This window comes from Agelaius tricolor, unplaced genomic scaffold (assembly GCF_023055355.1).
Source record: "Agelaius tricolor isolate 1412-34295 unplaced genomic scaffold, bAgeTri1.0.p SCAF_4, whole genome shotgun sequence".
In the NCBI taxonomy this organism is placed as follows: Eukaryota; Metazoa; Chordata; class Aves; order Passeriformes; family Icteridae; genus Agelaius; species Agelaius tricolor.
The window spans coordinates 33,942,841-34,060,137 of NW_027269264.1; the positions used below are offsets into that span (position 1 = coordinate 33,942,841).

The following is a 117,297-nucleotide window of genomic DNA, read 5'->3' on the forward strand; positions in this document are numbered from 1 at the left end:
GCAGGTCTGTCCCCACAAGCAGGACAAGAACTACTCTGTGGGTTTCTAGGTGACAGCAAGATAATTATGTAGGTTAGAAAGGAAAGAAACCCAAATTAAACAATTGAAACAGGTCAAATAAGGACATGAAGCCCCTAATCAGTGTCTATGAGTTCACAGTGAAAACACATACATGTACATCTATTTATACCCATCTATATTAACTGGCAGAATATACTGAGCAGAAACAATTTTTCTTTAGTACTGTGGAGGAAGCCAATATGAAGCAAGAAATAAATAATCCTCAGAGTGACCTTCTGGGCTGATGTATGCTGCAGACATTTCCCAAAGCTGATGGAGACAGCATGATTAATTTTCATAAATTATTGAACCAAAACCAACTTTCAGCATCTAGAAATACATATCATGCTGATAACTGTTGCATTATTCACCATACACAGCCTGATTGTAAACCTTTTTGCCAAGTAGTGAGTCAAATGTTTACTCATGGCAGTAAGGACATGCACACCTATAGACAGAGCTGCAGGATTTTTTGTTCATATCCTAATAGAGGTACGACATGTTTATTATTTACTGCTGGCTTGGTTTGCAAGATTCATTTGCACTTTAAATGGTGACATCCCCATTCAGTGTGTGTTCTAAACACTCCTGTTCTGTGAATGCTCTTTGGGGGGCCAAGTCCAGTGTCCTGGCTCCTGTTCATACTGCTTGCTGGCTATTTTAGGCCACACGTGAAAAATCTGAAAAATAAGTTTTCCTCTGCCCTGGCCAAAGGCAATATACACCTTCATAATTCATTCTTCTTGAGTTTATCTGGACAAATGGTATCACAGACAGGCTGCAGAGCAGAATTTACCCAGCCACAAATGCAGAAAGAAGTGCCATATAGGACAAATCAGGAGGGAAGGATATGGAAAAGGGGCCAGCAGAAGAATAAATATATTTTGGAGAGGATTTGCAGAGTATATATGTGCCATCAAGTCATTAATATTTGATCAAATGTTTTTTGAGATTTGTTTGCATACCTTTCATTAGCACTTCTGTTCTTCAACACATTTTGCAGTCAGATTCACTTCCAATAGCACAATTCCTATTACAATGCCACGGCACCTAGTAATATTTTTACTGAGAAATGGAAAATGTTTCACCTGGAAACCTGAGTTTTTCACATTCAGGGAACAATAAAGCCCAGGATAAACTTTAAATGTGACTTTTTTTTTTTTTCAAAAGGAAGTCAAAATTGCAGAGGAAATATTTTTGTCAAGTCCAGAATTCCGTAGAACAGTTTCAGCAGATATTTTCTGACATGTTGACTGGTAATCTCCTTGAAACCTCATCTCATTTAATATCAAGCTCAGAGTTTTGCTTCAAATCTAACTGTAACTATCATCCAACTGATGTTATTTAAATGGCTTTGTCATAGCAGAAACCAAGCAAATTAACTTCTTTTACTTTTAAACGTTTTCTTTCCAAAGATATTCTGCACCTGTGATGTTTTGACTCTTTGTCATGCTTTGCTGTCATATCTGGTTACTTGCAATATCAAAACTGTGAAATTCAGGGACTGCCTGTATTTATACCTTTGTATAGACATGGGAGGGGACCTAGAAAAAACAAATATCACTTAAATGGTGGGTCACTTGAGAACAATAAAACCAGCATATAGACATTAGCACTATTTTGGCTATATTCAGAAGTAAAAAATTGCTATTTCTTTACATATAGATCCAGTAAGAAGGTGATCCCAGGTATGTGATTAAGATATTGGCCACCAACTTAAACTGGAGGTCATCTAAGATAATCTGCATTTTTCAAAGCCATAAAACTAATAATGGAAAAATACTAACAAAAGCTAAAACAACAAAATGTTTATTGGGGCCAGGGAATAGGAGCCTTCATACCATCTGCATCTTACACTACATGAGGAAAGTAAACATACTGTCTTTACATAGATACATCCTTCTATCCTCTCCCCAGCTTTCATCTTTCTCCCACAGCATCCCTTGCAGCCCCCAGCCCCCTTGCCTGGCTGCACAGAGTTCCCTCCCCTCCCAGAAGGGATGAGCCCTCCCAGAGCTCAGCCATGCCTGGGGGATCACCCCTCCCTCCCTGCTTGCCTCCTGCCAGCAGCAAGTCCTTCAGCTGCACCACCAACCCCAGGAGAAACTGATGTCTTCATTAAGAAGTCCTGCTCTCCATGTAATATCTACAAACAGAATCTTCTTTTAACCAATTTGACTGTGAAATAAACATTTTATAGATGTAGGGTAATACAGATTACCCATAGGGAAAAGCCAGTTGATTGGTCCAATGCAGCTGCAGGGTCATTGTCCACTTACAAACACTCCAATTGCCCTTACACATCAATATTCATTTCAGAGTTATTAAATTTATTATATTTTTCAACAGAAGTGTAAAACTGATTTGCTATGGAAGACATTTCTGACACTGGAAAACAAGTAAAAAACCAGAGTGAGTTGCAGCCACAGCTGGAAGGGATCAGTCCCTTGAAGCATGGTTCTGAAACAACAGCCTGAATTACAGGCAGAAATTACATTTTACTTCTGTGACTCATTTACACCATTTCTCTTTCTTCCTAATATTTAGTTAAACTAATCTTTCTCTGAGGGGGTCTGCACTGAGTCTGGAAAACTGAAGTCTAAAACTCTGTTTCAGAAAATGGAAGAAAGATTTCTAGAACCGGAAAAATTGCTGGGTGACTTTCAAGGCTTTCTGAGAAGCCTTTGAGTAAGCCTCATTTATAATTTTAAGGCAATCTAGTGGCAGGAAGGGGATCCCTGTGGAGAAAACAAACAGCCAAGAGCAACACCTTGAAGTCTGAAATGGGATTGTGCTGGGAGAGACAGTGATTACCTTACACCAAGGAGGAATCAAGGTGTGAGTGTGCAGCAACAGTACCCCTCCATTAACTTCAGTTAGAGCTTTCCAGTAGCATATGACTTCAAAAACTTCAGCTTGGCTTTTAGACTGAGTTTGCATCACTAGCTGGTGACTTTCCTTTAGCCTGTAGGCTGGCACTCTGAGTACGTGTATTAGTATGGAAGGCTGTAGCATAAAATCTCACAAGCAGCATTCTACTGCTACAGGAGCAGCAATCACAAGTGCCAGCGGCAGACTTTTCCCCCATCCCCAACCCAGAAACACATTAGCTGTGACTGACAGCCCTTAAAACTCCCAGGGCCACAGTTAACAGTTGGATTACTGGATCTCAGATCTTCTGACCTTTTCATTGAAGTGTCTGTATTGGTCTAACATCTTTGATTAGGTTTACGACTTGTTATTGATGTAGCTGCTTTTGCATGTGCTGTACAGATGATCATCCTTTTTACTGTTTATTCTCTGTCCTAACAAGATTAACCTACATAAGGATAAACTACACTGCTAAATAGGTAACTTACTACTGAATAGGTAACTCTTCCTACTAGTATCCTTTCAGCTGATTGAACAAGAGCAGAAAAAATAAAGCTAACTACTTTTAAGTGTCCATCATCATCACTGGTGCTGATTAACGCGAGGGCCCTTTACGTTCATAATGCTCAATATGAGCACCTCCTACTCCCACTTGAGTTTAGCTTTATATTTTTTCCTAAGCTGGTTCTATGATTGTATCTGCAGCCTTGGGCAAATGTAGCCTGCCTTTTGCATAGCACAGATCATGAAAAATCAGAGTCATTCCCATTTCAAGACTTGCAATTACTGCTAAACTACTAATATGACAAAGAATCTCATGACAAAGAATCATACTCCTCGACAATTTGTTCTAAAGGCAAATTCCTTTGCTGAAAAAGAGTTGTAATTTTAATTTTATTTTGGATATCTGGCACCATGTTCCAACCACTAGACCTCCATTATATTCCTGCCTGCTAGATTAAGCAATATGTAGTATCTGATGTGTTCATTTTCTTCATTTATGGTCCAAGATCAAGTTGCTTGGGGTTAAAAAAGGCAGGCATTTCCATTTATCAGAAGCACTGACATAATTTCTTTTTGGCTGCTTTCCCTTCCCTCTCTGCATTATTTTACTTTTTTCTGGTCAAGTCACTCATCCATAACTCAGTTTCCATTAAACATTCAGTGCATGGTTTGTTCGCGTCAGCTGGGTCAACTGCAGTGCTGAACAATGGCCCTAGTGCGCCTTCCAGGACTTCTCAGCAAGGAGATGCCCACGGAATTGCTTTTTTGTACACATCACACAAAACGACAAATGCTTGATCACAACAATAGACTCAAAAGAAAACAGAAATAAAAGGACACAGGAGCAGCATTTACCCAGCAGCCAAAGGAAAGGGGAATTAATCCACTGTTAGAAAGACTGCTGGACCAGTTTGCTGTGAAGCAAAGTAACCTAGCAGGGAAAGACCCAGCAGATATGCAAAATGCCCTGGTTTGGCATTCCAGTCTTCAAACATACCCCCATCCCAACCTTGAAGACAGGAGAAGCTCCTGGGTGCCCTACCATTTGACTGACTGTCTTGACACCACTGCAGGATAGCATCACTATTTGACTCCGTCCAGAAACAGCCAAATACCAACTGAGCTGTCTGAGCAGGGTCCTCTCACATCCCTATGACTTGACTGTGTGGACAAACATGATCTTATCACCAGTGTTGCCAGCTAACCAAGCCTTGGACACCGAGTTCAGTCAACAGCACCCAAAAGAGAATGCAGGTCCTTTCTCTTTACAGCCCAGCAGTCACTGTGGTTTACTGGAGCACAAAGATTCATCACGCCTCTGCTGAAGGAGAAGGCACCAGGAGAGTGGATATTCAGAGCCATCTTTTTCAGACACTATGCAAATTCCCACTTGTTTAACAGAAAACATTTCAATTTAATTTTAAACTTTCTGTGAACAATACCCAAACTTCATGCTACCATCAGCTAACCTGGAAAATATGGAAAGTCTATTGAAAGGCAGCTGAAGATGTTGTCACTCTGCCCATCAGCTGGACTTGAATATCATGCAGAACTCAAGAGTTTAGTTGGTAAAAAATTTGAAACAGATTTGAAAAATGAATCTGTCAAAAACCCCAAGCAAATACAAATAGTAGAAATATGACAGCAGAAAAAAACTCCTTTATTGAAGTGGTGGCCAAATACTCTTGGGCTAAGCAAATGAGTTATTGCTGAAGGTTAAACTAGCTTTCAAAGTGCACTTACCACTTTATCACAAACCAAACCTCCACTTCCTATATCTGGTTATCTGAAGGGAACATGTCTGCATGCTTGAATATTTTTTCGCGTTGGGAGCCATGTGGCCCAGACCTTTCCTCCTCTCTTTCCCCAGGCTGTAACACTGGAGTTTTCTGTCATGTTTGTCCACTCCAATGGCCTTGAAACACGGCTAGATAGGATCACTCCCCAAAGGGTTATTTCTAGAATGGTGGGACAGAGGCCACCTCTTCTGCCCCTCGGCTGGTGACTGCAGTGAGCAGTGCCTCAGCAGGGGACAGCGCAGCCTCTGAGGCACTGGGGAAACTGGTGATGGTGCCACAGTGCCAGCAGCAGCTCTGTGCTGTGCACATCTGTCCAACAACTGAAATGGAAGCGTACCACCTCATACAGACTGAAAAACACTTTTCAGGTAAGTGCTCCAGGTAAATCTTTCATTAATGTCTATTCTTCTTGGTATTCTGCTTTATTAAATGTCTCAGATTTCTGAAACTGAATGCAAAACTATCCTCTCAATGACTGCAGAGAAGTAAAATGCTACAGCTACTCAATTTTAGGATGACTCAGTTTTTCATGTCTTCAGCTCTATGGTTTTATTACTGCAGAACCTGATTTGGCTGCCTCGGTTTCAAATGAGCACAAGACATACAGTAATTGAAGACATACTGTGTCTGCTCCAAAGATCTATGTACAGAGACTTTAAATAAATCCTGATTTAAGAAAGCCATAAGAGAGAATGTCATGATTCTTCAGCCAATAAAAACAACACAGATAATACAATTAGCTGGCTGGTCTGGAAAATTATAATGTTGATGTGCTCTAATGAAAAGAAACAGAGACAATGCTTGCTCTGCTGGCTGAGTGGCCTGATTGCTGCTCCAGCTTGGTTCAGGGAGGCAGCTCCATCTTCAAGAGGCTGACTTGTCCAGTCACTTGCATGCCAACAGACACAAGCTTTTCTGGTTCTGCTCTACCATACCCAACTCTGGAATCTGAGACCTAGAAAAGAAATAAACCACCAAAGCCTGCTGATGGTTTCACAGAAATACAATTTTGTTCTGCAGAGAGGGATGCATCCACATCCAGTTGAGCAACAGCTTGGAACTAAGAGAGCATTTTAAAGAATATTGTTAGCAATACAAAAGTCAGAAAAGTACCTCCAACTTCTTACAGTAACAGCTCTATGTTATCCCTTTTCAAGTCACAGCATCACCTGGGGGTTTTTTGGGGTTTTTTTTTGGTTTTTTTTTGGTGATGTACATGATTTTACTCCCTTGGATATATCTTCTTGATACAGCCTTATATATCATCTATATCTATATAATCTATAACTATCTTTATCTATATCTGCATCTAAATCTATATATCTCCTGTGCCACACAGAATTCTACAGAAAAGAAAGAAGCTAAGTTTTGCATAGGAAGAAAGGATATTTTTGATAATTTTCCCTTCAAATACAAGTGGAGTAAAATATAGTTAATTTCCCAATGATTCGAGCACATAAATGTACCAGTTCAGGCCCAGGATAGCTGAGCATATGCACATATACCACTAATGTCAATTAAATAGAAATCCACCCATGGCACAAGCTGATTGCACCAAGAATCCTTAGAACTGCTTCAGGAGCAGAAAGAAAGTTTTGGACTCCAAAGCAGCTTAGAGTAAATGAGGACTAAGTAATAAAATTTAATTAACATGGGTGTCTTACAACCATAAAAACAGCTGGGACTGCTGCATTAAAAGGTAAGAAGTAACAGGGGGGGTGGGGGGGTGGGGAAGCAAGGATAACATTCCTTGGAGAAAGTAAATTGAGACATCTGTATCAAACCTCTGTAGCAAGAGTACTTCTGTTTTCTGCTATCTGAAAGGTTACCACCTGTATTTTCATCCTACTTCCTATGGTCCCTAGCAATTAAGTGCTGAAATATTTCTGTGTAGTTATTTCCAAGTGTGATTTCCAATTCCTGTCACAGTTATTAATAAATGGTGATTTGAACCTCTACAGTATAAGTTGCAGTTATTCTTATTTTCCAGAGGTTATGCCACAACAATACTAATAGCATAATGGCTATAAATATAGCAGCATAACAGCTGGTATGGTGGTAATTATGCCACCTGCAGCATCTCTGTATACTCTCTCATCTTTTCATTGCCCCAGGCAAAGCTCAGATTTGCCATCCTTTCCATCTCAAAGCACAAATTCAGGCAGAGAAAAGAGGCTCAGCAATAAAAAAGCTGTTGTTGTTTAATCTAAATCACAATGAAGTCTCTAATTGTAGCCCAGGGAAGAGTCTTTTAAGTAAGCCCACATGTATTAGAAGCAAATGTTTAAGATGCAAATGGGATATCAGTCAATAGTTTTTCAAAATAGCTCATGTTAAAAAAATTTACTACATATAACACAGAAAGCATCATTAAAAGCCATTCACCTGCCATGAGCAGAAAAATCATATGCTCCTTTGTCTGCCCTCTCTGATGCAACCAGCACAGTCCCCTGAGTCTTTCTGTAATCCCCTAGTCAAATTCCAGTAAATTTTTAAGTACCTATTTTTTACAAGACAAGAAACTGATACAGGCTCCAGGAATTTCTTTGCTAAATCATCTCTGTTTTTAAAACGTACTAACTCAAGTTTTGCTTACCTCAATCAGAGATGGCAGCAGCAACCATGCTATGTGTAAGCATTTCCACTTAAATCTCTGCTAAGACATATTAATGGAGGCTCAGTAGCAATAAAACTTATTGTCCTTGCTCCCCCTTAAAAAAATACCATCTAACTCCTTCCCATCTAGGTTGGGTTGACCCTGGCTGGATGTCAGCTGCTCACCCAAGCCATTCTGTCACTCCCCTCCTCTGATGGCCTGGGGAGAAAAAACATAATGAAAGGCTTCTGGGTTGAGATAAGGACAATGAGAGATTGTTCACCTATTAATTACTGTCATGGACAAAACAGACTCAGCTTGGGTAAAATAAATTTCTTACCAACCAGGACTAGGGAAATGAGAAATTAAAAACAAATCTTTAAAAACCCCACCTTCTCTCAGCCCTTCCTCATGGTGCTACCTTCTTCAGCGAGGAATCCTTCAGGCACAGCCTGCTCTAGCCTGGTACCCTCATGGGGCCACAAAACCTGCCAGGAAAGCTGCTCTAGTGGGAGCTCCTCCCTCCATGGGGCCACAGGTCCTGCCAAGACCCAGCTCCAGTGTGGAATTCCCATGGGCTTGCAGCCACCTTTGGGCATCCATTTGTTCCAGTGTGGGCTCCTCAAGGGGTTGCAGGTGGAGCTATGCTCTACCTTGGATCTCCTTGGGCTGCAGGGGCACAGCTGCTTCACCATGGTCTGCACCACAGGCTGCAGGGGCATCTCAGCTCCAGCATGTGGAGCATCTCCTGCCCTCCTTCTTCACAGCCTCAATCCTCTTTTCTCTGGCTGTTCCTGCTGTTGCTTGGTATGGCTTTTTTCCTTTATTAAATCCGTTATCCCAGATGTGCTATCATCATCAGCCTTGTCCAGCAGGAAGTCCATCTTGGAGCTGGCTGGCACAGTCTATGTCAGATATGTTGGGAAGTTCCTGGCATCTTCTCACAGAATCCACCCCCACCCTCCTCCTGCTACCAAAAACTTGCCATAGCCTTTCCTATGAAAAAATGCCTCATACAAAGGTTTGTGGTTTTTGCTTTCTCTGTTTTTTATGAAAGACTGGCATTATAAAGATGAGTATCCCTTAGCTATAGAAAATGAAAGAGTTATGTAGCTCTGAAGAAACAGGACCAGGATAGAGTGTGTAACTGTCAGCTTGAAATACTAAACAGCACTGGGGTACTTCCAGTACAGAGTCACTGCATCTCAGTAACAGATCACATTGTTCTGCAGCATCACTTCCGTGACTGGAAATTATCATCACCAAGAACAACTCCGGTTCTGTAAAAACATCGAGTTAAAACAGATATTATACCTGAAATAAAACTCAAGGTCACACTGTAAACACACATTAGTGCACCACATATACTCCACATTTGCTGCCCAAATACCGATTTTCTTATGTTTATACATTCTGATTTAAATGTCACAGTAATGACACTGTAGTCATAGAAATAGTCAACAGGCCAAGTCTGTTTTAATTACAATTACAGATTAGAGTCTAATTCCTAGTCCTTCCTTTCACATTCTTTTATTCCCATGCCAAAGAAAATGTGTAGTGAGGCATTTATGTTGGTATATATTATCCTCCGGATTACATGTCTAGCCTAATAAATTCATTAACAAGACAAGTAGTACAAATGTTGGCTCTGCATCTCTTTCACTAAAGCTCATTATTTCCTTTTCTTCCTTACTTAATTTGTCTGTGTTGGAATGCATTCAGCATTTTTGCTGTTTTCAGACACCAATAAAATGGTGGGCTGGACACGTACACCAGTGCTGACAGCCAGGAGCAGTACTATTGCTCTGCTTACGCATCCTTCCTGAATGGGAAAACTGGGTCACCTGATAGTCCAGATTCTCCACGTGACAAGCACAGGGCAGGATGGGTGGAAGAAGGCCAGCATAGTGCTTCTTCAGCAGAACAAATAAAGAAGAAACCAATATGTGCAAATATACACGTGCTTCAAAATTGTGAAATAAATTACAAGGGGAATCTCCCAGAAGTGAGGAAAAGAATGAAGAGGAAAAAAGAAACAGTAAATCTAAGCTTTACTAAGGAAAATAAAACCAAACCAACAAACATACAAAGAAAACCACCAAAGAGACCCCCAATAAAACATGTGAGAGTAAATGCCTGTAATCTAAGTTTCAGCCAAAATAAAACTTTTTGTTTTGCCATAAACTAGGTTCAGCCACTTTCCTCACAGAAAGGTTGTGTATCATGCCTTGGGTCCAGCAATGGCAGACCTACCCATGTAAAGAGCAGTGATGATAAGGATTTTACCCACCCTTGTAGTCTAATTACTTAACTGTGATCCAGGCATCAGTATGGCAACACTGCTGAATGCAAAGCCAAAAACCAGAGAGAATACTATTCAAAAGTTAAGACACTTATATTTTGACTGTTCTTTTCTTTGGAAACAATGGAAAATATTCCTTCTTCCTTAGAGATCTGCAAAAGTCCCAGGAAAACCCAAGAAAACCAGCCCAAATTCAGTGTTGATCCTGTTGTGAGCAAGAGGCTGGACTAGAGGATCTTCCAGCCTCACCAAGCCAATGACTGATTTTTGTGAACTGCCTTTCTACAACCCTGAATAGCCTTTAAAACTGCTTTCAGAACAGCAGAAACATCTAGAATTCATTGGAAAATCAGCACTTCATGAAGTTGCATCTATGTCTGTACACTGCCCAATTCCTCATCTAGCAACCCAGTGGCTGATGCTGCCTCACACCGTGCCACATCCGCCCCCTCTTCTCTACCACCTTGGAAGAACGAGGTGCCTTCTTCCAAACTCGTTAAATGACAGGCATCATTCCAGCCAATTCAGTTAAAATACCACAAAGTTGCATGTTGATTAAAATCACACACTTCAATGATGTTTAATGGGCTGGTGGATTATTTTTATAAATCTATGGCAGATCAAACAACTACAATTACACCCAAATGGGTACATGTGTACATACATACATAAAGCCAGTTTAAATAAATACAAATTTTCAAATATATCATCAATTTATATGTACAGAAGGCTGTAGTTTGGCCCTCTGGGATACTAACATTCTCCTTTATTAACTTTTTAACCACATGAGGACTCTATTTTATATGCAAGCACTAATACATGAATCTATAAATACTACCAATATTTTATTTTCTACAAAGTATTTATAAATTACATCAAGTCAGGACAGCCTTGGGTAGACAGGGCATGTCACTGAAGTACACAACTCAGACTTTAAAAATAATCCCCATTCATTTCAGAAACAGTACATTTAAGAAATACTTGACCTGTGCACCCACAGACTCCATAAATAGTTTTGTGGATAATAAATTATCCACAAAATAAGTTAATACTAAATAATTAGTATTGTGCAACCAAACTCACAATACCTACAGGTTTCAAAGTGCTTAGCAAGACAATAGAAGATTATGGTTCCCATTTCACAATGGGAACAGCTGAAACAGAAAACTCAGGTGGCTTGTCTGAAAACTTACTGAAAATCATTGTCACAAATGTGGAAAAATGCTTGAGAATCCCAACTCTCAAGCCAGCCTTGAGCCATGAATGACTTCACTGTGACTAAATCTATAAACAAAATCTGAGACTAAAAAACAACTTGGTTCTTTCAGCTCAAATAAGGAACAAAGATTTCTCATTGATATATGGTCATTACTACAGCAATCTGTAGGTCAGTAAGACCAGATACAGATATCCCAAAGTCACTCATGGGGAAAGGTCCCTTAATAAAAGACAGATGGCTAGAAAGAAGACAATGGCATGGAGAAAGCTAAACCCCGAGATCCACTGGAACCACCAAAACTGAACTTGTGGCAGAGCAGCACTCCAGGGAAACCCCCAAAATGCCAGCGGCATTTCTGAGTTGAAGAAGTTTCTGCAGAGACCACTGCACTTGCAAACACTTCCCTCATGCTGGAGTGCGGGAAGCCCAGCGGTGAGGAGGCTCCTGAGCCATTCCACTGCTGGGAGGCCTGGCAGGGCCATGGCAAGCAGGGGCTGTAGGAGAACTCTAGCTCCACAGCTGAACAGGGCCAATTCAGGCACCTGTCAGCCTGGGATCACGGTAGTGCACAGCCACAAGACTTGCAAAGAAACCACTTAATGCAGGGTCTTCTGTAATATGGCTATTCTTATGATTACTGCTCAACTTTGTGTGTTCAACATTCAACAAAGCACCACACTGCTGAACACCAACTGGAAACAGCTCTGTGTGTAGGGATACTGTCTCAAGAGGACTGGGATTTCACATAAAGATATTCCCAGAGGCAGCTAGAAATGAAGATTGACCTCTTTTGGCACAAATACCTCCCCCACGTGGCTGCAGAGACTGTCCTTAGGGCAGGCATGCATCCTGCCTTTGGAGAAAACACAACTGTGTGCACTCAACGGTGCACAACTATTTCAACCAACTTTCACTGCTTGTGAAACCCACAGTGTTGGCACAGCACCTGACCACATGCTTTGTAGAAGGAAAAGCAACACCCAGGTTAGCTGGGAGAAGAGAACAATGGTACACACAATGCAGTATACAGGGATCTTCTTTCCCTTATATCATCCAGTCATATCCACATTGCAAAGATCTATGCAGCTCCCACAGATGAGAAGTGTGGAACTTCAGGTGGGGTCACATGGCTCATTTGGTGTTCCTGCTGATCTCTTGGTTTTTGCTGTGAGATGGGCACTTTCAGTTTTCCTGAGGTAGCAGATACAGAGGTCTTCCCTTTATTCCTTTAATAAAAGCAAAAGTGAAGGAAAGGAGAGGCAGACAGAAGTGCTGAAGTTTCTCATAAAAGATACAAACACACTTGAAGTAAAATACATTTTTGAAATACTCCACAGGGACAGAGAGCACAAGAGCCTCCAAAGGCAAACTTCACCATCTCAGAATCACCCTGAAGATAATTACAGTTTAATGTGGCAAAACAGTTAATCAGCGAGAAATTACTTTACATAAATAACTAGCCAGGCACCTGGCTCTGCAGGGCCCAGGGCGTTATCCAGAATGGACTTTTTCCTCACTGCCATCCTGCAGCAGGTCAAGGCAGCAGGACTGCAGGTGCTGTGCACACAGCAGGGACAGCAGAGAACACAGCACTGCTATGTCAAGGCATTCGTAGAACTTAAGTGCAGAAAGTGCTCATCAGAGGACAAATGTACCCACTCCTTCTGTTGTTCTGCCACCTTTTCTGCCAAGCACTTTACCAGGACAGGATCTACTTTGGAGTCAATCTTGTTGGCAAACCAGTGTCCGTAATTCAGAAGCCACCTTAATTCTCCAGCCCCATAGATGCAGACACTGCGAAGGTGGGTACCAGTGCATGGAGGATACAAATAGTCTTCAAGATAATTCCATTTCACCAGACGAGTTTTGCTTTGTAAGTCTGTTACATCCTGGGATGACCTTGGAACTTCCCCAGGGACCCCGGGGACACGTACAAGAGTGGCCCAGAAATGTTCATCTGGAGAGTATGTGTCCCTTGACCACTCAAAAAAATCTTTTGCAAGTGAGCTTTCAAGGGTATATTGAATAAATTCTCGGCTTAAAACAAAATAGGCACTGCCTACAAATATCTCAATATCATGAGGTGGTGGATTCTTGGAAATGTTGGTTTTTACAGGCATCTGCATGTATTCATAAGGCACTTTCATAAGTTCATAGTGATAAGTAAATCGTTCTCTTTTGCTACTGCTTGGCTTTGAAGTTTCCAGCATGTTTCCTCCACCAAGTTTCTTCAGTTCAGCGACCAGTTCAAAATTTGATCTCAAAGGGAAATCTTGGCCACACAAATTGATAACATACTTCCAAGGAACTGGAGAGTCCATCAAATCAGACAAACAATTGAAATCTGCTTGCAGACGTGAAATATGTGCGTAGTCCACTGTCTCCAATTTTGATGCAATGAAAATATTTGGGAAACATTTAGCTAGATTGTTCAAAGCAGATTTGAAACTTTTTGCTGCTTTTTGATCATAATGGATGCAGTAAATATTTTGACGACTGTACAATGAATGTATGAGCCTTTCTACCATTGCTGCATCTTTGTGAACAACCAAAGAATAGGCAATTGGAAAACTCTCCTCCTCTGGAGAAACAGGTTTTAGCTGGTATTTCCTAAGTGAACGATACACATGACAGTCACTTGTCATTGCTACAACATCTTCATCAGCTAAATCAACTATTTCTTTTCTTCTTATTTCTAAACTCTTGCCAATTTCATGAGGATCTTGTTCATATATAGATGAACAATTAATTTCATACTGGAACTCATTTCTAGGGTATGAGTATCTGTTTCTAACATAAGAAGAAGTGCTCAAGAAGTGCTCAACTAAGTAAATGCCTCTAGAGGGAAAAAAGTGTCTTTCGACATGGAGAAGCTTCAGCAGTGCAATCAGCCACCCAGTAATACACAGAATCAAGATCTTCCTTCGTGAGGGACATTTGTAGGACCACTTGTGTCTCTTCATTCTGCAAGAAATAAAGACATGGTGTTACTTTAAATCAGAAATCATCTCTGAAATCATCAGAGACCATTCCAACCTCTGAGAAAGATATGTGCACACCAGTCTGTCTACAGCATAAATACCACCTTATTAGGAAGGCCACTGGTAATCTCTAGTTTCTTCCTAATCATAATTTTAAAATTTCATTCCCCTGAATTAGCTAAATGAAGGCAATAAACCAGATGATTTCCAGTCAAATAAGAATATCAGAACACGACTCCCACTGGTTTTTTTTCAAATCTTTTTAAAATTTCTAATGAGCCACAAACTGAAGTACAGCAAACCCTGGATTGGCAAAAACATTACAGTCATCCATGTGAGTAGGAAAGATTGTTTATTTTCCTGAGTAACTACAAGGCATTTAATGGGAGCAGCAAAGAGATGTCTTGTAAGTCTGCAAAGAATGTGTGTCTAATGGTAGATATTAGTATTGGTTTTTTGAAAAAGCATGAAACTGAAAGTTTTAGTATTGAAACATTGCATTCTCATTATCACAAACACTGGAGCTGGTTCATAAAGATGTTCAAGAGAAAATGAATTTCCTTCCTATCCTGTGCCAACAAGATCTGACAAGCCCAAAGTCTCCTTTGTCTCTTCAGATTCCTTCTGGAAAATACTTCTAACTTGCCATGAAGACAGAGGTGGATAAATACATAGCACTTTCATCCACTGGTATGAACATATAAAGGAAGTACCCTTCTGAAGGCAAAACGGGTGCAGTAGTAAGGAATAGTGCATCCGTCCTGCTCTCTGCCATGTGACACAACCTTGGATGTGACCACAAAAACACATGTGGCCCCTTTTTATACAGCATGTTATTTAAAAAAATTCCTGTGTAGCACATTAACAACTGAGTCATTACCACAATAAAAGCTTAACACAGAGATCCTCTTCCACATATCTTTGCTTTACTGGCTGAGTGTAACCAGCATTGTTCCCCAAATTAAAATTAGACCAGAATCACATAACAAGTGCACCAGTAAACTTAGCTCCACTTAGCTTAAACTAAACTCTACTTTGTTCTTAAATTGAACAGCTTCCACTGTTTTCTTTTGAATAGAAACTTTTCAGAGTGCTTCTAGAGCCAATAAAATGGTGGGGGCAGCAGATCTGGCTTAGATGCCTGAACATCTCACATATGTATGTAAAATGAAATACTGAGATGTGCATTCAAATATATTGCAAGACTAACTTGGGCATCTTTGGCATTCCCTTTGATGTCAGGTCTTGCAAGCTGTAGCTACATTCAAATTGCAGCTTGTCAAGGCAGAGCTTTTTCATTTGTCTCTTCTCCCTTGACTTTGCCTTTCCCTGTGCATCTTTGTCCTTAATATTTCTCTTCTAGGGCAACAGAAAGAAGGAAATGTTATCTCCTGGGGGTTGCCAGGTACAGACCAGGGTCAGCCAACACATACCTATTTCGTAGAAACCAAAGCTCAGCAACTCTCAGTAGGTTTTAGAAACAGCTTCCAGGTATGCTAAAAAAGAAAGAGAAAAAACCAGATCTCATAGAATCATTGAATAGTTTGAGCTGGAAGGGACCTTAAAGATAATCTCATTCCAAAATCTCTGCCATGAGCAGGGAACCTTCTCCTAGGCTTGAATAATTCCAGGGATAGGGAATCCACAGCTTCTCTGGACAACCTGTTGCAGTGCCTCATCATCTTCAAAATGAAGTGAGACATTCATATCCCTATGAAGCCAAAAATCCCATATTCCCCCACAGCAAGCAGGTGCCTTACTTCATCTCTTCTTCAAATTAATCCCAGCCCAATGTCTAATCTGGGTTTCCCCTTTACCTACCTCCTTTATGTATCTGTGATCCTGGAAAAAATCACTTTCAAAAACTGCTCCTAACCAAAGGCAGGTTTTCAGTCATATGAAAAAAAAAAGCCGTGTAGAGGGGGAAACAGGTAACATGCCCTGGCTTTTTTCTTTGGAGGGAGAAGACCTATGTGGTGTGGCCTTTCTGTGAAGCCCACCCCATGCCTCTGCCCAGTGTCCCCCTGGCTAGCAAGGACAACACCTACCGCCCCTGCCTGAACAGGGATTGCCTAAATCAAGGAGTGAATTGTCTCTTATTCTCTCCTTCAAAAAGGCGAGTCTGGACAAAGAAAAAGGAGGGGGAAAATCCAACACATTCCAAACTTCTCCCTAACCTCTCTATCTGTGTCAGCCCTGGCCAGCTTCTGCCCAGTGCCAAACATTCTGTTACTATGAAACCAAAGTCATAGAATCTTAGAATGGTCCTGAGTTGGAAGGGGCCCACAAGAATCAGTGAACTACAACTCCTGGCCCAGCACCCCAAGAGTCACATCATGTACCTGAGAGCATTCTCCACCTCTGGACCATGGGAGTACTGAACTGTGTCAGGCTGGTGCTCTGTGACCCTTCCCTGGGGGGCTTCCTCCAGAGCCCAGCCACCCTCTGGGCGAAGACTCTTTTCCTTATACTTAACTTAAACTTCCCCCAACAAAACTTCAGACTGCTCCCTCGAGTCTTGCCACTGAGAAAAAATCAGTGCCTGTCCGTCTGCTTTCCCTCTCAGCTGTAGGTCACTGTGAGGGCTCCCCTCAGTCTCCTTTGGGCTTAATAGACCAGGGGACCTCAGCTGCTCCTCATATGGCTTCCTGTTCAGATCCTTCACCATCCTTGCGATCCCTCCTCCTCCCCTATAGTTTTGTATCTCTCTTACACTGTGGCACCCAGAGCTGCCCCAGCACTGGAGGTGAGGCTGCCCCAGTGCAGAGCACAGCAGGACAATCCCCTCCCTTGCCCAGCTGGCCATGCTGTCCCTGATGCCCCCAGGACACGGGTGGCCCTCCTGGCTGCCAGGGCACTGCTGACCAAGCTCAACCTGCCATTGACCAGGACCCACTGGTCTGCTTCCACAGGGCTGGTCTCCCAGCCTTCCGCATCCCGGTCTGTCCATACATCCAGGCTTGCCCTGTCCCAGATACAGAATCCAGCACCTGTTTTTGTTAAACTTCATATGATTGGTGATTGCCCAGCCCTCTAATTAGTTGAGATGTCTCTGCAGGGCCTCTCTGCCTTCAACAGCTCCTCCCAGTTTAGTGTCCCAGTTTATATCTTTGAGTTTATCTTGAGTTCTGTATCCAAGTCATTAGTGAAGATGTCGAGGAGCACTGGCCCTAAGACGGAGCACTGTGGAACCCCAGGAACCACAGGTGACATGTCACCAGCCTGATGTCACCCCATGCACTTAACCTTTTGTGTCTGACCCACTGCATGACATATCCAGAAGGATCCTGTGAGAGACAGCATCAGAAGCTTTACTGAAATAAAAAAAGATCACATCATCAACAAGGTGAGCTACCTTGTCATAAAAGGGAATTAGTTTGTCAAGCAGGAACCTCCCGGTATGAAGCCATGCTGGCTATGACCAATGATTGCATTTTCTTTCAGGGGTTTTTCAATAACTCCCAGAATAATCTTCTCCATAACTTAACCAGGCACTGGAGTTATCAGGGTCATCCCTCTTGCCATGAAGGAATTCTTCCTCATATCCAACCTGAACCTTTCCTGGTACAACTTAAGGCCATTTCTCATTCTGTTGCTCGTTGTCTGGGAGAAGAGGCTGACCCCCATCTTGCTACAAGCTTCTTTCAGGTTGTTGTAGACAGCTGTAAGGTCTCCCCTGAGCCTCCTCTTCTCCAGGCTAAAAAAACTCCAGCTCCTCAGTCACTCCTCATATGACTTACTTTCTGAACCCTCCATCACCTTTGTTTCCCTTCTAAATCATTTATCAGTATAAAGGTAATTTCAGCAAAACCTGCAATTTCTTGATGAACAGTGGGAAACTGAGGGATTAAATCTCTTGGGATAGAAGAGATAGGTGCCATCACACACCTCATCAGGTTTTGACTCATCTGAAAAACTTTATTTTTCCCACTGCAGACTCAAAGCCCTACTCAGACATGGAGCTCTACTGTACACACCGTTCTCTCCAGAGGAGCACAGAATGAATGAACAAGGCAGATGAGAACAGCAACCTACTGCTGTCCAAAGCACCTAGCTTGGGTAGCACTGACCAGATGCTAACTCTGGTTATCTTGCCCCCAAAAGCTTTTTCCTTAGGGGATGCCATGGAATACACATGCAAGGTTCCATCTTTTGTATTAAGATTTTATATTATGATCTTATATTATGAGCTTGGCATTGACATCTGGCTTTGTTCTGCAAAATATGTTACTTGTCTTTTCTACATGTGAGAAGACTCCTGAGGTATGCTTGTTCCAGGACTTGAGGAGGGGAAGAGCCCCAGGTCTTCACACACTGTAAGACTTCTATCCAGATACTCCCTGGGTTCCAGGGAGCTTCCAAGGGCTTCCACTAGCCCTTTCATGAACCTGGGCTCCCAGAGAAGTCCTCTTCTCCTGCCTCTGCACCATCCTATTAATAAACCTCACAGATTTTACCTTCTCCATGGGTGCCAAAAACAAACACATCCGCTTGTATCTGATTAACAGATCCATTATCAGTTTATTATGTCAAAAAATCTGCATTTCCCTTATCACTAGTACTAGTAATGCAAAAAAAAAAAAAGAAAAAAGTCGAGGAATTGTCTCTCCCTTCACAAGGGCTGCTCACATTCAGAGAAGATGGATGAAGGTAAAGCATCCATCCCTCGAGACCAACAACAGCTCAGCCTCACAAAGACCATGACCTCACCTGCAACGGCTACTGTGTCAAATGTTTCTGAATCTGCTCAGGATTCAATCCCAAAATGAAAATGGGTGAAGTTGTCAGAAAAGGGAGGAAATCCTCTCCCCATGTCCTCAAGGCTTCACATGGGAGGACTCTGACTTCATGAATGTGGTAGCTGGGAAGTGACCCAGCTAAAAGCTTCCAGTCATGAACCTCAGGCATTAATTGCAACTCTTCTGATTGACAGCAAGGCTCTAAGTGTGTCTTCTGTGATAATGAAGTTTAAAAATGTTAGGCAAGGGTAAGGTGTGCTGCTAACATCAGATGCAACCAGGCTGGAAAACCCTGAACATGCTGCTCTCTGAACCATGTGAATAACTGAACGATTTTGCATGTGATTGGCACCCCCAAAACACATGCACATTGCCTCAAGTCAATGTATGTCTTACAAACTCAATAGAAATACTTTCTGTTTCACTGTTTTCTGTTTGAACTGAACTGAGTTCTAAAAGAAATTCCATTTTGAATGAGAATGAAGTATTACAGAGGGCAGCAATCTACCTTTTGGCTTGTTTTACAGATTAGGGTATTTTCATCAAAATTAGGATAAATTAGAACAATGTTTGTGTCTTCATTTTTATCTTTTAATAACTAAAAAAAATGTTCTTTTCTGTAAAAATTTGTAAAAGCAACAGTGGGACTTCTGGCCTCCAAGGCAGACCCTAAGAAGGAGTGATGATCTGCCTACCTGAAAAAATATTCTGCTGTTTCACCTGAGTGCTCTGTAACTTTTTCTGCATTCTGATCTAAATACTCTGGCTAAGGCCACTGTGCACTATCACATATTGGGTATCAAGGTAATTGCAAAATTGAAGCTTCTGATTCCTCTATTATTTAGTTTTTATTATTAATAGTTCCATAACATTGAATACCTAAGATGCTGTGGAAACAATACCAACCAGTGTAGGCAAGGTTTAAATTGGTTTTGAGCGTGCCCGACAGAATTTTCCCTGTATTTACCAAATTAGTGAAAAGTGAACCTTATTAACTGTGCATCATCTCAGTGCTATGCAAAGAAATTCTTGTGGGCCCGTTAGGGAACTGCATATCAAGGTAGTGTTGGACACCTCATACCAGTCCAGCATCTTTTCCATGGAGGGAGCAGACCACACATACAGAAAGGGGAGAGAAGCCTTATCCACCTCCCCATAAACACACAGGAAAAAAAAAATAGGAATTGCCGTTGTTTTTAATTGAAGAAGAACACAGCAGTTAGATAAAACTCTACATTATGAGATGTGGTGGTCAAAATTGAAGAACCACGTGTGAGCACATATATTAATTCATTGGGAATAACATTTTTTACAAAATATACCTCCATTCCTTCAGGGTAAAATCATGTTTAAACTATCACTCTTACTGAGAAACTATAGACCATCATATGTTGTTTCATGGAATTATAGAAACATAGAAATACATGGCTTGCAAGGGGACTTTTAAATGTCATCTAGTCCAAATCCCCCACCATGGGTAGGAACATTTCCACTAGACTGCTTGAGGCTGTCACATAACATCTAGTCATACTTAATGTTAGGAAGCAGAACTTAATGTGGTGAATCTACCCAGACTACTTCTAGATTTGGGCTTGAAAAAAAACCAGCAGACAACCTGTTCTGCATCCTAGTTGCTCTACTATGCATGTGAGCATAGTAGAGCATTGCTCTACTATGTACCTTGCCCAGACTAAGCATCTGATGCACTCTGCAGCTGGTGGAAAGATACCAGGAACTGCAAAGGATCAACAATTCATCCCAAAACATGAACTGTGAGATGGTCTGGACAAAGCATCCCTGGAACAACAAAGAGAAGCAAGGAAAAAGCCCAGCTTTTGCACCATAAGTGCCAGCTCTGCCAACCCTGCTTGCAACGGCACAGCCTTGTTGCACCTCTAATGTGAGGAATTCCAGGGGTAGCAGTATCACACATAACCCTGATCCTCTGCCAGGAATACCCCAGCAGCTCCTCCATCCCAGAGTGGTACTCAGATGCAACGGAGAAAAGCCAAGAAGCTGCTCTGGCCAGTCCAGCCACTCAGTTCCAGCTCTCTGTATGCTCTTTAGAAAAGGCTGGATTCTCCTTTCCAGCTGCCTCCAGTGGCAATCCTCACAGTTTCAGTAAGATATCTTACATCAATTTCAGCATGTTTGTGTCCCAGAGATATGTCAAGGTAAGGAAAGTCAATGTCTCAGCTCTTTGACCAGGAAAAGAGGCAAGCAACTTCTGCAGGGTCATGCAAGCAGCACAAGAGAGAATGTAATTCCTCTGCAACCCCAACTAATCTGAACTGCTTAACAGAAACTTTTCACAAAAGCTCTTTTACTGGAGGCCTGAAAAGTCTCTCAGCAAATCCCTCAGCATCCCATACTACTGTGTGATGCCAGTCAGAGGATTTGCAGCACTCTTAAAGCAGGAAAGTGTTCAGAAGGCACAGAGATAGTCATCAAAATTCCCAAGCCTGATGCTTATACATTGAGAATTTCAATTCTCTGACTTTGTGACATGGGGTTTCCATGCATGCCAAGTACATCATGTACTACAAAGGCAGGAGTCCAGAAAACAAATAAACAAAATCCCACTAACAAATACATACTCCAACAAATAGAGTTTAGTCCCTTCTAATTTGTGGCAATCTAGAGTTTAACAGCTTTTTTCCATTTCATATGGGAGTTTAAAGCATAGTACTACAGTGGAGAGAGCGTTAACCTTTAAACTATTGAATAACGTAAAAATTAAACCCAAAGGGACAGAATTTGTCTTCATTGGCAAGGAGAAGCACTGTAAAAAAAGAGGGTGGAAATTTCCTGTCAGACAGGGAAACAGGAGAAACTGCATGGCACTGCAGAAAAGCTCCCATTAACAGCTCAAAATACTTCTCCATTTCCTTCACCCTACCACCAAGCTGCCTGCAGACTCTTCTCTGCCAAGCCCCACTGTAAATCACCCTCTCTAAGTCATTTCACCCTGCAAAGTCACAGCTTGTCACATCAGTAGGACCTCATCAGAGAGAGCTGCAGACCTACCTCCTGGACTTTGCTGCGGTCTCTTCCCCTCTTTAGGATGCTCTGTCTCTGGAGATCAATATGGGTACTGCCAGATCAGTGGGCAAACCAAGTCCTAGTGTCTGCTCCATCCTGCCACTGCCAGCAGCCTCCACCAGTATCAGTGCTTCACGTGCGTATGAAGTCGGACATACAGAAGTAGTAGGGATGACATTATTTCTTGCACAAATTAAAAAAGAAAAGTGTAAAATGTTAGCTGAAAAATAGTGAACATGGAGGCTTGGTGTGTTAAGTCCCAGGGGTGGCTATGGCTGCAGTTCTGAACTAATAAGCCTCTGCTTTTTAGCTGGTTAGCTGGGAAGGTTTTATTGTTATTAAGCTGTGGAAGGCATTATCTGTATAAGAAGCATTTATTCTTGTTTACTCACATAGCATTTCTAAGCACCAAGAAGGCAGGGAGAAAGGAACACCATAAAAAGAAGAGATCACATCAAAGCAACCTAATTTCCTTCTCCAGCAGAGTAAAGAGGACTTGGGGAGAGGCAGAAAAGCACTGGGACACAAGGAGTCTGTCAAAAGCCTCACCAAGTCTGAGATGCATGTAATACTTCAGGTACCAAGACTCCAGGTGTGAGAGGCCTTGCTCCCTCCACAAATAAAACAGCTCTGACACTAAGCTAAGGCCAGAAGTTTGGGCCACTGTTATGAGACCCGCAATCCTCATGATTCTTCCTGAAATTCTCTTTAGATATGATGGCTTGCATAGCAAGTTCACCTACACATAAGTACTTCATATGGTATACAAAGTCTCCAAGGCAAGAAATAAATTTCTGGGCTATTATACCTAACTTTTCTCGGTGTTATGCTTACAAAGAAATTTGTGGAATTAAACACTGTACTATTTGTGTATACCACAAACAACTATCATCATATTTTCCCTCAAGGAAAGCACTGCAGCAGTATTCCTAAGGCATATGTAGCATTGTCCTCCTCTCCATCCACTTTTGACCAAAATACACACACCAGCCTCCTCTTCATCACCAGTCTGCCAGATGATACAGAATTATAAACTGCACTTTTGTGACTGAAGTGTCACAAGCCTGAGTGTCATAAGCCCCAACAGGGCTCTGGGTGTCACAGATTCAAGGGCTCCTCCAGTCCTGCCTTAGCTCATTGTCCCCATCATTGCAAAATTATACAGAAATATCAGTATCCAGATTCCTTCATATGGAATATTAATACTTAATATTGGCGCACTCTGTTTGTATAAGATGCAATGTGGCAAGACAGTAGCTGGGTCAACTTTACCTCTTTTCTGTATGATGGGAGGGTACCATGGTCAAATATATAATATGTTATAAATTGATTTTAAAAAAGTTAAGAAAATGGGACATTTTCTGTGAGACAAAAGCTCCCAGCACATGCAAAACTGAAAGAGGTCTGCAGACAGCTATGCATCTTTTGAGTAAGATTTAGGATGCTGATTTGTCCCTGCTGGGAAATCAAGCATGAAGAAAGACCTCCCCCAGCAAACAACAATGCACCACAAAAACACACACAGGCCAACTACACTCCACAGTCAATTCAAAAGGAAAAGGTCTTTGACTGGCCCCAGGGAATCCTGCACAGGCCATGGGCTAGCTACTTGACCCACCAGACAAGCCATGCAGCAGTTGGGTATTACAACAGAGCCTGTTGCAGGAAGATGGGTGGATCTCTGACAGGCTGGTATCTACCCCCTCACCTGCCTTTATCTGGGTTGGGGCAATTAAAGACCTCCTCTTTCTTCACAGTTGTCTCTCTTGTACTAAAAGCAGAGTGATCTCTGCCTCGTGCCTGGTCACACTGCAAACCCTGGTGAAGCCTTCCTCGAGTGTTTCAGGGAGAGCCTGATGAGGCTTGACTTGTTGACAATTACGCAAAATGTACTCCCTTGCTGGATTCAGCACCCCGCTGTTTATGTTGCAGAAATGAGCTTTTTATGACTCATCTGGTACATTTCTTAGTTCCTTTATCAATATTTCTTGGAAGACCTCAAAAGCTGGAGTCACCATATGACTCCTGATGACTCTGTAGCTGTAACTACTACGTAAATGCTTTAAGCTTAATTCCTCTGAACTTACCTGGACTACTCATTTCAGATACAGTCTCCTGCGTTTCAGCAAGGCATTTATAGGATGGTCACAGCCAGCCTGTTGACTGACTAGAATAATTTGCACATATTAGGCCATAAAATAGCATGCATAGTATAGGTTAAGAACCACAAAACTTACAGAACCTGGTACATATGCAGTTTTCAGTGTATGGATCCCTTTCTTGGGGGTCTGAATACCCAGGGTAATAACACACAGAGGTGCCAACCCAAGCAACTGAAATTTGAATGTACTCCTTATCACCATTACTGCTTTTCAGAAAGTTATAATCCTTAGGAATTACTAATTTATACTACACATATGTCAAAATGCATTAGCCAGGTTTGCTGGTAATCTTTAAATGCCTTTACAGCTGGGCAGCATACAGAAAAATACATGGAAACTGGGCCAAAACCCAACACTATCAGATGTATAAAACCAGAAACCACAGTTGTACAAATGTTGTAGCATTTCACTTCCCTTTCTATGATCATCTCAGAAAAGCTATGTGCATGAAAGAACAACCACATCATATTCATGGAGCCCATCCAGCCCAAGATGTTGTCTCATAGTACTCAAGAGCTGATGCTTGGAAACAGGAGAAAAAATGAATACTCTTTAACATCTCCACATGTCCTTTCCAGATCCATTTCCTTACAGCTTTGAAGTTTTCAAAGACAGGTTACAAATGTCTGTTTCTTATGAAATTTCGAATTCTTTCATCCAGTCATTTTTGGACCTACATAAGCTTTCCAACTTGCAGACACCAGGGAGTGTGGGGGTGGGGGGGTAACACACTACAGCTCACTTGAGTATAGTGTAAAAACCCACTGTCTTGTACTTGTTTTCAATCTCCTGCCTCCCAGTGTCACTTGACTGTTGTAATTCTCTGGCTGAAAGAAGCAAGCCGCTCTTTCCTGTTAATCACCTCCACATCAGTAGCAAGTTTATCTACCATCTCTACCCCTCAGCTGTTTCTCTGACAAATAAGCAAATGCAAAAGGATTACTACTAAGGAAATTCATTTATGCAAAAAGGCTACTATTAAGGAAACATGCCTATCTCAAAATGAAACAGGTTGGTTTATGGATTAGATATTTGGAATGAGTCAGAGGATGCTCAGTGGAGCAGATCCTTAGGTGGGACACAGTGCAAGTCCCCCATAAGGTCTTCTTTTTCTAAGCCTTATTCTAGCATTAGTAAATCTGTTCACCCAATAATAAGGGACAAGCTGCTACTGTCTCTCTTCGAGAAAAAAAGAAGTTCTGCCAGGTTCTTCCTATTGTTACTTTCTGTTTCTTCACAAGGAAAAAGAACCTCTTTCCATAATAAAGAAACAACAAAGTGTACTTGGAAATTTGAACACAGCTACATGAACATTCTGAACAATTTACTGGGAAACGAAAAAATGCCAACATCACAGCAACCCCGATTCCCCCTACCAAACCTTATTTTAAGTTGGTGTAACTGTTGATTCTGGAGAGAAGGTTACGAGGCTACGACATCTGGGTACACCGCTTACCAGCCGGGCGGCGGGCAGGTGGGTGCCCCGGTTCCGGACACCCGCACCCTGAGACACAAAATCCCCCCGTAACTAACTTTTGTTAAAGACAAACAGCACCTTCTTACCGGAGCTCTCCCCCAGCACCGGCACCGGCTCCTCCTGCTGCTCGGGCCGCCTCCAGCGCCGCGCCCGGCCCGGCGCTCTCTGCCCCGCGCAGCGCCGCCCGCTGCGCTCCCGCGGAGTCGCACAGTGCCGCCCTTTCCTCCTTCTCCTCCCAAACTCCGCCGCCACGGCCGAACATCCAAATTTGCACCTACAGCGAAGCCGCCGGGAGCAGGGCGGGAGCTGCTGTCGCCCCAGCGCCGCTCCGCGAAGTTAGGGCTCAGCTTCGCGGGCCGGGACGTCTCGTTGCCGCTGTCCCGGGACGTGCCCGCCGGTCGCGCACTCACCCGAGCGGATCGCGGCCGTCCCGGGCCGGCGCCCGGCTCGGCTCCAAGGGGCGCTCTTGTGTGCGCGGGGCGTGTGATGGGTGTGCGGCACAGCATTTTCCTCCATGACGTGAAGGAAAAAAGAAGGGCAGCCGCCCGCCCCGAAACCTGGCAGGCAGCAAGAGGAGGACGAGTGGGAGGTGACGGTGAGGTCCCCGCCAGCACCTGGAGCGGGAGGAACCCGCCGCCTCCACGCCGCCTCTCCGGCAGACGCGGCACCGACTTCCCCACGACTCCCCATCGGGGGCGGAGCGGCCGAGGAGCTTCCCAAATACTACAACCGGCTCGACCGGGCGGCAAGACGGGGCTGGGCCTGGGCTGGGGACTCGTCCCCAGCCCAGGCTCCTTGTCCTCTTCTCGGCTGCCCCGGGAGCGCACAGCTGTGGAGAGGGAGGGGCTGCTGCGGTCCCGGGGCGGGTGGGCACCAGGCGCGGCAATAGCTGCAGCTCTGAACTAATAAGCTGCACCCTGGCATTAAGCCTCTGCTTTATAGCAGGTTGGTTGGGGACGTTTTATTGTTTTTATTTAGCAGTGAAATAACCTGCCGCTGCACTGGAATACTGCAGTTCCCCAACCACTTCCAGGATAAGGCCGGTGTTTTAAGGTCAGGCCGAGCTGCTGGCTCTGCTCGCAGAGAGCCTCAGGCCCTTAGTGCACCGGCTTGGTGAGAAATGTGGAAGACGCCACAGCACTGGAGAGCATCTGTCTGCTGCTGTAGCGCTGACCCTGCAGCTGGGCACTGCTGTGACAGCTCAGTTTACGGCTGGTAATTGCATAAGCCACTGTGACCAAGTTATATGTAACTGGGTGTTGGCGCTCTCTCCACAGAAATGCGTAAGTGAAATCGGAAGGCCACAGATGCTGGAAAACTCACCTGTGGATTACTCTGCAACACAAGTATTGGTGTAAGTGGTAAAACCTCCTGCCACAGACAAAACCAAAGCTTTGTTTTAATAAAAACAAACACCCCAACAAAAAAACCCACATCCATAAAAACATAGAGATACAAAAGTCACATAAAAAGTTATTTGAATCCTGTTCCAAAGTCTCATTCCTTAGAAATGTTTTAATCCCTTCCTGTGTCATGTTTCTCTTGATATGGCCAGTAACTTAGCACTTCAAATGTCAGATCACCCACATAATTTCCTACCCAACTAGCTAACTAATAACTGGTGATAAGAATAAAGGGCCCAAGTCTCATGTAGGCAGTTGCTCAATCTATTGATTTGAACAGAGTATTTTCCTCCAGTTTAGTATCGAGGTTTGAAGACCAGAAAAAAAGTCTTTATATCATCATGACAAAACACTTGCCAACTGCAATTGCTTCAAGAATTTTTCCAAACTCCTATGGCAACATTATTCATCCCTCTTCCTCCCCCTTAGCTGCATTTCCACCATCAAAACCCCAAGTAGTATTGCCTTAGAGTACTGTAAATACCTTTCACAAGCTAGCTTTCATTCCCATTATTCTCTTCCCTGACCTGCTCTGCTTTGCTTGGCAAGAAGGTGAAATGTTTTGTGTTGATCCTCTGCTTAGAATGACTAGCTCTCTCTGCACCTGCCTTTACTTTTTTCCTCTTCTCCATGCGTTTCCCTTGCTTACAGAGTTTCATGACCTCTGACCTGTTACTCAGGAGGTCACACTGGTTCCTGCTGGCCTTAAAATCAATGGATGGATGTATATTGTCTGCCTCCCAGCTGCTTATCTTCCTCTTCACTCATTCTTTTGTTTTGAATCTTGCATTCTTCCTTACTGGTATTAATCTCTCCACCGATTTTTTTTTAATTCCATGTCAGCAATAAGTAAATAAATAACTATGTGGAAATATGAATCTGAATTTTTGGCTTTTTGCATCACCTTTTTATCCTTTTATTCCCCATGTGAATAATAACAGCAGTCAGAATGCCAGGAGTTTTGTCTTTACTATTTGCATTTTATATTCTTTTTTACTTTAGCCTGCACTACATGAAGTAAATGCTAATTCACAGCCTAGGAGTGGAGAAGAGGTCTACTAAATAAAAACCTGAATTGTGAAAGCAGCAGAAGGGGCTGGGAGGGGGACCTGCCACTTGTGAGTAGAAGCTTTGTTACTCTGCTGCAGTTAGCATCACTAACAGCTGCCCATCTTTGACCGGTGACAACCACTGATATTTTTATGCAAAGGTACACTTAAAAAGCATAAATTTAAACTGAGAAAACATGGTGGTTAAAGTTTTTTCTCTCTTCATGGATCTTTACATTAAAATCAAAGGACTCCAGCAGGGAAATTAGAGAATATTCACAGTTTTAAGATTTGGGGAGCAGAATCCTACATTTGTTAGTCACATTAAGCTATATGTTGTCAAGCTAATGCCTTTCTCAAGATGCTTATACACAACTGAAAAACTGAAAAAGGCCTCAGTGGTAGATTAGTTTTACATACAGCATCTGTAAGAGACAGTGGTTTTCATGTATCACTTTGCATTTTTACCTCTTTGCTCAGCTTGCTCATTTAATTTTCTGTCACTGTAGCTTAGGATTGCCTTAGGTCATGTAATCACATTAATATAATAGACCAAAAAAATGTTGTCAAATTCTCCTGGGTTTTGTACATTAATTTTATTAGACATCTTGCAACAAAGAAAAAATGTCAAACAAACATGTAATTCAGAGGTCATTTTAATAGTCAAATACCTTTTATTTCTCAGTGAAAGCACAGTATTTGAATGAGCACTTCCTTTGAAACAATATGCCTTCAGGTTTGTTTTGCTGCTGCAGTTGTGAGAACACTCCATCTTCTTTCTTTGTGAAACTGACTTTACAAAATACCTGTCACTCAGCAGCTTTTACCTTTTCTGACTTCCAGGCCACTGGCATTTCTTTATTCTTTACAGCCCATCAGGCTATGACTGCTCATGCATCCTAGGGCAGAGTACTAGCTCTCTGCATATCAGACACCTCTCACTTCCCTAAACCAACTTCTGTTTAAGACACTAATCAGATCTTTGCAGAAGAGCTCTTCACACTCCAAAATAGCTTATTATGTATTAACAGGAGATACTTCCCATCCTATTCACTGGAGTTAGGAGTAGCAGGTACTATTATCCCATCTCTTCTTATAATCCAAAGAACGAAAGAGCAAGAATATCACTTGAATGCAGATAACTCTCTTAACAGTCAAAACTTACAAATATGCTGCTAAAGCAGATTCAAACATTGTAAAATTAAAACAAAAGAAATCCCTCAGAGATTGGGATGAATATCTGAGATGCTGTTACCTGGAAAAATTCGTGTTCCACAAACAGGCTAATTGCATTTCCTGTCATATGCCAGCACATTTTCTGCCTATCAGAGAGATTTGGCTGGAACATGAATGGAATTTTCCTGAGCACTTCCAACAGCTAAGATTCTTCTTTTAACCTCTCTGAGCACTTGTTCCTCTTCTCAAATGTATATATATATATATATATATATATATATATATATATATATATATATATATGTATATATACACCACATAAAGCAATACTGATGATGATCTCCAAGGCTGCTCATCTTGATTTTTTGCCTAACCTAACAATTTATGTTACTACACAAACATGCACTGCCATTTCTGATAGCACATCCTCAGCCACAGCAGTTCCAGGTTTAGGTGTAAGAAGTGACTGTGAGTGCTGATGCCTGTCTGTTTCTGTCCTGTCCCAGCAAGCATGGGCAGTTACTTTAATCTGAAATTAAAACTTAATTTTAAAAAGTTCAACTTAAAAAGTTCAACTTAAAAGTAATCAACCTGAAATATAATTCACAATGAGCATCAGTGTGTAAATCCTATCTATTTCCCCATTTCTTAATCTTGCAGTACAAGAGTAAATATTACTTAGTTCTATACAGTTATCTTTGCCTGCTACTAAGTATTTCCCTGTTCCTCATTTACCCAAACAAATTTTCCATCATCCCAAGTGCTGGACAAATAATTTATCAAAATGACAGCAGCAAAGTACTTAGTTCTAAAAGCTCAAATGTTTACTTTTAAGTGATGGAAAAGAAAAATGCATTAGCACGCAAGAAGTCTTTAGAATCCAAAATCTTTGCATTCTTTGTAGAAATTCCAGTGCTTCTCCATTGCAGAGCATGGTAGAAACTCCTCTTTATGTGCCATTACTATCTCATGGAATTGAAGAAAATGTGTCAGGCTTTCCACTGAGTTGAACTGGACAGAAGAGCCTATTGAAAATGAATGCAAATGATTAATGGAAAGCAGTCACTGGCACTATGACCTACAAAGGTATTTGCAGTTTGTCAGAACCTTGCAAGTCTTAGTGATCCCTAAGAATCTGTAATGTGCCCTAGGAATCTTGTGGGGTAAGACTTATGACATCTTACCAGTATGTCTCACTCAGACCCAGTCCTCAATGAGACAAGGGCCACACTACACCTCCTGGTGCCCAACCTAGGAAGCTAGCCATCCCAGACATCTCCAATTATATAATAGGAAAATGCAGTTGTTCTTCAGTACTGCTTGAATTTCATGTAGTATATCTACAAAGAGGCATGTTCATTGTACTTTCCCAAAATAAGGAATCTCTCACAGAGAATGCCCGTCCTAAAACTTAGTGAAAAGGTATAAAGTGCTGACATGTACAGAAGAAATTGCAGGACTGAACATATGTATTTTCAATATTTGAGTATCTGCTGGACTGACTTAACTATTGCAATGCATAAATTTAAAGCACTTTTGTCAGTACAGGAGAAGGTGAACTTTTCTCACTGTTAAAGAACACTAACAAAGTAACATTGTAAAGATCCACCAGTGAGAAATATTAGAAGACATTGATCCATAACAACACAGATTCCAAAATGCACTCGGAACTTCAGATTTCAGAGTTACTTGCTTTCGTACATCTTTCATCCCCGCTTTCTCCCTTCAGTATCCTTGCACAAAGTAACACAGCTTCTGAGCTGCCACAACCAGCCCAATACAGAAAACTGCCACCGAGGGCACAACTGTTACACATAGCAGATAGTGTCAAGAGAGAGAACTCTCATGAAAGTGGAGATGGTTTCTGTTTAAAAACAAACAAACAAACAAAAAACAACAACAAAACCAAAACAACAAACTGCAACAAAATATTGTGTCCAAGCAACATTCAAGTGTCCTCAAGAAGCAAACCAGGATACTTATTTCAGGATTATTAGATGAGTCAAGATAAATCCTTGTGAAGAGGCAGAGAAAACATGTTTGGAGTGACACCAGTTAGCCAGTTAGCTTGTGCTTATTACTGGGCTATCATATGCCACCCCAAGAGTCTTTCTTTGTTACTACCACTTTTCATTTCTGTCATCTACACCAATTCAAAGAAGCAAAATAAATTCACTGAATGGACAACATCATTGGTGCCAGTGCTAAAACAAACAGTGCCATATGCAGGTGTTAGACCTTTTAATTCCATGTCTTGGTGATGATTTCCCTGCCATTTCCTGAGTTCCAGGAGCACACCACCCAAAGCCAGCCAAGTAGCAAATTGCTACTAGAAGAGAGAGGTTGGTGTTCAGAGGTGCAAATAGAGTCTTGTGTGTCTTACAAGCTCAGTGCATGTTCAGTACACATAACACAGTACATAATGGAATAAAATGTATGATCTGATATCTGGAATATATTTAAGTATCACCGACTGCAACAAAGATGGGCAGGCTGCATATCAGACCTATGCAGAAAGTTACATCACAACGCTCTTCACGCTTATGAAGCAGCAGTCAGTCACACCAGAAGAAGCCAACTTACACACTCCTTTAGAAGTGATGTTGTAAAGGTACAAGGAATGCTTGGATAAAAAAAACCACAAAATAGTTTTAAAGACAACTTCAGGTAAAAATGATCTTAAAGTATGCCTGGGATTTTTTAAAAAGAAAATAAACTGGCATAAACTGAGATGAAACATTTTCATTAATGCTGAGTATACAATGGCATGATAGGCATGATTTCAACCTGCTCTAGTTGAAAAAATGCTCTTTTTTTGTTCTGAAATGTCCACATTTTGTATGTAAGAAGAAGGAAAATTCTTAGCAAAGCCTGTAACTAATTTAACATCCTGTATTGATAGATTATAATTAGAGAAAAGATGCTATTTTCTTACTTTGGAAAGGCTCTTCCTGTACTGCAATGATTTAACTTACTGACTAAAAATTCTCAACTCAAATGTGAATTGTAAGAGAGATAAGACCAAATACATATATTGAAGTCACCTTCTTGAGCAGCAGATAACAGCTTTCTTTGTTGATTCCTTTGTGTTAAATTTATGTTTTACCTACTGGATTAACATGTTGTCGATTAAACATCACTATTCTACCATAAGTACTTTACCTAAGTGAACAATTAACATATCTAATCTCTGTATTCTCCATGTCTCAGTAATTTTAGATAACAGTCAACATCTAGCAAAACCACAGTAATTTATACATCCTAAAGCTGCCTTTCTCAGTTCTGACACCAGTGTTTGATAAAAAAAGTTTCTATATCCCCAGACAGTAATTTTCCCAAGTAGGTATGAATCAGTATTTTGGCTCCCGTGTTTCTTCCTCTGACACCAATGATTTCTTTTCCTTTGCATTTTTCTTTCTCAAGTCTTTCTCCCCTTTCTCTCTCCCTTTGCTACTATATTTAATCTTCTGATACCCACTTTGATGTTTTCTTCCTGCACTTTGCTGACTTTAACTCTAATCTTCTTTAAAAAGACTGGCAGTTTAGAGGCTGTAAGCAGCCAAGAAAGGTTCCTATACTGTTATCCAAAACTCAGTGCCTCAGGTACAGAAGCAAACTTAGTAAATTTAGACACACAAGCAGGGCATTTCTCTGCTTTTCCACCCTTGCTGTCCTATTCTGTCAGTCTTCTATCATCTTCAGGAACAGCAAGATAAAGTATCAATATCAGAATGAGAGGTTTTTTTCCATAAATATGGGGAAAACATATGTTGTCTCTTGACAGCTTTTCCAACCAGCTTATCAATATCCCTTCTGTCTTTGAAGGCATCCATTTTAGTCTTACAGTTTTGAAACCATGCAAATATTTTCAACGTGTGTTTCTATTTTGTTGCATCTCTAGCAGTCCTTGTCTGCTGTGGCTGTTATGAATCTGAAAATTGTACTTAAGGAGAATTTCCATTAATGGCTACTACACAAATGTCAGACTATAATCTCTAGTTGCATAAGTGTTTGTCAGTGAAGAGAAAATTGTCACTTCAGTGCAGAGTCACCTTTTTCTGATCATTCAAATAGCTCCTGGAAGATCAGGCCTTAAAAATCCCACTAGTATCTACCGTATTTTTCCCAAGCAAGAAAGTACAGGAAGTATCCAAAAACTGGGTTATGTATTTTACAATTATCTTACTGGTGTAAATTATCTGTAAAATAATTTAAATGCTCTTGCAGTTTAGTCAATATATTTGAGTAAATTTACAGTAAATCCAGTTTAAATGCTACTATAAAACACGTAATGATGATTATCAGATCTGAGGGAAAGATGAACTGATTTGCAGTATGTGGCAAAGCCACAGGAGACTTTATTCTTTTGAGACTCAAAAGGATCTGGTTCAGCACAACTAGCCTAGACACAGGCTACAAATGCGTAAACAAAGAGAAGATCTAAGAACAACACACTTAAAGGTGACAGCGTTTGATCTAAACTGCCACAGCGGAATATTAATAGAACAAAAATCTGTCTTAAGTGCTTTCAAGTTTCTTGGGCCTTATTCACACTCCCCTCAAGAACTTAGAAAAGATCAGTCACAACCCAAGAGTTCCAACAGGCATTGTCTATTCAGACCAAGTAAGGCCTCAGAAATGAAGCCAGCAGTTCATATAAACAATATTTTTGGGCCTTCTGAATCTTTAAAGAAAGGCTACTACTGGACTGAGGCACAATAATTCTGCCCATGCTAGTGATAATTTTGAAAATAACTTTTCTTTTGGATTAAGTGTTCCCATTACCTATTACACTGAACCTGGACACTAGAACCTGGATTAACACCTGAAATTTAATAATTAAGCTGAAAAGTTCACCAGGGCAGTTCAACACGGTACTGGTTCATTATATTCTACAATTATTCAGGAAGAAGAAGAAATCTCAGTTAGAGGAATATGAGCTTTTGTCTAGTTTAGACCAAAACTAAAGCTTTCCTATGCCTTATTTCCCTTTAAGCCAGACACACGGCCTGGTACATATAGCTCTTTTTCTCTCCTAAGATTGGAATATATCAATGGTTTCGGTAACAGACACATCAAGAACTTACTTCACTTAATATTTTCCTGAGACTTGACTGAAAGCAAGTAACTGCCTTTTGTGTTCTTAAGGTTTTTAAAAATTGGCATTCATGATCTATCAAATGGAAAGAAAAGCTGGTTGAGACCTGGTATTTTGGAAAAAGAGATGTGTGTGGACAGATTGCCATTGTAAGACCAGAACTTTATCTTACAAAACACAATATTTTCCCAGTAATTTAATATTTTTTTTCCTCTAAATGCATTAACTTTTTTCAGGTCTCCTCAGAGTTCTTGATTCACTTCACATGATATAGACGTCAATTCTTTTTTTCTCTTTTAAATGCTGGAGTCCACAGTCTCTGTCCTTACAAACCAATCAGTAAGGAGACATCTTCTTCTAATGAACAGATCAATCATATCAGTCAGACACCTAAAGTTAAAGTGGTGTCCACCCACTACAAGATACAGGCTAGCAGAAATTTTGACTAACTGCATTTTGATCCTTTGTGTTCATCTCCATCCCAATGCTGAAAATACCTTTTCCCCAAGAATTAATCTATCAAGTGACCTAAATCATGCACACTGCATTTTTTTGCATTGATAATTACAGAAAAAAATCAAAGGTTATTTATAGCATCATATTAATAAATAAATAATTTCAGTTTGGAAGCTCCTTAATGGACTATAATGACCAGGTCATTCATAGAACAGCTATAACAGTGTCAGAAGGACATAGTGCACCTCCTGATAGTATCTTAGTTTATGGTTTCTTTCTTCACATATCATCCATGATGAGTCATGGATGATCTATAGGTTCAGTTCACCATCTGCCTATAACTGAAATCTGTATAGCAGTAATGTGGAATTTAATTCATACTTTCACAATTCATTATTTTATTCCATTCCTTCTAGATAAAATTGTATATTTGAGAAAGAAACATTTCTTTCTCCACTCAATAAAGGATAGTATTCCTCAGAAGTTCAAGGTCTGTTTATGTATATTGGCAAAAGCAATGTCATAAAACAGAAAAAATACTAGGTGTTTAGAATGATTCTTTTTTCTAACTGTTCCATAACAGTGGCCTTTCTTGTTGCACTGTGTCTGCATAGTAAAAGGACTTGCAGGTATGATTAGAGACCAAGTATTCATGCCTTTTATTCTAAAGCATCAGTTTCAATGTTTATGCTGAATTCTTAAATTATGTTTCATATGGTAGAAAGTATTAATCCCACAAATGAACCTAAAGATGTTATGCTTTTTCAAGACACACAGTTAATAGTTCATCTGTTTCTAAATGTCTGAAAAATGTACAACAGCAATACTGCTTTACAGGCTTCTTTAGAGCATTACCCAGATAAGTGATACGAATATATTATTTTCCATTAACCTTATGCCTACATCATGTTCTTATATAGTAACTGGTTTTTTCCCTACATATCCTGGGGTATAGGGCTGTTACACAGTAACAAATGCTTATTATGTGACATATACTGAATTATTATTTTTCAGGTACCTTGGTGCATCAATATATTGTTACATTATTCATTTAACAAAGTGTCAAAGTCAAGTCCGCCAATGTATTGTAGAAATCCAGCAATGTTTCAATAGTCCCTCAGGGACACAAAATGACAATTTACATCTTACTAGCTCTTTTTTGCTATAGATGTAAAATGATTTTATCCCCAAAAGGTGAGAGAAGTATAACTGACATACATGCCAATACTGAGAACTATGCACATCCTCCCATAAAAGAATCTATCTTCAAGACTGAATTTATAAATAAGTAAAATAAAATAAGTACTTCTAAAATAAAACAGAATGGCTGGTTCCATTTCTCTTATTAAAAAAATATTTTCTATTAAAAATATTTTTACACAGCTGTCCAGATGACCTCTCAGTTTCTCAATTAAGTTCATTACTGTATTTAAATATCAATATTAATGATTTTGAACTCAACATCAACAAAATCATATACTAGTATCCATTCTTAAAAGATGCAAAGATTGCTTTAAAAATAATCGGAGGAGACTATTTCTTGGTATGACTAGGTGGATGTAGGTTTCCAACATATGATTCCTTCTTTTTAGCCTATTATGTTATTGTTGTAGACTTGATTATATAATGATTCACTTGTATACTCATTCAAAAGGAAAATGGTTCTCTAACATTATTTCTAACCATTTTAGAAAACCTGAAATTAATGTGCCAAGATAGTGCATAAAAAGTTCCAGCTCCAAACTTGAGTAACTAAAACCAGAACACTTTAAAATTCTTGCAGTTTATAGCAGACTGAAATGCAGGTTGGATGAAACAGGATATAAGTTATAAATCAAGTTTCAGTTCAGGTCAGAACAGTGCTTTGAAAAACCAACCGCTCCTGTTTTTCATGCGCTGGTAGAATCTACAGCGGCTATTTTTTGAGTTTTATGTACAACCTCAGAACAACTTCTAGAGCCTTCTCCTACACTATTATCACAAGGTGATTGAAAGACTGAATTGTTTTGTTTAAAAGCTTTGTCGTAACTTTGTTAAAAGTGATTCCTGAAAAAAACACCAACCAGATAAAAAAGCGATAAAATTCAAACACTTCCAAAGATAAAATCATCAGGTAATCTCCTAAATATTTTCACCTCATATTACCAATGTGATGTCAAAATAGTCTGTCTTGTTTCTTTAAAGCAAAGCAGCAGGCAGAAGCCAGTGCCTCTTGAAGGCTGATGTGCCTCACACTGCCTTGCATTTATTGCTTTCATAAGTAAGACAAGAAAAGACGTGCTCCAGGAAGATAATCTACAACAGTTCTGTTTGTCTCAGTCTTCTCTCAGTCTCCACAGGACCACCAAAACAGATGAAAATGTTATAGTGCACCTGATTAAGTAAGAAGATGGGTCTGTTATCAAAGGATTCTTTTACCACTTGTTTCACAAAGTAAAAAGGCCAGAAAGCCAATGTTCAAAGCACTCAGCTAGGAGTCAGTTTTAAGTACTCTGGCTGCACTTCTTAGGAGAACATAGTTTCTGTATCAAAAAAAAGGGGCAAAAGTTTTAACAAGCAAGTTTCCAACTAGATACTGGGGAAAAATTCATCCTAAGCATGGTTAAGCATAGGAATACCCATCCCTGAAAATATGCAGAATTTGCCTGGACAAGGCAAATTTATCTAATTTGGAAACTGGTCCTACTTTGAACAGAAAGTTGGACTGAAGACCTCCAAAGGTCCTACTGAACCTATGTTAGCCTATGATTCTATGCAATCACAGTATCATCTGGTTTCTTCTGAAGTAATTTTCCAATGTCAGAAAAATCTGGCTTACAGGTAACAAATACACACATCAGATACTTAGAATTGGTTTCCATGGCATGCAGTCCCTGATAGTTGTTTCTTCCCCTACCCCCCTCTGCCCACCCACAATTTTTGTCCCTCTGAAAAGTGATTTTTGTTTGGCTCTTGCTAGCCACATAGCTCAAGTCTGAATCAATCATGTGACATTTTACCTCCTACCCTGCTGACAGTCAAATAACAGCAGGTAGAGGATTTTGGAAAGCAAGATGAAGGAGAAGCCTATACCTCAGCCAAGGTATGCAGTTACTAGAAAATACTGCTTTGTAAATTCTGCAGACAGAACTGTGCACTTCTTTGTAAAGCATGTAAGCACATAATGCAAATGCCTGGAACTTTACAGTTCTGAAAGTACTTTCAAGTATTTTGTCCATAAGCCATAAAGAAGAGAGAACAGTGTAATAGCTGCACATTGAAATCCCCCCAAGATTGAAAAATAGTATGGATAGACATTTTTGTCTACAAACTCACTTTTCTTTCCAAGTACAAGATACAAAGAATATATAGTTCATCTCCCTGTTTTTTAGAGTCACATAAATGGGGACATAGTGTAGTTGATGAATATTCTACTATAGGTAAGGAAGAAAAAACATATATGAGACGTCAGGGTGTTGGTTTTTGTTTGTATATGGTTTGTTCACTGGGGGTTTTTAAATATTTCAAGTACTTCTCTTTCACATCACTGTGCCATTATTAATAGTATGATAAGCTACTACTTCAATAATACCCAGTCCAAAAAATTCAGATATACAGAATCAAGTTCCTTAAGCCATGCTATTTTTGTCAGAAATAATAAACTCGGGTTTATTACATCTTGACTTTTCAACCACTAATGTTATTCATCATCTTTTCCTGTTTTCCTTCAAAAACACGAAGAAGACAATAGTAAAGTTTTCTAGTGAAAGTAGTTTCTGATCTAACTGTCTGAGCCTTACCAGAACCTAGGGTTCTGATGTAGAATACACTACAGCACAAAATATTTAATTTTGCAATGGGCTAAATTTGTTGTTTGGATTATGCTACAAAGTATCTTCAATGGTTCAAATATGCATATGAGATCCCTGTCCTGAAAAGTTTACAATTTAAAGTATAATGGAAGACTGTTGCAAATATGCACATGCAGTGTTTTCTAGTAGCTTGATTTTACACTTGTTTAGGAACTGACATATATAATAGCTAAGTTTCATTTATCTGGAATGATTCACGTGGATTTAAATGCTCTCCTGTTAAGTCGGCCATTTCAGCATCACAACTTTAAACTGGTGTACAAGAGAGGACAACTGACTATCAAGAAAACTGAAATTGATTATCCTTCTATCATTTTCCAGGACTAGTAAAGCCCACAAAATAAACTAGTTTAAAGCCAACTTATACAGCTGAGCTTTACCTTCAGATTTGATGTAGCACAAAGTAAAACAGCGGTGGCATTGTGTATGTGCCTAGTTCTTTGGAAACAGAACTAGAGGGCAAACCAATGCAGTAAATCCATCTATGGGTTATGAGCCTTCTCATAGCACTTACAAAATTTCGTTTAAGAGACTTATTGAAGCACTCATCCTGAGATGCTTGCAAAGGAATTTCCTTCTGAAATAGGAGTTTTCTTTTTACAGTTTATTTTAAAAAATGGTCAGACTGTGAAAATTGAGAAGCTTATATTTAGACCTCCACAGAAAATATTTGAGATTCACAAGGCAGAGATGTCAAAACTGAGATGGTGGATAAATTTTTACATATTATACTGCATGTTCAGCAGCTTTTTTTCTTCAATTGATAGAGTAATTAAAGTAGGTATGAACAAAAATTTATATATGGAACAACTGTAAATGTACAGTTTAACAATTTTTTATAACATGTATCTTTCATTTTGCATTATCTCTACTGTATGTTAATGGTTACTTTTGCTACACTATAATTCTACACTCTTGCTGTAACTGTTTCCATTCAGGACTGAGCACTTAGATGGTAGGGTGACAATGACTGTATATGCTACAAGACCATTATTTTGCTAAGCAGAACAGAAATAGTAGGCATATTTGAGAAAATGTCAATCTGGCTGTTCATTTGTTCAGCAGAGATACATAACTTCTATAAACCATAGCCTTTGTTACTTTTCAATTAATATCAAAGAGCAGTTCAATCTGGGTTTTTTGATATAAATAAATGTAGCCATCTACTACAGAATTTATTTTTTATAACTTTACAGACCACCTTCCTCCAAATATTCTGACCTGCCATTTAAGATACAAAGCCTGTTTACTTCTATTAAAGAAAAAAAAAGATAACAACGCATTTTCTCCAGAGGTTTCTCAGCTTAATCCTTGCAAGGTTGCTGTAGGGCCTATGTACAGAAGCATTAAGAACTGCTTTAAAATATGGATGCACTTTTAGTTTCCAACAACTGACAAAGACTTGATTCACTTCTGTTTTCTGCCTTACTGCCTCCCACGGCAGACCTGGCTTGGCACTGTTACCCTCACCAGTGCAGTATTATCTGGCACTGGGGTTTGAGCTATCACTCTAACTTTGAACTGTGGTGAGTCAGGGTCATCCCTCCATAGTGTAATCACAGGCAATAGAGGCAAAAATACCAAATGAAGTGCAATAGGCACTGTTCAAATCAGACAAGTATTACAGATGGGGTTTAATGTGCAATCAATGTAAAAATGCAATACTGAAAACACAAAGTTACAAGCTTGGTCAACTACGTAAAGGTGAAAGCATCTTCAGAAGCATTTCCACACCACCCTCTAAATTAGATTACACAAGATTATTCAGCAATGCTTATGTATCATATTTCTCATGTATCATAAATTCAGAAGACATTTCTCCATGCTATTTTTTTTTGAGACATTTAACTGAGTACTCAAAATGACACGAAGTTATTTTGTTAACTACACCAAAATAGCAAAATGTTTCTAATTTGGACACAGGAGAGTTGACCATATTGAGCTCTGAAAAACACCACTATTGGGTCATTTTGATCTAATCTAAATCCTCAGGAGTGTAATCATTTTTCCCCAGCACTCTTTCCCTCCCACACACAAATCAATTCCATGCCACCTGCTTTTCTTTTTCCTCTCATATCTCTTGCATAGCCCTTGTAACCACCATTAGGTTTTCTAGACTGCTAAAAAAACACTCACTCATAAATTCCCTGGCAACAGCTGCTTCTCCTTCAGCACACAGCTCTCACAACTTATGTTTGTGGCAGGGATTGGTGTTTGGCTGCATATTACTCAGGTCAAAGCTTCCAAGAGGCTGAGCAATGGAGCCACTACCAGGATTCTGATAGTGCCTTTATCACAAGGTGATTCCTTGTGATAAAATTCTTTCCTGGGACCATGAAAAGATACTTCTGTTCAAGGAACAAGAAGTATCTCTTAACACTGATGGTTTAATGAACAGAGAAGTTATGTTATGATTTTTATTTTTCTTAATTTGTTTCTTTGTATTTTCACTTAGCCTTATATCACCTAACACATGTAAACTTTCCTTTGCTCCTTTACCAACTCAGCAGTTGCTGCTGTAAGAGGATTGGGGCTTGTTTTTTGGTTTTTTTTTTTAATCTATATCTTCCTTGGCAAAATTACAACAGACACTGCAAAACTCTAACTTGAAAAGTAGCCTACTAAATGTATGTGTTTCATTGCTTGCCTCAAGGAAAACAGAAACACACCATATCACGTACAATCATAGCACAACTTTCCCACTTGCTTTTAAGCATTCCTCCTGAGTTTAGTTTAAAATTTAATACTCCATACCTCAAATAACACTAACATAAACCTTTCAAAACAGCTTATGGTTCAGCCATTAAGAAATCATTTGGATTCCCTTGAAAACACTCTTCTTCCATACAACTTTGGGACCTTTCATGAACTAAAGGTGAACAAGAGCTGTTTTAATCTTTACAGGTGGCTAATGGTTGTTAAAGGCAGTAAGGAATTGCCTGAGCACAACAATTGGACTAGTCATGCTGTTTTCCAAAGACTGTCTTCCTGAAATAGCAATCTGCAAAATGAATGTGCACATCACACTTACTGTAACAACTGAATAAGCTTTTCTTTTAAGCCACTTTGCTGGAATTTCAATGTGAAATACCTAACACCAACATTTGCTTGACAACTTAAATCTGTTTTTCAGCTGACATCTGCTTCTGAATCCTTGTTATCCTTGGTCATTTTTAACAAACATTATGACAAGTATCAGAAAGCATGGAGAAATTCTAAGCTATAAAATTACTGTTTATTCTGTTTTCCTGCATACAGATAGTCTAAGAGTACTGCTCATTTGCTTAATGTTTACTTTTCACTCAGGCTTGAATACAGTAATTCTTGCTTTCTGCTAGCATGATCCTAGGAGAGACTGAAGACTCAAACCCAAAGAAGACACATAAAATGAAATTTAGTTAGGATTTAGATGACCAATTCCAAAATTGCAATTTCTAGTGCTTCTACTAAATACTTGCATTGGTCTGGGACTGCTTTACTTCATGGGCTCTTCAAGGTTTTTGCACTAACACCCCTAAGGTACCTAGAAGTCTGATGATGCATAAACGTTGAAGCACCTTATAAATCTCAACCAAGCTGAAAAACTGGACCATTTCTTATGTTAGCCGCCACAGAACAGTAACTCCTTCTTTTCTCACCAAAGGACCTTGATTTGGTAGAGGCTCCTAGGCCACGCTTCCTAGACTGGGCTGTACAAAAATTTCATTGGTAGCTGCTTCTTTCTATTCTACACCAAGATGGCTAGGTGTAGCTACTGTATATATAATTTTCTTCCCAATTCTCCATGCTCTTCATACAGTAGCTCAATGAACACTGGGCCAAGGTATGGGAAGCTACAAGGAGAGTGAGGGAGGGGTATTAAAAATAATAGCATTCTCCTCCAAAATTGCTCAAATTCCCAGGCCCCAATCTTCTTTTTTTAACAATGCTCTGGGACACACAGAAAAAAAATCATTAATACAAAAAGTAAAAAAGAAGTTTGGTTCTCTGAAAAGCAGAAAAAAACTTCTACTATATAATACACACAGGCCCTAAGCATATTAGAAAGATAGAAGAGTGCCTGGGCACTCTGTCTCTACAGGCAAGCAGTACAGAATAGTTCACATCCACACCAGCAAACTTTCCTCTGCTTTTGAGCAGGCTGGCTGCAGGCAAAGTGCCTGTTGGAAAAGGCACTTGGAACAAGCTAACTCATGAACTGAGCTTGGAAACCATTTGAGGGTTGTCCAATGAGCAGAACTGTACTCACAAAACAACACTGCAGATTAATCATCTTCTGAAACAATTTAAGGCACTGTTTAATGTTCTAGATATCTCGCCATGTAGTATCTGAAATGGAACTGAAACTGTGAACACTTTGACTTGCTCTCCCTCAACTTCCCATATAAGACTAATGGTTAGGCAGTGGCTACTGTCATCTTAAATCACATATCACAAAAAACTTCCTTAAATACTCTTTTCCAGATGACCCTGGACTACTTGGGAAAAACACTTGCTGATCTTCAGACCGACTTTTTTTTTGTCAAGAATAGTTTTTGAATAAATAGATTTCTCTGTTCTAGAAGTTACAATCTTTATCATAAATTTTTCACAATACAAATAATTCAGAAGAACTAGTGAAATTTTCAAAGGCCTATCAAAAAGTCTGGAAACCAAATACAGATCTAAGTCACTTACACCTGTTATAACCTGAAGTTACTGAAGCAAGGAAAAATAAACTCACCCTCTGGAAGCTCTTAGCCTAAAGCATATACCAGTAGAACACAGTTATTTGAATACCAAGTTAGTTCTTTTGAACTGTTATCTTTAAATTTACTTTCATTATGTTAAAAACAGACCAACCCTGGTATCCCAGTTCACATGAAATGGAGTGTCTTATCAAATTAACAGAAACAACCCCAAAGGCCCAAAAGCTTTATGGACTCCAAGTACAACTGGCTGTCAAAGGGACTTGTGTTTCCCCAAGAATACATTGCTTATCAAAATTAGACTGAAGTACTTAAGTTTGCTAAGCAGTTCTGAAAAAATTGTTCACTGCCATTTTGTCATATCAATGCACTTTGTTTCTTTTGACTATTTATTTCTAGAGAATTAAGTATCCTCCTAATTATTAGTGTTGCTTGGGCAATAGAATAAAAAAAATATTAAAATGGCTTACTCAAAACTTCACTTTATAGGAAATATTCTATTATAAAGTGTTACTCTTTTTTTTTTTTTTTACATAACAACCAAATAATTAGTAACTATTCTCTTCACACAACAAATTTATGGAAGTGTAGTTTTTTTAGACTTTGTGTACAAATTTGGCACTACTTACATTTCAAGATCAAGATCAGTGATAACCATATACCCAAGAAAAAAACTAGAAAGCAAGAGAGGTTCTGGGCCTTAAGTCCTTTAGAAATCACTCTCTGCTGCTTTCAGTTATGACGAATATTAGATTTTAAGTGGTACATACCCATAGGATTTCCTTTCTGTGCTGGTAACTCCAGGTCGCTGGAAACTGACATTTCACCAACACTAAATTTTGACAATTCTGTCCCAAGATATGTAACCTGTAAAAAGAAATCTAGACGGATAACTGATTGTTTTAATTAGTATTTTTGGGTTTGTTTTTTTTTTTTTCTGATAGGTGTAGAAACTTCACTTTTCTTTAAAACTGAGTTTATGCACTTGTAAACCTAATCTGCATCTGTCAAGATCAAGGAGAAATTATGCTAATTTGAATTCTAATTGAAAAAAAACCCAAGCATAATACAGCCCATCTGTAATGCCCTTTAAACTCTGCCAGTATTTTTGCAACAGTCATGCATGACACCCTGATATTTCAGTAAGTTTGTTCCTTTTTATTCAACTACCTTTTAGCTTTTTCTATCAGTCTTAATCATCTTTAAAGCAACTCTTTCAAATCCCTTTTAACTTACAGTGTGAGCATTCGATGTTCTTTCAACATTCATGATGAATTCATCACTATACAACTATGTAGCTACAGCACTTTCTTTGCTGCTCATTCATTAAAAGTGAGACGATATTTAAAATTCAGGCTTGTACCCTCTTTTGCTTTAATAACAGTAAGGAGATTAGATTAGTGAAACCTGTTACAGCCATTCATTATTGCTAACTTTGGGAATCAAATCAGGCCTACCTTATTCCATGCATACTTCCATGTCACAGAAATATCACTTCCTAGTAGATCTTTAACCCACTGAACTGGATTCTGTAGTATTTGTCCTTTACTGGTTCTGATCTTGCCATTCTTCAAGAGTGTAGCTTTATGACTAAATTCCTAAAAAAAAATAAGAAATAATTTCAATTAATAAATTAACAAATGTAAGATCTTTGAAACATGAAAAATGCCAAAGAACAACATAGCTGAAAAGTTGCAGCTAATTCTGTTTTTCTCTGGAAAAAAGTTAAGTAATCTAATGCCTCTATCAAAAACTGTACAAAATAAAGATGATTTATTCCACCAGAATAACAATCTTTAGCCTATCAGAGGACAAATCTCCCTATGTGTGTTTGTCAGAACTGTATTTGTATTTTAGTTCCTCTTACACATAACAAGGCTTTGAATAAATTAATGTGCATCAGTGAACTCAGGCAGTTACACGAGGCAAATCTGTGCAACAAGAAACTGCTATATGAGGTACATATATGTCAGAGTGAAGTTTCAGCAACCAGTCAAACATAAAACATATTTGCACAGAAATTTCACTTATATCAAGGGATATGACTTACATGTTTTAGGAGGAACCTAACAGCCTTACCTTATGCAAAATTAAGTACAAACAAACTTACTGTTAATGCCTCTTTCATAATGTTAATATGGCCCAGTTCTGCAAACATTTACACCTCCCCATAAGCACAAGTTATGGCTGTTTATAGCTGAGTAAGTCATGGTTTTGTCATATTGGCCTCCGTTGACTAACACAGCTAAGTAATGCAACGATTAACTCTTGATCAACTCTGTCAGAACTTAGTAAGGTCACTTATCATTCCTAAGGTTAAACAATCCAAGTAAGAGAGTGACGCACCAGAAAATACTGAACCATGTCCTACCATATCCACTGGCTTGGGGTTGCTTTAAGAATTAAACAGAGACAATTAACCCAAATATTTCAATGAGCACTCAACCGAGTTCCTAAGTTCAGAGTTTCACAACCTAGGTCTACAGTATTCAACAATTGCATTCTCCCTGCCCAAAGCTAACCCTAAGTAAGGACTATGCACCAGCTGTATGTTGTCATCAAATACATCTCTATAATGATAAAGAAGGGAAATTTACTGATCATATCTTTGCAATGCAACAGACACTGGCTTCTAAATTTCGATTTCCATAGCACCATCTTCCAAGACATAAGTGAGTGTCATTTTCATTCTAGTAAAGATCACTGACTTCTCTACATGCCAAATACTAGTACCTGCAGCACTGGGTTATAATTCCGTAGGATCTATGTGTACCAAGCTGCTATCACACACAACTGTCTTGAAAAATTACAGTAGGAATACTGAATTTTTCATCCTTCCACTTAGTCATCTTGCAGTTCAAACAAATATTACATGTTCTTGAAAAAAAAGAAGCACGTCCCCACACCTATCATATGGCGTGATATACAGCCTTGTGACTTACACTACCCTATGATCAAGAATACAAGACCACACAAAATGGCAGCTCTCAGCAGAAAACCATTCCTGAGATTATAGGTGTAGGAAAAGGAGTTCTTTCTACATTAATTAAATTGGTGAGTTGGCTGAAAAGAACTTTACATATTTTGTCAATATGCTGCCCTGGAAATTAACTAGCTGTGTTGGTTTTGCACAGCCTGGTTTATTGTAGCAGAGGGCGGCCACAGAGGCGGCTTCTGTGAGAAGCTGCCAGAAGCTTCCTCCATGTCTGGCAGAACCAATCCCTGGTGGCTCTGAGGATGGACATGCAGCTGGCCAAGCCTGGACCAATTAGAGATGTTGTTAATGCCCCTGTTTATGACATATTTAAGAAGAAAATCAAAACAAAATGGATAGAGTTCTTCCTTGCCAGAGAAGAGGAGGAGGTAAGAACGTGTGAAGGAAACAACAAGGAGACTCCAAGGTCAGTGGAGAAGGAGGGGCAGGAGGTGCTCCAGGCACTGGAGCTGAGATTCCTCTGCAGGCCATGGTGCAGACCATGGTGAAGCAGCTGTGCCCCTGCAGCCCATGGGGATCCATGGGGGATGCAGAGATTCACAGCTGCCCATGCTGGAGCAGGTGGATGCCTGGAGGAGGCTGTGGTCCAGTGGGAGACTCTATGGAGAGAGAGGGCCCTGCTTCCAGGCTGGAGCAGCCTTGTCCTTGGAGGACTGCACCCCGTGGAAGAGTGACCATCCCACAGCAGTTTTGGGAGGACTGCCTGCCTGTGGGAGGGACTCAGGTTGCAGCAGTCTGGGAGGACTGCTGCTCATCAGACTGGAATGGAGAAGTTCACTGAGAACTGTGTCCTGTGGGAGGGACCACATGACTAGCAGAAGGACTCCTCTCCCTGAGCAACAGAAGAAAACCTTGAGTGATGAACTGACCAAAATTCCCACCAAAATTCAGTCTCCCTGTACTGTCAATAGGAAGCAAGGGGGGGTTGGGGGAAAAAGGTGTTTTTTAAGGGCTTATTTTTACTTCTCATTATCCTCCTCTGATTTTGTTAGCAATAAATTCTCTTTGTACATCTAAGTTGAGCCTGTTTTGCCCTTGGAGTGTTTTCTCCTGGTCCTTATTTCAACTCATGAAGCCTTCACTGAATTTTTCTCTCTCCTTTGCCCAGCTGTGGCAGGAGAGGGCAAGTGAGTGACTTTTGTGGATGTCTGGCATTTGGCTAGTGTCAAATCATGACAGTAGCTCACATCTCAGAATTCAGTCAATGATTCCCTCATATGCTCAATACTAAGCCAGGTCCCTAGTAGCTGTTGTGAAAATCTGCTCTTTATTTGGAGGGACGGGAAATGCTTTTATATTAAAAAAGAGGGGTTTCTTTTTTTTTTTAAATATGGTTCATACCATACTGTATGCTTACGGAATCAGCAAGCATGTAAGCAAGGAATTTTGCATGTGTTCATGCCTATCACAGCACTACAAAATCCAAATGTCACATTTTTATTTGAGGGACTTGACAGTTGTTTCCAAGAATGACATTAAGTCATAACGACAATCACATTCCTGCTCCTTCCAGTATGAAAATCATGTAGATTTTCATGAAAATCAATGTAGATCAGCCAAAGATTCCACTCTGGTTCTAGCAATAAGAAATATTAGCAAACTGGTAATGCAAAGTTAAACACAAATTTTACTTATGCAATATTCTGGGTCTTAAAATTATGGGCTGACAGAAGACTTCATCCATATAATTTTCCTTTTAAACTCATGAACAGTTATCTATAACCAATGAATAAAAACACGCACTAGTTGGTGCTGAAGAAGCAGATGAAACCATGAGAACTGCTTTTTCCTGTTTTAGTGTGGGGGGCATTTTTATTATCCGCTAATATTAATATTATTACTAATATAATTTCTCAACAATTACCTGCAGTTTGAATTCTAAAACATTTTCTCCGGGCTTTATTCTTCCCAATTCAAGCAGATCTATCAACTGATTTTTTTTCTTACTCTTCCATCCATATCTCACTTGGTTTTGTTCCCATTCCTGATTACCATAACTCTGTGAAGATTTCTCACTGATATTTGCTGGAGAGTCTGTATTTGAGGAAATATTAGTAAGCATCAGGTTGGCATTAAATGAATTCTCACTACTCTGAAAGACCATTTGCTGCAAAGTATTAGAGAAGCTCTTGGTAGACGCTAATAAAGTTTCTTGCTGCGGCTGCTGTTGCTGCTGGAAAGCTTCTTTCTTATTCACATATCTGTGCAGATCCTCATGTGAAAGAACCTGCTTGCAGTGACGGGTTGTCTGATAGACTTTCTTACCGACAACAGTGCTTTGGGGTTCTACAATATTTAATGTGTTGGTCATTGAAGTGCGATTTAAAGACCTGTTTCTTTGTCCTACAATTGCTACACAATCAATGTCTTCTGGCTGTGAGCACTTTATTTTAGCAGTGGAAATAGTAGGTTCTGAAGACAATGTCATCACTTCTGCAGCATTAGTCAGCTTTGACATGTTGTCAAAGGCATATTCTCTTACTCTGTTTCCAGATGCCAAAGCATGATCAGAAGCCTCCTTGCTTCTAATTGCTTCTTTATTTGCTCCTGTTTCATCCAAGCAGATGTGTGGATGCTGGATGCATTCCTGAGCTGAAAATCTATTTTCTAAAGAGACATGTGCTTCTACTCTGTTTCCATTAGGCCTGCTGGCATCAAGCCCCATACTAAATGTTACTGTATTAGGACACATTATTTCATTAGCAGTTAAACTTTGAATTGTATCACTTCCATGAAATGAGATTTGCTTCTCTGATGATGAATTGAACATTTTCTTTGTTTTTCTGTAATTTTTTAATTTCTGCACTAATTTTTCCTGGTTTTGGGCAACAGTCAACAAGCTCTTTTGACTAGAAGCAAGGTTAACTAATTGTTCCCTTAGTGCACCTTTTTTAAATGATTCCACTGAGGCCCTATAAAAAATAAAAAATAAAGACATTGTAGTTACTGTAGATACAAAATTAAAACAGTTAATAGACATAACAAAGAACAAGAATACGTTTCAACATTTAAAATCTGCCAACATTTAAAATTTGAACAATATTTTTATCATGTATGAAGTTTAATGTTAAAATTCCAGGTTTATGAACAATGAAGTGCAGAATCCCAAGAATTAAGATGCAGGTGGGAATCCCATAGAATTAGAATGTTAATCATCAAAACGTCGGAAATAGTCTTGCCTATACCACTCCTTAATTCACAGAATTTATACTTCTATACCACCTTTAATTCAAAGAACCAAAACTATGCCTGTAGTATATCACCAAGTGCTCTGTTATTACCACAAATCATAGTAGCACATTGAATCCCATGTCCCAGAAGTCTCCTTTGGAGTCTTTTAAAATGAGTTCAGGATGAGCTCCTGAAGGATGATACTATAAGGATTTTTTTATGGTGTACACAACAAAACATTTCATAAAGCTACCAATGTAATAATGCCACATGACCTTTAAGAGGACATGTACAGTTTAGGATGTTGCCTGTGTAATCTGGGAATGCTGTACCTTCATCAGACCCTGCTCCCAGACTAAGCCTCCCTCCTATGAGACCCCTTCCCTGGGGGACTTTACCTCCTCTCTGCTGGAAGGGAATTCTTTATTTACCCCACTTTCTTTGGTACAAGAGCCATCAACTCAGTGTAACACTATTTTCTCCTAATTCTTCTTCATGAGACAAGTGGCATAACTATGACTCAAGCACCATTTTGGGAAGATAGAGAAGTAACCCAAGTTGTGGGAAATGTAACTACAGTATGGCTTGCTTTTAAGGCCACCCACTGCAGAGATGCCATGGCAGGTAACACCATACCAGTCTTAAAAGAGACTGTTGAGGGGATCAGAACAAAGGTACACTAAGACTAGATGTCTCAGAACAAGGACAGAGAAAACATATCTTGACAGTATTGTTGTCTGTACTGTGATACTGCTTGGTATATCATGTGCTTGGAATACCCGTACCATCGACATATTAGCATATAGTCGATCATTGAGTAATCCATGACAACTGTGGGCCTTTACACAGGGCAGTGAGGCTCCCACACACTTTTCTAGCAGTTTTTGCTCTGGGAAGTTTTATTGCTTTATTGCTATACAAGTACAGAAGATGCAACTGAAGAGGCAAAGAGAGTGTGACTAAAATGACAAAGTAACTTACAGTCACTAACAAATATAATACTTCTTTTTTGTTAATTTTTCTCAGGTAAAAGATATATCTTAGTACCTTAGTAGAAAAGATGCTAGGACCTATATCTAAGTACAGAAAAGGAACAATATAAGTAGTATCTCTCTCTGGGCCAACTAACTGAACAACTGGAAGATAGAAAATGTGATGATGCCTCCTGATCTTCCATGGCTTGTGTGACAAAAGTTATAAGCCAATTCATTAAAAATAAGATGTTGACTATAAAAATAATAAAAAGCAAATATAATGTGATTTGGAATACAGCTCATTACTAATGATAGATGGCTGTTATATTAGCTGCAGGATATCTGCAATACCCAGAAACATTTATTACGTCACTCTGGAGCACAGACTCAATCTCAATACTAGAAAACAGATAAGTTTGTGTAGCTATTAATTTTACCGTCCTTGTTTCTTAACTCAGTCACTATTTTGCCCACAAGGATGATTTGGAACTCCAACTCCTCATAAAATCCTTTTTAAAAAAATTATCTGTGTAATATGTGTATCTTACATTTTATGTCTGGCAAAATGGCTTGTGACAGAAATATTTCAGTCTCTTTGCTCAACCACCCTTTATATTTTGCCATGGGACTATCTGAAAGTTTTATGCTGCTGCTTTTACATGACCAACCAAATCCTGCCCACAAAAGCAAGAATGGAAACATCCTCATCAGCTGGCCTAGAAGCATCTGTTGAATAGGATGCTACATTGTTAGGTGAGCATTCACCATATGACCAACCTTGAGTACTTCTCAGAAGGAAGCAAAAAGGGGCCTTGTGAGAGCTAGCGTCATGAAGCTCCTAATTCACACAGTCCGTGCTCACACTAAGATGAGCAATTTTACCTGACATTTTAATTGTTCTCACAAAAATTGAATGTCTGCAAGCATACTTCAAGCCGTTTCTTTAAATGGCTCTTGTTGGCCATTGGCTGAACACTACTAACCTAGGAGTGCTGAAGAAACAAATCAGAGTCAGGGACACTCCAAGTAGTGTCTTGAGTTGCTATTACTTTCCTCCATGATACTGCAAAATAAATGTAATTGCTCAATACCCCCATTTCCTAATTTCTGCTTAGGTATCATGGTTCCATGAGGAGAAAAGTCCTGCTTATGAAACCTGATTTCCTTTTAAAACAAGCTAACCCACCTAGCCGATCAAGGGAAACCAAGTGATGTAATCTTCTGGGATTTCAGTAAAACTTTTGGTACCATCTCTCACAGGATCCTTCTGGACAAAATGTCCAGATAAACACATCACACAATGGGTGAGCAACTGACTCACAGGTCAGGCTCAGAGGGTTCTAGTGAATGGGATGACATCAGGCTGGTGTCCTGTCACAGGGTTCTGTGCTCTTAAACATCTTCGCATCTTCATCTTCACTAATAAGTTGGATGCAGAACTGGAAGGGATACTAAGCAAGTATGCTAACAATACTAAACTGGGTGGAGCTGTTGATGCCCTTGAGAGCACGGAGGGCCCTGCAGAGGGACCTCAACAAATCAGAGAACTAGGCAATCACCAACCATGTGAAGTTCAATAAGGAAAGTGATGAATTCTGCACCTGGGATGGGGCAATCCTGGATGTATGGACAGAATGGGAAATGAGATGCTGGGAAGCAGCAACATGAAAAGGGACCAGTGGGTCCTGGTTGATGGCAAGTTGAACATGGTCAGCAGTGCCCTGGCAGCCAGGAGGGCCACCCGTGTCCTGGGGGCATCAGCCAGGCAAGGGAGGGGATTGTCCTGCTGTGCTCTGCACTGGGGCAGCCTCACCTCCAGTGCTGGGGCCAGCTCTGGGTGCCACAATAGCCTCATGTAAGGCTAGAGAGTTTCCAAAGGAGCATCATGAGGGAAAGGTGCATCACACAGGGAGTAGGTGGGCACTGGAACAGGCTCTCCAGGGCAGTAGTCACAGCATCAAGCCTGACAGAAATGTTTGGACATTGCTCTCAGGCACATGGTGGGATAGTGCTGTGCAGGCTAGGAGCTAGACTCGATGATCGTTGTAAGTCACTACCAACTCAGCATATTCTGTGAGTCTGTGTTTTTCCACACATTCTGTATCATTCACTACCTAAATTTAATGCTCACTGTGAGTACAGCAACCGATTATTATACATTAGCTAAATCCTGAAGTTCTTCTTTCATGTAACTGAGGTAACTGAAGCCAATACTGATCATGCTTCCAGAAAATCTGAATGAAAACCACATAGATGTACTTTTCTGCCACTATATGCTCCTAACAACTTCTATCACTACTACTGCAAAGAATAGCTTTCTATGAATACAATCCTTGTATTATACTTACCTGTATTTTTTAGCAAGGGTATCCCTCTCTGTTTTCTGGTTTGCAAGTATTTCATTCAGAGTGTCTTGTATCTGAGACAGCCTTTGGATATACACATCTGTTCAATATTTTGAAATAATCAAAATTATGATGGTGATAAGAAGCAGGAAATAATTTCATTAATAGCATTTTCAGTATGGCAAATACACAGCCAAAGTATAAAGACACTGCTAGAGCACTATGTTATACTGTAATGCATGCTGGTAGCTCCTAACAATTGGAGCACTTTTAATGAAATTCTTATAGAAATAATTAAATACAAGTTTAACTTTAAAAAATTAGCAGAAGTACTAGAAAAATCTGAAGTGCAAGTACCTTGTTTAGGAAATTATTAAGAGAAAAAGGAATTAATTAAAGAACTGCCCTATGGATGATAAGCCCTGAAAATTTTCAAGCTCTTTGTGTTGCAAGTAGCAACATAACATGGCAATTATACTGAGGCTACCTGCAGAAGTTACACAATCGTAACAAGGTGCCTAAACCTTTCATTTGAAGTATTATGAAATAGCTTAATGAACCTAGACTGTTTCAAGTTGCATACAAAGGTAAAAGCATATCTGTCCCAGTTTTACATAGTTTCTAACTCATATTATAAAGTTAAATTATAAAGAAGAGCAATTATAGATTCTTCTTTATACACCCTATCTCATAGACATATAAATGAGGGTTAGAAGTCACAACCAGTGGATACCACTGGGATAATTTGCTAAAATTGTAACCTAATTCCTGAAACTCTAAAAGTCAATACAAGCTTTACATAATCAGGAAAAAATGAGAAATTACAATATTAAATTGGAATTCGTAAAATGTTTCCCCAAACATTTTTCACAATACCTACCAGTATTTGCCTACTTAGTAATATGTAAATATTGCTTTTATTAAGGTAGTTTAATAGAAATTTTGTATCTGTTATTTATAGTAGATATCACTGCATGGAAATACCTTGAGATTTTAGTCCATTTTCTTTTGTCTTAGTTCAATCTTGTGCCTCATCAATAGTAATGACTATGACTTAGTTTAAGAGGTGCTACATTACTAATGCTTTTGTCAGTAGTGGTAACAGATCACCATGTTAATTTCTCTCAACCCCTGAACAAGAGAAGTCTGATTACCCCTGGAAAGGAGAAGTCTGATAGTTCTTTTTGCTCATTCATGAAATTGCACTGATGTCTGTGCACAGGTGTCTGTCTGTTGCATCATCTACTTATCTGTCAAACATTTTTCAAGAAAACACCTATTTTAATTAACCATACCCCATAAATCTGAGTTGGAAGCAATCCATATAATTCCATATTTCACATTTATTTTTAAAGGGATAAATTTACTTGTAAATACCATTTGAAAGCTTTAGCCTGTATTTAGGAATATAAATTTAAAAACAAACCCTTTCTTTCTGTCAGCAAGCAAAACTATTTCATGAGTACAAGATGCTCCAATTAAACAGCCTTGCCTTGATGGGTGAGGGCAGCTGGGGAGAGAGACCTTAGTCAAAGGCATTCTGCCAGGAAGCTATGCCTCTTGAAGCATCCTGGCATGGATACAATAGACTTCAACAGATACACAGCAGCAGCATCATGATCACCTAAGAAGTCACTGTCACTTAGTAAAGTCTTGAGATTAATCTGAACTGAGATTTGATAGCCTAAGACAAATTACACCTCTGGGCATCAGCATCTCTTAAACTGCCAATCATTCACACTGTCTGCTGTAAAGAATTCTCTTTTTATCTCTCATAAATTACTTTAGGCTCCTGGAAGTCTAGCCACATCAGAATAAAAATGCTGCATCTGCTACTTTACCTACAGACATAGCTGTCCTTGGTCATGCAGGGGCTCATGTGCTCATAATTAAATAATGCTGCCAGAAGTATGCATTCTTATCTAATGATCCCTTTTTAGAGAATTAGGATGACTTGAGACACATGCCTCCAAGTGACATGCCTTCCTTTTCTGTCATAGTATTCATTCCTGTGTAACAGAAAGTACTTTGGGAAGTGCCCACTCCTGAGAGGTGTTATTAAAATCTTATTCTCTGAAGCTTTATTTTCCAGAGGAGATTCAAATATATTATGTGCAATAATGTTTTAAAAACAGTTATATTGCCGAAGATATTTACCCACTAAAAATAGGTGAAACACTTCAATTTATCTACCTGCATCTTTGGAAGTTCTCAACTCAAACAGCAACAGCTCTTCCTGCTTCTTTTCTGTATCCTGTATGGCAGCAACAGACTCCTGTTAACAAACACAGAAATTACCATAAGAAGTACAGCCAAGTATATAGAACACTATACAAAACAGGCCATGACACCTGGCCTGCAGTTTAGGTATTGTAGACTCAAGTAATTCCAGTTTGGGGATTACTGTGTAAAGGCAGTGGGGCACTGGTAGGACAGAGGTACACAGTGACAAGAACATGCTCTGCAAGGGGCTGTCACAGCCTGGGTTTGCTGTGGCATTCAAACTAGTTGATGCTCAGAGTCCTCCAGAAACCTCTGAGTGCACAGCAAAGATTGGACAGTGAATTTCACCATGACAGCATCATCTAGACAATGTAGGCATAGGTTACAGACACCAGGAAAAGCTAACAACTTGTGCAAAAATCTTCCTTGTTGTTTTGTGGTAAGATAAACAATATCTAAGTATCTTCATCATCATGATGGCAATTCATTACTGTTTCAAAAAGAACCATTCTGAAAATGTGATTAAAAGCTTCAGATCTCACAACCTTTTTTCCTATTTTTATAAGCAATAAGAAATCTGTGTCAGTATTGACTACTGTTTCCACAATAAATTTAAATGCACAGGAATTATGAACAGAGAGAGGTGATTATAAACATACTCATCTATGTAAATCACAACTTATCTTCTATAACTCTCTGCATGATGCTGTTTTTACATACATTTCAATGGATTATTTATTATATTTATATATTTTGCAGTCATCAAATGTCACTATGCAGTTGTACACCACAGAGCAGTTTAACAAAACTGTAATCTATACTTACCACACTGTATTTCTCATGTTGTGTCTCCAAAGCTGCATCATCATTTTTATAGCAGTCATAACAATGATGTTTTGATCTTTCCTCTCCACGATTGAGAAAAAATAAATAAAATTTAAAAGTAATTTGCAGGAGCACCATAATAATGTAAGTTAAAAAGATGCCTGCCATGGCAGGCAGTTAGCACACTAATTTAGGTTAAAAAGATGCAATGGCAGATCAACTAATCAAAACTATCTTGTATATGCAAAAGAGATCAAATTTAGGTAGCATAAAGAAATGAAAGCCACCACTTTCAAAACTAGTAATTTCCCTTCCTGTGAAAGGAAATACAGATAATAACAAAAAACTGAGTATCCAAATATGTTCTTCTTCCAAATATGTTCTTTTCTTTTTTTTTCCTTTTTAAATACAGACAATAACAAAAATCTGAGTATCCAAATATGTTTTTTCTCATTCTCTCAAAAAAAACCAAAACCCACCCACACATGCTATTTTCCGCAAATAAATAAATAAATATCATTCAATAGTTAATGGAATTAAAATCTGTGTCAAACTACTTGAATGTATGATTTTTCCTTAAGACTACAGAGTAATCCTATGATTTATATTACATACCAGTAACTTCAACAGTTTGAACAGGAAGTACAGAGTCTGTAGCACCATACGTCTTCAACAGTTCTTTCATTTCTGCATCACAAGCTTGATTCAAAGCACTTTCTCCTGAACCATCCCTCTCATTGGGATTTGCTCCATGCTGCAGCAGAATCCTGGCTGCCTATTATGCATTTTTGTTATTTGTACAGTGGTAATTCTTGTTGTGGACTTAATATACAACTACATGTGTTATATCTAACATCCATCACAAATAGTAGAGGTTCTCTAGATACTCTAGAGAGTATATACATAAATAAGATACTCTACAATCATTATACCTGCAATCCAAATTTAAAAATCCCAAATAATTGGCTATTGTCAACACAGATTTCTATCTTACATTTCTTACATTTTTCCTTTAAAATACACAAATAACTCACAAATTTTCACAAAACACGTAATTTTTATAGTACTAATTTTTATGATTTTATGGTAATACAGAATGATTACAAAACACCATGTATCTGAATTAAGAGGAGCTGGTCAATTGCATTAAGACCAAAGTGCAGAATAGAAGTGCATTTCTTTCTTTAAAATTGGTTTCGGTTTCATGCACTGATATTTTTTTTTCCTAATTCCAAAAAACTTGAAGTTTGCTTAATCACAGAATGTGGAAATCAGATTAGTGGTATCAGTGGAATCATTTACCCCCTAAATTCAAATCATGTGAAAGTACTGATGAGGTCAGACCTTGGATGGTAAAAGAATTTTCATATGTATGACTTTTCAGCTTTAGCATTTCTTCTTATTTCTTACACTCAGAGTGCAGTTAAGTAGGAAAATGCACCAGAACAAGAATGCTGACTCAAAGTTCAGGATGTTCTCTTGTTGGTTTTCCCCCAAAATGCTGAATAATACACTTATACCTTTGCAAGAATCCGACTGATAGTTTGGCTCCAAGCCTGTGAAATCATCCCCTTTGTTTTACCCTTGCTCACAGAAAAAGATAAATGTGATAAAACATGAATTGTCCTGACAGAATTAGAAGTAGTATGTTTGAGCCAATTTGGCGTCACCTTTACACTTAGCTCCCCAGAACTCACTCTGTCAAAAGAACATTTTATTTATTCCTGTGCAGTGCTGGGTACCACAAGTCAAGAAGAATGTGAAGGTCCCTGAATGTGTCCAGAGGGCAACAAAGCTGTTGAAAGTGCTGAGAGACGTATTCTGTGGTGAGCCACTAAGGGCTTTGGGCTTGTCTAGTTTTGACAAAAGGAGGCTCAGTGACCTCACTGCTCTCTGCAGCTTCCTGAGCATGGAAGTGGGGAGGGAGATACACATCTTCTCCCCCTGGGATCCAGCAACAGATAAGTGGGAATGAGTCTAAGCTGTGCTAGAGGAGTTTGCCTGTGAGGTGGTCAATGTCCCAAGGCTGTCAATGTTTAAGGAACATTTGGACAATGTTAATATTATTTAACTTCTGGTTGGCTCCAAAGGGATCAGGCAGCTGGACTAGATGATCACTGCAGGTCCATTCTAACCCAAAACAGTCTGTTTTACAGAACCACAGAATGGTTTGGGTTGGAAGGAACCAGTTAATAAAAAAATTGTTTATTTTTAAACAGAAAGACCAAAATCTTTTTTTTTACAAAAATATTTTTTTTTTACAATTAAGGTAGTGAGACACTGAAACAGATTGCCCACAGAAGTTGTGGTTACCCCATCTCAAGAAATGTTTGAAATTTGGTAGGACAGGGCTTTGGGCAAGTTAAGCTAGTGAAAAGATATCCCATCAATGACAGAGGCCATTATGGCTACGTGCTATTCTCCTCTCCTGCTTAAGCCACAACCACCAGGGGCACTGGTAATAGATGCATCCAGCCTACTCCACACTTTGCAGGGGAAAAAGGGCACTGTCAACAGTGACCCAGGCATCTTATTGGTATGGAAATATGACTGTGAGTCAATCACCTTACTTCATAAATAGTGCCCAGCCCAGGGCCCCTTGAGCTTTCTCACACAGTAATGGGCTGCACACCAGGATCTCCCTTTGAGTATAGGGACACATCTCAGCATTACTCCTTGAGGCACAGAAATTCCTGTCACAACAGATTCTCCATAATTGATGCTAAACTTTGAAATCTTAGCTAAGTGATAGAAAGGATTGATTGTGAACATACAGTCCTCTCTAGACATAAACTGCTGACTGAGTCTGGAATGAAGTCTGGATCTAGCCATCTGAGAAGGAGTTTAGAAAGCAAGGGGATCCTTTCTGAACATCATGACTCAACAGGAGGGTCCCTCCTCACAGTTGGGACCCTGTTCTCTATGCAGTAAACAATAGAATTGTGTTAAACAACTGTCCCATTTATCAGTGAACTTTGTTAACTCACTGTTTTGTATCACTAAGCATATCATTTGTTCTCTCTTAAGTGTGAAGTGCATCACTCCCATCTGCGGCAGCACTGAACTATCAATAAATTGAGAATGTTCAACTTTAATACTGTTTTTAAGAAGCCCAAACCTGACAAAGAACCACAGGGAGTTTCTGAATTTTTATGATTTGTCTGTTGTATTAAAGAAGTCAACTAACTGTACAATTTCAACTGTCACTACTGAAGAATATTTTTCTCTGATTTTTTTCACTTTAAAGAATACTGGTTTATTTCCTAAATGCAAACCTACACTAAAATTATGTTTGTAACTTCAATGAAATGTGGATTTTGCTTTGCTGACCCTCTGCTGGAAATCTGTGTTGGGAAATCTTATGTAAAAGAAAAATATACCTCCAAATAATTGCCCGAAACAGCATCGTGTATCGGTAAAACACCACAGAGACTTCTGCTGTTAACATCAGCACCTGCTTTCAGTAATTCTAAGATCACATCAGTAAATCCTCCATTAGAGGCTTCATGAAGTGCTGTCCAACCTAATAAAAGCAAGATAACACAGTATGCATCTGATCTGGAAAGATCCACAAAGGTCACTAATTAGTAACTCTACATTTTGCTGCATTTAAGATAAATCTTACACAAATAATCATCAGGAAAAGCTAAGGTAAATGATTTTGTGTGCATTCAGTTTACTTCAAAGAAAAACTCATCCAATATTAAGCAGAAAAACAATGCTTTCTTTTCTACTGCACTAGAAAAATAATAGAAGAAACAAAATTGGAGTAGAAAAACTCTAAAAACTCAGGAGCACAGTATTAATAATCTGATTTCTAATACCAGTAGCATTTTATAATATCAAGTCTGCACGACTTGATAGTATAGAATAGGATCCATTATGAGACTATGACAACAGAAACATGCTATATATTTAGGTAGGAAAAAGGAAAACATAATCTTGTCATCTGTTTTTTTTCCTTATTTCTTAAAGAAATAAGACCTGTCTGAATGTGCTTCACACATGCATATACTGATGCACATAAGCTCCACCAAACTTAAAGTTCACTTCTGTGCACATCTCTGAAAACATGCTCTTCAGCAGAGTAAAAAGACCCTTCTGAGAAACAGTCGGCATTACCTCCATACTGACATGAAAGTTATGTGTTCATTCAGTGTGCTTGCACTTGTTTAATGACTTCCTCTAAATTTAAGCCAAGAATCTGTAATTTTATTAAAATTATGCAAACAATATATACATGTCTATACTACAGATTATGTAAAATTGTAGTATAAAACAAACTCATAAGGGAGTAATTTTTAAACCTGCATAGTCCTGTTCATTGACAGAAATTCCAGATGATATTAGAGTCTTCACCAAACACACATCTCCTCTCTTAGCAGCAATATGCAGCTGAGTTTCCCCTTTTCCATTTCTCCTAATTTTCATCTTTCTCACAGCTCCTGTCTTACAGGTACCAGGTACAATTACAGCTGCTTCCCTGGTAGATTCTAAACAGATATTGGGTGTTCATTAGAATTTTTTTCACAAAGAATGCTTAAGTATAAACAGAAAATTAAACTTCATAATTTATTTGAATTACTGTAAATGTAAATACTCTTGCTTTAATTATTCACTAACATCAAGTGACTATAACAAAAAGTTAAAAAGTACTGTGGTAGGTCCTGTGCAACAGGACAAATGACAAGCAGATCCTATACTTAAGAATTTCCAGTTAAAACCTAGATGATTCAACAAGGGTACAACAAATTAGGAAGACAAAAGAAAGGTAACAAGGTTGAAATTTTATACTGTATAGAGGTAGAGAATATGTTAGGTTTCTCCATGGATGGCTTTCAAGTTACCAGGCTGCTAAATATATAAACTGCATACATAAAGATATGTAAAAAACTATAAAAGTGGAGACTTTTTATTGCACCACTCCTTATCAGTTGCTAATTCTGTATCAGGGAAAAGATAGGTTGTGAAAAATCACATCTATGTGTGAAAAACTTCTTAGATTTAATAGTAGATGTAATCTACTTCTTAGGAAGTAGATTACAAGATAACAAGTCTTTGAGTAATGTTTAGTGGCATAGATAATCTATCATTTAAACCTGTGCACAACTGGACCCATAATTGCAAATAAACTTGATTTATTCCTTATTGGTTCACAAAGCAAACAACATTCACTTTAATGATATCATGTGGTCATCAGAGAGGGTCTAATTCTGAAGCTTCAGGTAACAATTTACCAAATTCCAAGACATACAACAGAAAAAAGATTAACAAAGTACTTATTATATATATTGAGTAAGGATAACCCTCTCTTCAAACTGGTACTAAAGAGACAGGACATATAAATCTTTCAAAGCTCTATCATCCGTGCTAATTTTTTTCAAACTCCTGTTCCTTTTATCATACTACCCAGATATTTTTTAAGAGTTTACCGTATTCTTTCTCTGATTTCTTGAAAATATGTAATTTATTCAAAGAACACAGAAGCGTAAGGTTTTCAGTGAGCATTCTGCAACTCTCATCCATGGGTTTTTTTCTCCTTTTATACCTATGAACAATCAGTTGCTGCATCTTCCTCATCTCATCAAACAAGCTCTTTTCTAAAATATTTCCAGTCAGCATTATCCATTAGTATCAAACATCTTCTGTACTTGACACCTGGCTTTCTTCAGGCACCTCCTGCCTTCTAGAAAACTGGCTTTTCCAATGTTTCATTCGAAGAAAACTATGGAGCTTGTCATACAAGACTATTTGGAAGAACATGAAAGACAGACTGAAGTGATAGTAGAGACAGACATACAGTGAGGATATACCCATCATGGTTTTAAATGAGCTCACTGTAGGCTGTTCAAACCTGTGAGAATGCATTCAGGAAACCCTTTTTGCACTGACACTGCTTGGCCTACACTGTATTGGCAACAAGAAAACTCAAGAGCTCCTTTTTTAAGTGAAAACTTGAGATTTTAAAGCACACAAAGCCCATCACATTATTAAAATACTCATCCAATCTAAGACCTACTTTACCATAAGATAATGTCTTTTGTCTAAAAGCTTCTGAACTCCCAAAGCAATCATCCACTTTCTGATTCTTCCTTTTCTTCCCTTTGGATTCATAGGAGAATGTCCTAGGGATTTTTTACAGACATTGAAGGAAAAAAAGGGCACACAACAGCCCATTAAGCTAATGAACCTTAGCAATATTGGCTGCAAGTGAACAGAAATAATTGCAAAGTTTTCCAGTTAAATTGTCATGCACAACAGTTTGCTTCACGGCTATTAGGAAACATTTGCAAAAGCATGATGGGACATTGGTTTGTGAATTGCAAAATGTTGGTTCTCTGTGGGATGCATTGCCAGGTGGGTCATGAGAAAGAAAGATCCAGATCTTGGCAAATACAAAGTCCAGTCAGCACAGTACAAAGACAAAATGAAGAGATTACTGTAACTAGCAATGAGGTTGGATTAGGCTGACATACCTCAGCAACTTCAAGGACATTGTCCTTCAATACCTCCACATGGGTCTATGAGCAATTATTTCCACAGGTTGAACTATAAGAAAAGAAGCAAGCTGTTTGTACCTTCCTTCTGTATAAGCAGAATGGAAATGTTGGAAGCCTGGTACATGACTGACTGTAGATGAAAGTGACACTGTGTCAATTGTGAAGAAAATATTTTTATTCAATAATAGAATAATATAAGGAAGACCAGTGGGACAAAGAAGCAATCAGATGGGATAAAAAGGCCAGTTCATGACAAAAAAGTGTAAGAGAGCAAAAAATCTGAAAACCCCACAACTAAGAAAACATAATCCCATTTTTCACTTTATTTCTACAGCAATCTGAATGCCATTGTCCTGGACTTTGAATTTATTATGGCCTTCAACTGTATGAAGGGCTATACTTTCTTGCACTACCTCTGAAATGGCAACACTCTCCTGGTATGAAGGGAATAATTAAATTTATCAAATAAAATATTACCTGAAGTATCTCTTATGAGGAAAAAAGTAGCCTGGGACATGCTATCCCAGAGAAGACCAAAATGTAAGACACATGTTTGAAACAAATCTTTTTAAAATCATAATGGCACAAATAGAAGGCAAAAAAGGTTTTAAGAGGGAAGGGATCCTATCGGAACTACAGGTTCTGGTTTTAGTAAGTCTTGAGTACCATGGTTCTCTTGTTCTAGAAAGAACCAAAGTACACAATGCGTGCCAACTCTATCAAAAAATCTGTAATTGAAAATATTTAGAGGTTAAGATGACCTGGAGCAGGGCTCTACTGTGATCATAAGGCTACAAGATAAATGCAAATCTTAGACATGGGATGAAAATGCTAAACAAAAAACTGCATGTGCAGGCAGAAGAAAATAGAACTACCAGAGGATGCTAGATCCTTATTCTCATGGAAGTAGGTTTCTATCTATACTATAGCTAACCCAAAGGTACCAGTACAATCAGAGTCTATGCAGATTTGTGCCTGATGAGGCTATATTCTGTATGTTATCATATTCTATAAAATACAAGTTGATCTTTGTGTGCCAAATATATGAAGAGGCCTGTTCTTTCATCTGTGACATGTAAAACAGTTAACTAAAGACCAATCAAATATTATTTTAAACTGCTGTTTATGTAACATACTTAAGTAAAGATAAGCTTTAAGTCCTCACTTATGATCCTGCATCCCGTCAATGACAATGCTGAAAGACTGAGGAATGTAACATAAACAAAATGTGCATTCTGTAAAATGAAGCGCAGATATTTCTGGAACAATTTAACTATTCACTAGAGTATTTGCTCAACATGCTATATATTTCTTGTCAAACTTTCTCTCATACATTTCAAAAAGCCTTCCTCGTGTACATTTGGAAAAAAAACTCTACTGGTTTATAAAGTATTAACTTTTCACCTGACTTCTTAGATGTTTTCTGTTTTGATGCTTGACTCAATTGTGATTGATTAGATGAAAGCTTCTTATTGCTGCTACTAGAATATGAGGCTGCCTTTGCTTTTTGGCTTGTCTCCTGAGGATTTGCATATGCTGGTTCTGACTCCTCTGTCTGTAAGGAAATCTATCAAAACAAAGGCAAAGAGAGTTTTAAACTCAGGGGTGATCCATTAGTTTTATTTCCATTAACATCATATTATACTTCATTTGTCTTGCAAAAAATTATTCTGAAGGTGTTCTCATATCTGTATTTAGACTCCTGTCACTCAAATTACTACTGTTACTCTGCATGAGACTGTGTTAATCCCTGTCACATCCTGTTGTAACTTTAAAACAGATACATTGTGAGAGGAAGTCAAAGCAAATCAGTATTGACCGAGAATCAAGTGCTCTTAGATAGTTTTGAGAAATGGATTTGTAAAGGATTCTCAAAACCTGACTGAAAGCTCACACAGTCTTGTACATCTGTATGCAAACTCTGAGATAAGGGGTGCTGACTTAGAAAGGCCATGGAATAGAGATGACATTGTTGAGAGAGATTGAACTAGAAACAAGTTTCAAATGATGGCCTTGCAAAAAGACCAGATATTTTGGAGAATTAGGACTGTGAAAGATGCATTGTAGCAAGAACACGCAGGGTAAAATAATAGGTGATTTGTGTTAGAAGTATTAGCAGCATTGTGCAGCAAAAGCCAATATGGTGAAAAGCATTTATAAGGTATTGTAACCAGGAAATGGGTTAGTTTCTAACAGAATGGCATAGAGTCTTACATTTCTTGTCTGACCTTTCTACGAGATTGATAATGGAATGAAATCTTTTAAAACTCTTCTCAGTTGCCCTGTCTCTGTAGAGCTAGGATTTTCCACTAAACAGTCTGAGAATGTTGTGCACACACTTTGTCTCCAGAAACCATGGATGTGAGATAACACAAATCAGTGATCTCCTCCCTTTTACAAAGAAGTTGCTGAGCTTCCACCAGTACTGCCCTTTTACTCTGCAAATGAATTTTCACTGTACCATTGCTGAATTACATTCCTGTCGCAATACCACCTGACAGCTCAGTTTCTCTACAACATTAAGTGGGAGGCAACAATTATGAACAGATACAGCAATAGTCTGGCCCATTTCATTTGGCCCATCATGAGGAAAATATGCTTTCTTTAAAGCTCCTTGGATTGTACAGGGAATATGTACCTATTCTTGAGGTCCATATGACATGAGATAGTAGTTTCTGAATAGTTTTACTCTTCGCTGTAGCCTCTGCGATAAGAATAGCCATTTTAATCTTGTTGTTTTATTTTTTAAATTTTCTGCCTTCAGAGAAAAGTTTCTAAGAACTTTATTACTGTGTTTTCCACCGAATTTGTTTTTCTGCTTTGTTCATGTTTAGCAAAATTTCCTTTGATGCTCCAGTATTATCATGTTGAGGTACACTTGCATTTGATTCTATCTCCAAAACAGGCCATATCGTTAACTTCATTTTCTGATAAATTCCTTTATTATATACTAAAAGATAACTGTGCTGCTATGAAATTAACTGATTGCCTCTGTGCTGCTTTTTTGAAGTACCAAGAATTTAAGGAACTAAGAAACATGTGTAAAATAATGAAAAACTTCATGGGCAAAATAAAACAATAAATATTACTGAAGTGCTTTAAACTCGTATTTATTTTTGAAAATTGAATGAGTTTGAATTAATGATCTGCCTTTAAAACTTCCTTGCTTTTGTGGTCATAAACGAGAGCTCTAGTTTCATATTTCTGACAGGGCTGTCTGCAATTTTTCCAGGAAATTATAAAGAAGGGTAAACAAAACTTCAAAACCTCACAGAATTAACTCATGGTAATCTCAAAACCCATCTGGTCTAAAGGTCAGTGACTATCTGGCATTATCCTTCTGATTACTTTATACTGGAGAGAGAACCAGAGCACACATTGCAACATCTGACACAACTACTGAAATTATCAGTTACAAATCTATAGTAATAGGTTTACATAATTAAATGTCTACAGCACCAACTTTATCAATCATTCAATGTTTTAAAGCATAATCTAAGACTATACACCATGGATGCTGTTACACCGTAACATTTCAAAAGATGCATAGACTGTACAACTGTGAGTAACAAGGACAGTTATCATCACCACATAAAACTTCAAAAGCTCCAAAAGGTACACTACATCCTACATTTCAGATATTATGTTATCATTGTTGAAAGGAAGAAAACAGAGAGAGAAAATGCAGCTCTTAATGCTAAAAGCTGTGGCACTATATGCAAAGCACCGACCCAAGTGACTGATCACAGTCTTGTCTTTGCATGAAGCACCAGCTCCCTCATCCTGCTGAGACCTCACAGCATAATTGTGCAACCCCTACGCAAGACAGTGTATTCCCAACCCTTTTCTCTCAAAACCCAGCACAACTTACTCTACACGGAGGCAAGACATAATTATCCTACTGCTACAAGCCAGGCAAAAAATGGCAGTTTCAGTAAGGTTTCTGCAAGTACAAACAGGCACTGATGTACCACACTTCCTGAATTAGCTATGCAGCACTTGAAAAAACAGCAAGAACCACCATCCATGAGACACCTGCCTCTGTTTTGCATCATTATGAGGCTGTACCTTACTCCAAGTACTAGTGAGGATGAACTGTCACTCTCAGTCCCTGCTGGACATATCTAAGACATTGTGTGCTGGAATTTAAACACACTTCAGAAACAGTCATCTGCTTTAGTTTACCAAAGACTGTCAGCAAACTTCTAACAATTTATGATCAAATCAGATTTCTTTGTAAAGATATACCTGGTGCTGGTTTGTATCTTCTACACACTGAGTATTTAACATATTCTTTGAATCATCTCCACCTGAAATGAAAATGAAAGACAGAAAGAAACCAGAACTGAAGAGATCATAATTTACTTTACATATACACTGTCTTATGTCTACAGCATTGCACATAACATTAGTTACAATATTTAGCTTTCCAGAAAAAATATCAAGCCCATAAGGGTTTTATTGGAATCTAAAACACATCAAGATATAAAATATTTATCAAATTTTGGAGTCTAATCTTTGTTGCAAATAGCATCTTGTTCAAATCATGTTTCAAATTTTCTTGATGGTTAGCGTCCTGAGCAATTCTTTTTGAAACTTAGCATAACCCCTGGCTCCTCTCTGTAAGACTTCAAGTGTGCTTCAAGAGACCCAAAGAATCTCAGAGCAGAAGGCTGAGAGCCCTCACTAGCACCCCATCTATCTAATCTTCATGTCACCTGACAGCTTCTCAGGGGCAAGCCTGATATTATCTCTCTTCAAGTCTAGTTCTAGAGTTCTATCAATGAGCCCTGCTAACTTATGAGCAAAGACCTTCTTCCTTCCCTGAGATAGGTAAATCCCATCTGACACCAGAAGGCCTGGGGATATCCAGACCGTCCCTTTACTGAAAAACCCAGAATTGTGGCAGTGACATTAGCTACAGAGTCATGCATTAACAGATGGGGTTTGTCTGCTTCCAATGTCTCTGCTCACAACTGAAAGAAGAGAGGAAAAAATTGCCTGTCTGAAGTCTCTTGATTATCCCTGGACTACATGTTAAAGCTTTATTGCCATCTATGTGGAAAAGCAGTAATGGATAATAGTCTGAGGGACTGGGACTCCTTTTGACTTACACATATTACAGCCCACACAGTCCCATGGGTGTCCATGGTCTTAATCCTAGCTGTAATCAAGGCTTACCTTGTACCTGATTCTGATCAAACAGCCTCCTCCAAAATTTCTTCACAATTTCCCAAGTTCCCATGAATGTACAAGACCCAACTCCCTCCTTAGTCAATCGCTAGCTGTAACCCAACTTTTTCCTTACAACTTCACTAGCTGTTACCTACAGTAATATTTTCCTGTGCCCAGCCCTATCAGTAATTAAGGCTTGGCAACCCCTAAGTTCTAGATCTAATAGTAGTTTCCCATTTTTTCTCTTATGGACCCTTCAAAATTCAGACTTCATGCATTTTAAAACCTAATTTTATCTCTATCTCTAAACCATATCTCATCCATCAGCAAATCAATCAATGCTGCATCTTCCATTTAGATAGATAACTATTGTGTTCCACATCCTCATTTCAACTTTAAAGCTAACTCCAGCCCAAGAAAGAGCTGGACACTTATACTTTGTCAATGTACAGCAACTGTGGAGGGTAAGGAGTGCTCACTGTTAACGCAAGGCATCAGACAATGAAGGCCACTGAGGTACCAGCAATAATTAAGGAAATATAATCCAACAGATGTTCTAAATTTCTCCATTTAGCAGTGATGCTATGTCAGAGTAATTCTTTCCTACCTGCTACTGAGTATCTTCTGGATTTTGCCACATAACGTTCAAGAAGTTTCATCATAGATGGGTCAGAAGCTTCCTCTAATGCACACTTTCCCATCTGATTCTTTAATAAGGGATCAGCTCCATACCAAAGTAATAAGTTTGCCACCTAGAAAAATCAGTTTTTCAGGTAATTTTTTTTCTGATAGTATTTTTCAGAATCCTTATACAGGCTTCTCTCTCTCATACTTGACAACACAAGCAACTAAAATCAAATCTCTATTTTAGTTCATACACATCAAGCATTCCCCTAGATACATCATTATCCTGTAGTTCTATTATTTCTATGAATTGTTCCAGTTATTTTTACAATTGTTCCATTGTACCTGATGCCATTGAAACAAAGTCTCTCAAAATACAGGGAAGGATTCGTTCTCCCATAGCTCTTAATTGGCAGAAAATAACAGGTGATTTTAGGGTTTGAGTCAGCTGATCCATCTACGGTATCTACTTTAGGAGAAAATAAACTGTGCTCTAGATGTATCTATTGTGACTCCTGTGATTGCAAGGGAAGTTTTGACAGCTATTTCTGCTCAAACGAAACACATTGAGATGGTCTTGCTAACAACATTATGATTTTTGTACAAATATAAAGCCTGAATCTATTGTTACTCAAGAAATTACCACTAGCAAAATCTTCCATCAAGCTTTGCAAAATACTTTTTTAAGACATGGGAAATTTACAGTCTGACTATTTCGCTTCTATGGGTAAGTGCAATCTTATTTCAGCATTAATATAATTTTACTTGTACCTCTATATTTATTTCTTGAGCATCGCTTATCATTTCAGACTGAATTTGACTCACATCCCTCACCTCCCTGTTCAAGTCCCTCACTGCTTCTAACCAGATTGCTAATGAGAAAATTGTTAATGAAGTTTTCCTAACTCATACATTCTCCTAACAAGAGAGAAAAATAAAAAGGGTTCAGCTGGCAGCAAAAGCCCTTTTTGGTTTCACAAGTTGTCCCAAGTCTGTACATTTTTTCAATCAGTAGCACTGAGAACTCTTCTTCCATAACAGGATCATTGAGAGCATCACCACATGGGTGCTCTCCCTTTTAACTTGACCACTAGAAAATCTTTTCTATGCTTACCATTTTTTCTGAAATAAACTGATTTTGCATATCGCAAGTACAGAAAATTATAAAGTAGTCAAAAGTTGTGTTTCCAATCCACAATAATAAGTTCACACAGAGAAGGTAGCTTTGAAAAACACAGTTACAAATACCATGTTACTGAAAGTCATATTACTGAATCACTATCACTATTTTGTTGCTAGTTAAAAAACAACAAAATAGACTGTGACAGACCACTACAATAAGACAATTTTACTGCTACTGAGTAAACAGAGCACCACCATGTAGTACCATTCCTTCTAGATATACAGCTTGCATAACTTCAACTCAGCTCTGGGCTGAATGATCTTGGTGTGCCTCAAGTGATACAGTTGAGATCAGTGTTCTTCCAATATCACTCAAGTTGCTGGCCCGTAAGTATTACCTGCAGAGATGCAGAGCCCTTCATCCACAACCATGGGTATCTTAGGTTACAGTCACAAAACTCAGAAATATTTCATGAACCTGGAACAGTCTGTCATGCACAAGCTGCAATTTATTCTTGGGGCTCTCAAGTCTCAGAAAAAATTATTAACCAGAAGTCCACCTTTCCCCTTTGCTCCAGACAGACTTTTCCAGGAGAAACAAAGAAAGTCTCATCTCAGTTGTGAAAAAGACCAAATGTTCAGGAACAAAACTTATTAGACACTCCCCAAAAAAACCTTTAAAATCTGGAAATCAGGAAGAATTAGGCAGCATATAGCAGGTCTATAGAAAAAAACTGCCAGCAGATAAAAGGGACACACAGAACTCCTACACAAATTTGGGCTACCCTAGGAACATGCACAGTGAGGTGGAAGTGACCACCACCAGACTGAAAGAGAATCTGCAATTCAGACACAGGCTTATGAAAACATTGCATTTGGAAAGAAATTTTACCATTAAATCAAACTGATTATTCACTTAGTGTTCAGTTTAAGACCCTACAAAATATAAGACTGTCTTCATAATCCTCCATGTTCTGTGTTAACACATGGGTGTGCATGACTGTGATGACCTGCCATATATCCATGACTCCTATCCTAAATCATGAAAAAAATGTCATTAATAGTCCAGAAGACTGCTCAAATCAGAAGTTACTCTGCAGGGTGACTACAAAATCAGTGAATGAAGTAGTATTAAGCAGTAGCAATCTACTCCTCAGTAGTACAACCATTGTATGAAACAGTTAGAAAAAATTTCTCCTTTTGGACAAATCTTGTTAAGCATGGAGCAGTTTGAATAGAAACCAGGCAGAGAGGACTTGCAAGCTCCTGAATTTACCTATAATCTAAAAAGACCAGCCCTGTACAAAAACATGCGACCTTCTGGACTCAACAACAATAACTTCTCTTCCTAAATCACACTTTGTGTTCAATTCAGATATACCTCATAATGGCCTTCCTTAACTGCATCTTGCAAGGGTGTTATTTGTTCCTTTTGTGTAGCATTAACATCAGCTCCTGCTTTCAAAAGCAGATTTGCTATCCCATAAAAGCCTTCCACACTTGCTATATGTAGCGCAGTCAAGCCTACAAAAAAAAACATGTATATCACATTCAGTTGAAAAAAATTCTAGAAATTTATGTCACTTTTAGGTTCTCTCTAATGAAGACTTCACAGAGTATATTGAAGTGGTAAAAACTGATGCATTCCAGTAAGATGTTGAAGAAATGTTTATGAGAATGTCACAAGGGTTGGGAGATCTCATGTTTTTGGCAAAATTTGTAGCTACTGAGGAAGTAGATGCTGTGGTAACAACATTAGGTTTAGATTTGATAGTTCTGTTATGAAAGCACAGAATAGAAATTATTAATCCCATATTTTAGTAACTTCTTCTGGAATAAAATATATATGCTATTTTAAGGACAAAGTAATTTTTCACTGCACTCTTTTATTTACATGGCTATGCTGAAACGGGTAAGTAAGAAACAAGTGACAAAATAAAGACATTAAGTATTTACTACCAAACAAAAATGTTTGTAAGGCCATCCAAGAATTGTTCAAGTGTTCAAATAAATGAAAAATCCCTAGTAAAATTGCATATTCATGCCCAGGTATATGGAAAAAACCCAAGATATCACATGAATTCTACTCTATGAAGGAGCTGTTTAGGAAAAATATGGAATGCAAGTCTTTGAACTAGATTTAGCATAACCATGCATCAGGTCCTTAAACAAGCAAGGTGAAAGACATAAGGGAAACACACAGAGGATTTTCCACTTCCTAACTTCCAGCTCTGAAACTAACATGCCCTCCAGAAGATCATTTTGATGGATAGTCTTGATCTTCAACAATTTTCCATTATTACAAGTTTGTTTAGGGCCTAATTCACATACTAAATAAGTGTATTAATAAAGCTTAATAAGATTTTTTTAGTCCCATTAAGCAAAATTATCTTAATTTCACTAGAGGGAAACTCTCGAGGCTCTTTTACACACAACCCAACCCTGAATATTGTATATTCCTAGTAACTGGGTTTGTTATATTAAAGAGATAATAAAAAATTGCATTTAGGGGAATGTACTAATTTCACTCTCAATAAAAAGTATACTCTACCTAATCTAGTAATAAGACCTGTAAAAACTGAAATTGCCACACATTCAATTAATAATCCCTAGAGATTAGCAACATGAGTCTGCAAGGAGACTGTGCATACTCCAAATCAAGAAGAAACACAAGATTTTGTGTAACTGCTTCTCAGATCCCTCAGGACACTGTGAGTCAAGACTCAAACTTAGAGTACAAGACAGTATCTTTAATATGCTGGCCATATCCTACATGCTGATGGCCAGGAAATAAAAAGGAGGAAAAAAAACCCAAAACAAAACAAATAACAGAAGATCCCAAAAACTCAGTAAGGCACTGAAGCAGAGTACCATAGCATAGGAATAAGGAAAAAATACTAGGCTAAGATACGGATAATCATTGGGGGAAAGCTTTAAGAAGGAGACACAGAGGCAGAATATAATACTCAGGGAAAGCTTTAAGAAGGAGACACAGAGGCAGAATATAATACTCAGAACAATGACCCAAAGAAACCAAGACGAAAGTGCGTGCCAAAATGACACAAGTCTGTTAAGTCTTTCTGATTACACCCGCATCACTGAAAATAAAAGAAGCAAAAGAAGCAGGGCCAGGTCAACCTCTTATCTTTTCAAGGAGTACAACTAAAAGATATCTTGTGCAGCTCTGCTCCTTTTGCACCAAACGAACCAGCAGCCATAATCTAGGGGATGAAAAGATGGTGGCCTAGCAAAATACACAAAGGCAGAAAAAGCAAGCAGCTGTGACCCCAAAATCTAGAACCATTGCATTTTAGTACACTTGCCTACTGTGGCTGCAGCTGAACCCACACTATCAGCACTTCTCAGCTGTCAACACAAGGTTTGAACCCTACCAACAAAATATTTTCTCCTCTGCCTCCAGCACACGTTAGTACATACTACAAGTCACTCTGTTAGCTCAAATGTCTCTGCTATAGAAGTCTGAGATTTGCTGCTGAACCAATCTGTCTCTCAATATATTCCAGAAGACAGAGAATTTCAACCTTAATTCTGGTCCATTATATGCCTGCATTATGCAATAGTCTATAACTGCAGAATGTGATTTTTTTCTTTCCCACAGGACAGTTGTGAAATCCTAGCTGCTAGCACAATATGGAAAGACTGTAAGAATGAAGTTTTCTAGCAGAAGAGCCAGCTGTCTGAAACAATTTTTTTTTTTTTGTTATGGAAATTTTTCAGAGACTAATGGATGAGACAGAGAAATGCAGATTAGGAAGAGTCCTATATTTGAAACAACCAAGTAATAATTAAGGCATAGTGAAGTCTTTGACACAGAGTAACACCCACAAAACTGGATAAGACCAATTGCTTTAATCAAAACATTAACAGATGGTTGCCCTTTATCAAGATTTTTTCCCTGCCCAAGACAAAGAAAAAATGGAAAACACCAAGTAATCACAACTTTAAAAATTCAAAGCTGTGCTCAACTTCTCTCAAGATGTAAAGGGTGAAAACAAAGTTCCTGGAAAAATTAACAGGAAAAATTATATCCTGAAATCTCAAGTTGGCCCCTGAAATGGACAAAAAATACCCCCCAACTTTAAGACCTGTGAAAGTGATTATTTAGTGAACTGTATTTAATGACTGTTTTGTGATAAGCATGCATGGAATCATTGAACTAAGGCACGTAAACCTAATTGCATCACTTTGTAACTTTTTCAAGTGCTTAACTTCTCCCTCAAAGTTTTCTCTTCTTGTACACTTTTATAACTAGATCTACATGTTTTCCCATGAACAAGTACTAAGTAAACCAATAAAAATTTAATAATCAGATAACCAGTTACAAATTTACAGTCTTGTCCACTGCACAAACTCATAATATATGCTTTTATTAGTTATAGGCAGGTATTTGTACTGAAAATAGTATTTTACTACAATTGCAACTTACCAGCATAATCCTGAGCATTTACATTTCCACCAGCTTTTATTATCTTACGTACAAGGTTTATGTCTTGGTGAGTAACAGCTCTATGTAGTAAGTTCTCACCATACACATTCCTCCTGTGGATTGTGGAAAGTGAAAGGGGGCGAGCTGGATTTAGGGAATTCCTAACAAAGGCTTCTCGTTCTGAAAAATAATGTAAAAGATCTGTTGCACAGAGAAGTACCTTTTCTCTCTTATCTTGGCTTCACTTTATATCAAAGTTAGTAAATAAGATTCCTGAAGAAACAATTGTTCAATCAATCTAGTAAAAAGGAAAATCTCAAAAAAAATCACAAATTGAATAATAAGGCCATTGAATAAAAGATGTCATAGTGAATTTCATAAGAAAACTCCAACTGAAATTAAACACACAGAAATAAGAGTATGTAGAAATGTTTTAACTTCAGACCTTTTCTTTTCTAATGACATTAGGTGCATTGCTTCCCAATGGATAATAAAATCACTATTTTGCATTAAAATAATAATGTGACCATTTCAATAACTAGTAAGTTATTAAATAATTTAACTTTTCTTAAAAGTAAAATTTATGCACCATTCTTTTTTACTCTTCTATCTTTTAAAGTCTCTGCTTCATGAGAAAGTATTTACACTAGGATTGATATTAGCTCCCTCAGGTTATCTTTTCTCATTACTTTACAACCAGCTCAGTCATTTCTGCAATGAATGAAATGCGAATATGAGGTTTAAATGTAAAAAGTAAAATTTAGAAGAGACTGCTTTTAATGTTTAGTTTAGTATTTAACAAAACAAACACTATCTCCCATTATGAAGTCATCACACTTTTCAGCTTGGCTTAAATTATTTCCAATACACAGATGAGCTGCTCTGTACTTCACCAGCACTGCTATTCCAACATCCCTTAAAACTGTAGGGAAGAGTATCCTGGCTACTGCCTCTAATGAAAAACAAGGAGGAAAGAAAGAAGGAAAGAAAGACCAGGAGAATCATTTGAAGATAAACATAGTGCAGGCCTAGGCCATTAATTAATCTACTTATAAAAACTCCTAGGACTATACACATTGCTCCTCTCCACAAACTGTATCAGGTGTGCCTCACAGGACCTAAAACTCCACCCAGGTGCCAGTGATGCCTTAAAGAACCTAGAAATGAAAAAAACACTTTCAAGGCAATATTACTTTGGGGGATAATATAAAGGCTGGTCTTTATTGGAGGCCTTTATTGGAGGCCTCCAGGGGCAGATATGGAAAATCCACATCCCCACATGGGGTGAATACAGTTTTGTAAGTTTAGTAAATTAACATAACTGACAAAAATCCTCAATTAGAGACATAAGTGGTGAGGTAATTCCTGCCCAGTTCAACCCTTTTCTGAATCCTCCCATCTCAGATAGGAACGAAATTTTGTTTATAAAATGTGTCTCAAAGAGCTGGTTTCAACCTTGGCTCCCAGGAAAAACCAAGATAGGACAGGGGCCTTAGACCCCCAGCCTGGAACCTTTGGAATGTATTTTGTCTTTCTGCCTACCATGGTAGGGAAAAGGTAGGGAAAAATAGTAGGACTACCTATGAATACAATAATGGGCTACAATGCTACATATATATGTGTAAAGAATATAGAGAATGCATAAAGGCAAGAAAGGCAAAAATCAATTTGGTATCACCAGAAAAAGACATTAAACCCCATAGTTCTTCTAGAGATGTAACTCACATAGCCTGACGTTTTGTGCACTGTGATACACTGTGAGCTTGGACTAATTCCAAACATTCTTAAATTCCTGATTCTGAGTAGATTTTTAGAATCTAATAGATAGGGGTTTCCCTCAGCTGAGAACACAGTCGCTCTCTGCTGTCCAGCCTTGTAAGACGCCAATTGTTTAAGACAAGCAGTCACTAGTCAAAGCTGGTCTAAACCAGCCAAGCAATGCAGGAGGGATTAAACTGCACAGACATAAACAGAAGCATGTGCAGTTTTATGTTACACTTTACCTCATTAAAATCTTCCTTGAAGGGATCTATATCCCACTACATCCATTTGCGTTCCCTAGAGCTTTCCATGCACCTGACCTTGTGCAAAACAAGTGATACATGCAGACCCAAACCAAAACTTATTATGGGGCAGCTTTTAGAGTGAATTACCAAACTAAGATAACTCATGGGCTCTTAAAAAGTCTGATGTGAAAGGGAGATAAGCTTGCTAAATTGGTTTACCATGAAGCTACCTCTATAGAAAGTGCAACTCTTTCTGCAGAAACCATGCTAAAGAATCAGTAACTTGTTTATTGAGTGGAAAATAGCAAGTTGATTTGAAATAGATGAGCAGTTAGTCATTCAACTTTAAACCTCATCAAAATGGTGCTTCCACTGTGAATAATTAAAATCCTGCATCAGAGAATTAAATCCTGTTAACTGGAAGTGGACTTCATGTTTTTTAAGATCTGTAACATAGCTGTTGCAATTCAAATACTTACAAATTTTGTAAGATGTTTAAATGATTGTAAGAAAATGAGAAAACCCAATTTGAGTGGACTTAAAACAAAACAAAATAAAAAATCAAAAAATCCAACAGGTAAGACCTAATCTTAAAGGTGCTGGAGTGAAGACTTGAGTGAAGAAATTCTTTATTCTCCCACAAAATTCCTCTGCAAGGCCAAGAACTTCTCTGCATGTACCTTCAAAGGATGAAAAACAGCAATCTGTGCCTCTAACAAAGAATATTCCAAATAAAAATACTTCAAAAGAGAAAAGAGAGTGCTCTGTGGTAGTAAAGGCCCTCTAATCCTGTAGACAGGGTAACAACAGCAGGCATTCAAAATAGAATAAACCATTTTGTATAGGTAAATTCTTGGGGATGGCACTGCTCTGACTGTGATTTTGCACACAACCCTACATGGCAGAAGGAAAAACAAATGGAGCTCAACCAGTTCAACCCAGTTCAACCCTTTTCTGAATCTTCCCATCTCAGATAGGAACGAAATTTTGTTTATAAAATGTGTCTCAAAGAGCTGGTTTCAACCTTGGCTCCCAGGAAAAACCAAGATAGGACAGGGGCCTTAGACCCCCAGCCTGGAACCTTCTTTATTCTCCCACAAAATTCCTCTGCAAGGCCAAGAACTTCTCTGCATGTACCTTCAAAGGATGAAAAACAGCAATCTGTGTCTCTAACAAAGAATATTCCAAATAAAAATACTTCAAAAGAGAAACGCGAGTGCTCTGTGAGGATCTATGTTTTCACTCTGCACAAAAACAATTCTCTTCTTCTTTTCAGTACACACTGTATTTTTTCATATAAAACACTAATAAAAATTGCATTCTGAAAAACATCTCATGATTCTTATGCAAACAAGTTAATCTGTTAGGTTGCTAATATAAGGATTTACAGAAGAAGGGAAATTATCTATAACTTTAATTATTAAAATGAATGTTTATAACGTATTTTAAAAATAAAACCATGCCACAATATATTGGAAAAATTATGAATTATATTTAATTCCGTATAGTTGTTCAAATAATAATCTGTATTATAAAAACATAGAGTATCTTACTCTGTTTGTTGTCAATTCTCTTGCTCCTTCTCCTTTGATTAGCTTCTGCATACTCGTTCAGAATTATTTCTTGCCATATGATGGCTTCTAGATCCTGCTTGTCTTCAGAAGGAGATTTCTGAATTTTACTGACAAGACATTTGCTTAGAATCAACAAAAATATTCTTTATATAAATCAATGTCTATAGTAGAGCTAAGAATATGAATACATTTGATTTCAAAAGGAACTCTGTAATAGCAGGCTAACTTAGGTAGTATTGAATAAGGAGTAAATCAGGAGAGAAACTAAATCCCAGATCTTTAAATAAAGAGTAAAAATCTTTCTCTTTGATCATTTACAGTCATTCAAATGACAAATGAGTACTCCACATGCATTGTATCTATTACATTAATATATATAAAATAATTTAAGAATTATTATGCATAAATTTCTCATACCTAAAATGCTTAGCTTCATTTCTTTTTATACTGCCATTGTGAGCCATTCTTGCTGTTTCTTCCATAATTTGGTGATGAGAGGAAACAAACTCTGTACTTTCCTGAGGAGGTCTCACTTACCTTGATGCTGTTTGGGCTGTTTCTCCAAATGCTGCAGGCTTCACTGAATATGAATGTCCCTCACCAGTTTGTTTTTCACTAAAGGTGGCATCCAAGCAATCTGACATTACTTCTTCCTCTCTCTGCTGACCACCCACAGGCTGTGACAAAAAAAGAAATATTAGAAGCAACTGGTGGACATGAAGTTAAAACAAAGGCCATATATAAAAGAGCTCCAAGCACACTCTTTTTTAAATTGTATGCCCACAGAGAATTGAGGGATTGCTTCAGTGAATAACTGGAATTCTACAGGTATGAAAGACAGAGGCTGCCAGAGGAGAGGCAATCCTGAAGTAGTATGCCATGCAATGTGTTCCTGGCAGAATTTACCAAAAGAATTAGGCTACTCAGAGTCACAACTTCAAATATAAATCTAGGGTGGATGACAGCAAACAAAAATTGTTCTATCTGAAAGTTATTTGATTGGACATTTGAAATGACAACAGATTAATTTCAGTTTCCTATGGACATGAGCTCCCATCCTAAAAAATAAGATGATGCTTGAGATGTCTTAAGATAGCCCATACTTCTCACTGCTGCAGAAGCCTAAAAAATTTACACAAAGTGAGATCCCTGTTTCACCTGAAGTTCAGTAACTCCCAGCTGAGCAGCTATTTCTAAAGATATACCATCCCTGAGCTACAGCCACTACAGCTGAGATTCACTTCACTTATCTTCAACCTTCTAAAAGCCAGGCATGTAGATGACACTAGGCATCCTCATTACCCCACCACTTGTAAAGAGGAAGAGCTACTCCGAGAGAGAGATTCACCTCATCTGAAGTTGTGCAAAGGGGAATCTAAATGATTCATATATACCAGAGACTTAACTCTAATCCCACGCTAAAGACAGGTCACTGCATGGCAGTTAATTGGAGTTGCTTGAGTTCATTCACTGTTTTAGCTATGTGACTGGGACATGCTGCCATGAATCACTCAAGCTCCTGAAACCTGGGTTTAATTAGTTTATTACATACTTGAGTAATGCTGAAAGCTTTCGGGACACACCCTCAGCACACATGCACAGAAATTCTTTCACAATTATGTGGGAGAACTGGTTAGTCTTTTTTTGCAATACAAACAAAATGGAGAATGCACTGATTTATTTTTTTTAATTGTCATATTTAGCAGAGACGTTACTAAAGAGGGGAACTGCCTTCAGAGAAGTGGTGCCTCTGAGTCAAGAGATAATGCAAGTTAACATGGGATGTGGGGTCGTTTAGCCTGAGGAAAAGGATTCTTATCAGTACCTTTAATGCTCTCTACAACCACCTGAAAAGAGTTTGTAGTGAGGTGAGGGCTGGTCTCTTCTTCCCAGTAAAAAGCAATAGGACAAGGGGAATTGGCCTGTACTTGCGCCAAAGAAGGCTTAGATTGAATATGAAGAAAACTTTTTTCACTGGAAGTGTGGCTAGGCACTGGAATAGGCTGACTAGGAAAGTGGTGGAATCACCATCCCTGGAAATGTTCAAAAGACAGGTGGTTGTAGCACTTGGGGACACGGCTTAGTGGTAAACACAGTGGTTCATGGCTGGACAATTGGACTTGATGATCCCAAAGGTCTTTCCTAGCATTAATGGTTATGGCAGCTGGGAAAGTCAAATATATTATTTTAGAAAACTATCATAGTTGTACTTTCCATGGATCCACATCTGCAATTGGGAGATTGGCATGTCCAGCATCCTGATTGCATCTACAAGTCAGTACAGACTCTCCTCTTTTGGATACTTGTTTCAACACAAAAATACTCAGAAGAAAGAAGGGTGAGAAAAAACCACGGTGAACAGTATACTGTTACAATTCAACGGTTACTAACAAATTAACTGGTGGTTTTTTTCTTAGTAATTTGCCTCCTTACCTTCTGCCTTTAAGAACAACAGATAAAGGCACAAAGAAAAGATAAGGTTGATTGCTGTTTGACAAGAGGGTAGAGATCTCCATTTCCACAAGACTCTGCCTCTCAATTTTAACTGCAATTTTGAGTAAATCTATACATTAATCTTCACACAGCTATGCTGCAAATTTCAGAAATCAATACATCACTGAAAGAGCTTTGTAAAGTGCTATGGTTCTGAGACAATTGGCCTACAGACCTTTCAGCACCTTGAAATTAGCCATCTTTGTGGCACATTTAATGTGCCACATTTATGTGCTGATATATTCAGTTAATACTACCAGGAAAAGACAGAATTAACTCATCGTTTTTGGATGCTTTATGCCATTGTGGGTTGTATAACTACCTTAAATAACCAGCTTTACATGCCTGATCACTGATTAGCAGCTCCAGCTTATTCGAATACAATACAGACATAGAATCACGCTGCAGGTTTACAAGAGATGCTTAATATAGTTTGCAGCGTAAATCTATGTCTCATATTTGTCCTTCTCTTTCCCTAATTATAATCTAAAGAGGAAGAAACTATGGCTTTCCTTTCATGCTCCTCTCCATATTTTTGCATTGGTATTACTGAACAGAAATGACATGTTACAGAACACCTTCACAGCACAAGCAGCAACAGGAAGGATCATATGCTCTATCCGTACATACTGGTTTCTTCAGGGAAAGACATAAACGCATACCTCAGTTTTTTCAGTATGTCTTGCATAGGCAGAACTAAATACAATAAATAACATTTCTAAATACATGTGTAAAAATCCCCTCAGAATAATCTTTCTAGTCTATAGGAAAGACATAGCTGTGATCTATTTTGTAATACTTGCAAAGCATTTGCGTTTACAGCAGTGAGAACTATGACAAAAGAAAACAGCACACTATTGCCTGTATCATAAACAGAACAGGATGCCGTAGGAACCTGGAGATGGAATTGGCTGGTATATATCAGTATGCTACAATGAAATAACAGAATGGTGTTTTGGAGAGAACATGAGACACAGAAGATGTACAGGCAGTCTAGGAGTTTCTGAAAACCCCAGGCTGATTCTAGGTTTCCACATCAATCAATAAATTAACTTCTCTAGGATTTCCCATCCCAGCAAGCTTAGCTACTTTCATAACATGAATACATCCAAACAGGAAATAAAGTACTGGACTTTTAAAACAAAAACAACTGAAATTACTTAAACATGCAAATTACTGATGCTAGTTTATTCTTTACTAAGATTCCCATTTTCAAGTAATTTGGATGCTTCATATAATATTTTATGATAAACATAAAATTTCAAATATGAATTAAACTGTGGTTATACTTGCTCATTTGTTGTGCTCTGCAAGTTAGATCCTGTGAAGGCATTTATTTCTTCCACCTGAATTGCAGCAAGTCGAGGCTCCATCACATTTGTTATTTGAGTACAGTCATCATCTACCTGCAGAACACTGGTTTCTGAATTTAGCTGCTCTTCCTTGGCGTTGAGCTGTCTCTCATTTGGCACCAGAGGAATGGCAGGTTGTACCATCGATCCTGACAAGGCATTCAGAGGCACCACAAGCTCTACTGGCAGGGCATCATTGCTCTCAGCTGCTGATGGATCAACGGAACAGGCATGACCCTGACACTCTAACTTGTCAGGCCATGGGTTTTTAACTTTAAGATTCTCAGAATCACTAGGGTATCTCAACAAATCACTGATGTCAACTTCACTAGTCTCTATATTCAGTTCAGTGAATACATCCATGAAAATCTTCCCTAGGGATGACAGTGAAAGATCTGTATCATTATTAAGGGAATGCTCTTTTACTGTGTTATCTGCGTCAATAATGGTCATGCAGGTGCTGTGGCAATAATCTAAAACACGTGGAATTGTATCTTCTGGTGTCTGTTCCTCTTGAACTGTTATTATGCCTTCCACAGGATCCTGTAGACAGAGGCTTATTTCTGGATAGCAATCTTCATTACTTAATTTTCGTGATATCTAAAAATTAAATTTAAAAAGTTTACAAAAAAGAATGGAGCAACTCTTACAAAAAAGCATTTAACTAAAATTCACTTCAGAAGTCATCTCTCTTTCTTTATACATGTGTATATTTATTATGAACTTTTGCAAAACCTAGAAGACTCAAAGCCTTCCTTCATACGATATACTAACAAGACTTAGACCGAGAGCTCAGTTTCAAAAGAAGTTTCAACTTCAGCTGTTGACTTCTATAGCAGTGAAAATCCAGGGCAGAAGAGACTAAATCTGTTTTAGTCAAAGATATTATGTCATTACCAATGGCAATAGCAAATAACCTGAGGTTGTTATAAGGCTTTAAAAGAAAGTCACCAAAAATTTCTGTCACACAGAAATAATGAAAGCAAACATATTCACAATAACTTTTTGATTATATGTTTATGTCGATCCAATACAGATATAGAGGATTTGTGTCTCACAAACTTCAGTTCAAAACCTTAGGATTTTGAGAAGTTTGTATGGTGTGGTTTCCACACTGAGTACAGAGCACAAAATCGTAACTGTTCTCGGAAAATTAGTACTGCTGTTTTTTCTAATCACTTTGAGGTACATTCAACAGAATAACCCTTTCTTACATGAAGAAATTGTTTTTCTAATTTTTCCCCATCCTTTTCTTAAATGCTCCACAGAAAAAAAATATGATGCCTCCAGAGACCTAAATCATATTTTTTCTATATAACATTTCTATATAATAGTGTTTGTACTTAGTAATACTGGATCTAAGAAAATCTCTTTCAATGCATTTTTGGAGTCTTGCTGCCAGCAAGTGGCAATACCAGGCAATGCAAGAAACCTTTAACCACTGGTGACATGATTTAGATAAAGCTCACACACAATAAAGCAGTAAGGGCAGAAATCTGACTGCATACACCCAGGTTCAGTTTGCAAGCTAGTTTAAATCCCTGTTTCTTTCTTGAAAAATTATTCCCCTGCCATCTGTTTCCTATCTTTTATATGTGCATCAAATTGTTTCTAAGTACTGATTACTTCTTACTTTTCTTTATTGAATTACATTTTATTTTTACACCACTTCTCTAATTCATCCAGACTTTAGTGATAACTTTCTCTACTTGAAGAACTATGGTATAAACAGCATGTATATGTATGAGCCTAAGAAAAAGGCTCAATGCATGTGTTGAAGAGGGGGTGAAATTTTGCAAGATTCTAAAATCCCCAAAATCAACTGCAATTCAACCCTTAAATGTGACATGTTCACAAAACTCCAGAAACAGAAGTCCAGGTGGGGCTCCACAAGAGCAGAGTAGAGAGTCCACCAGGATTCCAAAGTCTTTCTTTGGCAGAGCTATTTTCCTGTCAGCTAGTCCCCAGCTGTACAGGTGCCTGAGGTTACTTCTCCCCAGATGCAGAACTTCTTGCATTTCCCCTTGACGAATTTAATGAGATTCCTCTCCTCCCAGTTTTCCCATCTTTTCAGGTCCCTATGAATGACAACACAACTGTCTGGTCTATCAGTCATTTCTTCCAGTACCATCTCTGAACTTGCTGAGGATACTGTATGTTCCACTTTCCAGGCCACTAATGAAGACACTGAGCAGTACTGGCCCCACTATTGACAGACCAACCACAACAGAAATCAGTGCTGCTACATCATCAAACCAAGAAAACTCAGAAGACTAATTGTGAGGTGTCAGAATTCTATGCACAGATGGTAATTTATAGATTTTGTATTTTCAGGGATACACAAAACCAAACGATTCAGTGACTCACTGCTGGTTGTCAAGGTGTCTGTCCTGACCTTGCTTCAAATAATACATGGAAGCCTGTGATGGTCATTGGTTCATCTCACTAAAGATCCTTCTGCAGAACTCAGACCTTGCTTAGGGCCACATCAGCCAATATCCAAAAAGCAAAATCCACTGTAGTGATTATTTCCAGCCTTCTTACTCCGGGCTCCTAAAATATCTTCTCTGGAGATACTCCCAATGCATTCAATCTGCCTATTCTCCAGAGGTTATTAATAATAGGCAATCTCTGTTTCAAGGCATTTAGAGTTTTTTCTATGGGACTAACCTTGTACAATGAGAATGTTTCATTTAATAAACTTATAGTTTTATATTAATAGCTGTATATTTCCAGAAAAGAATATCCTTAGAGATTTCATTTTCCCCCCTTTGTTCTGAGATGCAATATGTTACCCTGTCATCACTCATATTTGCTGGAAGACATGAGCAATAAGGACAATAGAAAAGAACATCATTTTACTCTGATAAGGACAGAGGAATAGAACAGCACAGTCTTGGAGAACTAGATTAAGGATGTAACTTAGGCAAACAGAAGCCATACAAAATGTAAACAGGATGTTAGCTCAGTTCTGCAAGCCTGATGAAGCAGAGGTTATGTAAAACAATGATACTGTGCTTACTCAAAAGTAGGGGTCAAGGAACAGGCACCTAAAAAGGACATTGAAAACACCCAAAGAAGACGCCAAAGAACCATACTGTTATGGTTTGACACTGGCACAATGCCAGTGCCCCCATGAAGATACTTTCTCCCTGGTTTCTGCTGTGAGATGTGACCAGGAATAAGCAAAGCAGGCTCCTACTTAGGAAAGGAAAAAAAAAAAAAACAGAACTTTATTAACTACTCTACAACTATAGATAAAAGGAACACGCACAGGGAAAATGAAAACCTTACAAATACATTTCCTCCTCCCCCCACCAAATTTCCAATACAATGCATCTATTCCTCAAATCACCAACTCTTGGTCCAGCACCACCCTTCAAACAATCAATCCTCAGTTCATCAAGAGAAGAGGAGTCCTTCTTGTACCATGGGCTTCCCCTGGAAACACAGCTGAAGCCTTGTGTGTTTCCGTGTCACTCGTGGCACTGCCCGGAGTACATCTGCCGTCGTGACCTCTTCCTTTCCATGTCCAGTGCTCTCACCACTGAACACGGACCAGAACTGCTTCTAGGGTTGTCTTTTTTAAGGATGCTCTGTCCCGATCCAAAAAAGGCACAGTCTCTCCTTTGGGACACCTGTCCCCACAATCTCTCCTTTGGGACACCTGTTCCCCCCATATTTTTTCACCCCCTGGGGCCGAGGGGCACCAACACTGACCCCTCTTGGTTCTGTGGCCATCGCCTCCCCCTAGAATGCAGTCTCTGTGTGACAAGGAACATGGTTCTGTCCATGGCTGTACAAAAAGAGTCCAGCAAACGCCACTCCATCATCTCTTCCCACTAGGATTCTTCTCTATTCTTCTACTATCTCTCACTCGCCCAGACCTCTCTCACACTTGCACATTCCTTCCTCATCTTCCACTCTATCTTCCAGGAGAGGTCAATGATCTGTAAAGTTCTCATTCTCTGAAAAGGGGTTAAAAGCTCCTACAAGCGGCCGGCTGAACCCCCCCCTCTTCTCCGTCCCAGCCGTGCTGCCGGCACAGGCCCATGTTTATCCAGTTTCAAGGTTACAGTCTCAGGCAGCGGCTCTCTCTCTCTCTCTCTCTCTCTCTCTCTCTCTGTGTCTCTCAGGGGGGGCTGCCCGGTGGCTCCCGGTCTCTCTTTCTCTCTCTTCCACCCTTCCACCCCCGGGCTCAGGCCTACCTCTCCCGGCCACATGGCTTTCCCCTCCCCCTGCCCAGCCAGCAGCTGGGCCAGGGGACAGACCCGAACTCTTTCCCACCGAAACCCAAAAGGACCCTCCCAGGGGAGAGCTCTGCTTTTAACCCCGTGTTCTCAGAGGTGGATCCATGTCCTAAATGGCCAGGTTAAATGCCAATATTAAAGCCTGAATATCCATTGGCCCAAAACACAGCATCCCAAAAAACACATTTCCTGTCAAACCACCACACATACAAAGACTTCTGATAAGGGGTGCAACTATGTAGATGAAGTAATAGATGTACATCAAGTAAGGGGGGATAGCTAATGAGTGCAGGATTGGTATGTATGATAAAGCCTGTTCACCCGACACTCAGGGCTCTCAATGGAGTGAAGGATCACTTTGAGCTACATTCAACACATCCTCCAAGTGACCACTGCTGCAGTAAAGAATGACTGCTCTCAAATACTCACAACTGTGTTAGAAAGTTACTAACTGTCCAATTTTGGTATCAATACTGGTCTCAAATCTGCCTTTGGTGAATTTTACCAAGAACTGCTTTTCCCCTGACATAAACCTCAAAAAAGGATCCTTGAAAAATGCCAAGTAAAACTGATTTATATAGAACCCTAACTTTTTATTTGTAGGTACAAATCAATGGGACTAGATGACACCGTCATAATGATAGGACATCTGCATTAAGCAGAGTCTTTCACAGCAGAAACTCTGCTAACTACCTATTTCTGACCACAAGTAAGACTCCCCCAAACAAAAGGACAGTTACAGATAAGCTCTTCCTCCTCAGAGATCATCCAAATGCATTGCCTGTCTCATAGCTTTCATTGGTGGGGAACATTTTAAGCTACTGAGTGTCTTCACTACTTTAGCTTAAGTAACAGCCCTTACAGACTCTGTCTCATGATGATGTCCTTCCCACCTCACTTTCACTGCCATGCTTCTACCCTTGGGTACTGCAAGCTTAGCAACTACAGTTCTTACCAAAAAAACAGAAAATAAAGCTTAGCTTTAAAGATGTTTTCAACGTGCTCAGTGTCAGTGTAAACAGCTATATGCTTGCTTACCTTTTCTTCTGAATCCTTTTGAAATCCATTCAATTTGATATCTAAATTTAGGAGAATAGAAAAATATTTCAGTTTTACTTTCCACTTATGAAAGTTCTTATCATCTCTTAAAAAATGGCATAATTTCCTAATTGAGGCTTAAGTTTCAAACCTTAAAAATTACTATAGTCATGTTCCCCTAATGGGAACTAACAATAAAATCTTTGGTTAGGCTCTGTTAGTCACCAAATAATATGCCAGAGCTATTCTGTCACATTTCTTCACTGTAATTTAGAGTCCTGTGTTTCCAAAGACTATCAGCAGACGGAATTGCCACCCATTTCACATGACAAGATCTAGCCTCTGCCCTCTCTAATTACAGTGCAGTTAGACAATACTGCTAAAACAATCCAATACCTTACTGCCTCTGGATAGCGATGATCCCAAACCCCCTGATCTCATCACCTTGTTTCAACATCCATGTGACTCCCTGGCAATTTCCTAATCAGAAATAAAGTGAATGTTTTTCTGTTGGATTACCAAAAATAAACTCAAGTGGAAGACAGCAAAACAGATGGGTTAGTTCTGCACTTTTGGGAACACTGAGGAATGGAAGGACAACTTAAGTAGCAGTACATGCCATACGGACCTGAGGAACAGTAGCATTTTTGTTTCTCTTTTCTTACAGATGCCTTTGATTCTTGGGTATGTTAGAAAGAAGCAAGTAGGAACCCTCCATGACCTTTTTACCTTACACATCTTTAAGGTATTTAGGCATCATGTGGCATGTAACCCTTGTCAGAAAACTCCACAGCAATGAAATAACTTTAAATTTGATACATACAACTGGCATGAGAATACAGTTATTTCTTCCAACAATCCTAACACAATACTTACAAAAACAGAACTTGCAGTCCATGACTATAAAAACTGAACAACTGTTGTAAAAAACATGTATAGTCAGATTCTGCATAAACTTAACTGGATACTCACCTTCAGCTTATCAAATTATTTTATCAAATGATTTTGCCTCAGCTGGAGCAACTCCTAGTTTTGTACAAATACAACATACCTACAGAATCATTTTGCTGTTCCTCTGCTGCAGAATTTAATGAAAAATGAGGCATAGGTGATGAATGGTTTATCCAATTCCTAGGATTAAATAATACAATAAAAAAATTCTTAAAGAACTGCAATCTGCTCATCTTAGGAACATTTTTACAGTACTTTGAATTGGCTACTATCTGTGGAAACAGCTGCAGTTATTTTAGAGGTCCTTTCTTTGCAAGGACATGCAATAAATAAGACTTCTGGATTTCCTATGTGGAGCTAGCAATGTTTACACATTTGTTCTCTAAGTGAAAAAAAAATGGCCTTTTCTCTTCTTTATTACTTCTTTCTATATTTGTGTTATAAATCTATCTTCTACTGAAAACTTTACATAGTTTCCAGGAACAAAAAGCCTAATATTATTTATTACAAGTTTTTAAGGTTTTCTCCAAGTTCTGTTATTCTTGTTGGTTATGTTCTTAAACCATTTAAGGTAGGACCATCAACACAAATAAATCCAAGTACCGCTTGGTCCATACTGGACACTGAACTATTGCCGACATAAATACAGATCCTTTACTAAGCAAACAAGAAAACTGTTCCTCAACAGAACACTGGGAATAAAATAACGTACAAATGGAAGTATAACAGGATTATTTAATTACATTATGCCTGACTGGAATTCCTATGTGATGCACTATACTCACTTCAGTAGAGATTGAGACTGGTCATATGTGCATGCCTCTTGAAGTACCTGAAAGAAGAAAAAGCATAACTAGTTAGTAAGTACTTAATTGTTTATTTTCTCAGTTTAATTGCAGGCTTATCTTCTTCCTTCTGTAATTTAGTTGGGAAATGGAATTCTTAGATCAAATTATTACATACATTGCTAAGAAACAAAAGCATTCCACTTAAACCTTTTTTTCACTTGTACTATTTGACAAAAATGTTGAAAAATAAATAAAGACTACCGAATAAAACATTCATCCACAAGGAAAAAAAAACTGTTGCAACAAAGATACAATTGCTCCAAACTTAACATGTTTTATAGACCAAAGGACCAAAACACAAGGTTTTTAATTTCAACTCACAGTTTCAATCTTTCTTTGATAACTTTTTTTCATTAAATAAGACAGGGTGCTGTTCCAAAGACTGTCATGTTTAGTTTACTGCTCTCAATATCCCTATAAATTCCATATTTAAGGAACTTCAAGACTTGCATATCAGCCAATTCTGAGTGGCAGGGCTACCACAAACCAACACAGGAAAGAACAGGTGAGTAAGGAGAGCCCTGATGTCACAGCAGGAGCCAAATTCCAATTCCTTATTACAAAGACCTCAGATCTCCATTTCGTACCTTTGCCAATAATGCAGAGATCTCCCTCAGTATGGAAAAAGAAGCCTTTATACAAAGTCTAGGGCAAACTAGGAATGATTAAGATAGTCAAGTGAACTGCAGAATGGTTCTTGCACCATTTAGCTAAGACTGAGTATTACTAGTGGACTATGCACACACTGGCTGCAATTTTAAAATGAATCATTGACTTACAGTGGACAACATTAACAGCACTAGATGACTCTAAGAACACCTTGGAGTGGACACTATGTGACAATTTCTCTGGCTTACACTAGGTACTAGCCACACAGCAAGAACAAACACCTTAACAATTGCTTTAAGAGCAGGACGTAGGACTGCTAAAAGGCTCCCTGGAACAGAACAGATTTTTTAGTTTGCACATCAATTACTGACTGATGTAATTCCAAAACATGGCAATTAGACAGTTCCCAGAAAGTTATTTATTTGCTTACATAGACCCTTCAGGTGAGTCAGCCTGAATATTTATACAGAACATTATCCAGAGATCAAGCAAGGTCAGGACAACACCAGAGCAGCTACTAAACCTCTCTAACTGGATAACATTGCTTAGAGAGGTGCTTTAAAACATCAGCAAACTACCACTACAACTCAGATAAAGACGCTGTTTTGTCTGCTAAAAAATTAGGTTCTAAGCGAAATCAGTGTATTGGTCACTGGTTAAGAGATCTTCTCAAACCATATACATTACACAAACTGTACTTCTGGCCACTGACTGAATACTGGGAACAGTATTTCATCCTGCCCTCATTTTTAGTGAAGAAATTCCTGCAAAATCTCAGTAGCTTTTCTCATTTGAGCACTTATTTATATATGAGGAGACTCTGGATGTTTTCCAAAAAAAGACTAATGCTTAAAAGCTGTTAGGTGTTACCTAACAACTTTTGGTGCACTTCACCAAACACTGTAAGAAAAAAAATATAAAAAAGGGGAAAGCACAAACTTAAAATTATTACATCTGTCTGATTTTCATTATCTGTTAACATGGTAGAATACCATGTTAACAGATAATGAAAATTACTTGTTGAAAAGAACCTGGATCCTACAAAATCTGTATATATGTCTACTGCATCTCTGGTAGATGAAAATTCTTAATTACAATTTTTACATGATGGAATCAAAGACAGGACTGCATATCATAAGTCTCCCACAACCCATCTGAAGTACAAAGAAAGCTAAGACTCTCTGGAACAACTGGAACAGATGTTACTTTTCCTAAAAACATTCACAGCCATTTATTCTGCACGAACCTCATATCAAATCACATGCTGTGATCATATATGCTGTATTCATACATGATAATTTCTGAGGACAAACCAGAAGGAAAGCTTCTATGATAGCATGTTCCATGTTGGCTCTTGAAGCGGTTGAAGAGCCACATTGGTGCTATGTACACATATGGGTATCAAAGACAACAGGCCAAGACCACTCCTTACAGTATTCAGTAAAAGCTTAAAATTTTAAACTGTCCCCAAGCTGTGCATGACCAAGCTGCCAGTGTCTTGCTATACAGGTTTCACCAAAACAAAAAATACTAAGAATTACCCAAACTATTTGGTGAAAAATACTAGGTTTCTTTGCTTTTCTGACTTTTTCTTTAGTGGACTGGGCATTTGTCCTTGGACTTGGGAATAGCTAATCTGGTGAGAACCAGGAAGCCAAAGGCGAGGGTTAAGAAGCAGCTAGTCAGATCATCTCCCAGAGGGGAAAGGGCAAGAGGAAAATGTGCACTTCTCTCATTCCCTTCATCCTTAGAAAATCATGATAAACTTCAGTCAAGACAACCCTCAGACACTGAAGGAGCAAAATAATGTTATGGAGAAAAAGTTTTGAAATAACAGCATCTTTTGGATTTTGTTCACTGTTTCTCACACTGCCAGTTGAGACAAATTTATTTTCAATTCTAGAATGAGCTGTAAAACATTGACTTCAGTAAAAAGCATGTCTTCTTTCAATGTACCTTTTGTCATCTAGGAAGCAGTCTAGCTCTTTTTAGAAAAAACTCTCTTTTACCCAAATAAGGATACACAGACTTAGGCTTTGGACTGGTGAATCCAGCTAAAGACAGTGTAACAGTCACAGTTAAAAGCAGAGAACCTGTTTGCCTCTAATTGTTTCATGACCCTGCCATATGCAGGTGGAAAGCTAATTGCTCAAGTGAATCGAAGTTTTATGGGCAAGCTACCAACCATGGTAAATACATTAATACAAAAAAATACATGGTCAGCTAATTAGCAAATTAGGGAATGCAGAATTATCCATAGAGTAAAATAACTACCCCATCATCATACAAGCAGACAATTTATTCTACATTTTGGATTGTTATCAATTCCTTTTGAAAGAAGCAATTGATCAATCACTCGACCACAGCTAATTTCATATTGAGTAAACCAGGGTGTATTCTAGCACAGTCAACCCAGACGATTACCCTTCAGCTCCTGAAAGGAATGTATTAAAAGGTCTGTGCTCCACAACGTCTTCATCTTCGTCCTGGGCTTGTTCCCCAAATTTAAAAGTTTATAATCTCATGAAATACCAGAGAAGACACTTTGATACATTCCTGCAGACTCTGTGCTATGTAGCTGACAAGATGAAGTTCAATTCAGCTGTAAGCCACCAGACCTCCTCAAGGGGATGCCCAGCGGGTTTATCAATAATTAATCATTAAATATGCTTAGAGAAGACATTACCATTGGTGGACTTACTGGGTTTGTCTGTTCTGCCTCATGATAATATGTGTTGTCACCAAATTTCTGTATAAAACAGATTTCTGGAGAAAAAGCTCCTAGAAAAAAAAAAAAAAAAAACCAAAACAAGACAAAAAATCCTTAGTAATTATAATTTTGATTGTTTTAATTTCTGTGTAATTTTCCATGGTTCCATAACTTTTTACATAACTCAGTAACTGAGCTACATGCATCAAAACTTCTGATATGCAATGGATTTGACTGGCTACATAGTCTATCATACTAGATTTTGAATCTACATGAATGAAATAGAAATTAATAAAACAAGCCAGCAGTGGAAATTTATTTCACTTAGTGTTCCAGGACCACCCCTGATTTTTTATTGGAGATTACGTCTTATTATTTTTTAAACTAATAACTGCAATTTTGGTAACCTGCCTGATCCATATGACTAAAATATACTCCTAGATGGCATCATTTCTTTAATGACCATAGAAATGAAGATCTTCTCTCAAAAAAAGTTTAAAAAGAGAGAAACTCTTAAGTTTGGATCCTATGCTTGAAAACTAAGATGTTGTTACTGACACTAATAAAACACTAATCAAATTAATATTTATACTGTGTATCTCATCACCAAATTACTACTATACAAGTATGCACAAAACTGTGAATGATGAAATTCTAATTCAAACTTCCTAAATATAATATGATGCAGGCAGAATGCTAAAAATATCACAATCTATTACAGTTGCAGAGACATATCTCACCACTCAGCTGTCAGATAAATTCCCACTCCACAAACTGAACACATTCAAACAGACATGTCCCCTGTATGTTGAATGTTGCAAGGATTTAGTTCCAGTGGACAACTACAGGGAAGTTCAAAATGAGATGATTCTGCCCTCCTCACTTAAGATTATTAAGTGACTATAAAAGGTTCAGCATTAGGAAATCACAGCCATTAGAGTTTTGCAGATTTCAATGGGCTGAAGGTAAGATTTGAATTAACTCAGGGCACGTCGATAAAAAATTATGGCTTACTCAGATCTTCAAACTGGTAAAAAAGAGGAACACAACCAAATCTGGAAGAACACCATATGTCACTTAAAGTATTCCAAGTCTGAAATATCACTGAAATAAAACCTATAGGATGCAAGTCAAATGGAACATATAAAAATGTCAAGGAAGTAATATTAAACTATTATGTCACTAAAACATGCTTGCTCATGTAGCCTGCTCTACAGGAGTTATTATGGAATATTTTAAGATCTTAAATGAGTGTGCATTCATTCATGCTGAACGTATTTAATGATACACTAAACATAATGCACTGAAATATCCCTGCTCAAACTTTTTATGTTAAAGAGAAACTCATAGTTTTTATGTTAAAGAGAACGGATATACTAACAATATTACTGGGGTTTCAAAAATGCCATAAGCAGCTAGAGCTACATACAACTGTTATGCATATAGAATCCGTTTATTTTATTCTGCGCAAACACATACATAAAAAAGCATTCATGTAAATAAAAGCAATATCCCTATATATAGCTCTTCTCAAACCAGGGATTCTCAGCCACAGTGCACAGGAAGAATGAGAGAACTCAAGAGCAAACCTGATCAAATATTAAAAATACGCTGAAGAATCTTTTAAAATATGAGCTACAATTAGAATATAATCAAAGAGCACACAGTTCTAAATATGAACTTCATGCAATACCCAAGTTTAAACATGGACTCAAGCAAAATCCAAAGCAACAGTTTAAGGAAAAAAAACAACACAGACTGAAAAAAGAATCTGTCCTACCTTTATTGATATTTATCTCAGTTGTTAAAGCAATATCCTTGTTAAGAAAAGCCAACCTTTGCAAAATAAATAAAACAAAAGGTCGTTAGGGAGCTGCAAGCATTGCAGTCCTATAAACTCAAAGGGCATCTCAGAGCGCCCATCCCAGCCTCGGCCGTGGGGACACTTCAAGGAGAACTCTGACACAAAGAGTAAAAATAACCCCAAACTCAAGGCATGTAATGTGATTTTCTGCATAGAAAACCATAACTAGGGAGGCACCTCGCTGCTTTAAGTATTTCCAAGAACTACCGTGCCACAAAGCCATCATAAAGGTCTGCGTGTGGTTTCAAATCCTTGCCATATCTTAAAGGATACAAGAGATAATGCCATGAAAATTACATCAAGGCAAAGTTGCAAGGAAATAGAATTAACACAAACTGTATTTAATAGTGCTTATTTTCTCAGAGTTGTTTTCTGGGACATTTCACTTCTTCTGACTAAAATGTTAATAAAATTGTGGGTCCGGCGACATAAGCCCCGAGGCACAACAGGTGTGTGAGAATAGACGGAACTATTTGCAGAGCTAAGAAATGCTGGGTCCAGGAGCATATAAAACGGCCCTGAACAGAGCGGAGAAAACAAAAAATAAAAGAAAACAAACAAAAAAGAAGGGAAAGGGAAGGGGAAGGGGAAGGCGAAGGGGAAGGGGAAGGGACTCTCAGCTCGGGAGCGGCCCCCTCAGCTGCCGCCGCCCTCACACACGTAGGTGGTCAGGTGCCGCTCCCAGCCACACCGCATTACCACCTCCTCCTACGGAACTCCTCTTCCTCCACATCGCTCTCCGGCACAGAGCCCTCCACGACAGTCTCGTCGCTGTCCGTGTCGCTGTCGCCGCCGCTCCCGCGGCGCTCCATGGTGCGGCCGCTCCGCTCCGCCGGCGCCTCCTCGGGCAGCCGCCCTCCCCCCTCAACGGCGGCCGCCATCTTGTGGCCGAGCCTCGCTGCCCCTCGGGTGACACCGGGCTCGCAGCGCTCGCCAGAACCGCAGAGTCCCAGCACACACCGTGCTGTGTGTGATCAGATGGGACTCACTTCTCCGAGTGTGTGCGCATCTGACGTTGGCATCTCAAGAGTCAGAAACTGTCATTTGCCCAGAGAGTTACAGAGAGTGAAAAGGGGGTTGTGAAACAGTATCTTATCAGTGAAAAAGGCCAGACAGCCTCAAAAGAGCGTCCCTGAATGAAGGATAACTTGGGCTTTGACTGCATAGTCTGGGGTCTTAGAATCAGAGAATGTTAAGGGGTTGGAAGGGATCTTAAAATTATCTAGGCTCAATCCCCTCTGCCATGGGCAGGGACACCTCCCACTAGAACAGGTTGCTCAGGGCCTTGTCCAGCCAGGCTTTGAACACAGCCAGCGTTGGAGCACCCACAGTCACAGGAACTCTTCCTAATATTTAACCTAAATTCCCCTTCAGTCAATTTGTACCCATTGCTCCTTGTCCTATTACTACAGGTCCTGACAAAAAGTTCCTGTTGAGTTCTTGGCTACTGCTGTGCCTCTTGTTACCTGGCTGGCGCCGCAGGTGCGGTTTGTATGCAATGGATCGGTGCCAATTCACGGGCTCTTAAGTCTCGCAGTGAGAGATTTCGACCAGTAACTCACGAACCACCATCTCAAGAAACCCACCTACTTGAAAACTGTGAGCATGCAGAAACATTAGCATGAGAAACAAGAGAATCATTCAATCAATTCAAGGTAGAATACTAATTAATAAGAGAACTAAGTAACTTGTAACCAATGATCTGTGATTTATATGTTTGCTTATACATATATAGATATATAGATATTGCAAATTTTCAAGGATTGGTGTGCTTTATTTGTGGAAAACTTCACCTTGTACCCTGCACAGAATAAACAATGTCTCCTTTCTAAACTATGCTCTGCGTCTGTGTTTAGAGAGTCCCTAAATTGGCAACACTTCTCTGCCATTGTTAAGTAGCTTACTTCATTGCTACCAAGGAATGGTTCGTGTGCTCATGTGTGGGAACAAGTTTGAGATAACCAAATTATTAGTTGACAGTATTTTCAGCATTTGCAGTAGCACTCTTCAGTGGTCGTCTGCCAATTACAACAACGTTTTCCTCAGGCAGAGCCGCTCTGGCTCAGCTTTGCCTGCCATCTCCTGGGCAGGGGGGCAGCGCTGCCCCCGAGGCCACTCTAGCACACGGCCAGGCTGGAGGCAGGCCACCGCCAGAGCTGCAGATGCGAGAATTCAATGTCAGCACAGGTGGTGACACGGACTCCTAGAGACTATAGACCCCAAATCACCATAGTGACGCCTGCTCCCAGTGACCTTGGTAAATTAGAATTTTTAGTATTTGCCAAATCATATCTATGGAAAAAGTGAAAAACAGAGCAGAAATACTAAAGGACATCTTAAATGATATGTGAATTACATATAATTGTTGAAACTGTATGAATTGATGTTTTGCTTTGGCTTAGTCATATGCATATGCAGTTAAAGCAATTGGTGCACATATTAACATTATATTAAAGAGTTCAGAAATCTCATTGCTAATACTTTACACTTTTCAGCTAATGAAAGTGAGATACTGAAAAAAACACTTAAGAAACTATCAGGGGAGATGGATATGCAGCAGTAAATTATTAAGATTTAGGAACATCATATCGAAGACGAGAATGAAAAGTGTATTTACAGGTTAAAAGAGCTGGCACGATTTCATCACTCACAACAACTACTTTGGGTGGAGTTCTTCAGAAACCTTTTCATCAGCACTTCCTTTTTTGAGGTTCACATTAATGTTTCATGGCACAGTGCCATGTGAAGCTACTAGAAATATTTTCAAGTGAGGTGGCACATGTAAGACGCAGTCTGGGGAAAGCTGGGGCGCGGATCATGCACCGCAAAACCGCTGCAGGTATTTGTATTGCAGCTGAACATACTCAGCCCCAGGAACACGGAACGGCCCCTGCCACCCTGTAGTGCTGTTTTACAGCCCCATGACTCGGTGCCCAGGAGAACCACACAATCGCTAGAGATGGAAGGGACCTCGGGAGACCATCTAAAGACCACCTAGCACAGATTACACACGAATGCGTCCTGGTGGGTCTCTCAGAGCTTCCTATGCTTCGTGAACCAAAACCTGCACTTCCTCTCTGGCCGAAAGCCACAAATATAAATATATTACTTTGCCTTCCTCCCACCACTTCCCCAGGGAGTCAGGGGCACCGCTGCTTCCCAACAGCAGGAGCTAGGAACGTAAGGTGGGAACGAGGCTTTCCATGCCTCGGCAATGCGGTATCATCGGGCGGTATCGGAGGCGCGCAGGGGGCCCGGCCCCGGCCCTGGGCGGGCCCGGGAGGTGCCGGCAGCGCTCCCCAAGTCGCCCAATCAGAGGGCGCGGGGCGGGGAGCGCGGCGCCCCATTGGCGGGCGGCCGATGGCGCGATGGCGTGTTCGCCGCTCCTGATGGCGCGTGGGGCCGCGCGGCGCTCGCCGGACCGTTGCCGCGGCGATTCGGCGGGTGACGCGCGCGGGCGGGGCGTGCCGCGCGCTCGCCATTGGCCGCGCGATCGGGCGATGGCGGCGCCGGCGTGTCCTTGCGCGACGGGGCGGGGCGCGGCGCGGGGCCGGCGGGACGGAGCGGGGCCGGCGGCGCAGTCCGGGGCGCGGCGGGACCGAGCGGGGAGTGCGGCTGGAGCGCGGCGGTGAGCGGGGAGTGCGGGGCTGCGGGTGGGGGGGCCTGGGGCTGGCAACACGCGTCCGCCGTGCCGGGCGGGCGGGCGCCGGCTCCGGGCCCGAGTGCCTGTTCGGAAAGGCGGCGTCGCTATCGCCGCACGTAGGGAGTGGCGGCCGCTGCGCTTTACCGCCGCCCTGGGTGGTGTGCGGGGGATGCCCGTGTCGCTGTCCCGTTACCCTCCTGACGCCGTCGGGCTGCCCGCGTTTCGCTTCTTCGACAAAAAATGCCTCTCTGGCAGGGTGTCTGCGCTGTCGTGTGCGTTCCGGGTGAGCTGTGCACAGGTTTTCTGTCGGCTGTTATTGCCGCTTGGTTGCTGTAGGTACTGCTGAGTCAGATAGCAGGAGGTGGGAAATTATTGCTGATCGAATAGATGGTGTTGCAGAGGACTGCTTCAGAGCAGTTAGTGAGAGCTGTGTAACAAACCTTAAGAATTTAAGAGGCAAGTCGTACTGTTACGTGGGTGGTAATTGCTCTAAACGATTACATACAACCGGTCTAGTTTGCTTTTTACACTCTGGTTAATTTTTGAGGGAGTCACATTTGGGGTTTGTCCATATTTTGCATTCTGTTTTTATTCTCAAAATAGATTGCTTTATTTTTAGAAATTTTTAATTGAAAACAATAGCAAACAGGACTTATAAAGCATCCCTTTTGACCCAACATTTTGAAACTCAATAGAATTACACAGATGTTGAGTTTAGGTTTATATTTAATGTTATATCTTGCTAATTCCAAGCTACAAGTCAGTGTGTGTGCATAAATATTTTAAACAGAAATACCAGCTGATGTTATGCATTGAATTTTTTTACAACACTGTAGTGCAGAATCACTGTGTGAAATCATCAATATTTTCTAGAAGTGTCAACTGAATAGTAGAAAGCATCCTGCATTTTGGGCAGGTTAAATATACACAAAAACTTTAAAGAATCCTTTTACGTTAGGACTTAGTATCACTTAGTTAACCCCAAGATGAGTGATGAGGCATCCTGTATTTCAGGATAGCAGCAGTTACTAATGCAAGTAAGATAGTATGGATCATTATTTTAATAAATGAATTATTGCATTCCGCCATACACAATTAATTATGTGAAGCCATTTTACTTTTACTGTTTTTGTTTAGAAGTAGGAAAACAATTTCTCAATAAAAGATTCTGAAATATTTTGGTTTTTGATTGTCAGATAATCATTCTAAAATGAAACAGGTGAAATAGGTGTATTAGCAGTATTACTAGGTTCAGGACTGGTAGAACACTATAAAGTCATGTAGTAACTGCTAGTTATGATTTTCCTGAAATAGAGTGGTATTCAAAATTATTTGTGTTTTCAGAGGATGTTCTGATGCCTTTTCTATTTTTTGTGTTGTTTCAAAATCTTCAGCACAGGTATTCTTCTGGCTGGGTTTTATTTTAGTTTTCCTAATTAAAATGTACCTTCCATTGTGCTGAGGAAAAATTATAATACCAGTGTGAAACAGCTTTGCAAGAATTGCATAAATTTTCAGAACAGAATGAAGTGTATATGATGTAGAGAAAAAGAAGGAATAATATCGACTTTAAAAGGAGGGGGTTAGTTTTTTATTTTATATTTTTAAAAAAACATTCAGTTAGGAAATGAAATAATTTGTTCTTAAGGAAGGCAGTCTTCACAATTATTTTCCAAGTTTGGCTCCACGAGCCACAAACATCCTGTCACACCTTCACTGTGGAAGAATAAAGAAAAATAAATAATTGCTGTTGGTGCTCATGTGATTCAGATTGGTATTGGTAGGAAACCAAGATGATTCTGGTATCTTCAGGAGCACTTAGCCAGATAGATTTGCCTATTATTTTCTCCATTGAATGTCGGCTTCATTTTTGATGTCCAAGCAAATAAGTAATACCAAAAGTCCTGTGGATGGATTGTTGCATTTAGGACAGCACAAATGGATTTTTTTATCTTCTTTGAGGTGGTGGTATGTAGAGCCCTCAGGCCTCCATGGAAATCTTGCAGTACTAGATTGGTACATGTAAATTGCAGATTGTCCCTGTTAGCCAGGCTATTAAGCATTTTTTAAACTTTACAGTACACTTGTATAAGCTGTTGTTTTTGTGCAGTGTGGAAAGGAAAGTCCAGTTACTAATGTATGTGAGAATGTTATGGCATTTTATTTCTGTGCCATAAAAGATAAGTAAAGATCTTTGGCAGACTTGCATAAAGAAACAATGCAAAGCAGATAGACCAGGATGTGGTCTGAAGGACGTGTTGAACATTCATATTGTTAGTTATGTGAAGGACAGCTGTGAAAATTTCTGGTAAATGTTTGTTATCTGTTGGAAGCAGAGGGATGATGAAATGCACCAGTAACCAGGGAATAGTAAAGAGTAGAAGAGAACTGCCACAATACTGTTATGTGAGGACTTGCATGCTTTAGACAAAGAAGGAATATTTTTGAATTGTAATTAATTTGTATCACAGAATAATATTGAACAGAAAGTAGAGAAGACACAGTCAGAAACATAACATTGCAATTCCTGCTGTTGAGTATTACCAGTAATGGCTAATTGATAATTTTTATAGCTCATCCATATTTTTGACGGGATGAATGAGTGCAGAGAAACAACAGAATTTGGTGAGTGCTTACATAGAAGGTAAAAACAAGGATTTTGAGTCAAAGCAGTATCAAAATTGTATGATAGGAAGATTTTGAAAGATCTCATGAGAGTAGTGAGACCTTACTGTTAGAATTACAGAATCTTCTGATGTGGAGGGACCCACAAAAGTCATTGAGTTCAGCTGTTGAATGAATGCCCTTTATTGAGATTGAACCTTCAACCTTGGCTTTACTAGCACCATACTCTAATGGATGACCTAATCCCAGTGGCAAAGACCATGAAGAAACTAGGAAGATGGGTAGTACAACAAAAAAGGTTGAGAAGACAGGAGCAGATCACATTGTATTTTAGAGTATTAGAAATAGATGTGTTTTACAAGGATGATTGAAGGAAAGGTAAAGATTAGTTTCTTTACTCTTCTCTGCCTTAAGTGGTTTTGCTTTTATTTCCTGAAGGATGTCTTGCAGGAAAGTGTAGAGCTGTGTCTTTATTCACTGAATCTTGTACTTATATGAAGTATTCCTTTGCTGCAGGTTTGCAAAGTATAGAGAAACAGGCTTGAAAATGCTGTCCAGACTCTTCCGAATGCATGGCCTTTTTGTAGCCTCTCATCCATGGGAAGTCATTGTGGGAACAGTGACTCTCACTATCTGCATGATGTCTATGAAGATGTTCACTGGGAATGATAAGATCTGTGGCTGGAATTATGAGTGCCCCAAACTTGAAGAAGTAAGGGTTTAAAATAATGTATTTGGTGTAAGGATTTAAAATAATTTTCTTTGGTGTTTATCAGTCCCTCCAGGGTTTTCTATAGAATATGATCAAGCTGTGATGTATTAGGAGTAAAGTAGCTGTGGAGAATCTTCTTCATGGCCTTCTTTTCTTATTTTGGATATCAAAGCTGTATGCAAACAGTGATGCAATGACCAAGCATTTTAGTTTTTTAGTATTTTTAGGTTTTAAGGCAAGACTAACAGTGATATTTATTTTATTCTGGAACTTAACTTTTAATGCAGCTTTACAATGAACTTAACATTTCACAATGGACTTCCCATAGTGTAAAAGCTAACTAAATTCCTTTGTATTTCATACAGGATGTTCTGAGCAGTGACATCATCATCCTGACAATCACTCGCTGCATAGCAATTCTTTATATATATTTCCAGTTTCAGAACCTAAGGCAGCTTGGATCAAAATACATTTTAGGTATTGTATCTGATTTTTGTATTTGCTATATGTGTTTTAATTGTGGGGGACGTTGTTTACCTAAATTGGTAACAAATACTAACCTTTTAATCCTTATGTTCACAACAGCATTATTTTAATTATTTTCTGGATAGCATAAAAAAGCTTTTGCATGTGTCAAAGTACTATTTTTTTTTTTTTAGTGAAAGGTTATGTAGGATTATATAAATACTGAAAATGTCATTCTTGAAATAACTGTTTATTATGTGAAATACTTAAAATTGTAGAGCTGTTTAAGCCAGTTTTAATTTTACTTAAGATTATGGCTTTTATTTTGAGTCTTACTTTGAATGCATTACAAATTTTAGGTTTTAATATCTATAAAAATAGCATCTCCTTCAGTTTGCGTCTCAACTGCTGTTAATGCACTGAGACGGGAATTATCATTCATTGTTGTGATTCATCTAAAAGTGGGGGAATTCTGGTTTTTTTTCTTTTCCTTTTCTTCTTCCTATATATAACCAAAAAAATTCCTATTCTCTTGTTTTTTTAAGGTATCGCTGGCCTTTTCACAATCTTCTCAAGTTTTGTTTTTAGTACAGTGGTAATTCACTTCTTGGATAAAGAACTGACAGGTTTAAAGTAAGTAATGAATTGTTATTCTGGATTTCATGCTTATGTTTTTTTTTTCCTGTACCATAAACCTTGACTTTTAACATATGCCTCTTTCTTTTTCAGTGAAGCTTTACCATTCTTCCTGCTTCTGATTGATTTGTCAAGAGCAAGTGCATTAGCCAAATTTGCACTCAGTTCCAACTCACAGGTCAGGGGAGTTATTTTTGAGGATTTTTTGGTAGTTTGGTGCTTTGCTTTAGGATTTTTGTTTGTTTATCTTGCAATGGTGGTTTTTAATTTAATGTTCAGAATAGAACATTGTCCTATGGCAGGTGATTAGAACCCAGGTGAGCTTGAAGGTCCCTTTCAAGACAAGCAATTGCTCATACAATTTATAATTGTATGAGCAATCCAAGTGGAGAGACACACAGGCAAATAATGTCTTGGGGATACATAAATAACAAAAGGATCAAATTCTATTCAGATTCTCTGTTCTCTTGTCTTCAAGCCAGATCAGTGTTCAAGCGAATAGTAATACGGTAAAACTAGTGTGCACAGCCATGGGCATTGTTAATTGTATGTATGAGCATGACTTCATTAAATTGGAACTTTAAACCAGCAATGCTTACAGCTCTTCCAAGGAGGCTAAAGTTCCTAGACAAAGTCTTCCTTAAAATGGTTACTGATAGTAAAATAGTTAATTTCTAGGACTCAGGAACAGTATCTAAAAGACACATCCAATGTTACACTGTTACTATGAAAAGAAGCATATTTTTCGGCCAAATGTTAGCAAAACAAATGTAGCATATGTGCAGACAAGAACATCCAATACATTTAACCCAACACATTAGGAGAGATTGACAGGACATCTTGCTTGTCGTACCTGGTAATGTTTGTTTCCTAATAGTCCAAATTCTGAACTAAAAGTATATTAACTGGGATTACTTTGTGCTTACAAAATACTGTACACAGCATTTGCACATACTAATTGTGGCAAAACGTTGTGTTATATTTTAATTTGGTGTATATTACAATGTACAGTTTCTATATATGCAATATAATGTGTTCTTTATTATTTATGATTACTGCAGGTACAGAATTTTTTACTATTTTTTAAGAGAATATTTTACAAATAGGTTTCTTCTACAGTTTTTTTCCCCCCTGCTGCCCTAAAAATACCATCACCAGGAAAACAGTAGCAAACTCTCTAGAGTTTATCATGCCTGCTTTCACAAGGAAATCCTTTTCTCCCCAGCAGAAAGCTTTAGTGCCTTTTGTGACCTCTTTTCCATCAGCTGAGTCTACAGAGTTAAATATAAAATAATAAAGTAATAGTAGTTGAAGTACAGATATGTGATTGTAAGAAATCCATGACACAAATTCCTTCAATTTCATGTCTTCAGGTTTAGAAGTGGTGTTCTTTTGAATTTACTGTAACTAGTGTCTCTCCCCATCAGTGCTGTAGAAGCTTAGAATACTGATGAGGCAAAGGTAGAAAATTAAATGATTTTGTGTCAATAGACTGTGAAAGTATAATAACTTATATATAAAGTGTAATAATAGAGGAAATAGATTATCTGTATGCTTTCTCATAACAGTTCATTTTGAATAAATGTTTTAGAAGGCCTTACCACCATAATACTACTCTGTTTACTAGTCATGTTATGTATAACTTAATTAGGTTTTTGTCTTCATGTTAATGGACAGAAATCTTTCTTTCTAGGATGAAGTAAGAGAAAATATTTCACGTGGAATGGCAATATTAGGCCCTACGTTTACCCTGGATGCACTTGTGGAGTGTCTTGTAATTGGTGTTGGTACCATGTCAGGTGAGCCATACAGTGTAAGGGTCTAAATATTTCCAGTTTAAAAAAACCTTTTGAGAGACATTAGGGTATGGAGAGTTTCAAATAATAGGTGTTAGCCATGAGAGTGGAGCAACTTAATCTATTTATTTATCTATCTCCTAATTAGCTTATTTTACTGGTTACTGTAAATATGAATAATATATACATGCTGAACCAAAGTTTGAAATACTAGTAATGGCTTTCCTTGAGCATTGTGTTGTAGGAATGAACATCTGTGCAGCTGCTTTGATAAGATTTGGTTTGGGTTTTTTCCAACTACACTGCTCTTCAAATGACTTTGGTCCTTTCAGGGTATTGTGTATTAATAAGCTGTTTTCTTCTTTATATCTTGGGGATAAAAACTCATTTTGGTGCTGTATATAGTTTTTTAAAACAAACTTATCCTGTTAGCTCTTTCATCCTTACTAAGGCAGTTATGTACTGCATGTACAGCATGCATAGCATGGCTTTTTCTGGATACTTGTGAAGAAGTAGGTGGGGTGTATACTATTACTTCTTGCCTGAACATCCCATGTTTGAAAAGGGAGTTCAGTACATAATGTTGGCTAATTTTTTTTGCTCAAATAAGTAAGGAGTTTCAAGCCTTCATGATGAAGTTTAAAATCTTGGTGAACTTCATTTGTATTCATTTAGAATTACACCTTAAAATACTTTTCTGTCAATACATAAATACATATTGTTCTTAGAATAAGCCAATGCACAATGAGTAGGCCTTAAGATGCTTGTTTTTAATTAATCTCAATAGTTTCTTCTGTAATCGGCAATGTCAGTTTAATGATTTCTTTCTTAGTCCAGCAGCAGTTCTTCAGCTATAGCTAATTGCATATTCAAATGTAAAAACTGTCTTTTTATTTAGGTGTACGACAGCTTGAAATTATGTGCTGCTTTGGCTGTATGTCTGTTCTTGCCAACTACTTTGTCTTCATGACCTTCTTTCCAGCTTGTGTGTCCTTGGTATTAGAGGTAAGACCAGCTTCAAGACAACCTCAAGTTTAGTATTCAGCCCTGTGCTTCTGTAGGCTATATTTTTCATCGTGGAGTTACATGCCAGCATGTTCATCTCCCTTTCAAAGTAAACTGGTGACAGCAATGTGTAAATATCACTGTAAATGAGTCACACTCAGTAGTAGTTGTGATCTAAAGCAAACTGAACAGATGATACTGTCTGTCCAGGGTTTTTCACAATTGAAAGTCTAATTATAGACTCTTGGTAATTTGTCAATAATCAAATAAAAATGTAATGTGGGATCTTATTTGTTGGTTTTTCTAATAGGTACTATTTGACTTATTTTTGTTATTTTATTGCAGCTTTCAAGAGAGAGTCGTGAAGGGCGCCCTATATGGCAGCTTAGTCATTTTGCTCGTGTTCTGGAAGAAGAAGAGAATAAACCAAATCCTGTGACACAGAGGGTCAAAATGATTATGGTTTGTGGCTCTTTTGCACCTGTAGTTATGCAATCAGTGAGGTGTCCTGGTGCAAAAATCAAGCTTTTGTTTCCTGTAGACTTGTATTCTGAAGCCCATTAGTTGAACTTAGTAGTAGTTTTTAATTAACTTACCCTATATCTACACCTGTCATTTTCCTGCCTATGGCATTTCTGTGCCAAGCACTCAGGGCTCTTTCATGTGCACTCCCTCTTACCCCTGCAGTACCCTCAGCTTCCTTTGCTTATTTCTTGAGTGAGAGAAAAAATGTGGGTGGGACACATCCAAAGCTACTATACAGCAGTGTCACAGTAGGCCAAAAAGGGTGTTAATTAGAGGTGTGGAAAATCAGCTTTTGGGTTTTAGAAGCATGGGAAGCATGGGGGGGAAAAAAACAGCAAAAAAACCCAAACAAAAAGAGGGCAATATTTACTCTTACTAGGTTAGATACCAAGTTACATTTGAAAAATTAATACTTGTTTTGTGTTTTTGATACAGTCACTGGGTTTGGTTCTTGTTCACGCCCACAGTCGTTGGATAGCAGAACCAGCTGCTCAAAACAGTACTGTTGAAAATTCAGTGGGATTGGATGAGAATGCACCAAAGAGAATTGAACCTAATGTTTCACTGTGGCAGTTCTACCTTTCTCGGTGGGTGGCTTCACAGAAGTGTGATTGTGCTGTATTTCTACTGCTGCCAAGCTAGAAGCTTGTCCTAGATCACAAGACTTGCAGACTTTCAGGTCTCACCACTGTAAGACGTCTTGGAACCAGAGGTGACCTTTCAGAAGAAATGTCAATATTATACCATTTGTCCAAACCCTTGAAGTAGTGAAGAACATGATCAAGAGCTAGCTCTCCTGTATGCATCAAAACATTGTCTTTTCCCACTAGCATCTTTCACAGCATACTGGGAAATAATTTTAAGACTGCAATAGAGTAATTACTTACATAGAGTTTCTGACCATTCACACCTAAGTGCAAAAGGTGCAAAACCCATTTTATATTATGGGTTTTCCTTCAGCTCAATTCAAGTTAGTGTCATCTGTCATTTCATGTTATTTCTGAGAAGTCAGAACTTTCTGGTATAGGCATGGGGTATTTGTCCCTTCTTAGCAGTTCATCATAGTAGTATTAATTGGTAGAGGATGATAAATGAAACTTTGTCTTGTCATTGAGGGATGGGTGTCAAATCAATTTGATGTAGTTATCAGTGAATCTTTTACAGTTATTTTTCCTACTGAGGCTGCTTTTTAGCCAGATTTATGTAACTCTTTAATGACATCCGAAGATTTTCGTGTTGATAGTAGTATGAAGAATGATTTTTCCACCCTAGCCTAGAATACTTCAACATCCTGGTAGAAAATATCTCCTGACTGGAATTTCTGTAACTATGTGAGGATGGAATTCTTACCCTTTCTGAAGCAAAAAAATGTCAGAATGCTGTTATAAGCAACAAATTGTATGTACTCTATATTTATTTTTTGATCATTTTTAGAATGGCCAGTATGGATATTGAGCAAGTAATCACGCTTGGATTAGCCCTTCTTCTTGCTGTCAAATATATTTTCTTTGAGCAAGCTGAGACTGAATCTACCCTCTCACTGAAGAATCCCATAACCTCTCCTGTGATGGTACAGAAAAAGGTCTCTGAAAATTGTTGCAGGAAGCAGACTGGACTTCTGAAAAACAATCAGAAATCTAACACAGGAGAAGAAGCTTTCATACCCAAAGATGAAAGTGGTAGGTAATTTTTATAGTTCTAAAGTCTGGACCCATTAATGAGTGTTAGGAACAAATTGTGCAATCTTTGGTAGCATATTATATTTGGTATCAAAACTTCAGGATTTTGTTAACCGGAGTTCATTTTATTATCTTTGTGCAGCTGAAGTCATAAAACCTGTATTAGCAGAGTCAACCAAAGCTACATTTGTGGTTGGCAATTCCAGCCCTGTGGAAACTTCTTCATATCCAAGTGGAAAAGAGGAAGAGATTGAGTTACCTAAAGAACCACGTTCTATTGAGGAATGTGTTCGTATACTTGGAAATGCACAGGTATGGAAAAATAACTATTTTATTTAACCCCTACTGCAACATCTGATTTAAGAATTGTTAGAGTTCTTTTCCCAGCTTTTAAATTATCCCATTGGTTGTAATATCATTCTTCAGGAAATTAAATGGCTTTAATAACATGGGGGACTGTGGAGGTCACAGCTAAAACAAAACTCTTTAATGAGTTACTTCTCAAGTCAGTTGAGAAGGATGGGAGGAGGGATCAGCTTCATCATCATTGATAACATTCCAAGTCTTTGGAGCTTCAGGATGTACACGTACGAGTGGGTGTCTGATCATGAAAGTTTTTGATCATATGTTGGCCTGCTGTAAAACCTGATGTTGGCAGTTGACCCCTTTAGCAAAGTGAAGTTGTTACTCTTTTTCTTTTAGAAACATTTAAAAAGATTTTCACCAGGAGAGTCTCTGTTTTCTCTCTCCACCCTTTGTTTTCAGGAAGGAGCAAAATTTCTTACTGATGCTGAAGTTATCAGCTTAGTTAATGCTAAGCATATTCCTGCATACAAACTGGAAACCCTGATGGAAACCCAGGAGCGAGGTGTATCCATTCGCAGACAGATGTTATCTAAAAAACTTCCCGAACCTTCATCTTTGCAGTATCTTCCTTATAGGAATTATAATTATTCTTTGGTAAGTATGAAGTAGACAAGCAGAACTCACTGTATAACTATTTTCCAGACACATGAAGAAGAAAAACATGAACCTGTTGGAACGAGTCCAGAGGAAGCCACTAAGTTGATTATCTCACCTGTGAGGACAGGCTAATAGAGTTGGGATTTTTCATCCTGGAAGTGGAAGCTTTGGGAAAACCTTAAAGCACTTTCCAGTATCTGAAGGGGGCTTACAAAAGAGCGGAAGAGGGACTTTGCACAAGGATGTGTAATGAAAGGACAAGGGGGAACAACCTTAAGCTGAAGAAGGGCAGATTTAGATGTTAGGAAGAAATTCTTCACTCTGAGTGTGGTGAGACACTGGAACAGGTTGCCCAGAGAAGGTGTGGATGGTCCAAATGTGGCAGTGTTCAAGGCCAGGCTAGATGGGGTTCTGAGCAACCTGGTCTAGTGAAAGGTGTCCCTGTTTTTGCAGGGGCATTGAAACTAGATGGTCTTTATGGTCCCTTCCAATTCAAACAAGTCTGTGGTTCTATGAAATAAATCCATAGTCATGTATATAAGTTAACAATAAGCATGGTCAAAACTGATGTAGAAGGAAAAAACTAAAAGGCAGACATGAGGTACCAACTTTAATTGCTCTTAATATTTTTAAACCTAGGGTGGTGCATGAGTTTTGTAAGTTATCCAAAAAATATTTCCTATCGAAGTGTGCAGCTCACCTATCTAAGAAATGTGGAGTTCTTCTAATACTGAGCCACAGTTCAACTGAATGATAATACTACCTTGAGCACAAGTTATAATTGAATTTTTTTTTTTAATTAATTTTAAAACTTTAAGGTTATTTAGGTAACACTTAGTACTATACAGGATTCAATGTATGTTGCCTAGTGTTGAATAACGTTAGCTGTTGATAGTTGTAGCTGTTAACTTTTTGAGGTGGCAATGAGTTGCTTTATGGGTAAATTTGTGGGTGTTTTACAAAGATGTCTTGGTGTAGTCATAGGCATTGTATGCAACATGCTGTACTGTACCACTGGAATGTAAACTAAGTGATTGTTTTGTATGGTTTCTGTAAGGTGATGGGAGCTTGCTGTGAAAACGTGATTGGATATATGCCTATTCCTGTAGGCGTAGCAGGACCACTTGTTTTGGATAACAAAGAATTTCAGGTTCCAATGGCAACAACAGAAGGGTGTCTTGTAGCAAGCACAAACAGAGGATGTAGAGCAATATGTGTAAGTACTGTGTGACTTTAAAAGCTTAGAAATTCCTGTATTACAAAACACATAAATATAATGCATAAAAATATGCATTCTATAAACCTAAACATATTCAGGTTTATATAATGCATATTTTTGATTTCTTGAAAACTAAAATTTCAGTAATCTTACTTTATCCCCCTTCTGCTTTGGTTTTTAGCTTGGTGGAGGAGCAAGTAGCCGCATTCTGGCAGATGGGATGACTCGAGGACCTGTTGTAAGGTTGCCCACTGCTTGCCAGGCTGCAGAGGTGAAAGTCTGGCTTGAAAGCCCTGAAGGTTTTAAAATAATGAAGGAAGCTTTTGACAGCACAAGTAGGTTAGTATGATGGCTGTTCCAGCTTCATTTCCAGACATAAGAACTCTGTGGATGGTAGAAAGATCTCAGTTGTTTTTTTTGGAGTACTGCAATAGAGGACATTACATCTCTCTTTTGGCTGTCCCAATGCTGTATCTAAGAGGACAGAAGTCAGTCTGGCTGTGTGCCAAGGCTAGCAATAAACATTTTTCACTGATAATGGTAAACTACTGTATGTTAGCAACAAATAGATCTACACTGCATAATAATTAATAGAATATTAATTTTTCTAAGCTTTTTTAAAAGATCCTATAAACTTACTTTGATTTTTACTAGGCAAAGTAACTGTAACTGTAATTACTATGCAGAAAAAATCCTCAAAGTTTGGTTGTAAGCCTCTCACATGATATTAATAATATTAATTAATCTGAGAAAATGCAAGGTAAACTAATGCTAGAACTGAAATGCTAAAAAATGTAAAACAGTGGTAAGAATAAGTCTAGTTCAAGCCCTAAAGTTTTCCCTAGGGCTTATGATGATCTTCTTGCTTTAGGAAGATTCAGAGAGAGATTTTCTTACCTGTTGTGTTTCTTAACAAGCATCAGCCAAAGATACATCTGTATTTTGGCCAGTATCAGCTCATGCTGCTTTTTAAATGCAGTACTTTCTGCCTTTTGAGTGACTTGTGCAGCTTGCGCTGTTGAAGATAGCATGTTTTCTTGCCTTGCTGTAAAACTTACATCAGAATTTCCAAAGGCCTGATTATTACTTTAGATCTGGTAGTGAGATGTTTTAAGGAATACAAGTGAATAAAATTTATGTTAGCAGTTCAGGATATTTTATTTCTTGAAGTTCAGGGATAGAAAACATAAAAAGGCAGTGAATACTTTAACAATGAATATTTTTGTTGTACTTATTCAAGAAAGCACCATCCCTGGAAGGGTTCAAGAAATGACTGGACATAGCACTTGGTGCTGTGGTCCTGTTGAAATGATGATTGTCTGTCAAAGACTGTACTTGTTGGTTTTACAGCTCTTTTCCAAATGATTCATAAAGGAATCTATTATTCTGTATTTAGCAGTGCAATTTGCAAAGATTTACTGCCATTTTGCCACTTAAAGCTAATATTCCCATGAGGATTCTAAGTAATAGTTACATTTTCTTGCAGGTTTGCCCGCCTCCAAAAACTTCTCATCAGTTTGGCTGGTCGTAACCTTTATATCCGTTTTCAGTCTGCAACAGGGGATGCAATGGGAATGAATATGATTTCAAAAGTAAGGATCAGTCCCCTTAAGTATTTCTAAAAAATGGGTGTTCTTTTTTAAAAATAGCCTAATAAACTGTGACATCTGGAGGACAAAGACAAGACACAGTGGTCTTTGCACAAAATAATAAAAATGTTTGTTTTTGTCAAGTGTAGACAAAACTAGGAAGAGAATGATGAAAGAAAAAAGTAATTTTTTATTTTATATTTTTATAATTATTTAAAGACAGTATTTTTGGTAATAGGAGAAGCTAAAATGGTTGCACTTTTGCTTTAAGCCAAAGATTTTATCCAGCAGTAATGACTCTGTTACTGTGTTTATCATTTCCTAGTTAATAAAGAATTAGGAGTGGCAGCAGAGAGGTGTTCTCTAGTTTTGCTTGTTTGTTTTTATGCAAACATGGGGAAGAACTTGAGATGTGATCCTTAGATTGCATATCTAGATCATTAGATTGCTTATCTAGATCCTTAGATTGCAAAATGAATAATGTTAGACTTAAACTTCATTTAGAATAGGCAGTCAGAACTTAAAAAAGGGGATCTGATCATAGACAAGTTCTAATATCGCAGATTTTCTAGTCTTGATTTCCTGGTGTAAAGAAGCTCTTTCCAATACATCCAAAATTGATTCATTCTATGCCTGTAATATTTAACCTAGTTCCTGTTGTATCTTCAGTATGGTACCCATATGTCCATGTACCTAGAAAGGATCCAGGGAGTCTGTATGTACTGGGAAAAATCAGTTATTCCCCAATATAATTCCCAAAGTGATTAGAAAAAAGATAGTCGTAATTGTTTGTGGTTTTTCCCCTTCTATTTCTGGTTTCTTCATTATATTTTTTGTATTTTTCTATTTTTCTTCCACTGGTAACTGATTATCTGATTAGAATACTGTTCCGCTGTCCTTGAATAGCTTGTTTTACACCCATAATGATAAAGCTAGCCTCTTAACTGTTTCTCTCTAACAGGGTACTGAAAAAGCACTGGTGAGGCTGAACGAAGAGTTTCCTGACCTTCAAGTTATAGCTATCAGTGGTAACTACTGTACAGACAAAAAACCTGCTGCTATAAACTGGATAGAAGGAAGAGGAAAGTCTGTTGTCTGTGAAGCAGTCATTCCAGCTAAGGTTGTTAGAGAAGTAAGTGTCTGCTCTCTTGTTTATAAAAATACATACGTTTTACAAAACTGATGCTTATTTTACATCGTAAATATGAACTGGAAGTTGTTTTCCAGGTAAGGATAGTTCTTAAATGTCTTTTCAGGTACTTCTGTCGGATAAGCCATTTCTCTGAGTCAGTAGATACTTCCTTTTTCATTGTGGCTAGTGTGAAATAGTGTGTATGTGTTTAATGATACATATCTAGTTAAAGGCATTGGGATTTTCATGGTTAACCTCTTAAAATTATGCCACATTTTGACAGATGTTTACATGCAGTGTTTTGTGTGTCATTAAACCCAGTCTTTTAACCCTTTCACTCGTATTTTGTCTCACCTGCACCTGGCTTTCTCTTCAGTATTTATATGCTTCCTACTACAATGGAAACAGATAATCTGGTGGTTTACTTACTCCAAAGCTGTCTTGGCATCTCGCATGACCAAGGGTATTGCTTTATAAGCAATGCCAGTTGTATCCTCTGGCCAGCTTGTCCTCTATTACAACAGCGTCTTAGGTTCTCTTCCACCTGAGTTCAGAAGATGGCTTTTGTGTCAGATAAAATCCATTGCCTGTTACCTGGTTGTCAGCACGGGCCATGGGAGACAATATCCAAGGAAGAATTTACTACATTGTAACACTTGTTTAAGATCTTATAAGTGGATGATTGCACACTGGATAGGGTTTTTTTTTTTCCGCTTGCTTTCCCCTAGTGATTTGTCCAGTCTCTTCTGGGACACTGTATAAACTTCTAGAACTAGGATTCTGGGCAATATTCCACAGTCCAGTTTCACCTTGTGTGAGAACTACTTTTGTGTCGATTCCATTTGATGATGCCCCAGTTTTGTACTGGGAAAGATGTTTAAGACTTTTTATCTTCACTCAGCTGTTCAAGATGTTATAGCTCTGACTCAGCCTGTCCACCTTCCCAGCTATTCTCATTTTCAGACTAAAATGTACTAGTTTCTCTATCAGCAATGAGTAAACATACTTTCAGTATGTCTTTGAACATGCTTACCTCTGTATCTTTTACAGTTCTACCATGTCTAAAATTCTGGGTACAGAGTTCGACACAGGATTTTAACAGTTTGGATTTGCAGAATGGATTTATTGACATTGATATAATTCATGTCTTCTGGGGTAGTTTACTGTTTTTCAAATTGTTGTCACTAGCAATATCTATTGTAACCTCAGGATTTCATTTCAGGGTAGTAAAGGGGAGGTAGTCCTTTCATAATGGGCATTGATAATTTTTAGGTAAACTTGGGAAGGTTTTCCTCAAACCCCAGCCCTGTATGTCACCACATTTACTTACATTAAACTCGTAATACATAAATATTATGTTTTTGTCAGTGCTGCAGACTTGGTGCAGATGTCTGTCAATACTGTTCCTGCTGTGCAGGAATATCTTAAATTTTGCTCAACAACAGTATCTCTTTTGACCATCTTTGATCATTTTTATATTAAATTCAGTATAAATCTCTTACTTAAAAGTTTCAAAATCCAGTCACTAAAAATAAATATGCCACTTAATTTTATATTACTGTTCATAGTATTTTTTTACCTATGTAGAATAGTGGTTTGTGTTGGAACTTTTCAGTTTGGCTCCATATTTGTATGCAAAACAAATTTGGGAAGAGTTTAGCATCTGGAACAAATTGACAGGAATGTTACAATCATGTAAAGGTAAATCAATGGGATATTTCTGCCAAGATGATTTTACTTGTTCCATTCTGAATATAAAGGAGACTTTGAAATGGAGTACCCTACTGTGAACTTTTCTCAAAGGCCTGTGAAAGTCCAAGCCCTTTGTTTGGACTTTTCCATTGTTACTTGGACATCCTATATTTGAAAATCTCCTTTGGAACAAAAATAAAAGGTATCAAGGACAATGATTGATTCAAATTCCATACAGAAGCAAACAAGGGGTGAGGGCCATGAATAACCATAAATAGAGTATATCTACTCCTGCCTGAGGAAAAGGGTAGTAAAAGTGTATCTATCACTTTGTGCAGGTGTTGAAAACAACTACGGAAGATCTAGTTGAAGTTAACATAAACAAAAATTTGGTGGGTTCTGCCATGGCTGGTAGCATAGGTGGCTACAACGCACATGCAGCAAACATTGTGACAGCGATCTACATTGCCTGTGGTCAGGTAGGTTTGTTATTCACCAGTTCACATTTTCTTTAGTTCAGTAATTCTTAATCAAACACTGAATGTAAGTGTCTGATTGTTGTTTCTCCTCCTTGATCTGAAGGATGCTGCGCAGAATGTGGGCAGCTCCAACTGCATCACTTTGATGGAGAGAACTGGTTCCACCAATGAAGACCTGTACATCAGCTGCACAATGCCTTCGATAGAAATAGGGACTGTTGGTGGAGGCACCAACCTGCTCCCACAGCAGGCCTGTTTGCAGGTATAGTTCTCAAAGTTGAAAGCAACTTATCTTCTCAAATAAAAGGTTGCTTTCATGTGGTGTGCAAGCAATATTGCGGGAATGGGGCTGCTTGAAACTTGGTGTATTTTATATGAAAATGTTAGAAATGTCTAATGAACTGTTTTCATATATCCAGTTTCTAAAGCTTAAGACATTTACTAATGTCTTAATAATATTAAAGAGACTCATTGGGTATAATTTAGAAATACTACCAAATATATTATAAATTGACTTAGATTTCATAGCATAATACTGCCTTGTATTTTTTTACAGATGTTAGGGGTTCAAGGTGCAAGCCAAGATAACCCTGGTGAAAATGCCCGTCAGCTTGCTAAAATTGTTTGTGCTACAGTGATGGCAGGGGAATTGTCACTTATGGCTGCTCTTGCAGCAGGGCATCTAGTCAAAAGCCACATGATCCACAACAGGTAAAAAATGGAAAAATCTGTGTATTTATCTGCTGTTTTGATCTTCTTACAAGTACATGAGAGTTGATAATGATTATGTGAATAATTGCAACACATTGTTAAAATGTTACACTGCTTCTATCTAATGTAGTTATCTTGCTGTTTTATTAGGTCAAAGATAAATCTACAGGATCTTCAAGGAACCTGCACTAAAAAGGCAGCTTGAATACTAAAATGGGTTTGAAATGAAGAATTGTTTTAGGAACTGACCAGGTGCACAAGGAAAAAAAACCAAAATCTATGAAGTTTAGAATAAAGATTGCCTTCAACTCAATGATGTCTGTGTAAGAGAAACTAAGAGATCAAGACTTGAGACTAGCTATGCTTGACCTTCTTCAGTGGTTAGAAACTGTGAAAAGAAGTCCTGTCAGATGTCTTGAACATGGCTTTCAAATTCTTACTCTTACACATCATTTTCTGAAGAGTCAGTCTTATGTTTTCACAGGTTGAGATTATTTTGCCTAATAAGGTCCTGGTAACTACTAAACTGAAAAGTAATGTAATGTACTTTGTACGTTTAAAGTAACAAAACAAAAGAAAAAAAAAGTTGGTGTAAACTTGGATTGAATGCACTGGTCCTTGCCATCTTTATTTTCTGGTTAAGCAAGCATGTTTTTTAAAGTGATGGCAAGCCTAATCACCTTCTATGAACTCCCAATTTTAATTTGTTCACATATAAAACAGTTCTTAGGCTATCAGACAGTTTAATTGAATGATATTAGTTTAATAGAAATCTCTGCCTATATATAGTACTTAATTTGCTGCTGCTTCAGCTAAGCAGTGTTCAGTGTTTAACTCCACAATTTAGGTTATTTTTAGGTTATTCCTTTATGTAAAACTTGTGATCTTTTATATTCTAACTGTTAAATATAATCTGTACTGAAGTAGGGAAGAACAGCGTCTTCAACTGTTCTGGTACTTTGTAGAAAAAATTAAATGGTAAGTTCAAAACAGTTATGTGTGAGACAGGTATTTAAGCAAATGTAGTTTCTCAAACATTTGATAGGAGTGCATTCAAACAAGAGTCAAGAACAGATGTTCAAGAACAGATGTTTACACTTACTTAACAAGAAGTCTCTTTAGGAACATACATACACATTGTGTACCTTATGTTGGGGATTTTTATAAGGTGTTTAACGCTTATTCTCCAAGAATAGGTGTTTATCCACCATTTCAGCTGAAATAAAACTAAGCCAGAAAACCACACTGTTCTTATAAAAAAAAAGGAGGGGATTTTTTTCTTTTAATTTCCTTTTGAACTTTCTTTTTGAGGTGGGGAATATTTATTTTAAGAATAAATCTTAGCTTTTTTGTCAATGAAAAGTACTAATTAAGGGGATTCATTGAAATGACATGTTAATGTAAGAAGCAGTTTTTGTAATAAAATACTGTACTTGGACCAGTGAAGCAGTCTCAGGTGTTCTTACTGTAATAAAGAAAACCCAGGTTTATTCTGGTTTGATTCACCTTTGGGAATACTGCTAAATGCATAGCCCTGCCTAGTTAATCACAGGAGGAAAATTACTAATATGCTTGATGATTTTTTTTTTTGGTTGGTGTTGGCTTTTCTTGTTTGACTTTTTGTGGGGGGAATCAGTGGATTGGGCTGGGTTTCCTGCAGCATCATTCCTAAAGGGGTGACTAGTAGAGGTGCTCTTCTACCGTGCAGATTTGATATACATCATGGTGGGTTGCTTTGTAGTACATTTACGCATTAATATCCATTGTAATGAGCTCATAAATGTAATGTGCAAGCATGAAGACATACTACATGCTAGACATGTTATGATGGCATGTAAATAGCCAATACCATGAATGTTTATCTTCCTGCAGTATTGTTGCTAATTGCTATTTTTATTTAAGGAAATTTGGAATTACTTTGTTTCTATGTTCATTCAATGATTTTATTTAACACTGGTCTGGCAATAAATGGTGGTTCAGTGTTCATTTTGGTGGATTTAACTGATACTCTGTCTGGCAGAATTAACTTTTTGTATTATTACTAAACTGAGTACATTTTGGTACAGAACTACTTTTTCAGTTTCAGTAAAACCACGGAAAACATATTGGCTTAATTGTGGTATTTTAAGCTTACTGTATGACTTAGTGACATATTTATAGAGAGTCTAAATTAAGAGAGTTAATGAAGAGACACTGGCAAGCAGTGCTAAACACAGCCAGGGCTGTGACACCAGTACTTCTCCCCTTGTTTGCAGAAGCCTGTTGGCACTCATTTATTGTCCTCAAAGTTTAATTAGGCAATTTCCCCAAGGGAGAGAACTAACTAACAGCAGCATTAGAGATACCTTCTGCTGGGGCCTGTTTGGCAAAATCAAACCACTGATCTAGAAATGAATTTCTAGAATTGCCGTAACTTCAGTGCTATACTTTTGCTATGGATAATGGTTTCCCAAATATTTTAAAACCCTAGAAGAAAAAAACATTTAAAATAGTGTGTTTGACTCTGGTACCACCTTGCTTCTTTCTTTACCTCTTTTCTCCTCTTTGTGTTGAATCTATTTTACCCTATAACACACCAGGTTCCCTTCAGCTGCCTGGTGTGGAAGTTTCAGCACTGTGAGGCTTGCAAGCACTGCAGCCCCAGCTGCCTCCAACCAGAGAGCTGTTGCCCAGCTGCTGCAAGGCCCTGTCAGTGAACTGCACATTACTGAACCGTCCTGATGGAGGGAGCAGCTCCAGCACAGGGATGCACATCACCACGATATGCACCCTGAGCAGAGCTGTGGTATTGGAAGCCTGGTATAGCCGGTGCTGACCTGGGGGGATGTGGCTCTGCCAGGCTCCAGCACAGGCATTC

The 117,297-nt window shown here is 38.7% G+C and overlaps 3 protein-coding genes across 4 annotated transcripts; 1 reads left to right on the forward strand and 2 right to left on the reverse strand.

Moving 5' to 3' along the window:
• Positions 1-10,683: 10,683 nt before the first annotated feature.
• On the reverse strand, positions 10,684-22,360 carry GCNT4 (glucosaminyl (N-acetyl) transferase 4). The gene is made up of 3 exons (XM_071425198.1): positions 22,099-22,360; positions 15,766-15,828; positions 10,684-14,315 (listed from the first exon to the last, which is right to left on the reverse strand). Exon 3 carries the CDS (start codon positions 14,312-14,314, stop codon positions 12,947-12,949), a length of 1,368 nt encoding a protein of 455 aa, XP_071281299.1. The 5' UTR covers position 14,315; positions 15,766-15,828; positions 22,099-22,360; the 3' UTR covers positions 10,684-12,946.
• A 7,272-nt stretch (positions 22,361-29,632) lies between these two features.
• Positions 29,633-94,538, reverse strand: ANKRD31 (ankyrin repeat domain 31). The gene is made up of 24 exons (XM_071425222.1): positions 94,272-94,538; positions 93,486-93,541; positions 91,697-91,776; positions 88,324-88,370; positions 87,639-87,718; positions 86,588-86,628; positions 81,237-81,899; positions 77,992-78,131; positions 77,434-77,561; positions 73,875-74,054; positions 70,809-70,951; positions 68,289-68,433; positions 66,755-66,816; positions 63,911-64,073; positions 60,314-60,499; positions 59,387-59,529; positions 56,622-56,781; positions 56,007-56,089; positions 55,152-55,233; positions 52,962-53,058; positions 48,333-49,380; positions 44,931-45,071; positions 44,244-44,340; positions 29,633-30,405 (listed from the first exon to the last, which is right to left on the reverse strand). Exons 1-24 carry the CDS (start codon positions 94,448-94,450, stop codon positions 30,254-30,256), a joined length of 4,296 nt encoding a protein of 1,431 aa, XP_071281323.1. The 5' UTR covers positions 94,451-94,538; the 3' UTR covers positions 29,633-30,253.
• Positions 94,539-97,046: 2,508 nt separating this feature from the next.
• Positions 97,047-116,543, forward strand: HMGCR (3-hydroxy-3-methylglutaryl-CoA reductase). 2 transcript variants are annotated; one of them, XM_071425199.1, is made up of 20 exons: positions 97,047-97,197; positions 100,354-100,549; positions 100,915-101,026; positions 101,560-101,647; positions 101,744-101,828; positions 103,344-103,449; positions 104,345-104,451; positions 104,797-104,913; positions 105,412-105,563; positions 106,411-106,655; positions 106,798-106,967; positions 107,421-107,615; positions 108,676-108,834; positions 109,019-109,176; positions 110,324-110,429; positions 111,388-111,558; positions 113,589-113,729; positions 113,833-113,991; positions 114,286-114,440; positions 114,591-116,543. In XM_071425199.1, exons 1-20 carry the CDS (start codon positions 97,070-97,072, stop codon positions 114,643-114,645), a joined length of 2,805 nt encoding a protein of 934 aa, XP_071281300.1. In that variant the 5' UTR covers positions 97,047-97,069; the 3' UTR covers positions 114,646-116,543. The 2 variants fall into 2 exon arrangements, with proteins under 2 accessions (XP_071281300.1, XP_071281301.1); XM_071425200.1 differs by lacking the exon at positions 97,047-97,197 and adding an exon at positions 97,361-97,495.
• Positions 116,544-117,297: the final 754 nt, after the last annotated feature.

Bases quoted from the DNA above. Each gene is read 5' to 3' on its own strand.
- GCNT4 (XM_071425198.1), bottom strand. From the start codon at position 14,314: ATGAAGAGACACAAGTGGTCCTACAAATGTCCCTCACGAAGGAAGATC.
- ANKRD31 (XM_071425222.1), bottom strand. From the start codon at position 94,450: ATGGCGGCCGCCGTTGAGGGGGGAGGGCGGCTGCCCGAGGAGGCGCCG. The intron at 59,530-60,313 runs GTTTAAAAATTA...TGCTTTTATTAG, and splicing joins CAATGAACAGGACTATGCAG to GTTGGACAGCACTTCATGAA. The intron at 56,090-56,621 runs GTATGTAATATA...TCAATCGTGGAG, and splicing joins TCAAACTGTTGAAGTTACTG to AGGAAAGATCAAAACATCAT.
- HMGCR (XM_071425199.1), top strand. From the start codon at position 97,070: ATGGCGGCGCCGGCGTGTCCTTGCGCGACGGGGCGGGGCGCGGCGCGG. The intron at 97,198-100,353 runs GTGAGCGGGGAG...CCTTTGCTGCAG, and splicing joins AGTGCGGCTGGAGCGCGGCG to GTTTGCAAAGTATAGAGAAA. The intron at 105,564-106,410 runs GTGGGTGGCTTC...GATCATTTTTAG, and splicing joins TGGCAGTTCTACCTTTCTCG to AATGGCCAGTATGGATATTG.